This window comes from Triturus cristatus, chromosome 4_2 (assembly GCF_964204655.1).
Source record: "Triturus cristatus chromosome 4_2, aTriCri1.1, whole genome shotgun sequence".
Lineage (NCBI taxonomy): Eukaryota > Metazoa > Chordata > Amphibia > Caudata > Salamandridae > Triturus > Triturus cristatus.
Genome location: NC_140586.1, coordinates 854,053,350 through 854,197,528, shown reverse-complemented (window position 1 = coordinate 854,197,528; position 144,179 = coordinate 854,053,350). Strand labels below are relative to the sequence as shown.

The following is a 144,179-nucleotide window of genomic DNA, read 5'->3' as shown; positions in this document are numbered from 1 at the left end:
CTATCCAACCCTACTTTCGCTGGACCGAAGTGCAGCAGTGAGTGTTGAGTTATTCCTGCTGGGCTGTTAAATGTCAGATTTCATCCCGTATTTTGATTTTACATCAAGGCCCGGAGGCCAATATTATGCATCATCCCTTTTATTGCTCCCCAGACAGCAGCAACAAACAAGCAATAGAATCAGAACACTTTCAGCTTCTAGAACACTGAACATGCATGTAGAACTGGCAGCCATCTTCCTCTTTTGTTGCTGCTCAGTGATCAGATAAGTCACACTTTTGTCCCCTTGTATAAGATTAATTAGTCTAGAAATATTGTATAATTTATTTAAAAGGGTATATTTATTAAGCTAATATTGAATTAATTAGAATACATAACTGTATCATTTAGATTTGTTGCACGAGGATTGTGTGAAGATTTGACTGCTTTAGCGTCGTATGCCGTTGCGAGCATATTTAGAGGGTATGAGTTTTGAAATAAAGGAAAGTATGGTTTGGCATAAGTATTAGGAAGTTTGGCGGGTATGGAAAATAGCGTTTTTGGGCTTGTTTGAGTTACCTTGGCAACGCGACTGGACGTTAGTGGCCAAGCGCGAGACAACGAGTGTTCGATCCTCGAGTGCAGATGGAGTTTGTGTCTAGAGGCGTTCGACCCTCTAGCGCGAGGAAGGCGTGCGCAGCATAGAGAAGGAAAACTTGACCTTGACCTGGTCTCAGGCCAGGACGCTTCCCCCACCGCCCCAGCGTTCCCTGCTGGTGCTGTGTCCTCTGGCTGCTGCCCCTTGCTGCTGCTGGGAGTTCGAGGCTCTCCTCCACCCGCAGGCTCCCGCCTGCGCCTCATCCCTGGTGGCCCAGTGGTGGGCGGTAAGTATTCGGTCTGATCTGCTGCCTGTTTCCCGTATTTGTATTGTATTTGTTGCCTATTTTCTCTGTGCGCTGCTTTAGTGACTGTTTTCCGTATTTGTATTATATCTGTTGCCTGTTTTCTCTGTGCGCTGCTTTAGTGACTGTTTCCCATATTTTTATTGTATTTGTTGCCTGTATTTGTTGCCTGTTTCCTTTCTGCTGTGCTCCCCGCATTCCTTTCCCGCCGCTGCGTCCCCTGCGTCCCCGCCCCCTCCTCTCCCATTCGCTTCCCACCACCCGGCGCCCAGCTGCTCCTCCTTCCCTCCACCCCTTCTTAATGCAGGACGCTGCGTGGCCGCGCAGCGGGCGCACCGCTGGCGCGCCAGAGGCAAGCCCGTCTGCATCCGTCCGCACCTGGACTGCGCCCTGCACCAGAAACCCTGGACCCCGCGCACCCCACTGCACCATACCCAGCCTCAGATACGACGCCGACTCTCTCCACGCTCTCAACACCGGCCGAGACCAACGCTGCAACCAGGCCGCCCTCAACACCCGCTCTGCACGCAGACACGCCATCGAGCTCTGGGACCTGCTCGACGCCACTGCCCCGGACGTAGCCTTCCTGACCGAGACGTGGTGGAACGACTCCTCTGCACCAGACATCGCCATTGCCATCCCAGACGGCTGCAAGATCACCCGCAGGGACCGCGCTAACGGCATCGGAGGAGGAATTGCCATCGTCCACAAGTCCACCCTCAAGGTCACCACCCACGCAGACGACACCCTCAACGCCGCTGAACACCTGCACTTCCGGATCCACACCGACCCCAACACCACCCTCAGAGGAACGCTCATCTACAGACCCCATGGACCCCGGGCCCAGTTCAGCGACTCCATCGCTGACCTTGCCAGCACCCACGCACTCGCCTCCACGGACTACATCCTCCTCGGGGACCTGAACTTCCACCTTGAGAACAACAACGACGTCAACTCCACCATGCTGATCGGCAACCTCGCCAACCTCGGCCTCAGATAACTCGTCACTGCACCCACCCACGCCGCCGGCCACACGCTGGACGCTGTCTTCTCCACAAGCACCCACGTCACCTTCAACCATTCCACCGAATCCCACTGGACCACCGCTGAATTCACTTCACCTTCAAAATACCAACCACGCACCACCGCACCCAACAGCTGCCTCGCCGTGGCTGGAGCAAAGTCATCGAAGACCAGCTGCTCACCACCCTCTCCCAGAACCCACCCACCGACCCCACCAACCCAGACGCCGCAGCCCGCAGCCCGCAACCTCAGACAGTGGATCGACGACTGTGCCAACACCCTCGCCCCACTGAAGAACCCCTCCAACAGCCACGTCAGCAAGAGAGCCACCTGGTTCACCGGCGAGCTCCTGGCCCCCAAGCCCACATGCCGGAAACTGGAGAAGAAATGGCTCCACGAACGTACACCGGACAACCACGCAGCCCACAAGGACGCCACCCGCAGACACCACCACCTCATCAGATCAGCCAAGAGGTCCTCCTTCAAAGACCGCCTGGATAACAACGTACACGACAGCTAAGAGCTCTTCCGCATCGTTAAATAACTATCCAACCCCAGCGCCAACACCAATGACATCCAGCCCTCACAGGAACTGTGCGACTCACTGGCCATCTTCTTCCCCTGCAAGATCGCTGACATCCACGACAGTTTCAACACCACGACCGACCCGACCAGGCCAGACTCCACCCCTCCTCCGAACACCAACAACGCCAACCGATTTACCTCCTGGTCCAACGTCAGCGACGACGAGACACACAAGGTCATGAACTCCATCCACTCAGGATCTCCGACAGACCCGTGCCCACACCACATATTCAACAAGGCAGACGCAGCCATCGCCCCCCAACTACAAAAGGTCATCAACATCTCCTTCAAAACAGCGACATTCCCGGAAAGCTGGAAGCACGCCGAAATCAATGCCCTCCTCAAGAAGCCCAAGGCGGACCCCAAGGACCTCAAGAACTTCCGGCCCATCTCCCTGCTCCCGTTCCCGGCGAAGGTCATCGAGAAAATCGTCAACATGCAACTGACCCGCCACCTCGAAGACAACAACATACTTGACCCGTCCCAATCCGGATTCAGACGAAACCACAGCACCGAGACTGCCCTCATCGCTGCCACAGAAGACATCAGGCGCCAATTAGAGAACGGCGAAACATCAGCCCTCATCCTCCTGGGCCTCTCGGCCGCCTTCGACACGGTCTGACATCGCACTCTAAAAACACGCCTCCAAGAAGCCGGTATCCAAGAGAAGGCCCTCGACTGGGCCACTTCCTTCCTCCCCGGCAGATCCCAGAGCGTCTGCCTCCCACCCTTCCGATCCAAAGCCTCCGACATCATCTGCGGCATCCCCCAGGGCTCCTCCCTCAGCCCAACGCTGTTCAACATCTACATGGCCCCCCTCGCACAAGTGGCCCGCCACCACAACCTCAACATCATCTCCTACGCCGATGACACTCAGCTCATCCTCTCCCTCACCAAGGACCCTCGCACCGCCAAAACCAACATCCACGACAGAATGAAGGCCATCGCCGACTGGATGAGGTGCAGCCGGCTGAAACTGAACTCGGACAAGACGGAGGTCCTCATCCTCGGACCCAACCCCTCGGCCTGGGACGACTCCTGGTGGCCGACCACTCTCGGGACAGCACCGACACCCACCGACCACGCACGCAATCTAGGATTCATACTCGACTCCTCCCTCTCCATGTCCAAATAGGTCAACGCCGTCTCTTCCTCCTGCTACAACACCCTCCACACGCTTCGCAGGATCTACAAGTGGATCCCGACCGAAACAAGAAGAACTGTGACACAGGCCCTCATCAGCAGCAGGCTGAACTACGGCAACGCACTCTACGCCGGAATCCCAGCCAAACACCTACGACGACTACAGCGCATCCAAAATGCCTCCGCCCGACTGATCGTCAACGTCCCCCGCCGCAGCCACATCACCCCCAGCTGACAAACCTACACTGGCTCCCCGTCGACAAGAGGATCACCTTCAAACTCCTCACCCACGCACACAAAGCACTCCACAACACCGGACCAGCCTACCTGAACAGTAGACTCAGCTTCCACACCCCCACCCGCCAGCTACCCTCCGCCAGCCTCGCACTCGCCGCTGTCCCCCGCCTCCAACGAACAACCTCCGGGAGCAGATCCTTCTCCTACCTCGCCGCCAAGACCTGGAACACCCTACCTACCCACCTACGACAGACCGAAGACCTACTTGCCTTCAGAAGACTCCTCAAGACCTGGCTCTTCGAGCAGTAGCAAAACTCCCCCCCCCCTCTCAGCGCCTTGAGACCCTCACGGGTGAGTAGCGCGCTTTACAAATAGCATGATTGATTGATTGATTGGCGTGCGTACGGCGGCCATTTTTGATGATTGGGAATAGCTTTATATGTTAAGGGGGCATCCAAGAGGACATATTTTGGGAAAAGAAATACGAAATCTGTCAGAACGCGAGTCAGTTTCTGACAGACTTCGGTCGAAAGTTCAGCAGGAGGTCGTGTATTTGAATTGAAGTGAGCAGCTAAGGGAAAGAATTTGAAAATTAAGGTTAGGGTTAGAAAAAAGGAAAGTGGTATATAAAGGATTTATGAACTAGTTTGTTGGAAGGTTTTTAGAGGAAATCTATAATTTGGTTTTGTTGGAAAGTCATTAAAAAAAAATGGAAGGTGTTGAAGGAAACTTTGAGGAGAGAATGAAGAGCTACATGGAAAAAATGTTTGGGGAGATGTCGGCTTCAATAGATAAAAAAAGAGAGAATACCATGGAGAAAGGTATGTTAAGAAGACAAAGATCAGGGGAAGATGAGAATTTCTGGACCACTGAGGAGATTGAAGTGGTTGCAGGAGGTTCTAATCAAGGGAGTAAGAAAGCACAAAAAAGGAAAATGATTGAGTCATTAAAAAAAGGGAAAGAACGTAAGGTTCTGAAAGGAATCGCTACAAAGGCGAAGGAGAGCACAAAAAGGGTGCAAAAAATTAAACATACTACTGTTGCTTGTGATTCAACATCGTCAAGTGGTGATGTTGAGCTTACTTGTAGTTCAGGTATCGAAGATTCAGATGTGGAGGTGACACAGCATGGAATTTCAAATCCTCCCTTCGTCACAGACCAAATATCACACTAACACATTCACTCAATGCATTCATTGGTGGGGCCCATAACACCAACACTCACACTTCATTCATCCTTGATCTGCTCTTACGGGAGAGATGAGTGTTCCAAACACTGACATGAAAGGAATACCTTATCACCTAAAAGAAATTTATTTACATAACCATACACTAAATATCCTTAGTCCAGCACATCTTAAACCTGAACCACGAGATATTCCTTCCACTTGGTCGATAGATCAAATTAGTTGAGTTGGAGAAGTGATTTTAATCCTCTTTAATTTACATTCAAATCTTAATCTATTCCCTTTCAATAAACAACCCAACACATTTGCTTGTTAATCCATTATATTGTTTATCTAATTAATGCCAGAATTTAGTTCCATCTAGTAAATTTATTAATTATCACACAAATCACAGAACATTATATTTACCTATTCCGGCTATCGTTCGTCCTCTAAGTCAGCAGCTTTAGTCGTCAGCATGCTACAGTCCCAAAGTTCAAGTCATGGACCAGAAACGTGCAAATATCGATCAATGCCCATAGAATGTTCGGCAATCTGTAGTTCATCAGGAAATTGGGCAGCAATTCAGTCCGTCAAAGATTCCGGGAAAACAGCTGTCCTGCAGTGTCACTGTCCTCTCCGTCAGCATAACGTCAGGACAAAAAGAAAAGGTTCTGCGCAACTCACTACTCTACCATCATTTATAATAAAATTAACGTCAAAATGTAACATTTGCTTAGTTTGGGATCTTCTGATTGGTTGGTTAAGATCGTCTGTTTCGGTTTCCCAAAGTCTATGATGTCACACCGTCAGGCATGATCCATCCGGTTATTAAAATTGTCCATTGTCAAAGCTCTTGGCAGAAGTCCAGTCGTGACCTTGTTCGGGTACATAGAGTGTAGGTCATCTTGAGGCCACTGGTACAGGAGCTTGGGACATGGGCACTAGGTCTGAAACCTCGTGGAATGGTAGCTGTCTCGTCGCGTGTGTCGGTCGGCCATTTTGTCTTAGGCCCAATCGGTCAACTTAAGCAAAACAAACACAAAAAGCAATTAAAACATGGAAATAACGAATAAAATGTTTAACCTTCACTAATTCCCCTATGTGTATGTAATTATCTAGCATAATAGCGACATTTAAAGCGTTTATATTCACCCAATAATGTCATCTGGTGCAACTTACAATTACGTCACAAAAGCAACATATATCATGCAATATTCTATTTTTCTAGTATTAGTATGCGTACATATATTAGTTTACAAATTATTTTAGCCATGCAAAATGCAAATCCCATGTGTAATTCAAACATTAGTATGGTTGATTAAGTATCACTCAAAATGCATTATTATTATTACAATTAATAGATTATTCTAATTAGTATGAACATGCAGAAATGGGGGGGGTATACAAAATGTTGTACTACCCGCTCCATCAATCCCCCCTTTGGTGATTATATCACCACACCATCAAAATTTTGTATTTCTTTTATGGAGTTTCAAAGTGATTTCTTGCTTTTATTCATAACTCAGTTTCCCCTGTCTCTTCTCTTTTCGCTGATACATACTCTCCTTAACTTCCTCCAATTCTATTTCTTCAAATTCTCTCTCTTGTTTCTTATCTTTTCTCCTTAAATTTTCTGACTTTTATTATTTTTTCGACAGATACACACTAATCTTATTATTAATACTATGAAAATCACACAGGTTAATGCAAATAAAATTTTACCTAAAAATATACTACCTAAATTTATTAAGAAAGCTGATATTTTCTTTCCAATTTTTCCCAAATACCTTCAACCTCCAGTGGTGCAATTTCGTCATGCAGTTCAGTTATATTTTTAATATAAATTTTCAAATCTTTACTTTCGTCTGGAATGTAAGTACAACAATGTTGAACTTTCAGCATTCCACAGACTCCACCCTCTTTTTCCAATAATATATCAAGGGGAAGTCGATTTTGCATGACCATGGCACGCACGGCAACCATTACAGTGTTCACCAATAAAAATCCTCCAGCAGTGCTTGTTGACAAGCGATCCACTACTGTTGAAAGCCTTCTAATTTTGTTTGCATTGAGATATATTCCCACTGCTGGTATCAATGCTCCAAAGATGTCACCCACAATTTCTGACCAAGATTCTCTCTTACTATGTGCTAAATAACTACCTAAACTATGTACACCATCTTCTCCTCTATCCATATAAAAAATCTTTGGAAAAACCAGACCTACATAACATGTGCCATACCAATGGTCTGGCAAACGATAATATGCCCTGTTCCCGCAAATGAAATATAACCCAGGAAAAACTGGATCTTTTCCACCATTAAATCCCCATCCACCCATGATTCGGTATGTATCATGGCACTCACTATTACCTACAAAATAATTATCATATGCAGTTTGATTCCTTCTAATACACAATTTCCCTTTCTGAGGCCAATCTAAAGCCATAGTTGGACTAGCTTCACCTTTCAAGTGTTTTTCCATTTCTACATCCCAGACTGTCTTCTCCACCTTTCCTTTATATGCCTTTCTTTGCATTTTCAGTCTCCTTTCTTCAACCATATCTAAAAATGTCTTTTCCTCTTTCTTTAAAATGCAAGTCAAATTGTTTTTAAATATATATTCTAATGTTAGTTCTTTAGTCTCTAAGAAAAATTCACCTTTTAATACCTTTGAAGGTTTTACCGTGTTTAGCTTGTTAATTGATGGTACTTGTGAAAATATATATAATCTACATCTGAAAAATAATACTCTAATTTCCCTGTTTGATAAAATAAACTAGCTATTACACTACATGTTATTCCATAAGTTACTGGAAGGTGGTGATAAGTCACTCCCTCCGATACAGAAGCAGGTAACTGCATACAAACGTAGCAGTCCCTTACGTCCATTGTCTTTACATATTCATACAACAATTTCGAAAACACATTATTAGAAAAATCGGTTATAGACCTGTCTTTATGTAAATAGTTTTTATCTATTCTAGTCAGAACTACCTTTTGAATCTTTTCTATATTAGTTTTGTTTTCACTATGTCCTTCTATTGTATCTATAGTAACCTTAAATCAGATCAGGAGAGCAAGTATGCTCCACAGAAGAATTAGTAATCCTGTACAACAACAACACATTTTACACCATCTTCTCAAAAATATACATCTACCCATTCTACTATCTGTGTTTGCCATTTTTGTTAAAATGGACAGTGTCTTTTGACTTAGCCTCTTCTACTTCACAACTAGTTTGTCTAAGCACCTACTTGGTTCTATCAGTTTTTGTCTTTTTCCGTATTTTATTATCTTTCCATTAGCAACTTTCTGGTCTCATTCAGTTTGGCATCTCATCATCTAAATTACATGAGGTGTCAGTCCTAAGCTTATCGTCTTCACAGATTCTTCCTAGGTCCGCTAAGTCTGCTGTAATGTGCGTGATTATTAAACCTTCCTGGCTGTCAAACTTCCTCTCACTTTTGGCATTCAGATAATTACCATTTGAGAAATTTCTTTGATCATACCCCTTACTGGTTATTCTGATTGCTCTACTTGAGGGTAGTCAGTCCACCAGGTCCAGGCAGCTGAATCTATTTTGGGTGGGTATCTCCTTCCACTTAGTTATTGGTAGTTGACCTCTATTTTCCCATCCCTCATGCATTGATTTCTTCACCCATATCCACTTGCCATCAGGCTCAACTAAATTAGTTTTAGGATAGAAGTAAGAAAGCAATCTAGTTTCTATAGATGAACCCGTGTGTTCATTTCCCCATGAGCAGATATATTCAACTGTGCGTGGATCTTTAAAGTTTACCACCACGCAGTCGCCCCGGATTGTTTTTGGGCTGTGCCCCACCCACGAAATTCTCCGCACCATCAGTATTTCACTTGTGTTATATCGGGGGAGTGTTCGGTTTGTATTAAGCCAGTGTGTTACCTTATGTTTCAGGGACATATATGATTCATGGCTGGAGCTATCTAATTCTGGAACACCGGTCAATACAACCACGTATGGGCCAGTTTCTGGTGGTAAGTTTAAACAGAGACCCGCCTGAGGCACCCCTACAATAGATGGTTCACTTAGCTAATTTTGGGGGACACTGGCTGAGATGGGTTTTTCTAGGAGTTGTGAGCAAGTTCTTGTGGAGGTTATCGGGATTGTTGGTATAGGTGCAAGTGAGGTATCAACAATCGATATCAGGGCAGGTGGGATGATGTTTTTTTCTTTTTGTAATTTTTTCCCTTGGGCATTGGCTGTGCGTTGATAATTTTCTTTAATTTCGTCTGTTAAGCCCCTATTTGACTGTTCTAACTGCGAGAGCCGATTCTCAATTCGTGCCAGTCTTAATTCTAGGGGTTCTAAGGAAGCTTTTAGCAGAGCTCTCAGATTTTGTAATAAGGGATTTTCTTCCGCCTCTGCCTCGATCCTATCCATATCTATTATGATATCAACACCCCCATTATTTAGGTCTTGGGGTGGATTTTCCAGGAGATGGATACTGTGCCTGGTCAATGTCTTCTTACTAATTTCATCCTTTGATTTGGATATGGTATCGCGCTTTCCTATGCCTTTGACAGCCTTTAATTGCCTATTCCTATTTTTTGGCCTAATTATATTCTTTTTTTTTGGGATAGCACCCTCGCGCCTATCTCTTAGTTTTCTAGTATTACATATCTCCGGGGAGTTTTTTCCTGTTGGCGTTTGAACAACCTCCATTGTTGTTATCATTGTGTACTATTTGTAGGTACATTTACTCCGGTTTGTGGGTGGTAAATAGGGGCTTGAATATCTAAGGGATTACCATTCGAAATGCGTTCAGGTGTTCGTACGGTCGCAAAATGGCCCATTGAAGATCTTCTCGCCATGGCCAAATCCTGCGACACCCGTCGCTCCATGAGTATTATGCCTTGATCAATTACCGAGTTCGCTCTGACTATGAAATTGTCCAGGGTACCAGTTAGCGTTTTCGCCCTTGTTATGGTATTACTCGTGTTTCCAAGGACCGACATGCTGTTTGACTCGAAACAATTAGATGGCTCGCAAGGTTCTTAAATTTCCCACAAAAGTACCTTTATTCCACGGTAAATGACAGAGGGTGATCCCGGTCCGGTCTCTCTCGTGCTCAAACGGGCTCAAACGGGCCCGCCCTTTGCCCGGGCTTAGCCCGGCTCCGCCCGCGCGCGTCCCGCGACGCGGAGGGAGCCTTTCGTATTTGGCGCCTCCGGGCGCGGAAGTGGGAGTGTTTGGGGGCGGTACCACTGGGGGAATTCTGGGCAACGAAGTCCTTTCCCTCCGCTCGGCGACCGCTGCGAACACCAACAGCAGTGGCAGCGGGAGGAAAAGCGTCCAACACACAAGACTGTCCAGCAGCCCGGTTTCCCCAGCAATGAATCCCAGGTAAGGGCGCTCCGCTATTCAGGCCACAAAAGAGTTTTTATAATGTAGTCAGTAAAGATCATGGTAGACCCTGGGTGGGGAGTCTTGCTGTCTGGGATTGCGGGCTCTCTCCACTATAAAGCACTGAGACACGTACTCATTCGGCTCCCAGGACAAGAGACATGTTTGATATATTGGGTTGGTTGCAATCCCTCTCTCCCTTCAGGTATTCCAACTATCTGCACTTTATTCCGCCTGGAGGCACAACGAGGAGAAATATCTTTATTTCTCTTCGTTTTTCCTTTTTCGATGTGTGCTGCATTCTGAGGCACACATAGAAGTAGGAAAACACCTCTTGTGAGTGTTTTTGTGCAGGAGTGTGCCACTGGCATATTTATAAGGCAACATAAAGCAACGTTACGTAACTTTCCATGGCCTTATAAATATATGCCCCTTTCACGCACCAAACTGCGTGAAAGGGGCATTCCATGGGTGTTGCTGAGGGCGCTCCCAACAACATCCATGACTTTTTCTCACTTTCCCAGATTTGCGAGAAATCGTAAGTCTGAGGCAGTGCCAAAAACGTACGCCTCCCCAGGGGAGACGTAAGGGAGGCACAATCGCAACATCCATTGATTTTGACACTGCCCCATATTTACAAGGGTGGCGTAAATATGGGACTACGCAAAAATTAAGACGAGGGAAAACCTGGTCTTACCCTGGAGTAACGAACAGAGAAATGTTTAATTTCTCCTCGTTTTTGCTGTTTCCATTTGTGCTACGTTGTTCAGCAGACATAGAAACAGCAAAATGTCATTGACTGTTTATGTGCAGGAAGGTGTCCCTTCCTCCACATAACCACTCATTTAAAAAAAAAAAAATTGTTTTGCCTCTTCTATGTGTGCTGCATTAGGCAGCACATATAGAAATTAGAAAACGTCATTTAAAGATTGTTTATGTGCAGGAAGGGCCTTATTTATGAGGACTTGCGACACGATTGTGCCACAGTTGCATCACTTTTTGTGACACACCAGTGGTGTAAAAAATATGCCATGTTGCACCCTATTTAAAGTCTAAGTAGATGCGTCACCTTGTAAAGCCCTATGCTACATTATAACTGCGCCAGGTATAATGTATGCAGGGTGGGCATCCCCTCGTAAAAGGCAGCGTAGAAGTTATGCCACTGCATCAGTGGCATCACTTTTGCGAGACACTCTAGCAATGTGTCATTACTGGGCCTACAAATACATTAGAAATACTGACGTATCTGTAACTCCTTCAGACATGAAGCGCCGTACATAAAATACAGCACATCCTTCGTGTCTCAAGGAGGGCGCAGTGAAAACTGTTGCACCCCTGTTTTCCCGCAGCAATGCGGCAGTTTTCGTAAATGAGCCCCAAACAATCTTCCCCTGCAACGCAGACACCCTTGCACTATGGTGCAAGGGTGCCTGCGTTTGCTTGTAAGAAAGTCTTTGATGGTTAAAGTGCGTCTACGACAACCTGATTATAAGAAAGTCTTTGATGGTTAACCCTTACGACCCGCCGTGAATAGGCCCTTCGTAACAAACCATTCGTAGCTCAAGTATAGCACCGTGGGATCAAGAAATAAACGAGAAAAATAGTAAAACTTCCTGTATGCTACCTCTCTCTCTACCTTATTTTCTTTCCCGCCCCCTTTCACCCTTTCCCTTCCTCCTACTGTGACAGTGGATAGGGGGGAACACCCGAACATAAGTAAACCAGATATGTACCGCAACCAACACGGCCAGTTTGGGCTACTAGCCTGCAACAATAAAGCGAGGCCTATTACACGTTATATATTATACAATTTTTTTTAATTAAAATATATTTAAAAAAAAAAAAAAGATAATCTACGACAGCCTGATTGTAAAATAATCATTGATGGTTCAAGTGCATTTATGACAACCAACTTTTAAGATAACGGCTCTTAAACAAAAAGCATTTAAACCAGTTCAATGTACACTAAAGTTTAACATATATTTGGTTCTGCATATAGCGCGGGTAACCAAGCGTTACATATAGAATGATTCATACATCCCTGTGTTATAATGCACAATTTCATTTACGTTCATACATTATTTTGAGATCTTCGCATTGGCCAAGATCTTCCAAAAATTTCGTAACTTGTCATCAACCACCACACGAAGTGCGGCTAACTCCAAAAAACGAAAAAACAATTTCTTAAGAAATTATAAAACACTCGGTTTCTCCTTGATTCCTTTATAATTTAGACATCTATGAATATTAGAGCGGCAAACTGTCCGGTATGTAAACCGAGAGTTGGAGAGAAAAAGCACGTACACGTTGTGCAGAAAACTACTAGAATAAACTCTAGTTAACAAGAAGTGCATTATTGTTTTGAGTTTCGGTCGTGTATGTATTTGCAATGCATTGTGGGCAGGCGGATGTTCTTTCCGGTTCTCTCGCCCTGATTGCTGGTAAACCGTCTGAAGAGCGTAGCTTAAGGCAAAGCAATAAATAAAACAGGCACGCCCATTTTACTAACCTTTTATCTTGCTGCAGCCATAGGCTGTCCACATACAGCGTGGAGTCTGACTGGACTAGGACCTGTAGTAGCAGTCTCCACCCTGCAACACCCCCTCCGCCCCCCCATGTATGTTACAGTGTGGTGCCTGGCTGATTGTGATTAGGGACGCCCCAGTGACGACCCGTGGTATTGCACCCCTGGTGTCTATTCAAAGAGGTGCCTGGTTGCCTTGATGAGGGACCCCTAGTGACATACCATGGTACTGCACCCCTGCTGTGTATGCAGTGTGGTGCCTGGCTGACTTGATTAGAGACGCCCAGTGATGATCCCTGGTACTGCATCCTGGTATATTGTAACGGTGCTATCCAACCCTACTTTCGCTGGACCGAAGTGCAGCAGTGAGTGTTGAGTTATTCCTGCTGGGCTGTTAAAGGTTAGATTTCATCCCGTATTTTGATTTTACATCAAGGCCCGGAGGCCAATATTATGCATCATCCCTTTTATTGCTCCCCAGACAGCAGCAACAAACAAGCAATAGAATCAGAACACTTTCAGCTTCTAGAACACTGAACATGCATGTAGAACTGGCAGCCATCTTCCTCTTTTGTTGCTGCTCAGTGATCAGATAAGTCACACTTTTGTCCCCTTGTATAAGATTAATTAGTCTAGAAATATTGTATAATTTATTTAAAAGGGTATATTTATTAAGCTAATATTGAATTAATTAGAATACATAACTGTATCATTTAGATTTGTTGCACGAGGATTGTGTGAAGATTTGACTGCTTTAGCGTTGTATGCTGTTGCGAGCATATTTAGAGGGTATGAGTTTTGAAATAAAGGAAAGTATGGTTTGGCATAAGTATTAGGAAGTTTGGCAGGTATGGAAAATAGCGTTTTTGGGCTTGTTTGAGTTACCTTGGCAACGCGACTGGACGTTTGTGGCCAAGCGCGAGGCAACGAGTGTTCGATCCTCGAGTGCAGATGGTGTTTGTGTCTCGAGGCGTTCGACTCTCTAGCGCGAGGAAGGCGCACGCAGCATAGAGAAGGAAAACTTGACCTGGTCTCAGGCCAGGACGCTCCCCCCACCGCCCCAGCGTTCCCTGCTGGTGCTGTGTCCTCTGGCTGCTGCCCCTCGCTGCTGCTGGGAGTTCGAGGCCCTCCTCCACCCGCAGGCTCCCGCCTGCGCCTCATCCCTGGTGGCCCAGTGGTGGGCGGTAAGTATTCGGTCTGATCTGCTGCCTGTTTCCCGTATTTGTATTGTATTTGGTGCCTGTTTTCTCTGTGCGCTGCCTTAGTGACTGTTTCCTGTATTTGTGTTATACCTGTTGCCTGTTTTCTCTGTGCGCAGCTTTAGTGACTGTTTCCCGTATTTTATTGTATTTGTTGCCTGTATTTGTTGCCTGTTTCCTTTCTGCTGTGCTCCCCGCATTCCTTTCCCGCCGCTGCGTCCCCTGCGGCCCCGCCCCCCTCCTCTCCCATTCGCTTCCCGCCACCCGCCTCCCAGCTGCTCCTCCCTCCCTCCACCCCTTCTTAATGCAGGACGCTGCGCGGCGAGGGTGCAAACCTTGACCTGCTCTCAGGCCAGGACGCTCCCCCCACCGCCCCAGCGTTTCCTGCTGGTGCTGTGTCCTCTGGCTGCTGCCCCTTGCTGCTGCTGGGAGTTCGAGGCTCTCCTTCACCCGCAGGCTCCCGCCTGCGCCTCATCCCTGGTGGCCCAGTGGTGGGCGGTAAGTATTCGGTCTGATCTGCTGCCTGTTTCCCGTATTTGTATTGTATTTGTTGCCTGTTTTCTCTGTGCACTGCTTTAGTGACTGTTTTCCGTATTAGTATTATATCTGTTGCCTGTTTTCTCTGTGCGCTGCTTTGGTGACTGTTTCCCATATTTTTATTGTATTTGTTGCCTGTTTCCTTTCTGCTGTGCTCCCCGCATTCCTTTCCCGCCGCTGCGTCCCCTGCGTCCCCGCCCCCTCCTCTCCCATTCGCTTCCCACCACCCGGCGCCCAGCTGCTCCTCCTTCCCTCCACCCCTTCTTAATGCAGGACGCTGCGTGGCCGCGCAGCGGGCGCGCCGCTGGCACGCCAGAGGCAAGCCCGTCTGCATCCGTCCGCACCTGGACTGCGCCCAGCGCCAGAAACCCTGGACCCCGCGCACCCCACTGCACCATACCCAGCCTCAGCTACGACGCCGACTCTCTCCACGCTCTCAACACCGGCCGAGACCAACGCTGCAACCAGGCCACCCCGAAACGCACCCACGGACCCTTTACCTGCCGCAGCTGCAGCTTCACCTGCTACAGAACCACCAAACCATCAAGGACCAGACCCAACCACCTCCGCTGCATACTCCTCAACACCCGCTCTGCACGCAGACACGCCATCGAGCTCTGGGACCTGCTCGACGCCACTGCCCCGGACGTAGCCTTCCTGACCGAGACGTGGTGGAACGACTCCTCTGCACCAGACATCGCCATTGCCATCCCAGACGGCTGCAAGATCAACCGCAGGGACCGCGCTAACGGCATCGGAGGAGGAATTGCCATCGTCCACAAGTCCACCCTCAAGGTCACCACCCACGCAGACGACACCCTCAACGCCGCCGAACACCTGCACTTCCGGATCCACACCGACCCCAACACCACCCTCAGAGGAACGCTCATCTACAGACCCCACGGACCCCGGGCCCAGTTCAGCGACTCCATCGCTGACCTTGCCAGCACCCACGCACTCACCTCCACGGACTACATCCTCCTCGGGGACCTAAACTTCCACCTTGAGAACAACAACGACGTCAACTCCACCATGCTGATCGGCAACCTCGCCAACCTCGGCCTCAGATAACTCGTCACTGCACCCACCCACGCCGCCGGCCACACGCTGGACGCTGTCTTCTCCACAAGCACCCACGTCACCTTCAACCACACCACCGAATCCCACTGGACCGACCACCGCTGAATTCACTTCACCTTCAAAAAACCAACCACGCACCACCGCACCCAACAGCTGCCTCGCCGTGGCTGGAGCAAAGTCATCGAAGACCAGCTGCTCACCACCCTCTCCCAGAACCCACCCACCGACCCCACCAACCCAGACGCCGCAGCCCGCAACCTCAGACAGTGGATCGACGACTGTGCCAACACCCTCGCCCCACTGAAGAAACCCTCCAACAGCCACGTCAGCAAGAGAGCCACCTGGTTCACCGGCGAGCTCCTGGCCTCCAAGCCCACATGCCGGAAACTGGAGAACAAATGGCTCCACGAACGTACACCGGACAACCACGCAGCCCACAAGGACGCCACCCGCAGACACCACCACCTCATCAGATCAGCCAAGAGGTCCTCCTTCAAGGACCGCCTGGAAAACAACGCACACGACAGCAAAGAGCTCTTCTGCATCGTTAAATAACTATCCAACCCCAGCGCCAACACCAATGACATCCAGCCCTCACAGGAACTGTGCGACTCACTGGCCATCTTCTTCCCCTGCAAGATCGCTGACATCCACGACAGTTTCAACACCACGACCGACCCGACCACGCCAGACTCCAGCCCTCCTCCGAACACCAACAACGCCAACCGATTTACCTCCTGGTCCAACGTCAGCGACGACGAGACACGCAAGGTCATGAACTCCATCCACTCAGGATCTCCGACAGACCCGTGCCCACACCACATATTCAACAAGGCAGACGCAGCCATCGCCCCACAACTACAGAAGGTCATCAACATCTCCATTGAAACAGCGACATTCCCGGAAAGCTGGAAGCACGCCGAAATCAATGCCCTCCTCAAGCAGCCCAAGGCGGACCCCAAGGACCTCAAGAACTTCCGGCCCATCTCCCTGCTCCCATTCCTGGCGAAGGTCATCGAGAAAATCGTCAACATGCAACTGACCCGCCACCTCGAAGACAACAACATACTGGACCCGTCCCAATCCGGATTCAGACGAAACCACAGCACCGAGACTGCCCTCATCGCCGCCACAGAAGACATCAGGTGCCAATTAGACAACGGTGAAACATCAGCCCTCATCCTCCTGGGCCTCTCGGCCGCCTTTGACACGGTCTGCCATCGCACTCTAAAAACACGTCTCCAAGAAGCCGGTATCCAAGAGAAGGCCCTCGACTGGGCCACTTCCTTCCTCCCCGGCAGATCCCAGAGTGTCTGCCTCCCACCCTTCTGATCCAAAGCCTCCGACATCATATGCGGCATCCCCCAGGGCTCCTCCCTCAGCCCAACGCTGTTCAACATCTACATGGCCCCCCTCGCACAAGTGGCCCGCCACCACAACCTCAACATCATCTCCTACGCCGACAACACTCAGCTCATCCTCTCCCTCACCAAGGACCCTCGCACCGCCAAAACCAACATCCACGACGGAATGAAGGCCATCGCCGACTGGATGAGGAGCAGCCGGCTGAAACTGAACTCGGACAAGACGGAGGTCCTCATCCTCGGACCCAACCCCTCGGCCTGGGACGACTCCTGGTGGCCGACCACTCTCGGGACAGCACCGACACCCACCGACCACGCACGCAATCTAGGATTCATACTCGACTCCTCCCTCTCCATGTCCAAACAGGTCAACGCCGTCTCTTCCTCCTGCTACAACACCCTCCACACGCTTCGCAGGATCTACAAGTGGATCCCGACCGAAACAAGAAGAACTGTGACACAGGCCCTCATCAGCAGCAGGCTGAACTACGGCAACGCACTCTACGCTGGAATCCCAGCCAAACACCTACGACGACTACAGCGCATCCAAAATGCCTCCGCCCGACTGATCGTCAACGTCCCCCGCCGCAGCCACATCACCCCCCAGCTAACAAACCTACACTGGCTCCCCGTCGACAAGAGGATCACCTTCAAACTCCTCACCCACGCACACAAAGCACTCCACAACACCGGACCAGCCTACCTGAACAGCAGACTCAGCTTCCACACCCCCACCCGCCAGCTCCCCTCCGCCAGCCTCGCACTCGCCGCTGTCCCCCGCCTCCAACGAAAAACCTCCGGGAGCAGATCCTTCTCCTACCTCGCCGCCAAGACCTGGAACACCCTACCTACCCACCTACGGCAGACCGAAGACCTACTTGCCTTCAGAAGACTCCTCAAGACCTGGCTCTTCGAGCAGTAGCCAAACTCCCCCCCCCCTCTCAGCGCCTTGAGACCCTCACGGGTGAGTAGCGCGCTTTACAAATACCATGATTGATTGATTGATTGGCGTGCGTACGGCGGCCATTTTTGATGATTGGGAATAGCTTTATTATGTTAAGGGGGCATTGAAGAGGACATATTTTGGGAAAAGAAATACGAAGTCTGTCAGAACGCGAGTCAGTTTCTGACAGACTTCGGTGGAAAGTTCAGCAGGAGGTCGTGTATTTGAATTGAAGTGAGCAGCTAAGGGAAAGAATTTGAAAATTAAGGTTAGTGTTAGAAAAAAGGAAAGTGGTATATAAAGGATTTATGAACTAGTTTGTTGGAAGGTTTTTAGAGGAAATCTATAATTTGGTTTTGTTGGAAAGTCATTAAAAAAAAATGTTGACGGAAACTTTGAGGAGAGAATGAAGAGCTACATGGAAAAAATGTTTGGGGAGATGTCGGGTTCAATAGATAAAAAAAGAGAGAATACCATGGAGAAAGGTATGTTAAGAAGACAAAGATCAGGGGAAGATGAGAATTTCTGGACCACTGAGGAGATTGATGTGGTTGCAGGAGGTTCTAATCAAGGGAGTAAGAAAGCACAAAAAAGGAAAATGATTGAGTCATTAAAAAAAGGGAAAGAACGTAAGGTTCTGAAAGGAATCGCTACAAAGGCGAAGGAGATCGCAAAAAGGGTGCAAAAAATTAAACATACTACTGTTGCTTGTGATTCAACATCGTCAAGTGGTGATGTTGAGCTTACTTGTAGTTCAGGTATCGAAGATTCAGATGTGGAGGTGATACAGCGCGGAATTTCAAATCCTCCCTTCGTCACAGACCAAATATCACACTAACACATTCACTCAATGCATTCATTGGTGGGGCCCATAACACCAACTCTCACACTTCATTCATCCTTGATCTGCTCTTACGGGAGAGATGAGTGTTCCAAACACTGACATGAAAGGAATACCTTATCACCTAAAGGAAATTTATTTACATAACCATACACTAAATATCCTTAGTCCAGCACATGTTAAACCTGAACCTCGAGATATTCCTTCCACTTGGTCGATAGATCAAATTAGTTGAGTTGGAGAAATGATTTTAATCCTCTTTAATTTACATTCAAATCTTAATCTATTCCCTTTCAATAAATAACCCAACACATTTGCTTGTTAATCCATTATATTGTTTATCTAATTAATGCAAGAATTTAGTTCCATCTAGTAAATTAATTAATTATCACACAAATCACAGAATATTATATTTACCTATTCCGGCTATCGTTCGTCCTCTAAGTCAGCAGCTTTAGTCGTCAGCACGCTACAGTCCCAAAGTTCAAGTCATGGACCAGAAACGTGCAAATATCGATCAATGCCCATAGAATGTTCGGAAATCTGTAGTTTATCAGGAAATTGGGCAGCAATTCAGTCCGTCAAAGATTCAGGGAAAACAGCTGTCCTGCAGTGTCACCGTCCTCTCCGTCAGCATAACGTCAGGAAAAAAAGAAAAGGTTCTGCGCAACTGTAACATTTGCTTAGCTTGGGATCTTCTGATAAGATCGTCTGTTTCGGTTTCCCAAAGTCTATGATGTCACACCGTCAGGCATGATCCATCCGGTTATTAAAATTGTCCATTGTCAAAGCTCTTGGCAGAAGTCCAGTCATGACCTTGTTCGGGTACATAGAGTGTAGGTCATCTTGAGGCCACTGGTACAGGAGCTTGGGACATGCGCACTCGGTCTGAAACCTCGTGGAATGGTAGCTGTCTCGTTGCGTGTGTCGGTCGGCCATTTTGTCTTAGGTCCAATCGGTCAACTTAAGCGAAACAAACACAAAAAGCAATTAAAACATGGAAATAACGAATAAAATGTTTAACCCTCACTAATTCCCCTATGTGTATGTAATTATCTAGCATAATAGCGACATTTAAAGCGTTTATATTCACCCAATGATGTCATCTGGTGCAACTTACAATTACGTCACAAAAGCAACATATATCATGCAATATTCTATTTTTCTAGTATTAGTATGCGTACGTATATTAGTTTACAAATTATTTTAGCCATGCAAAATGCAAATCCCATGTGTAATTCATACATTAGTATGGTTGATTAAGTATCACTCAAAACGCATTAATATTATTACAATTAATAGATTATTCTAATTAGTATTAACAAGCAGAAATGGGGGGGTATACAACATTTTGTACTACCAGCTCCATCAATCCCCCCTTTGGTGATTATATCACCACACCATCAACATTTTTTATTCCTTTTATGGAGTTTCAAAGTGATTACTTGCTTTTATTCATAACTCAGTTTCCCCTGTCTCTTCTCTTTTCGCTGACTTATACATACTCTCCTTAACTTCCTCTAATTCTATTTCTTCAAAGTCTCTCTCTTGTTTCTTATCTTTTCTCCTTAAATTTTCTGACTTTTATTCTTTTTTCGACAGATACACACTAATCTTATTATTAATACTATGAAAATCACACAGGTGAATGGAAATAAAATTCTACCTAAAAATATACTACCTAAATTTATTAAGAAAGCTGATATTTTCTTTCCAATTTTTTCCCAAACACCTTCAACCTCCAGTGGTGCAATTTCGTCATGCAGTTCAGTTATATTTTTAATATAAATTTTCAAATCTTTACTTTCGTCTGGAATGTAAGTACAACAATGTTGAACTTTCAGCATTCCACAGACTCCACCGTCTTTTGCCAATAATATATCAAGGGCAAGTCGATTTTGCATGACCATGGCACGCACGGCAACCATTACAGTGTTCACCAATACAAATCCTCCAGCAGTGCTTGTTGACAAGCGATCCACTACTGTTGAAAGCCTTCTAATTTTGTTTGCATTCAGAGATATTCCCACTGCTGGTATCAATGCTCCAAAGATGTCACCCACAATTTCTGACCAAGATTCTCTCTTACTACGTGCTAAATAACTACCTAAACTATGTATACCATCTTCTCCTCTATCCCTATAAAAAATCTTCGGAAAAACCAGACCTACATAACATGTGCCATACCAATGGTCTGGCAAACGATAATATGCCCTGTTCCCGCAAATGAAATATAACCCAGGGAAAACTGGATCTTTTCCACCTTTAAATCCCCATCCACCCATGATTCGGTATGTATCATGGCACTCACTATTACCTACAAAATAATTATCACATGCAGTTTGATTCCTTCTAATACACAATTTCCCTTTCTGAGGCCAATCTAAAGCCATAGTTGGACTAGCTTCACCTATCAAGTGTTTTTCCATTTCTACATCCCAGACTGTCTTCTCCACCTTTCCTTCAGATGCCTTTCTTTGCATTTTCAGTCTCCTTTCTTCAACCATATCTAAAAATGTATTTTCCTCTTTCTTTAAACTGCAAGTCAAATTGTTTTTAAATATATATTCTAATGTTAGTTCTTTAGTCTCTAAGAAAAATTCACCTAATTCCTTTGCAGGTTTTACCTTGTTTAGCTTGTTAATTGATGGTACTTGTGAAAATATGTTATCTACATCTGAAAAATAATACTCTAATTTCCCTGTTTGATAAAATAAACTAGCTATTACACTACATGTTATTCCATAAGTTACTGGAAGGTGGTGATAAGTCACTCTCTCCGATACAGAAGCAGGTAACTGCATACAAACGTAGCAGTCCCTTACGTCCATTGTCTTTACATATTCATACAACAATTTCGAAAACACATTATTAGAAAAATCGGTTATAGACCTGTCTTTATGTAAATAGTTTTTATCTATTCTAGTCAGAACTACCTTCTGAATCTTTTCTATATTAGTTTTGTTTTCACTATGTCCTTCTATTGTATCTATAGTAACCTTAAATGAGATCAGGAGAGCAAGTATGCTCCACAGAAGCATTAGTAATCCTGTACAACAACAACACATTTTACACCATCTTCTCAAAAATATACATCTACCCTTTCTACTATCTGTGTTTGCCATTTTTGTTAAAATGGACAGTGTCTTTTGACTTAGCCTCTTCTACTTCACAACTAGTTTGTCTAACCCAAGGCTCTAAGCACCTACTTGGTTCTATCAGTTTTTGTCTTTTTCCGTATTTTATTATCTTTCCGTTAGCAACTTTCTGGTCTCATTCAGTTTGGCATCTCATCATCTTTCACTTTTCCCTCATGATCTGAATACAGAATGTCCTGAACATCCGCTTCTTCTCCAATATCGGACAAGATAACTCTCAGGATTTCCGATTCTTCATCCTCATCAACCACTTCTGGTACAATCACCTCTGGATTTCCTTGGCTATCCGCCTCTTCTTTTACTTCAGGCAGGGCCACATACGTCCATTCTGGTGACTTATACTTCTGGTTTGGTTTTCTTGTTCTTTTGCTTTCTTTAATTACAATGGTTTCTTCGTCTTTTGATTTCTCCTGACTCGTCACTTCATTTACCTGTTCAGCCCTTGGTGAATTTACTCGTGTCAGTCGATATCGCAATCTTTTTATTTTATTCGGCCAAACGTCGTCTTTTGCTGCTCTTTTCAATTTACTTCCTTTATCATTCTTTTCAGTTCTCCAAGCTTTCTTTCTTAGAACTCGACCTTCAGGTACTTTATCTTAGCTTTCCTCTGACTCTGTTTCAACTTGCTTTTTACTCTCAACAGCTTCTTTCTCCACCACTTCTTTTGTTTTCCCTACTTCTGTCCCTCCTCGTATCTCCGGCACGCAATATTCCTGCTGACTACTTGTCCCTACTTCTAACTGGATGTTGGAGTTCCCTACACCTCCTCGGGGGTCTTCAGCAGTAATCTTTCCCTCTCTCTCTGTATCTGGCACCTGTCCATCTAAATGTGTTATTTCAGGTGGAATTTCTCTCAATCTTTCATCTGGAACTTCTCTTTCAGTAATTTCTTTTATTGTCTCTTCACTGTCTTTTTCTTTGTCTTTCCCTTGTCTTTTTCTAGAACATTGAGTTCCTTGTTCAGTCTCTGAATCTGAGCTGGTATCAGAAATGTATAACCTTCTTCTCAGGGAAATACTTCTGGGGAAAAATGTTAGACTTGGTTTTGATTCCCCCTTTCAGGGGTTTCTTTTGTTTTTGGCTCTCCGTCATCCGATTCAGTTCTGGATTCTGATTCATCAAAATACTCCTTTTCTGTGCTATCCACTGTATTTGAAATTCTCAATGTATGACTTGCATGAATCCAGTTTTTCAGTCCAGCACACTTTACAGCTGTTGTTGTGGTCAAGATGATTTGTTGTGGTTTTCCCCATCTTGGTACCAAACAGTTTCTTCTTCTGTGTATTTTTATTCTCACACAGTCCCCTGGGCTCAGATCATGGGCTTGCTTCTTTTCGAGGGTGGTGGCATCCGCTCCAACCTGATGAAACACTGCGTCAGCCAGGCTTTTACAGTATTCCAACACCATGTCATCAGTTATAGTCATCAGCTTGGTGACTGGTATGAACACATGTCGCATCGCCCGTCCCATGATAATTTCATGGGGGCTCAACCCTGTAGTTCTGTCTGGAATTGATCTAATAGTCATGAGTACCAGAGGCAAGACATCAGGCCATTTCATTCCTGTGGCTAAACACATTTTCCCTATCCTGTTTTTGATAGTACCATTCATCTGTTCCACTACACCAGAAGCTTCTGGGCGGTAGGCACAATGTAGTTTTTGCCGTACATTCCATACTTCACAAATCAATTTTATGGTCTCATTATGGAAATGTCCTCCTTGGTCTGATTCAATTGTTACTGGGAATCCGAATCTAGGAATAAATTCCCTCAAAAGTAATTTTGCCACTGTCATTCCATAATTTCTTCTTGTTGGGAATGCTTCTACCCATCTAGAAAACAGACAGACCATAACTAGAACATACCTCAACCTGTTACAGGGAGGCATCTCAATGAAATCCACTTGCATTCTGGTAAAAGGCCCTCCTTCTCGACCTATTGTTCCTAGGCTCACTACTGTCTTTCTTCCAGGATTGTATTGCTGACATATTAGGCATCTCTGACAAAGACTTTCTGCTACAAGTCTGAATTTTGCATTGTACCAGGTCTGCTTAAATGACCTGATCATAGCATCTCTCCCTATGTGTCCCTGACCATGATACATCCGTGCCATGGCAGACATCATGCTATCAGGCATAACTGGTCTTCCAACCCGATAGACCCACACATGATCCTTCTCTCTTGGTGCACATCCTGCTTTTACCCACTGCTTCATTTCCTCATCTCCTGCTTCTTCCTGTAATTGTCTCACTTCTTCCCAGGTACCCACAATGTTAGTAAACATCAAAGAACAAGAAATCACTTCCTTCTCCTTGGCCCGGTTTATGGAATTCTGATTACGTGCGCAGTATTGAGCCATGCCGTTGGCATATTTATTGCCAGTGGCGATGTAATCACCACTTTGACTGTGGGCAGCACACTTCACAACAGCCAATTGCCTAGGCAGCTGTATCGCCTCAAGCAATTTTCCAACCACTTCAGCATTCTTAATGGGAGTTCCACCCGATGTCAAACACCCTCTCTGCAGCCATATTTGACCGAAGTCGTGTACGACTCCAAAACCATACTGGCTGGCAGTTATCACAGTCACTCTCACATTTTTCTCAATCTTGCATGCTGTAGTCAAAGCAACAAGTTCAGCTATTTGGGCCGATTTTACTCCTTTCAGGTAGGACGCTTCCATCACTGCTGCAACTGTGCATACCGCATATGCTGCACTCAACACTCCATCATCTGTTCTCAAAAAGACCCATCTACAAACATGACAAAATCACTTTCTGGTAAAGGTACATCTTTTATGTCAGGTCGTGGTTTTGTACAGAAATCGAGTACATCCAGACAGTCGTGATCTGCTTCATCTCTGACTTCTACATTCTCAGCATCAAGCAGCAATGTTGCAGGATTCACATTCAAACATCTCACAAGACTTACATTCGTTGCACCTAATATGACTTTCTCATACTTAGTCAGCCGACTGTGTGTCATATACTGAGTACGACTCCTTGTTAAAAGGATTGCCACGTCATGAGGTACAAACACTTTCACAGGATATCCCATTAAAATTCCTTCACTCTGTTCCAAACTCCGGCAGGTAGCAGCCACTGCTTTCAAACACCCTGGTAGGGCTACAGCTACTGGGTCCAGCATTGATGAGAAATATGCAATTGGTCTCCTCAGTTTTCCATGCTTCTGTATTAGAACAGAGAGTGTACATCCATTGCTCTCACTGCAGTACAACTCAAACTCTTTCTCATAATCAGGCATACATAAGGCAGGTGCTTCACACAACCCATCTCTCAATCGTTTAAAAGCTGCCAATTCTTCTTTGTTCAAATCAATGGGATCTCTCACATCACTTCTTGTCAATCATACCAGAGGTTTTGCAATCAACGAAAAATTGCTGATCCACTGACGACAGTATCCAACCATTCCAAGAAACATTCTCACCTCTCTTTGGGTCATGGGTACTCTCATTCCTTTTATGATCCTGATTCTGTCTATTGTTATCTTTCTCAGTCCCTTTTCGATATTGTGGCCTAAATATTGTACTTCTTTTTTGCAAAATTGTAATTTTGATGGTGACACTTTAAGTCCTCCATCTGCCAGATGATTCAGCAAGGCTATAGTGTCTATCTCACAAGCTTTACGGGTTTTCGACGCCACAAGAAGGTCGTCGATGTATTGAACTAACACTGAATTTTCGGACATTTCTAGACTTTCCAAAGATTTCTTCAATAGCTGATTAAATATTGAGGGGCTTTCTGTATACCCCTGTGGAATTCGGCACCAAACCAAAATACGTTCGCCAAAACGAAATGCAAAAATCTGCTGACTGTCATGATGCAATGGGATGGAAAAGGAAGCATGGCATAGATCAATCACTGTATACTATTCTGCATCATGGGGAATCTGGTACAAAATCACAGATGGATTTGGTACAATAGGACAGCAAGACACAACAATTTTGTTTATCTTTCTCAGATCTTGTACTATCCTGAACTTCCCATTAGGCTTTTTCAGTCCCATAATCGGTGAATTACATGGACTACTCATTATTTCTCTCAGAACGCCTTGTTTTCTCATTTTCTCAATCACAGGGGTAACTCCTTCAATTATTTCAGGTGTCAATTTATATTGAGGGACATTTGGATAGCTTAACCTTCCTTCACTGTTATTTTTACTGGATCTACATTTCTCATTAATCCCACATCTTCTCCTGTGAAATCCCAAACTTCCGCGTTTACAGACTGTTTCAATTCTTTAGGTAATTCATCAGGGTTAAATACAGCATAGGTTTCAGGAACCTCATTTTCCCTGTTTGCCATTGTCATTTTATACAACACATCTTCATCCGGGGTCTCAAAGGCTATCCCATCAGGGGTACAGAATATAGTGCAATTCATCTTACACAGCAAATCCCTACCTAATAAATTCACAGGACTGGTATCGCACACGACAAAGCGGTGCATTTCAGAAAATTTCCCTATGCTAACTTTCACTGGCTCTGTAAGATAAGTTTTAATCTGTCTGTTGGATACACCAACTACTTGGATCGTTTCATCCGAGAGAGGAAGGTACTTAACATCACCTGATCTGACAGTTGATCGAGTAGCACCAGTATCAACTAGGAAAGTAATACTTTCATTATTTATCTTCCCATCTACAAATGGGCCTGTCTGGTCTACTTCTAGAGTTGCGCCAAGTAGGCACTCTTCTTCCTCCCTTCGGCACCGTCAATAACCCTCTTCTGAATCACTCTCATCGCATTGCAGCCAATACTGCGAAACAGCGTTAGCGCGTGGCAGCTTATTTACCTGTTCTTCGTTGTAGAATCCTGTTTTGTTACTATATTTCTGGGAGTTTTTGCTCTGTGGAAAAGGTGGTTTTGGCACCAGATTCTGTTGGGTTACAACCTGCTGCTGTAGCTGCGGTTGACCACTCACCTCATTCTGCACCTGCGGATTCAATGATACATTTTCATTGTTAGTACTTGGGGGAAATTTACACTTGGATTTCCAATGCCCTATTCTAGAGCAATTGTGACATGGGAATTTCTTTCTAGCTTCTTCTATATTAAAATTTCCCTTACCTTTCCCAGGAATGAACTTTTGTCTCGGGCCAGTATTATTTGCTTGTTCCGCTAATTGAGCTTCCTGCCTCTCTGCTACCTTTAGTTGTGCCCACATAGCCTTTTCTTTTAATTTTCGCTGTTTTGCTTTAATCTCATCACTGAAATATTTTGCATGTCTCAATACTATGTCTATTTTCTTATTTTGCCAGTCTACAGTATGTTGTTTTATCATTTCACTAATCTCTGGACGTAGACCGTATACAAATCTGTATACAAAATGACTTAAATCCTTTTTACTCAAATGTTCATCACCACTGAACTGTTTAACGGCTAAAATCAGCCTTTCGTAATATGCATGTACTGACTCTTTGCTTTCCTGATGTGTTCTGTCAATTTTCACCCAATCAGTCTCTTTAGGAGGTACTTTGTTTTTCAGAAAGGCAATAACCTGTTCATATTTCTTCATTACCTCGGGATCAGGAGCTCCGGTTTTTGGATCTCTAGGGAATTCCTGAGTTGGCCAATTGATCATTAACTTGCACTCTGTCCATAAATCTGCTGGTACTATTATGACAAATAGACTATTCAGATTAATCCATAATACTTTAGACAACTTCACAAATCTGTCCACTTGCCTATACCACTCGACAGGCTTTTCGCAGGGAAATCATTTGTAAAAGACAGAATATCCTGTCTTGTCCATGGAACATGCACATATCCTCCTCCTGGAATTTCTCTCATGGGGTAGTCTATTACTACTTTTTCTTTTTCTCTTACAGGGAATGCTGCAAGCATTTTATCTGGGGCATCATCTCGTTTTCGGTACCACCTGCTTCTCCATTTATCCACGTCTCCCCGTTTTCTCAACAAGATAATTATTTCCTTAATCTGACTTATCCGTCCTGTGGTGTTCAAATTTTCAATATCTTTTTCAGTGAAATCTATTAGATTTGGTTTTTGTAAAGCTTTTACCTTTTCAATATCTATACCCATTTCATTTGCTACTTCTTCTAGCCTTTCGTGCAGATTTTTCGCTCTCAATGTTACACTTTTGCACAAAAATAGTAATTCTTCATCCTGATAAGTTTTTAATTTCTCTGTGGGGATAGTTCCTACTATTAACTCTTCCAGTACCATTCGTAATTTGGCCACATCTATTGATTGGGATTCTTTGTCTTTTCTCTGCAAGCTTCTCAACCATTCACTTAATTCTTCGGTAGATGGACCTACTGGTTTCTCTACATTACCTTGTTCTGAATCCTTTTGTATCTCTAATATTGACTCGACTGTCGTTGTATGTCTTTCTGCTAAATTCTGGCCTATAAATGGGTTACTTGAAATATTTGGTTCAATCATACTCATTGTCTGTCTCCATGGATTTTCATTCTGGCTCTGTTTTGGCTTCTCAGCCTGTTTATTGCTATTATAAGGAACTGTTAAACAATGTTCGCTATCTTTCTGTTTATCAAAAATAGGTATCACAGGGCCTATCGTTACTGGAACAGTCACAGCTTCTAGATTTTTAGTCAATTCTCTTATCTTCTCAGTTAATTCTAAGGTTGCTTTTGCTAATTCTGCCGAATTTTCACCATTTACCTTACTATCTGACTTTCTCTCTACCTCTCTAATGGAATTATTTTTCTCTAAATCTTGGGACTTAATGATTCGTAAAGTCTCTCTCATTGGGGCACTTGGCCTCAACATTTCTGGTTCTGGTTGATACGGAGGTGGATTTTTATAAAACATGTCATCAAGAACATCATCCTCCGATTCATTCACTCCATACCCTCTTGATTCAACATTATTTCTTTTTTCTGTGCATTTTCTACCTCCAATTTCTTCTGCAGTTCTTATGGGAAATAGACCTTCAGTCATACTCGCATTCCGCCACCTTACTCATTCTGTCATCATGATTCTCATGTCCATATAATCTACCAAACATGTACCTATATCTTTCGCCACTCCTCTGTCTCTCTCGGTCATGTATCTCATCTTCCCATTCTGTCAATGCTTTAAATTGTGTTGGTCTAGGTCTCGGTTCTAGATTCATCATTTTCTCTCTCAAATTTCTCAAAACTGCTAAATTAAATGAACCATGCTCTGGAAATGCCAAGACTCCGTCGTTCTTGGTATATTTTACCCAATTGTCTAACCAAATACAAGTATGATATCCATATTTCGCAACCATAAAGGATGCGGGGGTTTTCGGTGGAGGAAGTAATTGTCCTTCCCTAGACACAATCGGTTTGTCCTTCTTGAACCACTTCTTAATTTTCCCAAACCAGGACTTTTTCTCCTTTGCTGGTGGATCGTAATACATATTTTCTGTCTTTCGTGTATCGCTAGTCTCTCCTTACGACTGTACTGATGTTTTTAACCAATCGTAGCGCGACTCACACTAACGCACCAACCAGAAGCGTCTATGACACTTCTGGAATTCCCCAATCCCAGCGCGACTCACACTAACGCACCAATCCGGAGCGTCTACGTCACGCTGTAATTCTCCACTCCTAACGCGGCGTACACTAACGCACCAATCAGGAGCGTCTACGTTTCTAACCGACTGGACAATCCCAGCACGATCTTACTGACGTCAGCAGCCGCTACTCTTACTCCTGCTTCTACTGACCCCTCCTTTACAAAATTCTCTCAGTAAGCTGTTTACGTTTTTCAAATTTACAAATCTATTAGTAACAACACAAAAACACCACCATTGTCCGCTTCGCTAACCAAAGAATAGCAAAAGACCTTTTTCACAAGAATTCCGTCTTTCCCAAGAGCAGCGCTTACCTCTGACCTACTACGGAATCGTTACTACCGTTGATAAAGTAGCACATCCCTCTACCATACCCTTCTAGCAAGCATTAGATAACTGTTTCTCCAGAATTAAGACACCTAGTTGGAGACCCTATGCTCCTGAGAAATAAAAGCAGAGTTTCACAATTAACCGGTGTGCCTTTTCATTCACGCACTTTCACGCATAAATTGTAGTACATTCACACAGAATTCTGTCTTTCCCGAGAGCAGCGAACAGTCTGCCCTACTACAGAATTATAACACTTGTTAACAAAATAGAACTTCCCTCTACTTTGTCCTTCTAACAAGCTTAGAGAACACCTGCTACCTTTCCAGCGATAAGCGTTATCAGAGTACCTTCTGGCCTCCTGGTACCAAGACCAAAATTTCACAGGTAACCTTCGCTATCATACATACTTCTCTCATACAGAAAATGTCTCTAATGGCAACACATGACGATGCTACCGAATCGAACCCAGACAATGCGTCGTGTAACTTCAATCGTTACACGTTTCCCCTGTGTACCTACAGGGCAACAACAATTCCGTCTTTCCCGAGAGCAGCGCTTACCTCTGCTCTACTACGGAACTGTTACAAACTTCTGACTTCCTACATCCCAGATGCCGTGCAGACAACATAAAACTCTATGCGACTCAACATAGAGTGTTAATACATAAACCACTACCAATCAATAATCAATATCAATAAGCAATGTACAAGCAATAATCACCTAAACCAAAACAATAAAAACCATCATCCTGCTACAAGAAAAACTGATGCAGCGCGGAATTTCAAATCCTCCCTTCATCACAGACCAAATATCACACTAACACATTCACTCAATGCATTCATTGGTGGGGCCCATAACACCAACACTCACACTTCATTCATCCTTGATCTGCTCTTACGGGAGAGATGAGTGTTCCAAACGCTGACATGAAAGGAATACCTTATCACCTAAAGGAAATTTATTTACATAACCATATACTAAATATCCTTAGTCCAGCACATCTTAAACCTGAACCTCAAGATATTCTTTCCACTTGGTCGATAGATCAAATTAGTTGAGTTGGAGAAGTGATTTTAATCCTCTTTAATTTACACTCAAATCTTAATCTATTCCCTTTCAATAAATAACCCAACACATTTGCTTCTTAATCCATTATATTGTTTATCTAATTAATGCAAGAATTTAGTTCAATCTAGTAAATTTATTAATTATTACACAAATCACAGAACATTATATTTACCTATTCCGGCTATCGTTCGTCCTCTAAGTCCGCAGCTTTAGTCGTCAGCACGCTACAGTCCCAAAGTTCAAGTCATGGACCAGAAACGTGCAAATATCGATCAATGCCCATAGAATGTTCGGAAATCTGTAGTTCATCAGGAAATTGGGCAGCAATTCAGTCCGTCAAAGATTCAGGGAAAACAGCTGTCCTGCAGTGTCACCGTCCTCTCCGTCAGCATAACGCCAGGAAATAAAGAAAAGGTTCTGCACAACTCACTACTCTACCATCATTTATAATAAAATTAACGTCAAAATGTAACATTTGCTTAGTTTGGGATCTTCTGATTGGTTGGTTAAGATCGCCCGTTTCGGTTTCCCAAAGTCTATGATGTCACACCGTCAGGCATGATCCATCCGGCTATTAAAATTGTCCATTGTCAAAGCTCTTGGCAGAAGTCCAGTCGTGACCTTGTTCGGGTACATAGAGTGTAGGTCATATTGAGGCCACTGGTACAGGAGCTTGGGACATGGGCACTCGGTCTGAAACCTCGTGGAATGGTAGCTGTCTCGTCGCGTTTGTCGGTCGGCCATTTTGTCTTAGGCCCAATCGGTCAACTTAAGCGAAACAAACACAAAAAGCAATTAAAACATGGAAATAACGAATAAAATGTTTAACCCTCACTAATTCCCCTATGTGTATGTAATTATCTAGCATAATAGCGACATTTAAAGCGTTTATATTCACCCAATGATGTCATCTGGTGCAACTTACAATTACGTCACAAAAGCAACTTATATCATGCAATATTCTATTTTTCTAGTATTAATATGCGTACGTATATTAGTTTACAAATTATTTTAGCCATGCAAAATGCAAATCCCATGTGTAATTCATACATTAGTAAGGTTGATTAAGTATCACTCAAAACGCATTAATATTATTACAATTAATATATTATTCTAATTAGTATGAACATGCAGAAATGGGAGGGGTATACAAAATGTTGTACTACCCGCTCCATCACAGGATGTTCCACTTAAAAGGAGAAAGATAAAAGAGAGAGAAATTAAATTGGAAGATAATGAGATTGTGGATCCTCAGGGTGAGGATATGTTTGACCCTCTTTTAATACATCCTCTTTCTCCGCAGTGGGCTCCGGTGGAGGACGTTGCAAAGTACGTGAGATTTTGGATAAGCAGGGAGACACCAAAAGAGGTCAGGACTAGAATGGGAAGTGAGTGTCCTAGACCTAGTCTGAAGAGCAAGGTTGCGTATACTCCAGAACTTGATCAAAAGATGATGGCGTTTATAAATAAATATGGAAAAGACCCCAGGAACAGTCTCGAAAAGGGATTAAAAGGGTGTCTAGATAGACTTCTAGATGTCTTGGGGCCATTGACAAAGATATTTGGGGCCTCATTTATGAGAAGTGATGCATCGCTGCGTGAAAGCAGCGATCCGTCACTTCTCACTGCACCCTCCTTGCGACACCAATGATGCGTCATATTTATAATATGACGCATCATGTCACAAGGAAGGACAGATACGTCCGTATAACTGACGTATCTGTCGGCGCAAAAAGTGGCGCATTGCTGGAGTTGTGTCGGAAGCCTGACGCAACTCCAGCAATGTTCCTTTCACATGGGGCAAGCCCCATGTGAAAGGGCCTACGTCACCCTTACGCCTGCCATTGTAGAATCTGAAATATAAGCAAGAAATGAATCCACACAAACGGTTCTCAGTCAAGGGTAAGATGACAGCGTTTATTAGAAACCAACAACAGATTAGCGTGCAGCACGGGGGCACCCAGCAAAGTCACTGAGTGCCCAAAGATGTGACATTGGTGATAGCTTTTATAAGCCAAAACCACAAAGGATACGGCATCATCACATACGTAGCACAAATTAAGCATAGTTCATTTGACCAATTTGCAAGGGCCTAGATAGTTATATACCATTTAAGGTCCGAAAAGTACTATTGCAGACTGCGTGACCTAGGTCTGCTTCTGGGACTTTCCACTGTAATGTAAGATATAGGTCTGGTGCTTTTCCAGTTAATAGTTGCAACATAATAGAAAGGACCAGACATATTACAAAATGTGCTATGCTGAAATGTCTGTGTCTACATGAGCATCTCTCCCTGTCACGTATTATTCTTGATCGAACCTTGTGTTACAAAAGCTGTGTCTCTGAAGCGAATGGTAAAGTACGGGCATTTTGTGCACTGCTTTTCATGTCAACTTAGCAGGGCCTAGAAGCTTACAGCATTTGGTATCATACAAGAAAGATGGCTTCTACATTGCCCCATCTGATACCAAATCACTATCTTCTAACCCCTCACCTCCCTGCCGGCCATTGATGAACAGTATTTCAATTGTTTTTGCAAATATTATTATCAGTGCAGTCACTATTGTCCATGGGACTGGTGTCAATATGGCTCCTAACACTGATGGCCATGTTCTGTCCCTTCTTCTTGTACTGGGCATTGTTCCTTTCTTTCACTTTTTAGTTAATGTCTCTGATAAGACCAGATCAGATCTCTTCTATTGCATAAATCACGCAATCCAAAATGTCAAGTCAAATGTCTGCTATTTCTTGTGCTATTGTTTGATGTCCAAAAAAGTGGGGAACGAGATGTCTTGCAAGATCAGGTCTCTTAACACACTCAATATCGGAGTATTTGGCACAGTTAGTTCCAGCACACTATTTAATTTTATTCCAGGACACAATAACCTCATATGAATTATTAGTCGTTACTCTTCTACCCTCACTTGTATAGATCTAAGCCTTCCAGATCTTGTTGCTGGCATTTGTCGTAATTGGGGTGTACTTAGGTAGTTGCATACCCTTAACCAAGTGTTCAATTCTGTTCTTTGATGTTCCAAAGCCTTGTCCTTAATATCTAACTAGCGGGTGATGCACCTCCTAGGGGTCTATTGGTGCAGACACCAGTCAACCATTTAGAAGAAAACGTTGGTGCCTTGATGGAGTACTGTCAGAGGTTACTAGCACATGACAGTTGGCACTCCCTTGGAAAGTAGCTGGTACAGACGTCTTTGGAGTGATGATACCCAGAGGCCTGGGCTTGTTGTGCGCAGTAGGTTACTGCCTCTGGTGTCTTCTGTTTTCTGTTGGAGGCCTAGCCTGCCCCGAGCAGGTGTCTGCCTCTATCTCCTGTTCTTCTTGTCTTGCGTGGTGGATCGAAGGTTGTACCTGCGAGGTGCCTCAGCTTATTCTCTGCTGTCTGGTCCGTCTGCTTTGGAGCTGTGGATCCAGGATGTCAGCCCTTGGCACTTCACTGCTGTTACTGTGCTGAGGATGATCTGGTGATGCCCCTTCCACCTTGGCTGGAAGCAGTGCCGTCGGGTGTGGGCTTTTACCCAGATCCAGTCACCAGGCTGCAGGTCATGTCGCGGTGGAGATGTTGCCTCTGGAAGAGCCTGCAGTACCTGGTGGTGAAGATAATGTAAGGTCTCTGTTAATTTCTTGCAGTAACATAAAAGCAGGTAGTTTGTTAATGATAGTGGAGCTGTGGACATATGGCCTGCAATGTTCATGGGGTGGCCAAATACTATTTGCTGGGCTGGGCTTTGCTACCCTATCTGGCGTGCTCCTCATAGTCAGCAGGGCTAGTGTTAGTGCACCTACCCATGAAAGTTCAGTTGATGCACACATTTTCCCCATTTTATTTTTCAACACCCCGTTCTTCCTTTCCACCGCGCCCGCAGCAGGAGGGTGATAGGTGCAGTGTAACTTCTGTGTGATCCCAAGTCCCTTACATATTCCCCCTATGACGTGGGAAATGAATGCTGGCCCATTGTCGGAGCTCAGATGGGCTGGTATTCCAAAGCGTGGGATAAGTTCCTGTAGGAGGCATTTGGCAACCGTATGTGCATCACAGTTCTTTGTTGGGTATGCTTCGGTCCACTTACTGAACATGCACACAATTACCAACACATGTTTGTACTTGTGGGCGGGGGGCATGTCTATGAAGTCCATCTGGAGGCTTTCAAATGGTCTTGGGGAGGTGGGAAATGACCATGTGCAGTTGGTGTGCCCTTTCCAGTATTGTATTGTGCGCAAACAGTGCATTGCCTGCAAAGTCTTTCTGCTATTTGGCGGAACTTGGAGTTGTACCAGCATTGGGAAAACAGTCTGATTCATGCCATCTCGGCCAACATGTGAGAGATCGTGAAAAAAAAGGCATGTGATAGAAGGAAGCATTGCTGAGGGCAGGCATATCTTCCCATTGGGCCCTGTCCATAACCCCTCCTTTGTTTGCACACATCCTCCTTTGGCCCATTTCTCTTTTTCATCCTCCCCTACCTTCCTCTTAATATAAATTGGGTCAGAGTATAATGAGTCACTGTTATCTTTAGTGTTCTTCTCACTGCTTGTTATTTGTACCATTGCTAACTGGCAGCCTGTCAGTGCTATTCTCCTTTCTTCCCCATCAATAAATGCGATGCCCTTCAATACATATTCGTTTGATGATGTGTGCGCTGCACATTGTATTATAGCCACTTTTGTTGGTCTTAGTAATGCTTGGAGGAGGCCACTTATCAACTGTGCATGTTATATTTGTTGGCCTGTGGGTGTAAGGAATCCCCTCATGGAGAGAGAGGGAAAGAGACAACATTTTGATAAACACAGAAAGTCACTGTTAATGCCAGACCTAATTAGGGGCCGAGTAATGAAATAAAGTGCACCCACGTACTCTGATTAAGTGCAGATATACATCTGTGGTTATTTCACAAGACTTTACAGAAGCAGGACAAGAAATAGTACTCCTAGAAAATATTTGTGAACTGCATTTAAGCATGAGCAAATATGCAGGTGTAGATCTACTCATGCGAAAATCTGAGTGTTTGCAAGCTCACTTTTCCTCCATCCACTTTTAGCCAACCTTGGAAGAAGTATTATGTCTGCCATTTTCAGGAGTAAAAATCCAACCTGTCTCAACATTCCTACCATTACCTCCATCCTCTGTATGTAGATCTGTGGAACGTGGCAGCATAAGGTAATAGTTAGTATTCAAACCCTACTATGGAAGGAGCCCTGGCATAATCAGAAATGCTATTTTAGAGATCTTATATAATGAAATTGCTGCCATAATTTGTCGCCGCATTGCATGGCACAAAAGGGACAAGTGGTTTTTTGTCACTGGACACCTATTCACCAACACCCCTAAAGACTGCACCTGTATATTCAAAGACATAATAAATCTGTACACATTGTATCCTTAAAACATCATAATACGGACCACAGTTATTCAATGCGCACTATCCTTCTGCATTGGCATATACTCATTACTAAAGAACAATAAATAAACATAATATCACTACTCTTTATCCAATCCTTTGTAGTCCCTGGCGAATGCACTGCTTTCAAAAGCATTTTAGCGCATTCCCCTTACAGTATAAATTGGTATATATCCTGCAACTCTGAAGAACCTAGAAATGAAAAACATTAATATACATACACAATATTTCTTTTAGATGCATACATAACATAGTACTTCTCCTTGCTCCACTCAATTTAGGCAAAACCCTTTAAGAGCGCAATATACCTAGTATATGTGCTTGTGAGGATGGTGACGTTATATGTTAGGCTGTAGGAGTGAGAAATGGGAAAAACAAGCCAGCTACCTAACATGACCTAATTGTGTTATCCTGGGCATTTCATTTTTATCTTAGCAACTTACATCTTTTTTAATAATTGGAACCCAGGCCACCCAGATCCTTCATCTTTTAGCTCAATAGCTAATATGTTCAAATGCACACTTTGAAAAACCAGCACTTGAAACAGGGACAATACCTATAAATGCACGGAAATAACCTGATAACTGGCAGGAGGGTCCTCTGTTCCCCCTGCTTTTTAATTAAGTAGCCTTTGCGCAATGTAATGGAATCTTTTGTCCTTTAAAATAGCAAATGTCTCCTGTTGTAAATCACTCTGGGAGATGGGGTGGGGGACCTGTGGATAGCATCACTCTGGCCCTCACAATGTCAATTGACAAGACACCAAACAGGCACGTACGACACACATCTTTTCTCTGACGTTCTTGCATCCGAAAATGTTGAACCAAAACTTATTAAAGCGCATATACACAAAATAACATTTCCCTTCATCAATCTTTAAATGAACCTTAAACTATAAATTGTAACAGGTATTCAATCCTATTTTGTTAATACACATTTAAGAATTAGCATTCCCTTCCAATCTCCGCTGCGAAGAATACATATTTTTTTGTATAACCAGTTCTGTTTATACCCACAGAAAACTGTTGTAGTGTGTGGTGTAGTCTTGGCGCAATGCCCAGAATCTGTGGCCAGCCCACGATCGTTATTTCAAAGCCAGTCCAAAAGAGTTTTCTTTAACCCCTTAATGTATCATATAATCAAAGGCCGTGCTGGCCATTTCTCAGTAACTATTGCTTCATTTTTTTTTTTTTTTTTTTTTTCTCAGTCAATCTACTCTATAAAAGTATCAGGCGTTCCCTTCCACCTATTTGTCTCCCTTCCTGTCTCATTAGTTCTATGTACCCTCTTCTTTGTTCTACACGTAATTTCAGAAAGTCGTTGGTAAAGGACATGAGATGCCACTTTATTCTCCTTTTCCCCAGGTGGAGGAGGCACATTTCACAGGGGCATTATCAATGTGGTGCGTTGTGGGCACTTGGAAAGAAATCAGGGAACGTAAATTTGATAACATTGCAACTATAATATGGAGAGAGAGAGGCTGTTCCCGTATTCTGTGTTTGTCTTAGGGCCATAGCGTTCTGCTTAGAAGCACAGTGGGCCTCAGGACCATTAAGACGCGGTATTGTATTTTATTTTTCTGTGCATAATTTTAACAGCTTATTTTTCTTTCTGCAGAACTTGAAAGGTGCATAGGCTGCGTCCTGTCCCATAGTTTCAAGAGAAGCAGTATTTTGAAACATCCTGTCAAAAGTTCTATTTGGTTAACTTCCCCATTTATGAGTTTGTGCCCGAGATATTTGCAAAAGGTCTGCTCATCATGGGACAGCTCGGTGCGTTGTGCACCTGTGGTAGAGAATACCAGTGCATACATATGTGTTCGGCACGGGCAGTTGTATCCTTTCCAAAAACACATTTACTTTGCACTGTAAGGGTAAACACACTTCAGCGCACCCCCCACTTCCTCACAGAGGAGAAGCTTTCTTACTCATGTACATCAATCTAACTGAAGGGATGTCTATCAACCCCTTACTGATGATAGATTGGGCCTGCCCAAAATTCGTTGTGCAAGCTCAGGGTCCAAGAGCTCTGTTGCTAGAGTAGTACAAAACAAACCTATAGTTAATCAAAGACCGCATATCAAAAATAAAAGCACTTCAAATAAATGCATACAATACAACAACATATCTTCAAATTAATGCATATAATGCAATACCAACAACAACACCCTCCTCGTTGTGAGTAGGTGGACACCTATTCACATCTGGAGACCACCCTTGGTGTCCAGCAGGAGGCAGTGCACCAGAGCCAACTCATCTCTGGCCACAACTTCCTAAAAACTAGTCCCACACCGTAATCTTCCATTCCCTTCCTTCCAGGAGAATAATCACAGTCACAAGAAAGACATTGCAATCTAAGCGACACACAATATGCAGTCCTATGTCACAATTGTATTCCCCATTTTCAATAAATGGAAACAGCAATGCAGTTGTGTTACCTTAAAGGAACTCGTACCCCAATTATAGCTCTTAGGAAGTGTATATGGGAAGGAGTAATCTGTCCCTCTTGCAGTAGACAAACTTACAGGCATACTTCGGTACAGTGACACAGAAGGTAGTCAGCAGACTATCTCTGGCTGCTCATTCCTGAGGTGTGGGGGTATGGATAACAGATAATACAAATTGATAACAGATACAAATCAGTCAGTGATCAAACAGCCAGCTGCGCATTGTTAAAATGAAGCAGAGCAAGCGCCCATTATCAGACAACGTGACATGAAATGACATTTGCTACAAGTTCACCGAAAATATTCATAGATAGGAAGAAAAGAGACAGAGGTAGAGTAAGATATTTCATCCCCTTCCTTTCTCTCCGGGCCACGCAGACCCACAGAGGTGCTGCTGAACGAAATTTTTAGAATCACATAAAAGGTGAGACAAAAACAGGTGAACTCTGCACTTACACAGGCACACACATATAACACAAATAGCCGGAGTCTATCCCTAGTCGGTGCGGATCTACACAAGCACCTGTTATCTAATTCCAAAAGAGTGTTAGTGTAATGAGTGTAATCATAAGGAGAGTTGGAACCTGACATATCATAAGTAGCAGTGCACAGACGTAGGGTAATGTGCAATATAAAAACAATGTGAAAGTGTCTATTCGAGCAGTCAAGAATTATTATTGTATGAAAATGGCAACAGAAATCGTCCTTGTGTCCAAGTCAGATCAGTCAAAAATGTAGATGTACAGTCAAATTTCGACAACTGACGAACATAGGTATTGAAAACAAAAATCATTAAGCTCAAGAAACTTATTAATGCAAATCAAGGAAACAATAAATCACGTATTCCATCACTGTATGAAACAAGGCGTTCACCCCCCTTCCTTTTCTCAGCATCCGACACCTTCCACCCCTGGAGCCAGTGAGTGTCGCAGGCAAGACAGGGAACTGCAGAATTTCACCCTCCATGAAACATCAGTAGTCTTGTGCTTCCTATTTTCAGGGAGTTACTGCGTAGTCAAGGAAAAAAGGCGAATATTTGCCCTCACCGAACCCCAGTGGTGAAGGTGACAGTGCAGTAAGTATAATCCCAGTACAAAGCACATCATCAAGTAGTGAGGTGAACCCTGAATCATAGACAGCGATAGAATACCAGGGGAGCATCTGCAGTTGCAACCCCTCACGACGCTGGGTGTGCTCAAACCGAGACAGCACCCATGGGCCCACTTCCGAGAATTCCCACCGAATCCTCCTGACCCTGCTCTCACTGAGCAGGGTCCCTGGACCTATTAGTCTGGTTGGAGCGCCACTGGCTGCCTAGAAACAGAAACGTAACCCTAATCTAAATACTGAATGAAGCACCATATCCAAACAGTTCACACCTATGACTAATATGTAAATCCGGAGGGGATGCTAATCACCAACCCTCCACCAGTCCCTCCAACCAAGGTCCCAAAGGAGCTCGTCAGCTCAATCTTGAACTACGCGTAGCCGCTGCACCTAAACCGCGTGCAGCCACAGGGGTGCTTTCACCGCAACCACCTGCAAATGGGGAGCGAACCTGCCACAACCCAACCAGGAGGATATAAACCCTCAACATGTACTCACCTAGTGATCACTGGTCTGTCAAAGCGTACCGACCTCAGTTGTCACCAGGGGACCAGGGGCCAATTGTCCTCCACCCCCATAGACCAGAGACTCTCTGCAGGCAAGACAAAGGGATTGCAGAAGCACACCCTCCTTGGTCCTAGTTACAGCCAAGCGCTGCGTAGCACCAGGGAGTGACTGCGTGCATGGAATCGAGCAGAAGGACACCATCGCCGGTCTGGAGGGGTGGAGATGAGGACCAGGAACTACAAAGGAGATCAAAATGCACATTAAAAGACAGCTGATAGTCGGCAGCAGTGTCAGATGACAAAACGCAGAAAGAGCTCCGAAGCAGAAGTCAGTGCGCCGATCAAACGTTAAGAGGAAGCAAAGAAAATGTCACAAGCAGAATGGCGACACAGTGGAAATCTTCCGTGATAGAAAAGGAGAACAAAGAAAGTAATGAGGACTGCCAGTATGACAGCCTAAGAAGTACTTCGGTAAACAACCAATGGAGCTATCCCCGAGACAGGCACACTGGCCAAAGAAACACTGGCTTCGGCATGAGAAGCATACCAAGAAAAAAGGAGACAGGAGGAGAGAGCTTATAATCCAGTAAAAATAGTGCTATACAAATGTGCTGAGAGAGAAAGAGCAGGAGCCAAAGACATGACACAAGCAACTAACGGTTAAACACTGGTGTCGTCCTCCAACAGCCAGAGAGCGGAGATAGAGAAGACAAATTGAAATGTCACCACCTCAGGTCTCCGAGCTCCCGAGAAGTTGGAGTCCAGCAGCCGGTGGCCGTCGAAGCCGGTCAGATGTTTTGGGGCTGCATTCTCCACCAAATGTAGAATCTGAAATATAAGCAAGAAATGAATCCACACAAACGGTTCTCAGTCAAGGGTAAGATGACAGCGTTTATTAGAAACCAACAACAGATTAGCGTGCAGCACGGGGGCACCCAGCAAAGTCACTGAGTGCCCAAAGATGTGACATTGGTGATAGCTTTTATAAGCCAAAACCACAAAGGATACGGCATCATCACATACGTAGCACAAATTAAGCATAGTTCATTTGACCAATTTGCAAGGGCCTAGATAGTTATATACCATTTAAGGTCCGAAAAGTACTATTGCAGACTGCGTGACCTAGGTCTGCTTCTGGGACTTTCCACTGTAATGTAAGATATAGGTCTGGTGCTTTTCCAGTTAATAGTTGCAACATAATAGAAAGGACCAGACATATTACAAAATGTGCTATGCTGAAATGTCTGTGTCTACATGAGCATCTCTCCCTGTCACGTATTATTCTTGATCGAACCTTGTGTTACAAAAGCTGTGTCTCTGAAGCGAATGGTAAAGTACGGGCATTTTGTGCACTGCTTTTCATGTCAACTTAGCAGGGCCTAGAAGCTTACAGCATTTGGTATCATACAAGAAAGATGGCTTCTACACCATGAGGCAGGCATAAGGTTTTGACGCATTGGCGTCCTAGAAGTGATGCAGCGAAATCTCATAGATTTCGCTGCGCCACTCCTACGACCCTTTCTTACGGGGGTACGCCCACCCTGCATACATTATACCTGGCGCAGGTATAATGTAGCGCAGGGGTTTACGAAGTGACGCATCTACATAGATGCGTCACTTCGTAAATATGGCGCATCATGGTGCATGTTTTACACCACTGGTGCGTCACAAAAAGTGACGCACCGGTGGCGCAAAAGTGACGCAGGGGCTCATAAATGAGCCCCTTGAAATGTGCGAGGAGCAACATTCTAATAATACTGGAGTTGATGTGGCAGAAATGCGACAATGGGTCCAAAGAGCCACATGTCTTTTGGGGAACGCAAATACGGCAATTTGCATTGAGAGGAGAAAGTCAATTCTCTTTAAAATTGACCCAAAATTGGCGGACTTAGCGAATAAGGAACCTGGAGAGCGTAGTGAGGGCTTGTTCTTTGGAGAAGAGTTCGTCAAGGATATGTCTTGTTATGTCAATACTTTTAGCTCTTTTGAGAAAGCACAAAAGGACATAAGGAGAGTTTTTGGAGTGGCCGGGCGGATGCGGGGTCGATTCCCCGGCCGAGGACAAGCTTTTACTAGAGGAAACTTAAGAAGAGGAGGAAGACCCAATGGTACTGGTTATGGATCCAATTTCTACGAATCAAGAGGGGGACAGGGAACTTTCTTCCCTCAGAGACAGCGAAGCAGGGCCAGAGGAATGCGTTCAGAGAGGCGGACAAGAGGTGCCTCAGGTAAGATGCTTACAAGGCCCTATTTCTATCCAAATAAAGTTGGGCGGCAGACTAGCCCAGTTTGTTTCGAGATGGAAAGAGATTACAAAGGATCCATGGCTATTGGAAACGGTTTCAGGTTACAGAATAGATTTCTTGCAGACGCCAGTACAGGTGAGAGCTCCGAATATTTTGAGATTCTCAGTGGAGATGGAGGATTTGGTGACGAAGGAGATAGAGGAATTAGAGAAAAAAGGAGCTATAGAAGAGGCAAGGATTGTAAAGGGAGGCTTTATAAGCAACATATTTCTGGTGGAAAAAAGGAGAAAGGTATGCGTCCAGTGATAAATTTGAGAGAATTGAACGATTGGGTAACGTACAATCATTTCAAGATGGAGGGGATTCCTATGTTGAGGGATCTTTTAAGGAAAGGAGCTTGGTTGACAAGATTGGATTTGAAGGATGCCTATTTGACTATTCCAATGTGCAAGGAACAGTGCGACTTCCTGCAATTCAGGTGGAAAGGAACGTTATGGAGGTTCAGGAGTCTCCCTTTTGGGTTGACATCGGCCCCTTGTTGCTTTACGAAGTTAATGCGTCTAGTGGCAGCTTGGTTGAGATCAAGGGGAATACGTTTAATAGTGTATCTGGACGACATTTTGATCATGGCGGAAGAGAGGAATTTAGCAAAGGAACAGACGGAGTTTGCAGTGAAATTAATAGAGGATCTAGGATTTGTAGTGAACAAAGAGAAGTCTTGTGTGGAGCCTCAGCAGATGATTCAATTTTTAGGTTTTCAGACACAGACGTTGGGTTGTGTGTTGAGGTTACCTATGATGAAGGTGAAGAAAATAAGGAAGGAGGTGAAAAGAGCAATGAATTCAAAATGGATTACATTGAGACAGTTAGCTCGGTTGCTGGGTCTATTGTCAGCATCGTTTCAAGTGATTTTTCCAGCCCCTCTACATTACAGGGTATTGCAGAGATTGAAGGGTCTTCACTTGAGGAGAGGGGCAAAGTATTCTCAGAAAATTTTGTTGAATCAAGAGTAGAAGGAAGAATTGAATTGGTGGTTGATGAATCTAGAGGCATGGAACGGCAGGGCAATTTTCGGAGGGGTTCCGGAAGTAGAGATAGAGTCGGATGCGAGTCTTCACGGTTGGGGAGCACGATGTGGTCTGGTGTCGACAGGAGGAAAGTGGTCAAAGGAGGAGAAAGAGATGCATATAAATTGTCTGGAGCTTCTTGCAGGTTCATTTGCAATAAAAGTTTCATGAGGGATCAGGTGAAGTGTTGTGTGCTATTGAAGGTGGACAATTTGTGGGCTGTAAGGTACATGAACAAATTAGGAGGACCTCGGTCGAAGGGGTTAGCGGACTTGGCGAAGGAATTTTGGAAATTTTGCTTAGAGAAGGAAATTGTGGTTCAAGCTCAATATATTCCGGGTCTTTGCAATGTAGAAGCGGATTGGTTTTCAAGATATCTCAGAGATGTGAGCAATTGGAAGCTACAGAGGGGGGTCTTTCTGAGTTTGGAGAAGAGATGGGGTCCATTTCAGGTGGATCTTTTTGCGGATAGACTGAGTTGTCAGATGAAGGAGTTTTACAGTTGGAGACCGGATCCAGAGGCAAAAGGAATATATGCTTTTCTCCAGGATTGGAGAGTAGGAAGAAATTATGCTTTTCCCCCATTCTCATTGATTCAGAGGACTCTGATGAAAATCAGGAGAGAGAAAGCAGAGATGGTAATTTTGACGCCTTTCTGGAGAGCTCAGGTTTGGTTTCCAGATATGATGGATTTGTTGCTAGAGGATCCGGTGTTGTTACCAGATTTAAGGGAGATCATTCTGGACCCAGAGGGGAATGTTCACGATTTAGTTGTGAGGAGTCAGTTAAGGTTGGTGGCGTGGTTGATTTCAGGAGAATTTGGCAAGTGCATGGATTATCGAAGGAGGCTGAGAATCTTATCGCTGAATCATGGTCAAAGGGGACGACAAAAGTTTATAGATCAGCTTGGAGAAGATGGTCTGATTGGTGTGTCAAGAGGAATTTGGATTCCGTATCAGCTCGTGTAATGGAGGTGGTTAATTATTTGTCGGGATTGTATAAGTTCGGATTGACCTAATATACTGTGAATATTTGCAGATCTGCGATTTCAGCAGGGCATATTTTGGTGGATGGTTTGCCAGTAGGGCAAAATGTGTTGGTTAAAAGGTTAGTTAAGAGTGTAGGGATGGTTTTACCTCCCAAGACAAAGTATGGTGTTCTTTTGGTTTTGAAGGAGTTGGATAGTTGGGATAGTAATACGTCTTTGGATATTAATTTCTTATCTTGGAAGATGGCTATGCTTCTTTGTTTGGTTTCTTGTAGAAGGGTTTCTGATATTAGAGCCTTGGAGGTGGATTCTAGGTGTTATCAGCCAGAGGGTGTGTGCTTTGAGTTAAGGAAAAGAACGAAGACCATGTCTAGGACAATATTTTATCCTCATTTGGAGAGAAATGACAACTTGTGTGTGGTACAGTGTTTGAGAGAATATGAAAGGAGGACTTTAGTTTTGAGGCAAGGAGGTTGTTCACAACTTTTAATTTCTTATAAGAAACCTTTTAAGCCTGTGTCATCAGCTACATTGGCTAGGTGGGCGAGAGAGGTGATGTTGAGGGCAGGAGTAGATATTAGTATTTTTGGAGCTCTTTCTGTTAGAGGGGCTATGGCAACCAAGGCGTTTATGAGAGGTTTTAGTTTAGGTGGGATTAGGAAGGCTGCAGATTGGAGTAATGAATCTACGTTTAAGAAGTTCTATTTTAAGCCTGTGGAATATGTGTTGGATAGAGGTTTAGATTAACTTTGAACATGCATAATATTGGCCTCCGGGCCTTGATGTAAAATGCAGATTTTCCACATTTAGAAATGGGTAGAAAATCATGATTTTAATAAAGGCACGGAGGCTAATATTATCCCTCCACTGTTCCCTCCCAATTTTATTAATGGTTTGCTTTTTATTATGCAGGTTAAAGAAGAAGAATTTGTCAATGCAGAGGTTTGAAGTCGTTATCAAAGAAGGGATGAAGTTTTGTTTTTAATTTGAGATTTTGGATTTTATGAGGAAATAGTCGGCGAATTGTGACAATGGTTCCAACACCAATCCAATTCCGGAGACAATGGGACGAGAATCAAGATACACCGCCACCGACCTGTGTACTCATATGAGGGTTTTCTTATACAGACTCCTAAGATCTTAGACCCTGATAGCACAGGACAAGTGATCCATTCTCCCAGAACTTGAATTTTTGGCGTACAATGCCTGCCATGCGCCAACGCAGGCACCCTTGCAAGGGTGACTCTCTTGCGGAGTTGATTGATGTTGTGGCTCCATCTCTTCTTGAGACGTCTGCAGGTGCATCTTGACTTGTGGAGGACGGGAGGGAACCAGTGTTTTTTGCCTGGATGTTCTTGAGGGGTATCAGGGTGTCGGTACAGTTAGAGATCCATCAGTGGAGGTTGTCTGCTGTGGCGTTGGTGTCTGTAAGCGTTGGCGGAGTGGTGGTGCTGAGGGAATTGTCAAGAACTTCTTCTGTGGCCTTGATCCAGCTGCGTCGGGGAGGGGGCAATGATGGCGATGGTGTATGGTGTGCGTGGTGAAGGCATGATATATACAATGATGGACTGTCCAAGAGAGTTTGGTGGTGTGGCTGTAGTTGAATGGTCTTCCTGGCGGAGAAGACGGGGACGAGCGTGTTTCTGGATATGTGGGTTGGTGCGGTGACTATCTGCTTGAATCCGATGTTGTGAGGATCTCCAGGAGGGTGGTGGTGTTCTAGTCACTGGGGTTGTCCAGGTGGAAGATGAGGTCTCAGAGCGGGATGCAGTTGGTGGATTTGAGAGCCTGGGGTGCGATGACGTCTACAATAGCATCTGTGAATAGGGGGTCATGGGCCGGGGGGGCCTGTAGATGCGGGTGCGTGCTAAGGGGCTGTTGGGCGTGGTCCGGATCAGGAAGTGGAGGTGTTCCATGGTCGCCGTTGGGCCAATAGAGTGCATGGTCAGTCAGAGTGTGCTTTTGTAGACAATATAAATGCCTCCTCCTTGGCGGTCGGGGTGGTCCTTGCGTGTGATGTTGTAGCCGTCAGGGATGGCGATGTCTGGTCTGGAGCAAAGGTTGGTACAGGTTTACGTGGAGAAGGTGATGTCTGAAGAGTTGACGTTGAGGAGGTCCCAGATTCCTGAGGCGTGTTTATGGAGGTAACACACGCTGAAGGGGATGCAGTTGAGCCGGTCAGTTGCGCTGTTGTTCTGCTAGGCGGTGAGTGGCGCAGGTGTATTTTCAGTTTCGGCAGGCGAAGGATTCAAGGGTATTCTTCGGTGATGGTAGATGGCAGGCGGCTTGGCGTACAGGGTTTAGGGCGAGGGTGGTGCTAGCGTCATAGCAGTGGAGTGTCCGGGAGGCATGGTCCCTGGCACTGGACGCGGTCCATGCGTTGAAGGCGCAGACGGACTTGCCTTGGTGCCCATTTGGCGCACCAGTAGCACACCTGCTGTGCATGGCCGCCCAGCCGCTGCCATTAAGTAGTGCTGCAGGGGGGCTGGACAGCTGGGAGGCGGGAAACGTGGTAAAGGACACTGGAGGGGGCGGGCTGCAAGGGATTGCAGCATCAACGAGGGAGAGGAAAGGGGAAAAGGAACTGTACAAAATCACAAAAGCCAAACAAGGCAAAGAAAAAAGAAGAACAAATCCAAAGGTAGAAAGCAACGGGGAAGAGCAGAAAGAGGGACAAGAACAGCAGAAAAGAGAGACAGGAGGGAAGTCAAGCAGCAAAGCAGTGACTCTCTTCCACTGGACTAGCAACGATGAGGCGCAGGCAAGACCATGTGGGGGAAGGAGAGCCTCGAACACCTGACCTCAGGGTCAGAGGATCCAGCAGCAGCAGATAGCAGATGGAGACAGCAGCAGCAGCTACCAGACGGCACTGCGCTGTGGGCAGAGCAAGTCCACTAAGGGATAATCCCCTGTACACCCAAAAGCTCACTACCAGGGGGCAAGGAAAGGCAGCACCTTTTGGTTACCTCTTCAGGTCTAACAGTGGCGAACTGATTCCATGTTCCCCAGTTCCCTAGCGTGTAACGGCGGATCAAGCTGCATACCCAAGGGCCTGGGCGCGAACCGGCCCCCTTGACACTGGCACCCGCTGCCAACAAATGGCCGATATCAGCAACTAGAGCCAGTTAGTGGAGTCCCCCACCAGTCTTGTGCAGTGCCCTTGGTGATGTTGGTCAGCCGCAGTTCAGGGATTGCTCAGGACACGATGTGCGCCACCATTGGTCCAACATTGACAATCTCCTCTGTGCACCCCGGTGTAGTGGTGGCTCGTGTTATGCAATGCAGACCTCCCTACTTCGGTGCGAAGGAGCGCCTCTACTGATCACAGCTCCAAGGGGCACCAGGTGGTCTTCTCACACAGGTCAGCAACGTATCTCCATGCGACCTGCCAAACTTCATCATCAGGTAAGGACGCGGCCCGTCTTCATCGTCAGCGACTCCCAGCACCGCCGCCTCCCACTCCGGGTCTCAGATGCAAGCCCAGCGAGACCTCCGGTCCCTGCACACTGTCCGCGCCTCCAGGCATTGGCTGCCATGATGTCGCAAGAATGGCGCTAAGAAAAGTGCTGCACCACTTTCATAAATGTGGCCCAGATTCTGCATTTCCTGTTCCCCTGGGACTCTGGCTGGTCCTCCTGGCTGTTCGGGGGTTTGGGAGGGTTGGGTTGTAGACCTGTGCTGAACTTGACCCTGGCTGCTCCATTCTGCATTCCATTGTTTTTCTTTTCTTTTTTCATTAGAGGCTATTTTGCCTCTTGAGACTGAAAAGTGACGTTGGGCCCGGCTGACTAAAATGAACTTTGTTTTGCAGCTAATTGGCCTTTCATCACTTTTCTCTTGCTAGCATCAATTGTTTTATCACCTTGATCCTAGTGTTAGATGCAGTTTTTGCCGTGGCTAGCTGGTAATATAACGATGTAGCGACGTATTATAAATATGTTGCTAACAAGGCAATGGTTTCAGCGATAGACGGCGTAAAAAGAAATTGCAGTTAACTACCACAAAAACTGGTTAGCACCAATTCTTGTAAATATACCCCAAGTGGCTTAACGCTGCCTTGTAGATAAGGCAAAGCTCCTATCGCCGTCACTGAAAGTGACATTGTGGTGGCGATAGGGGCTTGTAAATATGCTTTCAAATCTAGTATTTATATCCTTTATCTTTACAATCTTCAAACAGTAAATAGAAAGAGAAAGTACTTTTAAATGGTTTCAAAGATTCCATTAATGAACAGACCCATGGCTAATGAGTACAGTAATAAACAAAGAAAAGTCATGTTACAAATAAATACGAAGGGCTTTATTTACAAGAAAGGGCCGCAGCGTGGCACGGCAAGCCCTTATGCTGCCCCGCGCCACTTTCAAAGCACAGGGATGCGTCATATCTACAACAATATCTCATCTTTGTGCTTTACCCTGCGCTGACGCACAACTGGCTGCCAAGCACCAATGTAGGCACCCTTGTGCCATGGTGCAAGTGTGCCTGCGTTGCGGGGAGACTGTCTTTGTGAAGGTAGGGACACCTTCCTGCACAAAAATAATCACAAGAGGTGATTTCCTCTTTCTATGTGTGCTGCAGAATGCACCACGTGTGAAAACATTTCTCCTCATTGAAATGAAAAAAGATTTCCTTGTTGCGCCTCCCTTTCCCCTGTCGCATTTCCAGGTTTACGATTTCTCATGAATCTGGAAATGCAGCAGAAGCCATGGGTGTTGAATGGGAACACCCACAGCAACACCCATGGCAAGCCCCTTTCACGCAAAGTCCTGTATGTAAAGGGGCCGTATTTACATGGACACAAAAAGCCATGTGTAGGAGAGTAGGATCTGCTTCACATGGGTACCCCCACTTTTTGCTGGTGTTTCACCGTTTTTCGACCTTAGTCTGGCTGTGGCCCTGCTAATCATGACCACAGCCTAGCTGCTTCCGCTCTAAAATGGTTTCCATGTACATTAGGTACATATCTAATTGGATTCTGGAGTGCCTTATAAACCCCTAGTATATGGTATACTATGTACCTAGGGCATAGGTCCCTCAGAGGCCTACCAGGGGCTGCAGCATATATTATGCCACCCCTGGGAAGCACTCCAAAATGGCACCACAGATCTGCTACTGCAGCCTGGCTAAGGGTGTGCTTGCACCCCTTACAGAGGTATAGGCTAGCTATATCCACACTGATATACAAACACATATAAACCTATAAGCCACTCCTATGGCAGGCCTTGACAATCCTGAAAGCAGAGTGCTTGGTTTTATTAGAGAGGGTTCCCAAGCATGAGCTGAGCCTCTCTGCAGCTTTCGGAAATACTTCCTCATGGCTGTTCTGTGATACAGCCATACCATATACTCTTAAGTGCATTATAACCTCGTGGTAAATGCTAACTTTGGAATGGCTGCATCAAAACATGTCGTGTTTGGTGTCAAACGCTTTGGAATACTACCCCCCGCCAGATCTGGCGGCGGGGGTAGCATTCCACCCTTCTAGAGGGAAAGACATGTCCACACTGGTCTAACTCGGTAGGACTTTCTTGAGCCCTGGCATCACAAAATGGATGCCTCTGCCACAGACACGGGTCTGGCCTCCTGCTGCTGACCGAAACTCCGGCAGGGGAGGCCTGGACAATAGGTTTCCTGTCAAAGGGAGGTGTAACCACCTCCCCAGACAGGCAGATGTGCATTGGGGCTGGGCGGGATCACTCTCTGGTGCTTTGAAGTCCTGCACTGGGGGCACATTTGGTGTCCCTGTGCATAGTCCAGTTCAAACCGGTTGCAGGGGCTACCTACCCCTGCTCTGGCGCGAAACTGGACAAAGGAAATGGGTGCAACCACCCCTCTTTCAAGGCCAACCCATAAGTGGGGCCTTAGAGTTATTCCATCCCCTAAACTTACTATAAGTATAGGAATCCAGTCCCTAGGACTTTAGATTACCCTGGACGAAACTCTGCTACAGATATCCTGGACCTTCGACGTTCTATCCTGACTAGAAGACTGAAGTAATCTCCTTTGGGGTCAAGGAGTGACTCCCCTGCTTGGCAGGCACCAAAGAAGCAACTGACCGGTCTGCATCGCTGAAGCTCTCGCCGGACGCCGAAGTCTTTGCATCACCAGAGGAGGATTTACAGACTTCCCCGAGGCTACCCTGAGTCCACAGCAAAGCTGAGGCCCATGGCTATCGTGGGTGATGTAGAACCCTGACCACCGGACACCGTGAACTTTTGCAGCAACACTATCTTCCTGGTCCTCCTCGAAGTTGTGCTTTGGGCTCCTAGTAGCCCTAGCCTTGAGTATCTCCTACACCAAATATTGTTGGCTTCCACTCCACGAGTGACCCGTGGGCCAGCTTCAAGTGCGTCTGCTTGAGGCTCCTTCGCGATCACTAGCCCGTTGGCTAGCAGGTCCCCACGAAGGCAACTCCTTTTCTGCTTGGGCTTTTCTGGTTGCTCCAGATGTGCCCTGACTTACCAATGCTGGGTGAGTCCCTCAGACCTTGCTGGTCTGCACCGCAGTCCTTTCTCTAAATTCCAGTGACTTGCCGTTGCCAAGGCTTGTTGGGTCCATTCTGGTTGCCGACACAGCAGCACTTGACAGACTTCCTTGGACAGCTTGAATCTAGCTCGTGGACTTCGTCGACGCCACCTGGACCTCGTGGCTGAAGAGTCAAGACACCCATCAACTCACCTGAAGCACCCAACATCTATGGGCATTGGTCCATACTGCCCTTGGTCACTGGCTAGTGACCCAGACTCTGTCCCCTCTGCTTTCAGGTTCCTTCCATCCCAGATCCAGGCTTGGATCTCTTCGGACACTTCTCCTCTTCACGGCAGCAGCAGTTCTTTGCAGGCTCCCATTGAAATCGACGACGCGACCCAACACCAAAAGACATCTATGCACCCGGCTTCCCTGGGTGAGGTAACTCGAGTACTCCAGTGCTCTCGTGGGTGCTAGCCCTAGAACCTCTTAAGTCCAAAAGGGTTTGGTCCTGACTTGATTAGAAGTGTCCCTAATCTTTAAATTTCCAACCGCGACATTGGTCATAGAAGATAACGGGAACCCGCGGTTGTGTTTTCACACTGCATACAGTCCCCGTGGGTCCCCTGTGTCACTACCTTGGGTGGTCCCTTGGGGTCCCAGCACTTCGACAGGCTATAGGCCTAGTGTCTATTCCAGTCGTGGTTCTTATACCACTTTTTTGGTATATGGTTTGGTATGCCCCTAGGGCCCAAACGTGTATTTGTGCTGTTACTGATAATTGCTGACTTGTAAACTAAGTACTTCGAACTCTAGTCTCATAAAGAGACTAGAGGGGTGTGTTTTGTCTTAAATACATATATTTTGAATATATACATGGTGTGGTTGTCTTTTCATTTGATCATTCAAGAGATTATAGACTGGTCAAACAAGCTGCTTTACATACCTTCAAGACTTAGCCTGAAGGCTGCTCTCCACAGCTACCACTAGGATAGCTTTCAATAAAGGTTGTCTTTAACCTATCACCATAAGGGGTTGTTTGGACTGATACAAGGTGCCCACTAGAACTAGTGGACAGCATATATCAGGCCACCTTCTCACACCATGCAGCATGGCTTTACCTCTCCTTGTAAATCAGGGGCAGCAAGAGGTGCCGCCGTTGCGTCACAAAAAAGTAAAGCACTGGCGGCACAAGGGGCTTGTAAATATGCCACATAGATTTTCTTTACAGTCCTATTTAGGATCACGACTCGGCTTTTGCTGACTTAAAAGAACAACAAATGGCATGGGCATATTTACGAGAAAATGTTGGAGCACGGAGCAGCTTTAAATTTGGCAGCTCCATGCTCTGACATTTTCAAAACGCTGGGTTGCGCCATATTCACAAGAACAGGGAGCACCCCTGTGTTTTACTGAGCGCTGGTGCTAAATGTAGATGACTAGTGCCAACACAGGCACCCTTGCACCATACTGCAAGGGTGCCTGCATTACATGAAATGATTATTTGGCCCTTCTTTACGGGAAAGAAACCAAGCCCGATGCCACAAGCCGTTTGGCTGCGCCGTGCTGCGTTACTTTCAGAGCACAGAGATGCGTCACATTTACAACAATATGATGGATCCCTGTGCTGGTGCACAATTTGCCAACGCAGGTAACCTTGCACCATGGTGCAAGGGTGCTTGCATTGTGGGGTTGATTGTTTTAGTGCAGGAAGAGACTCAAGACGTGTTTTTCTCTTTCCATTTGTATGCAGTACGCCTAGAAAGAGGTAAAAACAAGAAGAAATAAAAGCCTTTCTCCTCATTGAGCCTTCTTATGCCTCCCTGGGGAGTCATAGGATTCTGATGCATTCCCAGGTTTTCGAAACCTTGTAAATCTTGGAAAGCAGTAGAATCCATGGGTGTTGCGTGGGCAAAATGCTCCATGATAAGGGGATGTTTGTACAAGAACACCAAAAGCCACGCAGGGCGGCTTTACACGTCCTTCTAAATATGCAGCACCAAATTGTGCTGCCGGTGTGTCCCAAAAAGTGATGCACCGGCAGCGCAAGGGGCTTGTAAATATGCCCCTTATGTGCAGGAAGGTGTGCAAGGTGTCCCTTCCTGCAGATAAACAATCAATAATGGCGATTTGTTAATTCTGGTTGTATGATAGAGGCTCGACTGGATACACCCGCTGCCTCTACCATGCAGCCTAAACCCCAAATGCATCTTACCCACGCATTCCTTTACCACGCATGCCTTTACTACGTAATTTCATGGAAAAGGCATGAATGGTAAAGGGGTATGTGTGGCTAAGGTCGCGACCCCCCTCCCTCCTCCATTCCCGTCCTGAGGTCCAAATACCACTACCCTGTCCCAACCCCCATGCTATCCCTAACCCTTAAACACTACCTCAACCCTCTCCCACCCCCATGCGCTGTCCCTACAACTACCTACTGCTTCTGCCCTTAGCCAAACCCTATTTAAAAAAACGATCTGACCCCCCCAGCCCTAAAAACTACCTCGCCCTCCCCTAAACCCTAAAAACTACCCTGGCTACCTATTCCCATCCCCCTGCCCTGAGGCCTAAAACCCTGTCCCTTAACCCTGTCCCATAACCTGACCCAACACAGTCCTGACCCAGTCCTAAAATCTACCCTACCCTCCACCTAGACCTAAAAACTACCCGAGTACCCATTCCCCTCCCCCTGAGGTCTAATATCCTAACCCCTAATTAAAAAACTACCAACCCTCCCCCAGCACTGAAAACTACCCCTAATCCCCCAGCCCTGAAAATGACACCGATCCCACCAGCCCTGAAAACTAGCCCGAATCCTTTCCAGCCCTGAAAACTACCTCCAACCCCCCAGCTCTGAAAGCTAGCCCAAACCCCCCAGCCCAGAAAATTACCCCCTAATCCCTCAGCCTTGAAAACTACCCCTGACCCCCCAACCCAGAAAAAGTTCCGACCCACCCCAGCCCACAAAACAACCCCGAATGCCCCCGACGCCCCAGCCCAGAACACTATCCTGACCAACCCCCAGCCCAGAAAACTATCCCAAACCATGCCCAGCACAGAAAACTACCTGCCCCCCCAGCCCAGAAAACTACCCCAAACCTGCAGCCTAGTAAACTACCCCGACCACCCAGCCCAAAAAACTACCCCTGACCCACCCCAGCCCACAAAACTACAGTGACCCCCCAGCCGATAAAACTACCCATAGCCCAGAAAACTACAGACCAGCCCCACTTACCTCACTGCAAATCTTTTCCTGCGAGGTCTTCCTGCTTCCGTCCCCAGCAGACAGCAGCTAGACCAAGCATTGCCTTAAGACCCCAGTGTTCCGACTGTTTCCCCTGGCCAGCACACATAAAAGTAGAAAATCACCATTATTTAATGATTGTTTGTGTGCAGGAAGCGAGACCTTCCTGCACATAAAGAATAATTAATGGAATTTTACTCTTTGTATGCGTGTCGTACAATGCAGCACACATAGAAAAAGCAAAAAAACGAGAAGAAATAAAAGTATTTCTCCTCGTTACACTATTCTAACGCCTTCTATTGCAAGGTGGTAGTTTGTAGCGCTGCCTCAGATTTACGCCTCCTTGCAAATCTGGGGCAGCGTCAAAAGCAATGGGTGAACACCCACAGCAAAACCCATTGCACGCCCCTTTCACACTAAGTGATGCGTGTAAAGGAGCCCTATTTACAAGGTAGAATAAGCCACAAAAAGTGGCTTAACATAGCTTTGTAAATATGGAGAAGGGATCGCCACCAGAACGTCGCTAAAAGTGACGTTCTGCTGGCGTAATCCGTTTGTAAATATGCCCCAAAGTGCGCCAGCTCAAGGTGAGAGCAGAAATGCTCCATATCTTTGAAAATATGGAGCATTTCTGCCTTCTCCCTTTCACCCAACGCAGTGGAGAAACTTCCTTAGCTGCGCCGTATATAGTCCTGCTTGCCACGTCATGCAGCAGCACCTCTCGTAGGGCAGACATAACAGCCAGGGCCTTCTCTAGGGCGGTGCGATCAGTGCCACCGCTGACTTGGGGTGGGGGCATAATCTTTCCAAGTATATTATCATTTAAAAAGCACCTGCTGCCATGTTCCTGGACTCCAGAAATTCTCAGGCATCAATTAAAATTCCAAGATAACCCTGGTGATTAATCGTCTTCCTGGAAAGAGGCTGGAGGTTTGTCTAGTGGAGGTTTTGACTCATCCTAAGGTAGCACAGAGGGTTAAAATGCCTGCTTCTAAGAACTTGTACAATACAGATAACAAAGTGCATATAGTGTAAATAGGTCAGCAGGCTACTGCTTCTGTGCGAGAGCTCCTTTTGTACCTTGTCCTTTGTAAGTCAAAATCCTAATATAGAACATTGAGCTATAAACTGCCATCAAAGAGCTGCATGCAAACTGCAAGGAATATGTTAGATATATACGTTTTTTGCCCAGTCTTTCATCATCCTAATCTTGCAAAGAGGGTTTATTTGGGTAGAAAACAATTCTTACTATTAAAGAGAACCCCTAACAATGATGTTATGTATTAAATTCTGAATTTGTGCTTTTCCAGAATAATGACTCTTAAACTAAATTGCCTATTTATGCTGGTTGCGTTCGAATACCACTGGTAAGCAGGAACACTGCCCTTAAACAGGAGAAGGAAAGAGACTGCTACCATTAATGGGGCAGACAGAACACCTCCAGAGGATGCACTGCTACTGAAAGGCTGTGCAACATGGTTCCAAGTTCCGCAGAGCTCTAAAAACTCACCTTTTCGCTCAGTACTGATGTAACCTCCCTGTTCTGGCCACTTCATACTTCTTACTCAGCGCGGGGACACGCCGGGGCGCGTAACCCTGCGCTTTACAAAATTCCATAATAAAATAATAATGGTTGCACCACCAGAAAGGCGCCACAGCCTGGACTGCCTCCACCAGCCATACTACAAAGCTGCGTGAAAGAGGAGAGTGCCACTAGCCCTCCCTCTTGCTCCACAGACCACCTAGAGAAACGTCAACAGCACAAGCAACACTAACAAAACTACAGCCATGGAAAGTTCAAAGAGACGCTGCCAAACAGGGGACAGTATCATGTCTGTAACACTTACTAGGGGCCCAGGCAAAATAGAGTGGCACAGCCTGCAATGCTACTCAGCCAAGGGCAGACTGCAGCAGCCGGCCCCAGAAACCTCCAGGCACAGTCTGACACCACAGAGGGAGAAGCCCAGCATGAAGCTGAACCAAAAGCATTGCCAGAGAGCACACAAACAGTGTTTGGTTACACACCAATGACGCTGTGCCATCGAAGCACCACAATACCAGACTGGCCGCACTGGCCTGCAACACAGAAAAACATGGCATAAGCCTGCCCAAAGCCCATTGCCCCCGAAATACAGAGAGAAGAGGCGGAACTGACCAGCGAAAGAAAGACAAGTGATCCTACCCCACCCCTGCTCCACGAACGAGGGGAGGCATCAAAGGAAGACACCCGGATCATGAGGTGCAGCAAACCGAGTGTTAGCCGTTAAAGAGACTGAGAACGGCAGAGACACCCAGGTACGGTCTGACAAGCCCGAAAAAGAGACCGCTACTGCAGTGGGGCACCACCAGAGAGGCAGACGAGTAGATGATCCTAGAAGCGAAAAGAAGGATAGCACTCCAACCCTGCGACAAACGGGAGGAGGCATCACAGGAGGACACCCAGTGCACAAGTTGCAATCCACCCAGTGCCACCCACTGAAGAGACTGAGGGGCAAATTTATCATAGTTTTGCATCACACTTGCAGCAAATGAGATTTATCAGGCCATGCAAGACCACCTTGCATGGCCCTGAGAGGCTTGATACACCTGGAGTAATGCAAGATACCACAAGTCACTGCCTTGCATTACTCAGGGACACGTTCTATGGGTGGAGCGTGGGTGTTCCCATCGCATCCACCCCATGGACCTTGGCGCATTCCCATATTTACCAGCACTGGTAAACCTGGGAATGCGTTACAATGCGACGCCTTCCCAGGGGGTGGCACAATGAGAAAAAAAATCTTTATTTCTCCTCGTGGTTTCCTCTTTCAAGAGTGCTGCCCTCTGCAGCACACTTGGAAAGAGGAGAAAGCCTCTGTTGATTGTTTTTTGTGCAGGAAGATCCTTCCTGCACAATAATAGTCCTGCCTGCACTGCAAGCACCATTGCACCATGTGCATGGGTGCCAGCATTAGTGCTAGGCAGCACATTGTATGCCAACGCAAGGAAAGGATAGGAATGTGCCATATCATATTAAATGCGGCACATTCGAGCCTTTTCACACAGTGCAGCAAGATTGCTTGCCCCTGAGTTTATAATCCTCAGAACCACCACTGTGACCATCCATGCCTGCCAGACATGAACGCCAGGTAGGGGGATGCACAAGGAAAGCAGAGTTGGACCAGAAGGTGGACAGAAGCACACAACGCCGTGCCTGAGGTCCAAACACTTGGAGCGCACCAACAATGGATGCAAGCTAGCAAGATGGCAAGCTACCAGAAGGGTCCAGGCTTCTCTGAACCTGTGTTTGTGTTGTGAACCACTCCAGATAAATTATGAATTGGAGCTGTAAGGTCCTGTCACAGCTAACTTCACCAGTCCATTCATCCACTGAAGCCCGGCTAATTGACTCCAGAGAGTGATGGACTACGTGGTATCCAGTTGTGTTTTGCATTGTTTCCATGCGTTGGACTTGCAGTGAGTGCAATACAAGGTGCGCCTGGTCTTGCTCTGCTTCTGCTTGTATCTGTAATCCCGCAGCTCTGCTTCCAGTTGGTGATTCGTCTGTATTGGGTGGCCTTCGGAATATGGTTCGAGTGTTGAACCGCTGTGAAGTATGTGAAGAAAAGGCATAAGACATAAAGCGCACATAACTGAAGGCTGAAGGCCAAACCTCCTTCCACAGGACTCAATACTATTCAATTCACAGACTTTTCAGAATTTACACATTTCCAATGTTAATTATTTATAACAAATCATTGTTGTTACTCATTGGTCTTAAACAGATAACAACCTTGACCTCAGGGTAGGTCGCTCCCCCTCCTCTACAGCGCCACCAGTGCTCACCTGCCTTTGCCTGCTGCCTTGCTACCTTGTCCGCTGCTCTCTCCGTATTGCCGTTGTTGCTCCTTGTCTGCCTGCTGACCCCTCTTCCTCCGTGTATCCCGTGTGAGTGCCAAAAGCGCCGTTACTGTTATTGCTATTGCTGCCTGGTAACCCTTCTTCCTCCGTGTATCCTATGTGAGTGCCCAAAGCACCGTTACTGTTATTGTTTTGCTGCCTGGTGACCCCTCTTCCTCCGTGTACCCTGTGTGAGTGCCCCCAGAGCGCCTCTTCTTTTGCCTTGTTTTTCCGCTTTTTCGCCTGTTTTTTCGTCCTTTCTGGGCCTCGTCGTTTTCTGGCCTTGCCGCCTGTTTTTCCTGCCGCTTCTACCTAGCCCCGCCTACCCTCCCGCCACCCGCCTCCCAGCTGACCCCTCCTCCCCGTCTACCCATATATGGCGGCCGCTGCGAGGCAGAGGTAGCGACCCTTGACCTCAGGGTAGGTCGCTCCCCCTCCTCTACAGCGCCACCAGTGCTCACCTGCCTTTGCCTGCTGCCTTGCTACCTTGTCCGCTGCTCTCTCCGTATTGCCGTTGTTGCTCCTTGTCTGCCTGCTGACCCCTCTTCCTCCGTGTATCCCGTGTGAGTGCCAAAAGCGCCGTTACTGTTATTGCTATTGCTGCCTGGTAACCCTTCTTCCTCCGTGTATCCCGTGTGAGTGCCCAAAGCGCCGTTACTGTTATTGTTTTGCTGCCTGGTGATCCCTCTTCCTCCGTGTACCCTGTGTGAGTGCCCCCAGAGCGCCTCTTCTTTTGCCTTGTTTTTCCGCTTTTTCGCCAGTTTTTTCGTCCTTTCTGGGCCTCGTCGTTTTCTGGCCTTGCCGCCTGTTTTTCCCGCCGCTTCTCCCTAGCCCCGCCTACCCTCCCGCCACCCGCCTCCCAGCTGACCCCTCCTCCCCGGCTACCCATATATGGCGGCCGCTGCGATGCCGCGCAGCGGACGCGTGCAGCGGGCGCGCCGCTGGCGCGCCTAAGGCAACCCCGTCTGCGCCCGTCCGCGCCTGGACCGCGCACAGCGCCACAACCCCTGGCCCCCACGACCTCCACCTGACCTACGACACCGCCACCCTCACCGCCCTCAACCCCGGCCGCACGCCGGGCTGCTGCCGCGCCACCCCGAAGCGGAAACACGGACCCTTCACCTGCCGCAACTGCCGTTTCACCTGCCTACAAACACACATCGCACCCAACAAGAACGACTCCCCCGGAAACAACCTCCACTGCATCCTGATCAAGACCCGATCCGTCCACAGGCACGCCATCGAGCTATGGAACCTCATCGACTCAACAAACCCGGACATCGCCTTCCTCACCGAGACCTGGATGAACCCCTCCTCGGCACCCGACATCGCCATAGCCATCCCCAACGGCTACAAAATCATCAGGAAAGACCGCACCAACCGCACCGGAGGAGGCATCGCCATCGCCCACAAGAGCTCCATCCGCATCTCGACCTACTCCGATGACTCACTCCCCGACGCCGAACACCTCCACTTCTCAATCCACAGCGATCCCAAGACCACCCTCAGAGGCTCCCTCATATACAGACCACCAGGACCACGCACAAAGTTCAGCGAAGACATCGCAGACTTCGTCAGCCCACACGCACTCCAGTCCACAGACTACATCCTCCTAGGGGACCTCAACTTTCACCTGGAGAACCACACCGACAACAACACCACCACCCTACTGGAGAACCTAGCCAACCTCGGACTCAAACAACTGGTCAACACACCAACCCACCTCGCCGGACACACGCTCAACCCCATCTTCTCCTCCAGCAAACACATCTCCTTCAACCACACCACCAAACTCTCCTGGACAGACCACAGCTGTGTCCACTTCAGCTTCAAGAAAACCAACGTACACCACCACGCCCAGCAACCACCAAGAAGACAATGGAATCGAATCACCACCGAACAACTCACAGCAACCCTCTCTCAAAACCCACCCACTAGCACTAAAGACCCCAACGAAGCCGCCAACAACCTCACGAGCTGGATCTCAGACTGCGCCAACTTCCTGGCCCCCCTGAAGACCCAAACAAACAAACACAGCCACAAGAAAAACTCCTGGTTCACCCCCACCCTCAAGGACTCCAAAAAAGAATGCCGCACCCTCGAGAAGACCTGGCGCCTCAACCAGACCAACGAGAACATGTCTGCTCTCAAGACCGCCACCCACAAATACCACCAACTCCTCCGCGCCGCACGAAAATCAGCCTTCCAGAACAGACTAGACAACAACGCCCACAACAGCAAGGAACTATTTGGCATCGTCAAAGAGCTCTCCAACCCCGACGCCGAAAACAACTCCATCCCCCCCTCACAGGACCTCTGCGACTCCCTCGCAGCTTTCTTCCACCACAAGATCACCGACATCTACAACAGCTTCACCACAACCAACACGAACCCACCACCGGAACCCGCCAACGACAACACCACCATCGACACCTGGAACCCAACCACCACCGAGGAAACCACCCGCATCATGAACTCCATCCACTCAGGATCACCATCCGACCCCTGCCCGCACCACATTTTCAACAAAGCCGACAACATCATCGCACCCCACCTCCGAGACGTCATCAACACATCTTTCACCACCGCCACCTTCCCGGAGAACTGGAAACACGCCGAACTCAACGCCCTCCTAAAGAAACCAACAGCAGACCCCACCGAACTCAAAAACTTCCGGCCCATCTCGCTCCTACCGTTCCCCGCCAAAGTGATTGAAAAAATCGTCAGCGCTCAACTCACCACCGCCCTGGAAGCCAACGACTCACTCGACCCCTCACAGTTCGGCTTCAGAGCTAACCACAGCACCGAGACCGCCCTCATCGCAGCCACGGACGACATCAGATCTCTGACTGACAAAGGAGAGACCGTGGCCCTCATACTCCTGGACCTCTCCGCAGCCTTCGACACGGTCTGTCACCGTACCCTGATACATCGCCTCAGCAACACCGGCATCAGAGGCAAGGCCTTGGATTGGATCATCTCCTTCCTCTCCGGAAGAACTCAGAGAGTCCGCCTCCCCCCCTTCAGATCCACAGCTATGGAGATCATCTGCGGCGTCCCCCAAGGATCCTCTCTCAGCCCCACCCTCTTCAACATCTACATGACCCCCCTGGCGAACATCGCACGAAAACACGGACTCAACCTCATATCCTATGCCGACGACACCCAGCTCATCCTATCCCTCACCAACAACCCCACCGCAGCAAGAACCAGACTACACGAAGGCATGAAGGAAGTGGCGAACTGGATGACAGACAGCCGGCTCAAACTAAACTCAGAGAAGACGGAGGTCCTCATCCTCGGCCCTACACCCACCGCCTGGGACGACTCCTGGTGGCCCCCCGCCCTAGGCAGCACTCCCCAACCCACCGACCACGCACGCAACCTCGGCTTCATCCTGGACTCATCCCTCTCCATGACCAGACAGGTCAACTCGGTGACCTCGGCGTGCTTCAACACCCTCCGCATGCTCCGCAAGATCTTCCGCTGAATCCCCACCGACACCAGGAAGACCGTCACCCACGCCCTCGTCACCAGCCGCATGAACTACGGAAACACTCTGTACGCCGGCATCACCACCAAACTGCAGAGAAAACTCCAACGAATCCAGAACGCGGCCGCACGACTCATCCTGAACATACCTCGCCACCACCACATCTCCGTACACCTGATGAAACTCCACTGGCTTCCAGTCAACAAGAGGATCACCTTCAGACTCCTCACCCACGCACACAAAGCCCTGCACAATCTCGGACCAAAACTCATCAACAACAGAGTCTCCTTCTACACTCCTCCTCGCACCCTACGCTCAACCGGACAAGCCCTGGCTGGCGTACCTCGCATCCGCAAAACCACCGCCGGAGGCAAGTCCTTCTTCTACCTAGCAGCGAAGACCTGGAACTCTCTTCCCAGCCACCTTCGCGCCACACAGGACCACCTCTCCTTCAGAAGGCAGCTCAAGACCTGGCTCTTCGAGAAATGCCCCCCCCCCCCCCAGCGCCTTGAGACCCTCATGGGTGAGTAGCGCGCTTTATAAATGCAAATGATTGATTGATTGAATCATACCTACAGGTTTTGGGTATATGTCAGTTGTGTTAAGTAGCTGGATACAATCACATCTCAGAGTGATACCAAAATACCGTTCGAGTGGCACTCTATGGGAACGACAGAAATGTATTTTGCATGCTCCCTTTTAGAGAGACCCCACTTTTTTCATCTCTTTTAAAGGCCTGTCTGCACATATTTCTATATGACTGTCAGTCAGCAGCTGTAGGTGCTTCCCAAAGACTGGTTAGAGCATGTTTTTCCAAAGTTAATGCCGCATGCAGTGCAAGGCACTGGGCAAGCTCATACTTTAAGGGGCTGAAACTTTTGAGCAGTACAATTTGCACATTACAGTAACTATTAAACACATTATTTCAGTAGGTTATGGGGCAGTATTTAAAGTGTTTAACATTTCAAGACTATACTTTTCCTCTGCTTTATAAGCCTTGTTTCATTATTACTTCATTTGCTTTAAACTGCTCAATTTGCCAATGTTTTTTCAATTCTTTCTCAAGAGGAGCACCCACCCTGTGCCCCACGTTTGTCCATTTAGCTTGCTCACTTCGCTCGCTATAGAAAATTCATACCCAACTTCTATGCCCCACCACTTTCAAATGTCACCAGCCCCCACTGCAAGTCTAACCCATGGAAAAAAAAAAACCTGAATACCACATAGTCCATCTGTCTCTAGAGTCAATCAGCAGGGGACGCATGGACTGATAAAGTTGGCTGCGACAGGACCTTTCAGCTCTCATTCATAATTTATCCTGGGTGTTCGGACACAAACACAGGCTTAGAGCAATCCAGACCCTTCTGGCAGCTTGCCAGAAGGAATCATATCCATTGTCAGGTGCAATTCCGGTGTTTGGACTTCGGTCACAGCGCTTTGTGCCCCTATCCACCTTCTGGTCCAACTCTGCTTTCCTTGTGCTTCCCTCTGCCTTGGGTTTGTGTCTATCGGGCAGGTGCAGATGGTCACAGTGGTGGTTCTGAGGTTTATAAACTCTGTGGAAGATTTATCATTAATTCACGCCACAAGGCAGCTTGCTGCTCTGTGTGAAAGGACTGGAATGCGCCACATTTTACATGGTGCAGCGCATTCCTGTCCATTCATTGCGCTAGCACACAATGTGCTCCCTAGTGCCAATGCAGGCATCATGATGCTCTGGTGCCTCTCATCTAGTCCATGTGTCCCAGCTGGGCCACCTTAGGTGTAGGTTTATTGATTGCCAGTTAGTTGGGTTCATTGTTGTCAAGCGTGCCAAGGTCTGTTTCCCAGTTGGAGTGCAGCTTGCTCATAGTGTTTGGGGTATTGATTACCAGGAAGCGGTATATGGTGGATATGCCCCCTGTGCTTAATGTGTCTAAAATTACTGTGCCTTCCAAGGGATTGAATTGAAGGGGATGCACCAAACAATCTCGTATTGGTGCAATCATGTGCCGCAGCTGAAGAAGTCTAAAAACTGCGACTTTTGTAATTGGAATTCATTGCACAAGTTTGTGAATGATTTCAAGCGTTCTCCCCACCAAATGTTGTTTAGTTTGGAAATCCCAGTGTGGCCCCAGTGTGGTCCCTGGCCCTGAATTCAGGGGACATCTTTGCTGATGGAAGCAATTATCCCTGCCACAGGTGGGTCTCAAGCATGGGATGTTTATACCAGAGAATGTGCAATAGCACTTTCTGTCTCGCCAGGAGGTGGTTTAGGGTCTTGGGTTGGTATTGGAGTTGTGAGGGTTAGTGTCAAGAAATATTCCAGTTCCCGCAGGTAGGCCGGATTATCTCTGTCCCCAAAGATCCAATCGTCTATGATTGTGAGGTGGACGTCGCAGTAGTACATTTGGATATCCATCATGCCCAAATCGCCTTCATAGATGGCTTGGGTACATTTGATCCAAGATGCCCTCGTTTGTTTGCACAATCATAAGTATTTCCGCCTGTTGGCTTTCAGTTTGTCAAAGAAGGATAGTGCTATAATCTGTGGAAAAGACATATAAGAATATGGGAAGGGTGATCATTTTGAATAGCGCTATCTTACCCGTTATAGAAGAGGACGCATTGGGAAGCCGGGGAGTCAGGCATTGGGCGATGGGCTGGTACCTCGGAGTCACCTGTGGGCCAATTTTTAGGGTCTCTGTGAACCGGCCCACAGATATTAGGGCTTTATTTAGAGATTGACATTTGGGATACACTGTCACAATTGTGACGGATATCCGTCCGCCGTATTACAAATCCGTTATATTCTATGGCACTTGTAATAAGATGGACGGATGAATATCTCACCCGCCAAACAAAATCAGTCACTTACTGTCTTCCCCAGTCATGCCAAAACACTGTAAAGTGACGCCAGAATCATGGGCACTCCCCTGCCATGCTGCCAAACAGAGACTGGGGGCCAGGTGTTGTTCTGGGCCATAGGGCATTCTTATCCCGGCCCCTTACCTTGTGTGGCCAGCCCGGCCCAGAAAGCCTGGCCATCACTTTAAGGCCATGGTGGGTGACAGGAATGTGGGAGTATTCTGGTTGCCTCGCAGGGGGGCCATTCTCACCTAAGCACACCTGGAGGAGGAGCAGAAGCCGGGCTCTTTTCTTGACCAGGTCATATACCCTGAGTAAGAGAAAAGGCCTCTCTCTGAGGTCACCTTTCCCTGAGAAAAAAACATAGACTGTAGCGTTATGGTCGCAAAGCTGCTGACGTTGAAACTGGGTATGTATATTTGAGTTCTGGCATCAGCTCAACATCAATTGATGCTGGGCAAATCACTTAGGGGCATATCAACAACAACCGGCGATAATTATCGCTGAGCGCACTTAGCGCTCGGATAATTATCGCCGGCTAGCGCCGATTTTTATCGCTGAGATAGCGTGCTATTAGCAACGCTTATCTCATCAGCGATAAAAATCCTAGCGCTAACTGGCTAACGTGAGATTATCGCTGGAAACCCAGCGATAATCTCACATTAGCTAGTTGTTAGGGACTCACAAACTTAGCCATGATATCCACCTTTCATAGGATATCATGGCTAAGTCAGTCCTGAAGCAGGTGTTAGGAAAGTAGCGATAACAGGTGTTATCGCTACTTTTCCTGACGCTATGCTTCATAGCGTGGGGCTTGATGATAGGAGAAATGTCGCTTAGCGACATTTCTCCTATCGTGTCAGGTCAGGAACGCCCACTTTGCATCTCATTAGAGATGCAAAGCTGGGCGTTAGAAATCCCCACGCTAAAGCAAGGTTTCACGCGTTAGCGTGACCTTGCTAATATAGCGATAAAATTATCGCCGCTTTTCGGCCGAAAATGGCCGCTAAAGCGGCGATAATTTATTATCGCCTCGTTGTAAATATGCCCCTTATTCTCCCTACCTAAAGTAAAAATGAATTTAATTTTGTGCAATGCAGCTGGTGCTCGTGGTAAATGCTAAATTGCCTTTGGGCCAAGGCCTCAATTGTGATCCGAATCCGACCCTGATTGTAGATAGGGAAAGAGTGGTATTCATAGAGTTGAGTCATTAAGGGCATAATGTTGAGGTTCCATACTTGTTGAGGGTGCAATGCTATGTGAATTCCTAAGTACTTAAAGCTGCCTGTTTGTACCTGGAGTTGGGGCTGCCATGACATTTCATCTTCCAACTGGTGAAGTTGTGCCAGGAGCAAATTGTTCGAGTTTACAGTCAGGGCTGCCACGTCACAGGAGAAGCGCAGTATTTGCATCATGTGGGATCCAGTTATTTTGTGGAATTGCAAGAAGAAAAGCACAGTGTCTGCAGGAAGATGACTTCCTCCAGTTGGTCCACCCATCTGAAGCCCTCCACCAAAGCCTCTATCTTGATCCACTCGGCCAAGGGTTTGATCGCTAGTGCAAACAAAAGGAGGGACAGCGGACAACACTGTCTGGTGACCCTCTCGATCAGGAAGTAGTCCGAAGGAGTTCTATTGAACCTGATTTGTGCCCAGAGTGACAAGTGTGGGATTTTAATATGTATCATGAAACAAGGGCCAAAGTTCATGTTAGGAAGAACTTGCAGTAGGAACCTACAGTCTGTGGAATTAAAGGCCTTCTCAAAGAGGAGTAAGAGAAGTGTGGTGGCCCCACAGTTTGGGGGAGATTTACTAAAATGTCACCCAGCGCTGCCCCCCACGAGGCTGCGCTGCATTGCGCGACAGGGAGGGAGCAGGAGAGCGCCATATCTTCAAAGATATGTCTCTCTCCTCCCCTCTCTCTTGCGCCAGCGCTGATTACAGCTGCCCTGCGCCATGCACACACCTTAGCGCCGCAGCGCTAGTATGTGTGCATGAGTCTAGCATAGGTTTTGTACAGGAAGGGTACCCTTCCTGTACTAAAAACTATGCTAGACAAAAAGGAAAGCTTTTCCCAATTTGTATGCGTGCTGCACAGGAAGGAGAAATTAAAGCATTTTTCCTTCCTTGCACCTGGTTGAAATGGGCGCAGTTTTCTCACGTTAAACCCAATCTACTGTTTTGAGTAAATTTGGTTTAGAGTGAGAAATCTTGGGTGGTTGCATGGGAATGCCCATGCCCCACCCTTGGTTCGCCCCTATGGTGCAAAGTTATGCGAACCAGTGCAATGCGCTGCTTCGCATTACTTCTTCGTTATTTCCAGTGCTAAACAAGTTTAGTGCTGGAAAGTAAATCACAAAAAAAAAATTGCATCGCTTTGCGTCACGTTTGTGATGAAAATGCAGCAGAAAGCTTAGTCAATCTCCCCCTTGGTGTTTTCTCGCCAGGATTAGATGCAGTCTTCAGGGCCAATGTTAAGTGCTATGTCTAGGCATAAAACCATTCTGGTCTTGATGCACATACAATGTGATGACCGTGGCCAGCCTATTGGCAAGTATCTTCACAAGAAATGTAGGGGCATATTTACGGATATGGTGGCGCAGGGCAGCAAGTTACCAAGGTACGCTGCCCTGCACCACAGGGAAAGAGCAGGAATGTACCGTACTTATACAATACGGTGCATTCCTGTCCTTTCCCCCTGCTCTGGTGAAGTTTCTGCAGTCTAGCACCAACCCAGGCACCCTTGCACCACGGTGCATGGGTGTCTGTGTTGTAGGCAGCATTGTTTCTGTGCAGGAAGGTGAACCTTCCTCCATAAAACCAATCCATATAGGTGTTTTCCTCTTTCTATGTGTGCGGCAGAATGCGGCACACATAGAATGAAGAAAAACTAGGAGAAATAAAGATATTTCTGCTTGTTACGCCTCACCTGGGGAAACGTAAGGGTTTGGCGCAAACCCAGTTATAAATGGTCTTGTAAATCTGGGGATGCGTCAAAATCAATGGGTGTTGTGTGGGAACACCCACCGCAATGCCCATGGAACACCTCCCTAGCGCAGAGTAAGGGAATGCAGCGTTTTGTGCTGCCTTGCCTTACTCTATATCGATGAGGTCATTCAAAGCCACGCAAAGTGGCTTTGTGTGGCCTCATATTTGATCTGTTTATTAGCTTTGTATTTAATATAATATGCATGTTAGACTGCCCTATACACACAATATCCACACAGGGCACATGATGCAAAAACAGAATAGTTGTCTGTAGGAGGCTGGCTTTGTATATTGTGCACACTAATTCAAGTGATGCACCCGGCACTAATCCAGGCAACACTGATGGTGATTTTAGTGGTCTTTGTTAACCCTAGAAAGCTCTCAGAGTGGTAGCTGTTGAGAGCAGCCTTCAGGTTTATCTTGAAGGAATGTAAAGCAGCTTGATTTACCACATGTAATCAACAGTGTAGATTAGATGAAAAAGAACCACACAGTGTTTTAAAATAAGTCTATTTATCACACAACTGAATCACTCACTAACACATTGGTATATCTCCTACACGGAGATACCATTACGCAAGAATACTTCAAAATAATCAGGTAAGTAGCACAATTATTTACTGTTCTCTATGGGGAGCCCAAACCATATTCTAAGAAAGTGGAATGAGAACTGTAAAGGAGAACAGGACCAGGATACCCAGAGGAGCTGGGGACACATGGAACTACCCAAGGTAAGTACCCAGGAACTCCACGGAGGCTGTGTGCAGGATGGAAACACAGCCGCTTGCCCAATGGAAGTCAAACAGAAGTCGCGGTTGCAGTTTTAAAGAGGAAGGGCCCTTGCCAGGACCCTGAAGAAACCCTTTGGAAGTCAGAAGGTTGGAAAGCCACCACAACTGTGGATGCCACAGGAACCAGATTACCTGCACCAGGGAAGACGGGTGCATAGGGGTGATTCATGAAGTGAAGAACCTGCAAGCTGAGGGGACAGAGTCTATGCCACTTGAAGATGACGAGGAGTGAGGTAATTCAGTTTTAACTCAATTTTGTAATCTGTCGCCATTTTGTTGCCCTCACTCAGGCAGCTTGGTAAACCGAGTGTTTTTGCCCTTTGTACTGCGACGTGCCAAATAACCTTCTGCCTCGGTTTACGAGATTGATGTCAGGGACTGGCTGAGTCCACTAATCCTCGTCTGGTTTGACTAAACCCTGTCTCAACTGTCTGTCGGTTCACACCATTCTTTCCTGACTTTATCTTATCTTCTGGCCTTCGCTATTCTCTACTTGTATTCTCTCATTTCACAACTGTCCTCCAAAGCATACAAATATGTCCTGCCACCTGCAAGTTGAGTTGTAGACACTACCACTGATTAACTTGTGGGGAGGGGTGACAAAAACAGTTGGAAGAGAGGTTTATTTGGGTTACTTGATATCTTGTTTTCAAACTTTTCTCATTGGTTATATCTTGTTTTCAAACTCTTCTCATTGGATAATCATGTATGCATTGGGAGTGTTCTTGGTGAATCTATGCGCTATAAAAGATTATGCGCCACGGAGTAAAGTGGCAGTCTCCTAAGAACTTACTGAGTGTACTTCTGGGACAACTGTACTTAGCTGCAGCTAATAAACCTGATCTTCTACGCTCAACAGAATGTCCTGTGTCTCTGTTCAACAAAGCAGGTGAACTCAGGAGATTAAGGCGTGCCCTGCGCCGCCAGGCCCATAAGGCCCTGGTTCTTCAGGAGGCACGGAAGCGCAGTACCCACCGATGTCGAGAGGTTGAGAAGATAGGATGCAGACCTTGTCACTGCATGTAAGGACCAGACAACCCTAAGGAAGACCAGGAGCCATGCACAAGCTGTTCCATGTCAGATGTCAGTGTCTAGGTGGTCGGTGTCCAGGTGGCTGGTGTCCAAGGGGAGCACCAACAAGCCTTGGTAGCCGCAACTGGCGTGGAGAGGGAAAAGATGCTGATGTTGGGACCAGCAAGGTCCAAGGGAGTCACCAAGTGCAGAAGAGTCAGAGCAGGCCCCGAGTAAGCAGGGGAGCCCACTGAAGCACAAGAAGACCCTCAGAAGGACCCCCAGGCTGAAGGCACAGGAGTCGCAAGAGGACCTCAGGCAGCTTACCAAAGATGGAGGCCCACTGTGAAGAGGACGCAGTGAAGACACTGATCTTCAGAAAATGAGGTGCTGGAGGCTGGAGCTTCTTGTAGCCCGAAGATCTTTGGAGTGCAGAGCCAACAAGCCTTGGCAACAGCAAGTCAACACAGTGCACAGGGGTTTAGCCCCAGTGGCTCCGACGAGGGATACTGTCCTCAAAATGGCTGAGAAGACAGGTCAGGATCTAGGGAGCTGCAGAACCACCACATGTGTTGCTGGGCCTTGGCAAGTCAGTGCGATGTCAGGAGCAGCAGACCGGTCAGTTTTGTTGCGAATGCAGGGGAGTGACTCCTTCACTCCAAGGTAGAATACTTCTAATGTCCTTGATGCCTTCTGGAGACCCTGGATGAAGCAAAGAAATAGACAACTTGAGGAACAGCAAGAGTAGAAGCAGCAGGAGTCTTACTTGATGCAGTCTCGGTACCAGGCGAAGTTCAACCAAGTCCCAGTGTCCAGAGGGTCGAATATTGTCGGTTTCAGAGGTGAGTCTTGTTCTGTGACACATCTAAGGACCCACTCACAGGGGTGCCTTTATGTACCCTAGGGAAAGGGTTGAAATGACTATGGGCACCTCTTAGAGGAAGGGCTGGACAGAGAGGATGATACTCCCCTATCCTTTGTCCAGTTTCGCCCCAGAGCTGGAACCAAGGGTTCCTGAACAGGCTCAAACCGGAGTATGCAAGGATGGCACCAAATGAGCCCTTCAAAGCAGTCTGGTGGAGATGGCAAGTTCCCTCACCCCAGCCCAGTACACTAAGTCCTGTCTGGGAGGTAGTCACAACTCCATGGGTCAGGAAACCTACTGTTCTACCTTACCCTGCTCGAGTTCAGCTCAGCAGCTTGAGGGCAGAATCGTGTCTGTGGTCGGCAGCAGCAGTAGCTTTCTGGCAGACACTTAAAGGCTGTTACTGGGAGTACAGGGGTTACCCAAAGGGAGCCCCCCAGTACATGGGATCATACTTTCAGCAATGGAATCAGTGTTGGGATATGATTCCAACATGGTTGTAGGAGAGTAGGATCTGCACTTACGTTGCCCCCACTTTTTTTCTGATGTTAACACTGGTTTCTGGCTATAGTGTGGCTGGAACCCTGCTAATCAGGGCCCCAGCCTCTCTGTTCTCTCTAAACAACTTGGAGTGCATATTAGATGCACTAGTGATTGGATACTGTGGTACCTTATGAGCCCCTATTATATGGTACCTTAGGTACCAAGGGCATAGATACTTCACAGGCCTACCAGGGCCTGAAGCATGTATTATGCCACCCCGGGAAGCAGACTAAATCTGACACCACAGGCCTGCTACTGCAGCCTGGGTGAGGTAGTGTTAGCACTCCTAACTGAGATATAGGTTCCCTATATCTTACCTTACACACACATATAAACGTATCAGTCACCCCTAAGGCAGGCCCTATCAATCCTGAGGGCAGGGTGCTTGGTTTCCATGTGAGGGGGTGCCTCTGCCTGAGCGGGGCCCCTCTGCAGCCCTCAGAGTCTATTCTCTGTGGCTGTTTGTGGATGCGGTTAAACCATATACTCTTAAGTGCATTATAACCTCGTGGTAAATGCTAACTCTGGGATGGCTGCATCAAAACATGTTGTGTTCGGTGTCAAATGCTTTGGAATCATACCCCCACACCAGTAACTGGTGTGGGAGTATGATCCCACCCTTATAGAGGGATAGACATGTACCTACTGTGGAAACATGGTAGAATCCTGAAAGAGCCCTGGCATCACAAAATGGATGCCACCAGCACAGACACTGGGCTGCCCTTCTGCTGCTGACTGATACTCGCAGTGGAGGAGGCCCAACATTAGGCATCCTGTCATCGGGAAGTGTGACCACCTTCCAGACAGGATTTAGTGTATTGGGGTTGGGTGGGTGAACTCCTAGAGTGCTTTGAAGTCCTGCACTGGGGGAGCAGTAGGCTCCTCTGTGCACATGCCAGCTCAAACCGGTTCAGGGGCTACCTGCCCCTGTTCTGGCATGAAACTGGACAAAGAGAAGTGGGTGTAGCCACCCACTCCCCTGACCCTCCCATAGGTGGGGTCATAGAGCTAGACCCTCCCTTCCTTGTAGTATAAGTTAGGGAACCCTTGCCATTGCAAACTAGATATCCCTGGATGACGCTCTGAAGAAGAATCCTGGACCTTCGATGTTCCACTACCTCTGGAAATCTGAAGAATCTCCCTTGGAGTCCAGGAGTGACTCCCCTGCTTGGCAGGCACCAAAACTTTGAATCAACGGTCGCAAACATTCCCGCTCCTGCCAAAGTCCGAAGTCCCTGCAGCCCTGAAAGTGGATTTCCTGATTTCTTCAAGGCCATTGTGAGTCTCCAGCGAAGCTGAGGCAAGTGGACCCCACGAGTGATGAGGACCAGCAATACCTGGGTACCGTGCACTATTTTCAAGTGCAATCCCTTCACGACGTTCTATGAACTTTTGCATTGGACCACATGTGGTCCAAGCCTCCAGCAGGATTTCTACTGAAGACCAGAGGCCTACCTTGTCTCAAATGACCGTGGGCTCCTGTGAAGTGAATCCTCCCAAGGCATCTTTGCAATCCCTTGCCGGTTGGCTTGTGGGTTCCCAGAAGACTTTTCTACAGAACCAAAGGGCTTCCCTGATTGCTCCAGGCCTGCCCTGACTTACCCTTGCTGGGTGAGTCCCTCAGACCTTGCTGGTCTGCACCGCTGACTTTTTACTCTTTCCACAAGACTTGCTGTTACCAAGGCATGTTGGCTCCAATCTGGTCACCAATACCACAGTAAGCTGCAGACTTTGCGGCACACGTCGAATCCAGCTCTTGGTTGTCGTCGATACCTCCTGGACCTCGTGGCTGAAGAGTTAAGACACCCGTGATCACCTGAAATCACCCGACGACTGTGGGCATCCATCTTCCTGGGCCCGGGTCACTGGCAAGTGACTTTGAACACTGTCTCCTCTGATTTCAGGTCTTCTTTCTTCTGAATCCAGCCTTGGATTTCACCGGACACTTCTCCCGTCTTCACAAGCAGCAAGACTTCTTTGGCTCCCATTGAAAACGACGCTGCAACCCGACACCAAAAGACACCTATGCATCCGGCTTCCCTGGGTGAGGTAACTCCTGCACTACAGTGCTCCTGTGTGTGTTGGCTCTAGAACTACTTACCCTGTAAGTGACTTGCTTGTAGACTCTCCCGAAGTATCCTAAAACTTTAAAATTCCAACCGCGACTTGCTCCATTGAAGTCTATTGGGATCCGCGGCTGTGTTCTCACACTACATCATCATAGTCTTTATTCGAATTTTAAAAAAAATCCATAAAAGACACAAACATATACAAAAAACACAATTGTCAGAATCTGATCCTTATAAAAATAGATAAAATCATCCTTTAAATATTTTAAAACTCTAATTAAAACAAAACAAAAACAAAAAGAAAACAAAAAACAGGCTAAGAATTACAATTTAAGACAAGTATTAAACATGGCAAAAGACTAAAGATGGAAACATTTTTTTAAAAAAGCATTTCAAGATAATGCTACTTTTCTTAGAGGGGAATTTACTACTAGCTACCCATGAGTCCCTGTGGTAGGTGCTCCCGCAGATTCCCTAAAAGCCCTGTGTCTTAAAGACCAAGCCCATCCCAAATATTTAGCTAGGGCGATTGATAATACTGGAAGAGTGCTTGTACACAAGAGTCTTAAAGCAACGGCAGAGCTCCTAGTGGCAAGGATTTTACATAAAGGGGACAGCCATGTCCTTCTAGGGTTGGCGTAAACGGGGCAAACAAACAGAAAATGGGCAATTGTTTCCTCGTGGAGACCACAAATGGGACAAGTCCCTGCACTTGCTCCAGCCCACCCTTTAGTTAGAGCCCTAAGTGGGAGCGAGCCTGCTCTTAATTGGAAATAAAGTTTCCGATCTCTGGGTTGGGTGATCAAATCCCAGTAGAGTTCAAGAGCTGGTGAAACCTTCGCCTCCAGAAAACGACTAGTCATTGTAGGTGAGGCAGAATCATTCCAGATCCGATGGTGTGTCCGTTCCCAATATAGCATTTTCAGGGATCTCTTTGAGGGGAACCCGGTGGCCACCGGATCGCTCCATAGTCCCTCCATACCCAGATCTATCATGGTTTCCCGGAGGTTCCTTAGCCACCAAATCGTATGGAACGTGTCAGCCTGTATAACATCCATAAGGCCCATAGCATATGAGTGAAGCTCTGGAGTAGTCCAGAGTCTCCTCCAGTAGAGAACTGGGCGGAGTTTGGCTATGTCCTTAATTGCCTTCCTACCTAAATCGTACCGTAACGGGACCAAGGGAGTGCTCTGCGGGAGGCCGACTATATTACGAAAAAATTTGTTTTCGACAACTGTTAAAGATGATAGTGTGTCGAAACCCCATAGCTCGGCCCCGTACAGCACTGAGCTTAAGGCCTTTGCCTCGTACACTTGGAGCAATGGTTTAATAGGCCTTGTGTAGGATTTTTTGTGTTCACCAATCAGGGTTCCTGTTATCTGCCTGAACTTCAGGGTGGCCATTTCCAAGTGTCTGTTCCACTTGTTATCATGCGTCACATGCATGCCCAAATAGACGAAGTTTTTTACTTCCTCAAGTTTCTGCCCACTCATGACAAACTTTCCTGCTCTATAACTTGGATGAGGATTAAAGGCCATGAGTTTGGTTTTGGTCACATTGACCTCTAGGCCGTGATTTCTGCAAAAATCTTCAAAAACTAACAATGCCCTTCGCATGCCACTCGGTGTTTTGGATACGATAAGGGTGTCGTCAGCGAACATCAATATTGGGGTGCTCACTCCAGCCAGCTTAGGGGCATCGGTGGGTCCTTTACTTACCTGCCTTGGGTGGATTAGTGAGGCCCCCAGTGCTTCTGAAGGCCCTAGGCCTTGTCCCTTCGCAAGTCGTTCTTCTTATACCTCTTTTTTAGTATATGGTCTGGTACACCCCTAGGGCCCCAGCCATATAAGAGCTTAATTTCTTGTGAAACATTGATTTGTGCATATGTTCCTGACTTCTAATCTCATAAAGAGATTAGTAGAGTGTGTTAGAAATAAATACATATATATTTTATATATATACCTATGTGGTGTCTTTTCCTTTGGTAATTCAAGAGATTATAAGGTAAAACAAGCTGCTTTACATTCCGCTAGAGAATTAGCCTGAAGGCTGCTCTCCACAGCTACCACTAGGATAGCTTTCTTTAAAAGGTTGTCTTAAACCTATCTACTGTAAGAGTCGAATTGTACTGGTGCAAGGTGGCCACTTTAACTAGTGACCAGCATATGCCAGACCAACTTCTCACAATGGTTGATACCAAATATGACTAGGTTCAGTGTAGCCACCATATAGTTAGACATTGCGTAATGACTGATGTCCACTATATATCTTAAAATGTCTGACTGCACTTACAAAGCCCGGAGAATCAATTTTGGGGTTTGTAGAGGTGTCCTGTTCTTGCAGGGGCATCCTCACACTTGTAACCAAGCCCCCTCCCCGCAGGACTGAAGAGCCTGCCATAGGGGTTACTTATAGGTATTAAGTGCAGTGACCTCAGATATAACAAAACTTATATCTGTCGTGAGTGGTGCAAGCACCAGCTCACGCAGGCTGCAATGAAAGTCCTGTAGTCACAGTTTAAGTGGCCTCTCATGGGTGGCAAAATACATGCTGCAGCCCATGGGAGACCCTCGGTGTACCTATGCCCTGGGTACCTAAGTACCATAAACTAGGGACTTATAAGGGTACACCAGTAGCCAATAGTGGAGGTACCAAAGTACTTACCAGAGACAACTTAGGGGAGAGAGCACACATGCTGGGGTCCTGATTAGTAGGGACCCAGCAGGCTAAATCAAAAACACACTGAAACCAGGCACAAAGTAGGGGTACCCATGAAAGCAGATCCTAGTTTCCTACATTGTTTTTTCGCAATCTAGACATAGTGACATGTGAAATGATATGAGTAGACATATGTAAAGTTGCGCAGTCATGCATAGTACACATGGTGCCAATACACATCACCAAAAACAGCCAACATAATTGGGATATCAAATCACAAAGTAAAGGAGCATATTCAATATCCATCAAACAGCCATAGTATAGAAAAAGAACCATTGTAACTGCCATGAATAGGAAAGTAATCCAAATTCTCTATGTTTTCACCATCTGGCTCCAGCATGGTATGGTTTTATGTCTCAAAGCACAACAGTGCACATAGAAAAGCCTATAGACTCAGAGGTGGTGCAGGGGCCCCCCTCCCCTCTGCAACTCAATCATTGGCATCCCTCGTAAGCGCTGAACCATCAGGTAAGGAGGTCTGAAGGCCAAGCAAATTAGTATCCCAGTTAGCTGAGAGTGGATATTTCCGGAGGCCCAGATTGTCTTCTCTATGAAGCGCAACGCTCTCCTATTTGGCCCAACTGATAATAGAATGTGACACGGCCTGGCACGTTGGTGCCTCAGGTGATTTCCACCTGTGGGTAGGGGTGCTTAGCCATCATTAACCCCAGATCCAATACCCAATGTCCATGACCCTTTGACACTATATGGACAATTCCAACAGCTCAATATAGCCAAGGAAAAGAAGAGAGGGGAAAGTGGACAACCCTGCCTAGTGCACCTGTGTATATGTACCTGCTGGGGGATCAGTGGTTCCTGTGTAGACCCTCACCAGTGGCGATGTCTAAAGCAGGCACACCATACCAAGGATGCGGGTCCCTATGCCGTATCGTGACAGTACTGCAAAGAGAAAGAGCCACTCCAGCGAATTAAAGGCCTTCTCAGGGTCCAGAACCAAGAACCCGGAACAAGGGTAGGCACATGGAGCGTAAGCAAGGACCTGGAAAAGATGCCTCCGATTTAATGATATATTGCAGGGTGGCACAAATCAATTTTGATCCGGGTGTATTAGCACAGTGTTGGACCTAACGTCCTTGAGGTAGCTTGGCTCAGGTCAAAAGGCTTTTATCCCAATATGGCATATCGTGTTTGCATCACACCCACCTCACACCTTAACGCCACACCACTTAAAAATGACACTACACCGGATAATTATAAAGTTTACCAGAAGTCTTTATCTTTCCTACTCAAACGTGGTTACTCAGGTTCACATTTCAGGGTAAAACATTTCATTGCATTTAATTTGACAGTACCATTCCCTTCATTACTTTTGTACAGCCGCTACTTAAGCACCCTCTTAGATTCCCATCCTGCCTTGACTCAGGAGCGCTAAGTTAAATCCTCCCAGAGAGCGCTCCGCATAACATTGACATATTCCACAATTTCAGAAAATCATTTAGTCTACACGGTGTTCTTCTGACAGATGGTTTCCCTAACGGCTATACTTTCTGACTCTTATACTGTCACCAATAATCAATCTATTACATTTAGGTGCTAAGCTGGAGATTTACTCTGCTGCTGGCAATCAATCGGTTACATCTAGGCAGTTTACATGTAGATTACTTTATCACTAGAAATTAATCCATTACATTGAAGCATTATACATGAACTTTTGCTGTTACTGAAGATTAAACTGCCATTTCCAGCGCTATGCTTGAGATTCCTACTACGTAGACTTCAGTCTCACGTGTGGTTATGACAATGTACCGGTATTTATAACCTCGAACCCGGCTTCCCCAGGGACCGGCAATCGGGTCTAAAAGGACATCATCTGTCCGTAAATGCGTACTCTCATGTGCTCTCCTGTGCTCTCCCGTGCTCTCCCGTGCTCTCCCCCCTTCTTTCTATGCCCAGCTTACTGTTTCCTCTGTGTCCTCCTCTCACGAAGTTCAGCAGAAACTGCAGTCGAGTTCCCACCTCTTCGGGGCAGACGGGGCTCACCGCGCTGGCAAGAAGATCTCTTAAAGGGGGAAGGCGAAAAACAGGGCACACCCACCGACCACGTCCCCCAAGGACTACCCTGCTGGTGGGTCTCCTCCGCTGGTGGAAGCCTCGCTCCTCCGCTCCCCACAGCCCGCTGGTCTCACTCCCTAGCGGACTCCGCAGGCCAGGCGCTGTCTCGATTCACCTCCGCGTCCTCAGTTCAGCGCTCCCGCAGCCGCCAGTAGCAGCGCGGCTTGCGGGGGCGCGGCCTCCTCTCTCAGCTGGCAACAGCGGGGCGGCGCTTCGGCGTCTGCCCCGCTCACGTGACTCTAAGACGGCGGCTTCCATGCCGGATCCGCCCCGCACTTCGTGGATGCGAGTCTCTCCTCAGCCGACTGACGCGATGCCTGCCAGCGTACACCAAGGGGTCCCGTCACCTCCTCAGACCTCCCGGCGATCTCAGGCCTCTCCCTGGGGCCACAGGCAACCCCACGGACCCGGTATTGCGGCGGTGAGCGTTCCAGGTAGGGCTCAGGCAGGGGGGGGGGCAGAAATTAAGGGAGCCGGGCTCACATGAAGCTGGTGAGAAGGCCCTCGAGTCTCTGCATTCTTGGGCACGATTACCTCCACTACAGCCAGGGACGGTGGCCAGACGCTAGGGCCAAATGGGTTCAGAATCCCAGACAACACCAGGAATAAGGCCAAGGTAGTCCCGGACGGCGATTCTTCCCCTAGTCCTCCTTCAGGATTTCTGTCCACGCTGAGGGCCCCGAGGTAACGATGACCCCCAGAATCATCGGCGGTGTTCAGGGACCAGTCAGCAGGTTGAGGGTGATGTCAGCTGATGAGGGAAGTCACGCAGACCCTAAGACCTGTCAATTCCCTATCTACCGCAGCCACCTCTCCACTCAGATGCCTTACTCCTGTCTACCTCACAGTTCACCTAAGTCCTAAAATGGCCGCCCCGCCCTCACCTCTATTTATCACCTGGGGCCTGACTGGCCAGAGTGGCCCAGAAGGTTCCGGAACCTCTCATGGCAGTCTATGGCCCAGGTGCTGAGGTGACAGTTGAAACCACCATTTTGTGAGACTAACCTCCCTCTTCCTGTTTCTTCAGTGAAGCACCTTGCGCCTCTCCCTCCGCTAGTGAGAATGAGGCGCCCAGAGCCTCTACATCAACACCAAGGAAAAAAAAGTGGACAGAGAAAAAAAAAAATGAGAGGGTAAAGGGAGAAAAAGAAAAATATAAATGAGGGGGGAACAGCCAATGGGCTGACAGGTCTAACACACAGGGACCAGGGGCACCAGATGATCTGTCAAAAGTTTGGCCAATATGTTATAGTCTGTGTTGAGCAACTCTAGAGGCCTGTAGTGTGGAAACTAGCTGAAATGGCTGTTAGCATCAGATAAAGCCATTTTATTTTTGGCAGCCATTTTAGTTAGCCATGTGCTCGCCATGTGCTTTCTCCCTCTTCACTATTGCCTGCCCTTGTATTCTGCTTGTATCTTTTGTTACCGTTAACTCCTTCAGCACTGAGCCAGAGCCTTGCACATGCTCAGACAGACCTGTAGCTGCCAGAATGCACCTGCTCTTAGAGAACTGTCAGGCTATTTTAACTAATGTCAGCAATATTGTAACCCCACCCACTCTGTTGACTAAGCGATTCTCATGTATCCTTATATGTAACTAGCTATTCATGTGCACACTTGTACTGCCTCTTTTTGAGTCTCCCTGCATGCTCAGCGGTAAATACAGTATAAAAGACCTCTGATCTCTGTACTCTTTGGACTGCCTCATTACAGTGGCCTGAGGGTACCGTATTGACACAGTCTCCCTCATGTGAGGTTAATAAACTTGTTATTTTGATATCCCAGCTTCCGTGCCAATCTCTTCTATGTTGGTTTAAGGACCAGTGCATCAGTGAACCCCTAAAAAGTTTTTTTTTTCTACAGTAGGAGCCAAGAAGAGCGGGGTCCCTGTCTGGTTTGGGACGGGACACCAGCAGGGCGTCACAAAAAGACATCGGAAGGCGAGAAGGCAAAAGGGCCTCATTGAACATGGTCAGCAAGTGGGGAGCCAACTGGTCAGCACATGCTTTGTATTTCAGCCAGCAGTCCATGAGGACCCGGTGACTTGCCTGTGGCCAGTGCGCGGATGGCTTCCTTTACTTCAAATGGAGTGATGGGGGCATCGAGCTCCAAGCATTGGTTAGGGCCTGTACTTAAGAAGGGGAAAGTGGAACAGAATGCGTCTACTTCGGCACCGTCAGCAGTAAGTGCTGATTGGCATAGCTTGCTGTAGTGCTCAGTGAGCTCATCATGGATCTTCCGTTGTGTGTACAGAATGCAATAGCTAATTGGGTGACAATTGTGAGGTTTGGCTGCTCCTATCAGATCAGCCATGACAGGAGGGTGCCCGATTTGTCGGCCGGTGCATGAGCTTTGGCAGAATGATTCGCACACTCGATGGGAGATGTGCCATGGGCATTACAGTGGGTGTGCCCACGTAACACCCATGGCATTTGACACATTCCCTGATTTACAACAAGCTGTAAATCTTGAAATGCATGAAAAGCCTATGCATCCCCAGGGGAAGCGTAGGGGAGCCACAACGAGGTGAAAAAACATTATTTCTCCTACTTTTTCCACTTTCTATGTGTGCTGAATGCAGCAGCACACATAGAAAGAGGATATCACCTCCATGGATTGTTTTTGTGCAGGAAGGTTTCTCTTCTTACACAAAAACAATCATCCCTACAATACGAACAACTTTGCACCATGGTGTAATGGTGCCTGCGTTGGCGCATGGCTGCCATTTGAGCTCCACCGCAGTAACGGAGCACAGGAATGTGTCATATCTTATTGATACGCGTATTCCTGCCTTTTTCTTCTGACGTAGGGCAGCGCAGTAGGAAGACCTGTGGTGCTGCCCTACGCCAAACGTTTGTAAATGAGGCCACCAGTAACTACCATTTCTGCCTGGGTAACGATCCCATCGCCTGCACTTGCATACCAAGTAGTCGGCATGATTTGTGTAGCAGCAATGCCCCCTCCTTAAACCCAAGGTGAAGCCTGCATGGTAAACTCAGTTGTAACTGTATTGTAGGAAGGTGGATATCTGACCATGGTTACCCCCAACTTTTTGCCTAGTGTCTAGGTGGTTTTTCGACTTAGTTGGCCTGAGATCCTGCCATTCAGGGTCTCAGGCTGTCTGCTCTCTCTTTAAAATGGACTCCATGTACCTTAGGTTCATACACAATTGGTAAGGATCACCTTATTGGACCCTGTACAGTGTACCCTAGGTACCCAGGGCATAGGTGTACCCTAGGCCTCCCAGGGGCTGCAGCATGTATTATGTCACCCCTGGTCTGGCTTTCCAATCAGACACAACTGGCTGATCACTCAGCTGGGGCAAGGTCGTGTAATCACCCCTTGCTTAGATATAGTATACCTATATCTACCCTTATATATAGACACATGTGTACCTATCAGCCACTCCTATGGCAGGCCTTAACAATCTTGGAGGCAGAGTGCTTGGTAACATGTGAGATGGTGCTCTAGCATGAGCTGAGCCTGTCTGCAGCTTTTGGAACCATGTCCTTATAGCTGTTCTATGATATAGCCTACCATATACTCTTAAAGTACCTTATAATCTTAAACGGTTATGGTAACTATGGTTTGGCTTTATCAAAACATGTCGTGTAAGGAGTCTAACACTTTGGAATGATACCCCCATACCATTTCTGGTAATGAGGATATTATTCCTCCCTTCTAGAGGGAGAGACATGTTAAAATCCTGCTTTGCTGTTTAACTCTCACCAAAGCCTCAGCATCACAAAATGGATGCTGCTGCCACAGACACGAGTCTGACCTCCTGCTGCTGGGAGCCCTCCCAGCCAGGGAGGCCTGGACAATAGGTTTCCTGCTTGGGGAGGTGCTATCACCTCCCCAGACAGACTTTAGTGTATTGGGGCGGGCAGGGAGGGCTGAAAGGAATGAGACTTGCCTGGGGCACACAAGGTACTCCATGCATAGTCCAGTTCAATCCGGTGCTGGGGCACTCCAGCCCCAGCTCTGGCGCGAAACTGGACAAAGGAAAGGGGGTGTAGCCACTCCCCTTCCTGGTCCCACCCATAGGAGGGACCTTGCAGGTAGCCCAGCCCCCTAGCCCAGTATATTAGTAGCTAGTTGGGCCCTGCTAAATTAGATTAACCTGAATCTGCAACTTGAACAGAATCTCTGGACCTTCGACATTCGACCTCAGGAAGAAGACTGAAGAAATCTCCCTTGTGGCCAAGGAGTGACCACCCTGGGCAACCAGGCACCATCCAGCGACTGCTGCTTGCTTTGCAACTGAATCCTACGAGGGACCACTGCAGAGACTGACCAGGGCTGAGACTTCCAGACACCTCTGAACCAGATCCACATCTCCAGCGAAGCTGAGACCCATGGAGGTGACAAGGGACGTGGGACCGGCGACTTGGGAAAAGTGGCTAGTAACTGACAAGCGCAACTTCTGAGGCTCCCTCGAGGCTGTGCTTGGGGAATTGAGACACCCCACTCCCGAGCACCATCTGCAAAGAAGACCAGCTCCCCACACTTCACGTGTTCTGCGTGGGGCCCTTCTGCACCTGTGTTGCTCGACGTGTTGTCCGGTTGCTGGCCCATTGGCTAGTAGCCTCTGCGACGACGAACCTTTACTTTCAACTTGCTGGTCCGGCTCCTCCAGACTGGCACCCGCTCCTCTGTGAAAGAGAAGCACCCCAGACCTTCCTGGTCTGCACCAGAAGCAAGTCCTCCATCCTGCGTGGGTTCCGCTTGCCAAGGCTTGTTGGGTCCTGACTCGACTTCGACACCGCCGACAGGAAGAGCCTTCGTGGGACAGCTCACCTCCTGGTCCTGGTCATCCTCGACGTCTCCTGGTACCCGTGGCTGTTGCGACAAGCTTCACCTCTTCATCTGCATCTTCACGACATCGCCTGGTTCCTTCCTGGTTCCTTCCCGGCTCCTGGCTGGCGACTTAGACTCTGTCCCTTCTGCTTGCAGGTTCCTTCCTTCTTGATCCCCACCTTGGGATCCACCGGACACTCTTCACTGACTGCCTGTCAGCAACTTTCCTTCAGGCATCCATAGAAGTCCACGACGAAACCCGACGCAAGTTCACACCTATGCATCCGCAGCCCGTGGGCTAGGTAACTTGGGTACTTCAGCGCCCACAAGGGTATTGACTATCCTAGGGTCTAGTTTCCGAGTCTCGACTTTCTAGCTATACCAGAAGTGTCCTAAAACTGCTTATTTCTAACTGCTAGTAATTCTATCGACTTTTACGCATTACGCGTGAGTGTTTCCACTCTGCACTTGAATCCCGTGGGCCTCCCACTTCCTAACTGTTGGTAGTGTAGTGTAGCCCCAGCAATTCCCTAGGCCTAGGCCTATCCTGTGTTCGTGACAGTGGTCCTTATACCACTTACTTAGTATATGGTTTGCGTGGCCCCTAGGGCCTAACTGTATTACTTACCTGTGTGACTTAATGTATGCTTAAATAAGACTGTGTTGTACTTACCTCGAATCTCATAAAGAGTGCTGAGGGTTTGACTAGAATAAATACATTCTATTTTTATATATATCTGTTGTGGTGTCCTTTCATTTGGTATTCAAGGGATTACATATGGTATAACAGCTGGCTTCACATGCCATTCAGAGTTTAGCCTAAGACTGCTCTTGTCCATGCTACCACTAGGATAGCTGGTCTATAAGGTTGACTTTACAACCAATCACCATAAGGGTTGTTTGGACTGATACAAGGTGTACACTAGAATTAGTGACATCATATATTAGGCCAACTTCTCACATTGGTGAGCAGTGGTTGGGATCTGAGCTTGCTGTTGTAATACCATTGTAATCTTGAGCTACTAAATTGAAAGATCACACAGATATTGTTTAGGTACATATAACATAGATTATAAATACTTAAGTCCTACTGGACTTAGTTGTTGTAGGTTGAAGGGCCTAGCACACCCTGACTACAACTACTAGAAAGGTTTAGTAGATACAACTAGTGTAGGTAGGTGCACACACCACACCCTCACTGGAATCATGTCCCTGAATGGAGATCACACTGATACTCCCTCAGGAGAGGAGAATCCTAGACAGATTCCCTCTAGATATGATGCATTCACTTTCCAGGAGATGAGACAACTGTGTACCTCCAGGAGATTAAAACAGGGTTCCAACCCTACCCTTAGACAGCTAGTGGAGCTTCTGGAGGCCTATGATGCTGAAAGAGCTGCCAAGTATGGTACCATAGCTGTAGATAAGGGCCTCCCCTCCACAGAAGAGACCCCTGACTTAACTGATACAGATGAGACAGGAGAGACTTCAGAAGAAGATGGAGGTAGCAAGACCCCAGTCAGAAGACTTAGTCAGGCTAACTTAAGCTTACATGGGAGCTTGCATGGGAGCTTCCCTTACAGGCCCCCAAGTAATCTTAAAAAGAAAGATAGAAGGGGTAGATCTCCCTCAGGGGACTCTCTCCACTACTATCACTCAAGAAGCTCCAATGCTTCATCCCACAGGGGGATGACTTCCCCCCAGAGGAGAGAGCATGAGGCCAGAATGAAGGAAGCCAAACTGAGGATTGAAAGGGAAGAACTTGCCCTTGCCAAAGAGAAGCTTGCTCTGACCAGAGAGCAAAAATTGTGTGGGTCAGAACCCACTGGTGGCAGCAACATTCCTAGAGATAGGGATAGGTCTTACGACCATAGAAACCTAAGCAAGATAGTCCCCCATATCAGAATGGGGATGACATCCACAAGTGGATGACTGCTTTGGAGAGGGCCTGCAAAGTACAGCAGGTACCCCAGAGTCAGTGGGCAGCTATCTTGTGGCTCTCCTTTTCTGACAAAGGTAGAGACAAGCTCCTCACAGTTAGTGATGAGGATGCTAACAATTACAAAGTCCTGAAGAGTGCTCTGATAGATGGGTTTGGCTTAACCACTGAGCAATATAGGTTGTTGTTCAGGGACACCCAGAAGACACAGACACAGGACTGGTCTGATTTTGTGGATTGTGCCACTAAGGCTTTGGAAGGTTGGTTAACTGGCAGCAAGGTGCAGGACTATACAGGATTGTACAACTTGATCATCAGGGAGCAGATCCTTAGTAATTGTCAGAACCAGCTTCTCCATCAACACCTGGTAGGCTCAGATTTGACCTCTCCCCAAGAATTGGGAAAGAGGGCAGAGAAATGGGTCAGGACCAGGATTAGGCCTAAAAATCAGGGTGGTGACCAAAAGAAAGATACCACCAAGCCTCAAGAGAAGGGTGGGGATAAAACAAAAGAGAAATCTTCCTCAGGGCCCCAAAACTCCACACAGGGTGGTGCGTCCCAAGCTCCCTCCTCTACCACAGTCAAAAAGCCTTACTGCCATGAATTTAAAATTCCTGGGCATTGGAAAACTGACAGCAGTTGCCCAAAGGCTAAAAACAAAACTGTTCCTCCAATTACTCCTGTCACACCACCTATTACTGTCAGCAGTAATCCCCCAGGTGGCGGGAGTGCCCCCCAAAATTTGGTTGGGTTTTCTTGGGGAACACAGTGGGACCCTGGCTTAGCCAATTCCCCTACAGCAGCTACTCTTGTCTGTGATGGTGGCATGGGGTTTGCCAACTTCACTGCCTGTCCCAACACTTTGGGTAGGTACAGACAGGAGCCCTACCTCAATGGTAGAAAAGCTGAGGCCTACAGAGACACTGGAGCTAGCATCACTATGGTGGCCCATAGGCTAGTTCCCTCTGAGCAGCTTTTGCCTGGTTTCTCATACCAGGTAACTAACATTGATGACAAACAGAACAGTCATCCCATGGCAGAGGTATGTCTCAGCTGGGGAGGTGTCACTGGCCCTAAAAGGGTGGCAGTGTCCCCAACCTTGCCTGTAGACTGCTTACTGGGGAATGACTTAGAACTCTCAGCTTGGGCTGGAGTTGAACAAGACACCCATTCTAAAATGGTAGGCCTTTCACCAAAGGGTAGTGGGGTTGTGCCAGCCACAACCCCTGTCCAAGTAGATTTCCTCCCTGAAAAGGTTGGACGGGCAGTGGTAGCCACAGCCCAGGCAAAGACAGACTTCCCTGTAGAGATTGGCAGAGCTGTGACAGTCACAGCTCAAACCCAAACTGAGTGCCTCCCTGAAAAGGTTGGCAGGACTGTAATGGTCTCAGTCCATACTCAGACTGACATAGGTGTAGTGAAACCTGAAACTATGGATCACTCCACACAAACAGAGAGTAGTGGGGAGGAAGAAAAGTCTCCCTCTCCCCAGACATTAGGAAAAGGTCAGCCTCCTCAGGGATCTGACCTCATCCCTTGTGAAAGAACTGCCCTAGAGCTAGCCAGGCCTAGCCTGGCAGAGCCTCTGATGTCAGTGGATCCTTCCAAGGTGGGACCCAGTCTGGTGCAGGTAGTCTGCCTCTCTCTACCCTGCCTCAGTCAGCCCAGGGCTGCAGAGGTCAGGGAGGCCAGTGGACCCCAAGAGGGCCCCTGTCCACAAGAACCCCCCCCATCAAAAGAATGAGGATTGCCTGGCTAGTAGCCCTAGCCAGGTGATGGTTAAAAACATTCCTGAGGGATCTCCTTTACAGGTAGTCAGGGACCCTGCCCCAGAGGGATTCTGTTGGGCACAGGCAAACATGGGACCTTAGGGCCCCAAACCTGACCTGTCCCTCCAGTAAGCCCACACAAGGGACCCAGCCTCCAGCTTTAGGTAGCCAGAGGCTGACCCTGAGAGCACAGTGCAACTCAGTTAAAGAAAGAAAGGCATCCATGGTGGAGGATGATTGGAGGAAGCTGAGGCCTCCCTTTGAGGACACTCACTTCAGTACTCCATCTCAACACCAGCCTTTTACTTTGCAAAGACACACCAAAGGTAGAGATTCCCTATGGTGGAGACCCTATGATACCTTTAGGGTGAGGGATTGCTTAGTGGACCATGAGACAGGGGGTAACCATACCAGTGCTGGTTCTTCCTTATATGGCCACTTAGGCAATATAGGCTTACCTGGTCAAGGACAGCCTTATCTTCCTTCGTTTGGGGGGGGGGGTTGTGTAGGAAGGTGGATATCTGACTATGGTTACCCCCAACTTTTTGCCTAGTGTCTAGCTGGTTTTTCGACTTAGTTGGCCTGAGATCCTGCCATTCAGGGTCTCAGGCTGTCTGCTCTCTCTTTAAAATGGACTCCATGTGCCTAAGGTACATACCCAATTGGTAAGGATCACCTTATTGGACCCTGTACAGTGTACCCTAGGTACCCAGGGCATAGGTGTACCCTAGGCCTCCCAGGGGCTGCAGCATGTATTATGCCACCCCTGGTCTGGCCTTCCAATCAGACACAACTGGCTGATCACTCAGCTGGGGCAAGGTCGTGTAATCACCCCTTGCTTAGATATAGTATACCTATATCTACCCTTATATATAGACACATGTGTACCTACCAGCCACTCCTATGGCAGGCCTTAACAATCCTGGAGGCAGAGTGCTTGGTAACATGTGAGATGGTGCTCTAGCATGAGCTGAGCCTGTCTGCAGCTTTTGGAACCATGTCCTTATAGCTGTTCTATGATATAGCCTACCATATACTCTTAAAGTACCTTATAATCTTAAACGGTTATGGTAACTATGGTTTGGCTTTATCAAAACATGTTGTGTAAGGTGTCTAACACTTTGGAATAATACCCCCATACCATTTCTGGTAATGAGGATATTATTCCTCCCTTCTAGAGGGAGAGACATGTTAAAATCCTACTTTGCTGTTTAACTCTCACCAAAGCCTCAGCATCACAAAATGGATGCTGCTGCCACAGACACGAGTCTGACCTCCTGCTGCTGGGAGCCCTCCCAGCCAGGGAGGCCTGGACAATAGGTTTCCTGCTTGGGGAGGTGCTAGCACCTCCCCAGACAGACTTTAGTGTATTGGGGCAGGGAGGGCTGAAAGGAATGAGACTTGCCTGGGGCACACAAGGTGCTCCATGCATAGTCCAGTTCAAACCGGTGCTGGGGCACTCCAGCCCCAGCTCTGGCGCGAAACTGGACAAAGGAAAGGGGGTGTAGCCACTCCCCTTCCTGGTCCCACCCATAGGAGGGACCTTGCAGGTAGCCCTGCCCACTAGCCCAGTATATTAGTAGCTAGTTGGGCCCTGCTAAATTAGATTAACCTGAATCTGCAACTTGAACAGAAACTCTGGACCTTCGACATTCGACCTCAGGAAGAAGACTGAAGAAATCTCCCTTGTGGCCAAGGAGTGACCACCCTGGGCAACCAGGCACCATCCAGCGACCGCTGCTTGCTTTGCGACTGAATCCTACGAAGGACGACTGCAGAGACTGACCAGCGCCGAGACTTCCAGACACCTCTGAACCAGATCCACATCTCCAGTGAAGCTGAGACCCGTGGAGGCGACGAGAGACGTGGGACCGGCGACTTGGGAAAAGTGGCTAGTAACTGACTAGCGCGACTTCCGAGGCTCCCTCGAGGCTGTGCTTAGGGAATTGAGACGCCCCACTCCCGAGCACCATCTGCAAAGAAGACCAGCTCCCCACACTTCACGTGTTCTGCGTGGGGCCCTTCTGCACCTGTGTTGCTCGACGTGTTGTCCGGTTGCTGGCCCGTTGGCTAGTAGCCTCTGCGACGATGAACCTTTACTTTCAACTTGCTGGTCCGGCTCCTCCAGACTGGCACCCGCTCCTCTGTGAAAGAGAAGCACCCCAGACCTTCCTGGTCTGCACCAGAAGCAAGTCCTCCATCCTGCGTGGGTTCCGCTTGCCAAGGCTTGTTGGGTCCTGACTCGACTTCGACGCCGCCAACAGCAAGAGCCTTCCTGGGACAGCTCACCTCCTGGTCCTGGTCATCCTCGACATCTCCTGGTACCCGTGTCTGCTGCGACAAGCTTCACCTCTTCACCTGCATCTTCACGACATCGCCTGGTTCCTTCCTGGTTCCTTCCCGGCTCCTGGCTGGCGACTTAGACTCTGTCCCTTCTGCTTGCAGGTTCCTTCCTTCTTTATCCCCACCTTGGAAACAACTGGACACTCTTCACTGACTGCCTGTCAGCAACTTTCCTTCAGGCATCCATAGAAGTCCACGACGAAACCCGACGCAAGTTCACACCTATGCACCCGCAGCCCGTGGGCTAGGTAACTTGGGTACTTCAGCGCCCACAAGGGTATTGACTATCCTAGGGTCTAGTTTCCGAGTCTCGACTTTCTAGCTATACCAGAAGTGTCCTAAAACTGCTTATTTCTAACTGCTAGTAATTCTATCAACTTTTACGCATTACGCGTGAGTGTTTCCACTCTGCACCTGAATCCCGTGGGCCTCCCACTTCCTAACTGTTGGTAGTGTAGTGTAGCCCCAGCGATTCCCTAGGCCTAGGCCTATCCTGTGTTCGTGACAGTGGTCCTTATACCACTTACTTAGTATATGGTTTGCGTGGCCCCTAGGGCCTAACTGTATTACTTACCTGTGTGACTTAATGTATGCTTAAATAAGACTGTGTTGTACTTACCTCGAATCTCATAAAGAGTGCTGAGGGTTTGACTAGAATAAAATACATTCTATTTTTATATATATCTGTTGTGGTGTCCTTTCATTTGGTATTCAAGGGATTACATATGGTATAACAGCTGGCTTCACATGCCATTCAGAGTTTAGCCTAAGACTGCTCTTGTCCATGCTACCACTAGGATAGCTGGTCTATAAGGTTGACTTTACAACCAATCACCATAAGGGTTGTTTGGACTGATACAAGGTGTACACTAGAATTAGTGACATCATATATCAGGCCAACTTCTCACATGTATCAGCCTAGGAATTTATAGTTCGTATCCCTCAAGTGGGTCTCTTTTAGGAATACGACATCTAGAAAGCGACGCCTAACTAATTACATAACTGCGCCCCTCTTGACTGATATTGAGCCCATTGACATTCTGCAACAGGATTGTGTGCTTAATGGGATATGGTGTCCTATCTTGCCTAGCCATTGGGCAGGGGTATTAGGGTAGCAAACATCTGTCTTGCCTACCTTAAACTTAAACAGCATCCAACATTAACAGAAAACTGCTTGTCCCACCCAACTTTAACTGTACAGTTCTACCCCAGAAGCATCTGTTGCCCATGGTCAACCGAAACACAGAAAAACAAAAACATTGCTAATATGCGACCACATGTAATAACCCATAGTTCCAGCTGGAGCCCAATGCAGCAAGGGGGCATGTAGTTTAATTCAGCGTACCATGCCAATCACTGTGTCCTGCCTTTTAAAATACAGCGCCCTCTGTCCGACAGACCAATGTGCTAGCAAATTTGTACGGTGGCCTCTGGGAAGAAAAGTTCTCACGGGGTGTGAGATATGGCTTACATTATCACTTCGTCTGAAGTTTGAGGATTCGTCATGTTTCGGGTTATGAGTGCTTCCCCGTATGATGATTGGACCAAACATCTAAATGCATGGTAGTGGCCATCTCTGGGCTCCTCCACCATTTTGTTGGATTCGGACAGAAAGTCTAACTCAACCCGATTCCTTAGGCCCATTCCACACTCTCCATGGCAGGAGCCCATTCTTCCACATTTTCTTTCACTCCATGGTGGGAGAGACAACAGGAGCCCTTCCCTGACAATTGGGGGTGTTTATTATTCTATCCCAGTTTCAAGCCAGTCCCAAACACTCTTAGGAGTGTGAAAGAAATTAGATCTACCATTGTGGAGAACTTTCGAACGGACTGGGAAGACCAGCATAGATGTGAAGTTCATGGTTTTATGCTTGGCCTCAGAAAGATCTGCATTGTTTTTGTATTTTTATAATGTAGTCAGTAAAGATCATGGTAGACTCTGGCTGGGGAGTCTTGCTGTCTGGGATTGTTGGCTCTTTCCACTACAAAGCACTAAGACAGGTACTCCTTCGGCTCCCAGGACAGGAGGCATGTTGAGATATATTGGGTTGGTTGCAATCCTTCTCTCCCTTCTGGTATTCCAACTATCTGCACATTATTCCACCTGAAGGCACAACGAGGAGAAATATCTTTATTTCTCCTCGTTTCTCCTTTTTCTGTGAGTGCTCCATTCTGCAGCACACATAGAAATTGTAAAACTCCTCTTGTGATTGTTTTTGTGCAGGAATGTGCCACTGGCATATTTATAAGGCCATGTAAAGCAACGTTAAGTGGCTTTTCATGGCCTTATAAATATATGTCACTTTCATGCAGCAAACTGTGTGAAAGAGGTGTTCCATGGGTGTTTCTGGGAGCGTTCCCAACAACATCTATGACTTTTTGACACTGCTCCGGATTTAAGATCAATCATAAGTCTGAGGCAGCACCACAAATTTACGCCTCCCCAGGGGAGGCGTAAGGGAGGCACAACCAAAACATCCATTGATTTTGAAGCTGCCCCATATTTAAAAGGGTGGCGTAAATGAGGTGCAGCGCCAAAATTAAGACGAGGGAAAACCTGATCTTATCCTGGCGCAATGAGGAGAAATGCTTAATTTCTCATCGTTTTTGCTGTTTCCATGTGTGCGCCGTTCTGGAGTACACATGGAAATAGCAAGACACCATTAATTGTTTATGTGCAGGAAGGTGTCCCTTGCACATAAACAATCATTTTAAAAAACTTACGTTTTGCAACTTCTACGTGTGCTGTATTAAGCTGCTCACAAAGAAGTTACAAAACGCCATTTAAAGATTCCCCTGCAACGCAGACACCCTTGCACTATGGTGCACGGTGCCTGCATTGGCACTGGGCAGATAAATTTAGCGCCAGCGCAGGTGGAAACATAGGGCTGCGCCTATTGTTGTTAATATGGTGCAGCCCTGAGTTTTAGAAGTGACAGAGTGCGTTGTTAAGCCAAGGAGGCTAACGCCGTACTCCACCACTGCTATTGTAAATATGCCGCATTGATTTTGGCGCTGCCCCACATTTACAAGGGTGGCGTAAATATGAGGCAGCACCAAAATTAAGACCAGGGAAAACCTGGGAGCAGGTTTACAATGAAAGTGACTCAGTGCATTCTGAAAGCCATTTGGCTGCGCCGCACTGAGTCACTTTCAAAGCACAGAAATGCAACATATTTACAACAATATGTTGTGTCTCTGTGCTTCCCTCTGTGCTGGCGCACAAACTACAGCCATGGCCGGCGCAGGCACCTTTGCACCATGGTGCAAGGATGCCTGCGTCATGGGAAGACAATCACTACAGGCATTTTCCTCTTTCAATGCGTGCTGTAGAATGCAGCACGCCTTGAAAGAGGAAAAAACGAGGAGAAATGAAAACATTTCTTCTCGTTGCACCTTTCTACGCCTCCCCTGGGGAGGTGCAGCATTCACACGCATTTCCAGATTTACGATTTCTCGTAAGTCTGGGACTGTGTCTGGCTCTATGGGTGTTTTGTGGGAACACCCACAGCAACACCCAAGGAACGCCCCTTCCACGCAAAGTGCTGCATGTAAAGAGGCCATATTTACGAGGACAGGAAAAGTCAAGCATGGTGGCTTTTCCTGTCCTTGTAAATATGGAGCAGTAAAATGCGCCACCAGTACGTCACAAAAAGTGACGTACTGGTGGTGCAGGTGGCTTATAACTCTGCCCCCTGGTCTTACCCTGGTGAAACAAGGAGAAATGCTTTATTTCTCCTCGTTTTTGCTTGTTCTATGTATGCTGCAATGTGCAGCACACATAGAAACAGCAAAACGCCATTGATTGTTTATGTTCAAGATGGCATCCCTTCCTTCACATAAACAATCTTTAAAAAAAATTACAAGTTGCAACTTCTATGTGTGCTGCTCAATGCAGCACACATAGAAGTTACAAAACGCCATTTCAGATTGTTTATGTGCAGTAAGGGACACCTTCCTGCACATAAACCATCACTACTCTAGGCTGCTAAATTTAGCACCAGTGCAGTGGCTGCACTGTATTCTTGTAAATACGGTGCAGCCCTGCGTTTCAGAAGTGGCGGAACGCGGTGTTAAGCCAACAAGGCTAACACCGCGCTCCGTCACTTCTTATGTAAATATGCCCGAAGTGTCTTGGCTAATGCAAGACCTAAGATAGCATAACACAATGTGGCAAAAATATTTTTTAACGTCTGGTTCTTTTGTAAAGCACTTTAATGCCAATGGCCCAAGGTCATTGTATATAACACTGCAAAAATGTAAAGTGGTGGCGGTAGCAGTCCAGGCATAGGCTCATCATAGGAACAGACATTGGCGGGTCTGTCCTTCTTTGGAGCCCAATATGGACGACTGCAGTGCCTGTGCTCAGGCCTGGTCGCCCCCACGCTCCTGTGCTGCTCCTGCCTTGCCTGTCTGCCGCTTCCTGTTACATCGTGATCGGGTGACCCAGCCGCCGCTGAGGCGCCCGCCCGCACCAGCTTCTTCCCGCCGCTGCCTCCTTGCGGCCCCGCCCCCCGCCAGCCCATTCGCCGCCCCGCTCCCGCCAACCAGCTGTTCCGCCCACCCGGCTCCCTACTTAAGGGGACCGTGCCACCTGATCGGGAGTGACTGCAGTGCCTGTGCTCAGGCCTGGTCGCCCCCACGCTCCTGTGCTGCTCCTGCCTTGCCTGTCTGCCGCTTCCTGTTACATCGTGATCGGGCGACCCAGCCGCCGCTGAGCCGCCCGCCCGCACCAGCTTCTTCCCGCCGCTGCCTCCCTGTGGCCCCGCCCCCCGCCAGCCCATTTGCCGCCCCGCTCCCGCCAACCAGCTGTTCCGCCCACCCAGCTCCCTACTTATGCTGCCCTCACGCATGCGCAGCAAGCCCGTCTGCGCCCGTCCGTGCCTGGACCGCGCCCAGCGCCAGGACCCCTGGTCCCCACCGCCGATGCAAGACTACACGACAGACCTACGGCACCGCCACTCTCAACGCACTCAATGCCGGCCGGAACCCTGCCTGCTACTGAGCCACCCCGAGGCGCACCCACGGACCCTTCGCCTGCAGAGCCTGCCGATTCACCTGCTACCGGACCTGTGCCGCCCCCACCGAGTCCAACAGCAACCACCTGAAGTGCATCCTGCTCAACACCCGCTCCGTCCACAGGCATGCCGTGTAACTCTGGGACCTGCTCGACGCGACAGCACCAGACATCGCCTTCCTCACCGAAACCTGGATGAACCCCTCCTCAGCGCCCGACATCGCCACAGCCATCCCGGACGGATACAAGCTCACCCGGAAAGACCGCGTCAACCAGACGGGAGGAGGCATCGCCATCGTACACAAGAACACCATCCGCATCTCGACTAGCTCCGACGAAACCTTCACCGCCGCCGAACACCTGCACTTCCAGATACACACTGACCCCAAGACCACCCTCCGAGGCACCCTCATCTACAGACCCCCGGGACCACGCACACAATTCAGCGAAGACATCGCAGACTTCATCAGCCCGCGTGCCCTCCCCTCCGCCGACTACATCCTCCTAGGGGACCTCAACTTCCACCTGGAGAACAACAACGACAGAAACACCACCGCCCTGCTGGACAACCTCGCCAACCTCGGACTCAAGCAACTGGTGAACACCCCCACCCACTACGCCGGCCACACGCTTGACCCCGTCTTCTCATCCAGCAAGCACATCTCCTTCAGCCACGCCACCGGACTCCACTGGACCGACCACAGCTGCGTCCACTTCAGCTTCAGTAGAACTACGAACCACCACCACCCGCAACGGGTCCCCCGCCGAAGCTGGAGCAAGATCCCCGCCGAGCAGCTCACCGCCTACCTCAGCCAGAACACTCCCACCTGCACAACGGACCCCAACGAAGCAGCCAGCAACCTCACCAAGTGGCTGACTGCCTGCGCCGATGACCTTGCACCACTAAAGAACCCTCCCAGCAGACCCGGCAGCAAGAAAACCCCCTGGTTCACCGACGAACTCAAGGAATCCAAGAAGAACTGCCGCACCCTCGAGAAAGCCTGGCGGCTCGACCAGACCACAGACAACAGGACCGCCCTCAAGCACGCCACCCGCAAACACCATCAGCTGATCCGCGCCACCAAGAAGACGGCACTCAAAGAACGGCTGGACAACAATGCCCACGACAGCAAGGAACTCTTCAGCATCGTCAAAGAGTTCTCCAACCCCAGCGCCGGAAACAACGACATCACTCCCTCACAAGACCTCTGCGACTCACTCGCCTCGTTCTTCCACCGCAAGATCGCCGACATACACAACAGCTTCGACGCACAGACCACGCACCCTACCACCGAACCAACGCCCGCCACCACCACCCTCTGCAACTGGACCCCGATCAGCACAGAAGACACCACCCGCACAATGAACTCCATCCACTCCGGATCACCAACCAACCCGTGCCCACACCACGTCTTCAACAAAGCCGACGCCATCATCGCACCCCATCTCCGAGACACCATCAACTCCTCCTTCCACACCGCCACCTTCCCGGAGAGCTGGAAGCACGCCGAGCTGACCGCCCTCCTGAAGAAACCAACGGCGGACCCCACCGACCTCAAGAACTACCGTCCCATCTCGCTCCTTCCTTTTCCGGCCAAAGTCATCGAGAAGACCGTCAACAAACAGCTTGCCGCCTTCCTCGAGACGAACGGATCCCTCGACCCCTCGCAGTCCGGGTTTCGGACCAACCACAGCACCGAGACCGCCCTTATCGCAGCCACCGACGACATCAGAACCCTGATCGAAAACGGGGAAACAGCGGCCCTCATCCTCCTGGACCTCTCTGCGGCGTTCGACACTGTCTGCCACCGCACCCTAGTGAAGCGCCTCAACAACATCGGAATCCGAGAGAAAGCGCTGGAGTGGATCATCTCATTCCTCACCGGAAGAACCCAGTGAGTCCGCCTCCCTCCGTTCAGATCTGAGGCCACCAAAGTCATCTGCGGCGTACCACAAGGATCTTCACTCAGTCCAACCCTCTTCAACGTCTACATGAGCCCCCTCGCTGCCATCGCACGCCAATACAGCCTCAACATCATCTCCTACTCCGACGACACCCAGCTCATCCTCTCCTTCACCAACGACCCCACCACCGCCAGAGCCAACCTACACGAAGGGATGAAAGGCGTCGCCGACTGGATGAGGAACAGCCGCCTTAAACTGAACTCAGACAAAACAGAAGTCCTCATCCTGGGATCATCACCCTCCGCCTGGGACGACTCCTGGTGGCCCCCGGCTCTGGGCACCGCTCCCAAACCAACGGACCACGCACGCAACCTGGGCCTCATCCTGGACTCCTCCCTGTCAATGACCAGACAAGTCAACGCCGTCTCATCCTCGTGCTTCAACACCCTGCGCATGCTCCGCAAGATCTTCAGATGGATCCCCACCTGAAACCAGGAAGACCGTTACCCAGGCACTCGTCACCAGCCGACTGGACTATGGGAACACCCTCTACGCCAGAACCACAGCCAAACGTCAAAAAAGACTCCAACGCATCCAGGACGCCTCCGCACGACTCATCCTGGACATCCCCCGACACAGCCACATCACCGGACACCTGAGAGACCTGCACTGGCTCCCCGTCAGCAAGAGAATCGCGTTTAGACTCCTCACCCACGCACACAAGGCTCTCCACGACCTGGGCCCCAAATACCTCAACAACCGCATGACCTTCTACACGCCCACCCGCCAGTTACGATCGACCAGCCACGCACTCGCCACCGTACCACGCATCCGCAGAGCCACCGCCGGAGGAAGATCCTTCTCCTACCTGGCAGCCAAGACTTGGAACTCCCTCCCCACCCACCTTCGGCGAACTCAAGACCATCTCTCCTTCAGGAAGCAGCTCAAGACCTGGCTGTGCGAGCAGTAACATCCCCCTCTCCCAGCGCCTTGAGACCCTCCCGGGTGAGTAGCGCGCTTTACAAATGCTGTGATTGACTGCAGGGCCATGCCACTTCAGTTCCGCCCCATGCTCTTGATGAGTGCCCCCCTTGCTTTCCCACTTCGCCCCTCTGCGTACGAATATGTGCACCAAAATTCCCATGGGGGGCATATTTAGAAGCCTCTGTCACCACCACAACGTCAATTTTCAAGACGTTGTGGAGGCGATCGGGACTTCGCCTTATTTGCAAGGCAGCGTTAAGCCACTGAAAGTGGCTTAACGCTGCCTTGTAAATACGACACCCTTTTACGCTATACTTAGCGTGAAAGGGGAGGGCAATGGGTGTTGCAGTTGGCGTTCCACCGCAACACCCATTGATTTTAACGCTGCCCCATATTTACAAGGCTGGCGTAAATATGGGGCAGCGCAAAAATTAAGACCAGGGAAAACATGGTCTTACTCAGGCACAACAAGGATAAATGTTTAATTTCTCCTTGTTTTTGCTGTTTAATGTGTGCCGCGTTGTGCAGCACACATGGAAACAGCAAAACGCCATTGACTGTTTATGTGCAGGAAGGTGTCCATTCCTGCACATAAACAATCATTTTTAAAAAAAAATGTGTTTTGCTAATTCTATGTGTACTGCCTTAAGCAGCACATACAGAATTACAAGACCCCATTTAAAAATTGTTTATGTGCAGGAAGGGACACCTTCCTGCACATAAAGGGCCTTTTTTATGAGGCCTTGCAACACTTTTGTGCCACCGTTGCATCACTTTTTGTGACGCACCGGCGCCTTAAAAATATGCCATGTTGCACCCTATTTACAAAGTGATGCATCTAAGCAGATGCGTCACCTTGTAAAGCCCTATGCTACATTATACCTGCGTCAGGTATAATGTATGCAGGGTGGGCATTCCCCCCTGTAAAAAGCCATGTAGAAGTGTCATAGTGAAATCTATCAGATTTTACTGCGCCACTTCTAGGACGCCACTGCATCAAAATCTTACCCCTGCCACACAGCAGGCGTAAGACTGATGCCGGCATATTTAACATGGATATTTCCCATGTGTAATGGCACATTGCTGGAGTTGCATCACTTTTGCGAGACACTCCAGCAATTCGTCATTACTGCACCTGAAAATACATCAGAAATACTGACGTATCTGTAACTCCTTGCGACATGGAGCGCCGTGCATTAAACACGGGGCATCCTTCGTGTCGCAAGGAGGGCGCAGTGAAAACTGTTGCATCGCTGTTTTCATGCAGCAATGCAAGCCACATTTTTCATAAATGAGGCCCAAACAATCTTCCCCTGCAAAGTAGACACCCTTGCACTATGGTGCAAATGTGCCTGTGTTGAAGGGAGGATGCTATATTAAGCGCCAGCGCAGGGGGAAACGCAGGGCTACACCATATTGTTGTGAATATGGTGCAGCCCTGAGTTTCAGAAGTGGTGGAGCGCGGCGTTAAGCCAAGAAGGCTAACGCTGCGCACCATCACTTCTTTGTAAATATGCCCCCATGTGCACTGTGAGAACGATTACGAGGTGACGCTACATCATGTGATATCATATTCATCTTAAAATGGCGCAATCTCCAATTTAATTCTAATTTTTGTAAAAACCTGTGACAGTTTAGTACTGATTTACTGATTTTCCCAACAGATTTTCTGAATTAGTTTCTGGCTAAGCACCTGTTCAACTTGCATGAAGAAGAGATGTGTTCCGATGACTGCCATCAAGATTACACGATCACCAAAGGCTGCAGTTCCACTGATGGCCAAAGGGGGTCTTTGTGTGTGCTTTCACTTCCACCCCAGCTTCATGTCCTCTAGTTCTTTATTGATACTTACTGTGAGAAGTTGGCCTGATATGTAGTGCTCACTATTCTAGTGATCACTGTGTATCATTCCAAACGACCCTTATTGATGATTGGTTGTAAGTCATCCTTATAGACCAGCTATCCTAGTAGCGTGGATACGAGCAGTCTTAGGCTAAACTCTAGAGGGCGTGTTAAGCCAGCTGTTTACCATCACATATACCCCTTGAACACCAAGTGAAAGGACACCACACAAGTTGTTATGAAAATAAAAGGATATTTATTTATAACAAGACTACCCTGGCTCTTTATGAGTCAGGGAGCTAAGCACACTACAAAACTCTTAGGAAAATACTTCAGTTGCACAATTTACACAAATGCCCGAGGGGCACGAGAAACCATCTACACTAACAGTGAAATGCGGATGGATAGAGTCTGGAGGTACTGATTCCGGAGTGTTCCGATCAGTGGGACTACACGAAAAAGGAACTGGACACTTGTAGAGCGAACCTGCGATGGAGCACCGAAATGCTCGAGTTACCTAGCCCGGAGGCTGCGGCTGCGTGAAGTTCGGCAAGATGTCGGGAGTCCTCGTGTGGTCTCAGGAGCCTGAAAGAAGAAGTTGCTGGCAGGCGACCAGTGACGATGTTCAGAGCGATCCAAGCCTGGATCGGTGATGAAGAAAACCTGAAAGCAGAGGGGACTCAGTTCTCAACCGCTAGCCAGCGATCGTGTGGGTACCAGGAGGGTACCGGCTGAAGTCACCTCGACCAGGTGAGTGGGTGACGTCGGACTCGGCTGTTCCTCGGCCCAGGAGGCGCGGCGGCGACCAGGATGGAGGGCGAGCTGTCCCACGAAGGTGTCTGCTGTCGATGATGCTGGGCCCAGGAAGGGACAGCGGATCTTGGCAGTGGCAACCCAAGCGGGGGAGTCAAGATGGCGTTGGGAGTGGACCAGGAGGGTCCGTGGTACTCCTCTGTTGAAGGGGAGCAAGGGCCAGTCTGGAGCAACCAGACCGGTGTTGCAAATAATCTTGGAGCGTCGTGAAGAGGGCCACAAGCCGGTCGGCAAGTGGTCGGACAACGCTGGGAACAGCAAGGAGCGGAAGGGCCCCCACGCAGATCTCGTGGATGCTGGGGAGACAGACTTCGATGCTGGAGCTGCTCAGGGTTAGGGCTTCTCAAACCCTAGGTGCACTCACTCGAGGGTCCCTCGGTGGGCGTGCTAGATAAGCGTCGTGCAGGTCCTGAAGATAGCCGGTCCCGCAGGTCTCGTCACACCTACGACTCTCAGCTGGGCTGATGAGGTAGGTAAGAGGTCAGAGATGGCAGGGAACTCGGGTCTCGTCGAGCTGGGCAGTCTTGATCCGTAGGAGAGACGTACAGCAAACCGCAAGCGCTTAGGTGGTGCCTGCTGGTGCAGGGTGGCTACTCCTTAGCCACAAGGGAGAGTCTTCAGAAATAGTCAAGAGTTCCTTTCGTGGAAAGTGGTTCGTGATTCGGAGTTATCCGATTATCTGATTATCCAATTTGGGAAGGGGACTCGCTCCTACCTTTATTCTAAGAAAAGGGGCTGGCCCGTGACTAGGTTCTACCTATGGGTGGAGCCAGGAGGGGGGTGGTTACACCCCTATCCTTTGTCCATCTTCGCGCCAGCTCAGGGGCTGGTGTGCCCCCGAAACTGGTTTGAGCCGGGCTATGCACAGTGAGCACCGGGGTGCCACTTGCAATCACCTTCCTTTCAGCCCTGCCTACCTGGGATACACAAACCCTGTCTGGGATGGTGCTAACACCGCCCTCGACAGGAAACCCTTTGTCCAAGCTCCCCTCGCTGGAAGGTCCCCCAGCAGCAGGAGGTCAGACTTGTGTCTGGTGGCAGCATCCATTTTGTGATGCTGAGGCTTGAGTCAACTTTAACCGGGGTTCAAGGTTACTTCCATGTCGTGTCCCTCTAAAAGGGGGGAATGCTAACCCCGTCGCCAGGACTGGCGAGGGGTTCGTATTCCCATTCGTATGACACCTTACTCGACATGTGTAGGTGATGCGATGCCAAAGTTAGCAAATAACCGCAAGGATTATAATGCATTAAAAGTAGTTGGCCCGCGTCACCATGGAACGGCTATTAGGACTTGGTTCCGCAAGCCGTCGACGGGCTCAGCTCGCGCCAGAGCACCGTCCCACATGATTCCCTGCACTCTGCCTTCAGGATTGATAAGGCCTGCTATAGGAGTGACTGATAGGAATCCATGTGTCCATTTTAGAGTTAGGTGTAGGAATACTACACCTACAGCAACGGGTGATTACACCACGTGGCCCCAGCTGTCGTGCAGCCAGTTGTGTCAGATTTGGACGGCCATTCCAGGGGTGGCATAATACATGCTGCAGCCCCTGGTAGGCCCTGGGTACACCGATGCCCTGGATACCTGTGGTATGCTGAGACAGGGACTGACAAGGCGGCCCAGTTCCAATTAGTGGATGCACCTAATGTACATGTGTGTTAATTTCGAGAGAGAGCAGCTAGGCTGTGGGTCTGATTGGCAGGCCCACATCCGGAGAAAGTCGTAAACCAATGAAGCAAAAGCAAAAAATCTGGGTGATCATAGGATTGCAGACCCTACTCTCCTACATGACCCCCCCCCCCAAACTTTGGGACAATAAGCTAACCTTGACCAGGTGAGTCTTCTTGCTCTAAGTGGAAATACCTGGAGAGCCCATCTGCATTGCCATGATCAGTGCCAGGTCTCTGCTCCACTGTGAAGTCCATCCCCTGTAGGGAAATGGACCACCTAAGTAGTTTGGGGTTTTCACCCTTCATTTGATTTAGCCACAAGAGGGGCTTATGGTCGGTCTGAATCTTGAAGTGAGTGCCAAACAAGTATGGCCTCAACTTCTTCAGGGCCCAAACCACAGCAAAGGCCTCCCTCTCAATAGCTGACCAATTCTTCTCTCTGGGGGTCAGCCTCCTGCTAATAAAAGCTATGGGCTGGTCATGACCATCAAAATTCAGTTGCGATAGAACAGCTCCCACACCCAGCTCCGAAGCGTCTGTTTGGACAATGAATGGTTTGGAGTAGTCTGGACTCTTTAGGATAGGTGCTGTGCACATGGCCTGCTTTAGGTCATCGAATGCCTTCTGACAGCTTGCTGTCCACTGAACTTTTTTTGGCATCTTTTTACTTGTCAGGTCGTTTAGCGGGGTCACAATGGATCCATAATTTCTGACAAATTTCCGGTAATAACCAGTCAGGCCCAAGAAAGCTCGAACCTGAGTCTGGGTGGTTGGAGGAGCCCAGTCCTGGATGGCCTGTATTTTGCTCTCCAATGGTTGAACCTGGCCTCCACCTACAAGGTGGCCCAGGTATACAACCTGTGTCTGCCCTATCTGGCACTTGGTGGCCTTGATAGTGAGGCCTGCCTTCTGCAGGGCCTCTAACACTTTCCTCAGGTGGACCAGGTGATCCTCCCAGGTGGAGCTAAAGACAGCGATATCGTCCAGATACGCCGCACAGAAGTCGTCCAACCCAGTGAGAACTCGATTCACCAGCCTTTGGAAGGTGGCAGGTGCATTTTTCAAACCAAAGGGCATTACCACGAACTGATAATGCCCACCCGGGGTAGAAAATGCTGTTTTGGGCTTGGCCTCCTCAGCTAACCTGATTTGCCAATACCCAGCTGTCAGGTCAAACGTACTTAAGTAGTTGGCCGAAGCCAACCGGTCGATAAGTTCGTCTGCTCTTGGTATCGGGTGGGCGTCAGTCTTAGTGACTGCATTGAGACCTCTGTAGTCCACGCAAAACCTCATCTCTTTCTTACCGCCCTGGGTGTGAGGTTTCGGCACGAGGACTACGGGACTAGCCCAGGGGCTGTCCGAGGGTTCAATGACTCCCAGCTCCAACATTTTCTGCACCTCCGTCTTGATGCAGTCTCTGACGTGATCAGGTTGCCGATAGATTTTACTCTTTACGGGTAGGCTGTCCCCAGTGTCGACCTCATGGGTACACCACTTGGTCTGACTGGGCGTCAGAGAGAACATATGTCGAAAGGATTGAAGAACCTGTTTACAATCCTTTTGTTGATGTCCAGAGAGGCTGCCACAAAAGACAACACCATCTACTGATCCATCGTCAGGGTTCTGAGAGAGCAGGTCTGGGAGAGGGTCACTCTCCTCCTCCTGTCCCTCATCTGTGGCCATGAGCAAGCCCATGCCCTCCCTGTCGACATACGCCTTGAGCCTGTTTACATGGAGCACCCTGTGGGGGCTCCGGGGAGTTCCCAGGTCTACCAGGTAGGTGACCTCTCCCTTTTGCTCAATGATCGTGTGGGGCCCAGACCATTTGTCTTTGAGTGCTGCTGGGGCCACTGGCTCCAGCACCCACACCTTCTGTCCAGGCTGGTACACAGTCAGGACAGCCTTTTGGTCGTGCCAAGCTTTCTGTAATTCTTGGCTCGCCTCCAGGTTTTTAGACGCCTTTTCCATGTACTCCGCCATCCGCGAGCGGAGACCGAGCACATAGTCCACAATGTTTGACGCCGGCTTTCTGAGAGGTCTCTCCCATCCTTCTTTTACCAAACAAAGGGGTCCCCTTACAGGATGTCCGAACAGAAGCTCAAAAGGGCTGTAGCCAACCCCCTTCTGCGGGACCTCTCTGTAGGCGAACAAGAGGCAGGGTATCAGGACATCCCATCTCCGCCGAAGCTTTTCAGGTAGTCCGTGAATCATCCCTTTTAGGGTCCTGTTGAATCTCTCAACAAGCCCATTGCATTGTGGGTGATAGGGTGTGGTGAACTTGTAGTTGACACCACATTCCTTCCACATAGCAGTCAGATATCCCGACATGAAGTTTGCACCTCTGTCTGAGACGACCTCCTTAGGGAAGCCCACTCGGGAGAATACTCCCAGTAGGGCCCGTGCCACCACAGGTGCTGTAGTGGTCCTAAGGGGAATAGCTTCAGGATACCTGGTGGCGTGGTCCACCACCACCAGTATAAACTTGTGCCCTGATGCTGTCTGGGGTTCCATTGGTCCGACAATGTCGATCCCCACTCGTTCAAAGGGTACCCCCACCACTGGTAGTGGTATGAGGGGGGCCTTTGTCGTGCCACCTGACTTACCACTGGCTTGGCAAGTGACACAGGAGCGGCAAAACTCCTTCGTATCTTCGGACATGTGGGGCCAGTGAAAGTGTGGAACAATTCTGTCCCAAGTCTTATTCTGGCCTAGGTGACCTGCAAGGGGAATCTCGTGGGCCAAGGTAAGAAGGAAACCTCTCAGAGACAAGGGGATGACCAGCCTCCTGGTCGCACCAGGTTTGGGGTCTCTTGCCTCGGAGTACAGGAGTCCATCGTCCCAGTACACTTTGTGGGTACCTGTGGCGTTCCCTGCAGCCTCAGCAGCAGCCTGCTGTCTGAGGGGTTCAAGTGAGGGGCAGTCTAACTGTGCCTTCCCCAGGTCTTCCCTGGAGGGTCCCCCTGAGCCCAGAAACTCAACCTGAACAGGTTCAAGCTCTTGCGGCTCAGTTTCCCTCAGTTCTTTAAGGTCAGCCTCCTCGGAGACTTGATCCACGACCTGGGGCAAGGGGGAAGGCGAAGCCTTACGCTTACTGCTCCTTTTCTTGGAAGGTGTCTGGTCCGTTCTTCCAGGATCCAGCACCTGTTCAGTGGGGCATCTTTTGGCCTGTGACCTGGTCACAGCAAGGACATGTGCTGGCAAGCCTAACATCTCCATGTGAGTCCTCTGCTCCACTTCTGACCATTGTGACGTTTCCAAATCATTGCCCAACAGACATTCTACGGGGAGGTCTGAACTAACCACAACCTTTTCGGGCCACTTACCCCTCCCCAGGAGAAATCAACAACTGCCATACTGTGATTGGTAGTGACGTTGCTGGCATTGGTCACTAGGTAACTGGTACCTAGCATGATCTGTCCAGGGTCCACGAAGTTAGGCGTCACCATGGTGACACTGGCACACGTGTCCCTGTAGGCCTGAGCCATTTTTCCATTTATCAAAGGTGTCTGTCTGTATTTGCCCAAAGTATTGGGACTGGCATCAGGGGACATATCCATATCCCCTGTGCAGACAAGGACGGCCTGAGTGAGCGTGCCGACTAAGTCGTCACTCCCCTCGGTTCCCAAGGTTAACCCAACTAATGCCTTGGGAGGCGCACTACCACTGCTGACTGTACTAGGGGGCGCAGGTGCCTTAGGGGCTGCAGTGGCAGGAGTTTGCCCTCCTTTCTTGGTGCACTCACTAAACCAGTGAGTCTTACTTTTACAGTATTGGCACCACCTTTTTGACTGGCCTTCTTGAGTCTTCTTCTTCTGTGAAGCCTGACCCCCACCCTCTTTGGTTTGTTGGGGACCTGTCAAAGACTTCTGGTCATTTTGTTCGTTCTTGTTACCCTTTTGGTCTGCTTTCTTCTGACCACCCTGGTTCTGATTCTGGTTCTGCTTGACCCTTGTTCTGACCCATCTGTCTGCCTTCTTTCCCAATTCTTGGGGAGAGGTCAGATCCGAGTCGACAAGGTGCTGATGCAACAATTGGTTCTGACAGTTGTTTAAAATCTGTTCTCGCATGATAAGATTGTACAATCCTGTGTAATCAGTAACCTTGCTGCCCAGCAACCAGCCTTCCAAAGCCTTAGTGGCACAATCGACAAAGTCAGCCCAATCCTGAGACTGAATTTTCTGGGTGTCCCGGAACAGCACCCGGTACTGTTCCGTGGTTAAGCCGAACCCATCAATCAGTGTGTTCTTCAGGACTTGGTAGTTGTTAGCATCCTCAGCTCTTGTAGTGAGGAGCTTGTCCCTTCCTTTACCTTCAAAGGAAAGCCACAGTATAGCTGCCCACTGACTTGGGGGGACGCACTGGACAGTGCAGGCCCTCTCCAAGGCAGTTATCCACTTGTGGATGTCGTCCCCTTGTTTAAAGGGGGGCACTATTTTACTCAGGTGTCTAGTGTCTATACCCCTGTCTTTCTCTCTATTGAGAATGCTGCCACCAGTGGGATCTAACCCACTTAATTTCTGCTCTCGGGCCAAGGCAAGTCTTTCTTTGGCGAGGGCAAGTTCTTCCCGCTCGATCCTCAGATTGACCTCCCGCATCTTCGCTTCATGCTCCCTTCTCTGAGGGGAAGTCATTCCTCTCTGAGAAGATGCCTGAGAGACATGTGTATGAACCGATCTGCCAGAGCCTCTGGAGAGAGACCTAGCTCGTCCGTTCCCAAGGTTAGGCCTGCTTGAGCATGGGCCCGGGGCTCCCCCAGTTCCATTCTCATGCCTGCTTAAGTTGGTCCTCGTAAGCCTGCCGACTACCACTGGACCTTTGTCTGCCTCGTCTCCCGATAACTCGTCCTCGTCCTCCTCCTCTGTGTGGAGGTCGAGGTCTGGGTCACCGAGGGTTCCCTCTAAGGGAGGCATGTTCCCATCTGCACTGGGGGGACCTGGGTTAGAGGACCTCCTAGCATCGTACGCCTCTAAGAGACCTATCAGTATTGCGATGGTAGGGTTAGAACCCTGGTTTAGCTTCCTGGAGGCACACAGTTGTCTCATCTCCTTGAAGCTAAGAGTTGCATATCGTGACACGACCTGTGGAGGGTCACTGACCACTAAGGGAGTCCCTGCAGACTCTCCGTGGACCGACATGCTTTTCTAGTGAGGTGTAAGTGTTGCACCTACCTACACTATGGGTTTACCTACTGATCCCTTGCTAAGAGTTGTAGTCAGGGTGTGCTAAGCCCTGTTACACTACAACAGCCGGTTCAGTAGAACTCGGAGTATTCTAAGTTAAGTTATATGTACCTGGGTACTTATGTGATCTTTCACTGCGATATTCTTAGGATACGTGTGTGGTAAAACAACAGCAAGCTCAAATCCCAACCGCTGCTCACCAATGTGAGAAGTTGGCCTGATATGTAGTGCTCACTATTCTAGTGATCACTGTGTATCATTCCAAACGACCCTTATTGATGATTGGTTGTAAGTCAACCTTATAGACCAGCTATCCTAGTAGCGTGGATACGAGCAGTCTTAGGCTAAACTCTAGAGGGCGTGTTAAGCCAGCTGTTTACCATCAAATATACCCCTTGAACACCAAGTGAAAGGACACCACACAAGTTGTTATGAAAATAAAAGGATATTTATTTATAACAAGACTACCCTGGCTCTTTATGAGTCAGGGAGCTAAGCACACTAGGAAAATACTTCAGTTGCACAATTTACACAAATGCCCGAGGGGCACGAGAAACCATCTACACTAACAGTGAAATGCGAATGGATAGAGTCTGGAGGTACTGATTCCGGAGTGTTCCGATCAGTGGGACTACACGAAAAAGGAACTGGACACTTGTAGAGCGAACCTGCGATGGAGCACCGAAATGCTCGAGTTACCTAGCCCGGAGGCTGCGGCTGCGTGAAGTTCGGCAAGATGTCGGGAGTCCTCGTGTGGTCTCAGGAGCCTGAAAGAAGAAGTTGCTGGCAGGCGACCAGTGACGATGTTCAGAGCGATCCAAGCCTGGATCGGTGATGAAGAAAACCTGAAAGCAGAGGGGACTCAGTTCTCAACCGCTAGCCAGCGATCGTGTGGGTACCAGGAGGGTACCGGCTGAAGTCACCTCGACCAGGTGAGTGGGTGACGTCGGACTCGGCTGTTCCTCGGCCCAGGAGGCGCGGCGGCGACCAGGATGGAGGGCGAGCTGTCCCACGAAGGTGTCTGCTGTCGATGATGCTGGGCCCAGGAAGGGACAGCGGATCTTGGCAGTGGCAACCCAAGCGGGGGAGTCAAGATGGCGTTGGGAGTGGACCAGGAGGGTCCGTGGTACTCCTCTGTTGAAGGGGAGCAAGGGCCAGTCTGGAGCAACCAGACCGGTGTTGCAAATAATCTTGGAGCGTCGTGAAGAGGGCCACAAGCCGGTCGGCAAGTGGTCGGACAACGCTGGGAACAGCAAGGAGCGGAAGGGCCCCCACGCAGATCTCGTGGATGCTGGGGAGACAGACTTCGATGCTGGAGCTGCTCAGGGTTAGGGCTTCTCAAACCCTAGGTGCACTCACTCGAGGGTCCCTCGGTGGGCGTGCTAGATAAGCGTCGTGCAGGTCCTGAAGATAGCCGGTCCCGCAGGTCTCGTCACACCTACGACTCTCAGCTGGGCTGATGAGGTAGGTAAGAGGTCAGAGATGGCAGGGAACTCGGGTCTCGTCGAGCTGGGCAGTCTTGATCCGTAGGAGAGACGCACAGCAAACCGCAAGCGCTTAGGTGGTGCCTGCTGGTGCAGGGTGGCTACTCCTTAGCCACAAGGGAGAGTCTTCAGAAATAGTCAAGAGTTCCTTTTGTGGAAAGTGGTTCGTGATTCGGAGTTATCCGATTATCTGATTATCCAATTTGGGAAGGGGACTCGCTCCTACCTTTATTCTAAGAAAAGGGGCTGGCCCGTGACTAGGTTCTACCTATGGGTGGAGCCAGGAGGGGGGTGGTTACACCCCTATCCTTTGTCCGGCTTCGCGCCAGCTCAGGGGCTGGTGTGCCCCCGAAACTGGTTTGAGCCGGGCTATGCACAGTGAGCACCGGGGTGCCACTTGCAATCACCTTCCTTTCAGCCCTGCCTACCTGGGATACACAAACCCTGTCTGGGATGGTGCTAACACCGCCCTCGACAGGAAACCCTTTGTCCAAGCTCCCCTCGCTGGAAGGTCCCCCAGCAGCAGGAGGTCAGACTTGTGTCTGGTGGCAGCATCCATTTTGTGATGCTGAGGCTTGAGTCAACTTTAACCGGGGTTCAAGGTTACTTCCATGTCGTGTCCCTCTAAAAGGGGGGAATGCTAACCCCGTCGCCAGGACTGGCGAGGGGTTCGTATTCCCATTCGTATGACACCTTACTCGACATGTGTAGGTGATGCGATGCCAAAGTTAGCAAATAACCGCAAGGATTATAATGCATTAAAAGTAGTTGGCCCGCGTCACCATGGAACGGCTATTAGGACTTGGTTCCGCAAGCCGTCGACGGGCTCAGCTCGCGCCAGAGCACCGTCCCACATGATTCCCTGCACTCTGCCTTCAGGATTGATAAGGCCTGCTATAGGAGTGACTGATAGGAATCCATGTGTCCATTTTAGAGTTAGGTGTAGGAATACTACACCTACAGCAACGGGTGATTACACCACGTGGCCCCAGCTGTCGTGCAGCCAGTTGTGTCAGATTTGGACGGCCATTCCAGGGGTGGCATAATACATGCTGCAGCCCCTGGTAGGCCCTGGGTACACCGATGCCCTGGATACCTGTGGTATGCTGAGACAGGGACTGACAAGGCGGCCCAGTTCCAATTAGTGGATGCACCTAATGTACATGTGTGTTAATTTCGAGAGAGAACAGCTAGGCTGTGGGTCTGATTGGCAGGCCCACATCCGGAGAAAGTCGTAAACCAATGAAGCAAAAGCAAAAAATCTGGGTGATCATAGGATTGCAGACCCTACTCTCCTACATGACCCCCCCCCCCAAACTTTGGGACAATAAGCTAACCTTGACCAGGTGAGTCTTCTTGCTCTAAGTGGAAATACCTGGAGAGCCCATCTGCATTGCCATGATCAGTGCCAGGTCTCTGCTCCACTGTGAAGTCCATCCCCTGTAGGGAAATGGACCACCTAAGTAGTTTGGGGTTTTCACCCTTCATTTGATTTAGCCACAAGAGGGGCTTATGGTCGGTCTGAATCTTGAAGTGAGTGCCAAACAAGTATGGCCTCAACTTCTTCAGGGCCCAAACCACAGCAAAGGCCTCCCTCTCAATAGCTGACCAATTCTTCTCTCTGGGGGTCAGCCTCCTGCTAATAAAAGCTATGGGCTGGTCATGACCATCAAAATTCAGTTGCGATAGAACAGCTCCCACACCCAGCTCCGAAGCGTCTGTTTGGACAATGAATGGTTTGGAGTAGTCTGGACTCTTTAGGATAGGTGCTGTGCACATGGCCTGCTTTAGGTCATCGAATGCCTTCTGACAGCTTGCTGTCCCCTGAACTTTTTTTGGCATCTTTTTACTTGTCAGGTCGTTTAGCGGGGTCACAATGGATCCATAATTTCTGACAAATTTCCGGTAATAACCAGTCAGGCCCAAGAAAGCTCGAACCTGAGTCTGGGTGGTTGGAGGAGCCCAGTCCTGGATGGCCTGTATTTTGCTCTCCAATGGTTGAACCTGGCCTCCACCTACAAGGTGGCCCAGGTATACAACCTGTGTCTGCCCTATCTGGCACTTGGTGGCCTTGATAGTGAGGCCTGCCTTCTGCAGGGCCTCTAACACTTTCCTCAGGTGGACCAGGTGATCCTCCCAGGTGGAGCTAAAGACAGCGATATCGTCCAGATACGCCGCACAGAAGTCGTCCAACCCAGTGAGAACTCGATTCACCAGCCTTTGGAAGGTGGCAGGTGCATTTTTCAAACCAAAGGGCATTACCACGAACTGATAATGCCCACCCGGGGTAGAAAATGCTGTTTTGGGCTTGGCCTCCTCAGCTAACCTGATTTGCCAATACCCAGCTGTCAGGTCAAACGTACTTAAGTAGTTGGCCGAAGCCAACCGGTCGATAAGTTCGTCTGCTCTTGGTATCGGGTGGGCGTCAGTCTTAGTGACTGCATTGAGACCTCTGTAGTCCACGCAAAACCTCATCTCTTTCTTACCGCCCTGGGTGTGAGGTTTCGGCACGAGGACTACGGGACTAGCCCAGGGGCTGTCCGAGGGTTCAATGACTCCCAGCTCCAACATTTTCTGCACCTCCGTCTTGATGCAGTCTCTGACGTGATCAGGTTGCCGATAGATTTTACTCTTTACGGGTAGACTGTCCCCAGTGTCGACCTCATGGGTACACCACTTGGTCTGACTGGGCGTCAGAGAGAACATATGTCGAAAGGATTGAAGAACCTGTTTACAATCCTTTTGTTGATGTCCAGAGAGGCTGCCACAAAAGACAACACCATCTACTGATCCATCGTCAGGGTTCTGAGAGAGCAGGTCTGGGAGAGGGTCACTCTCCTCCTCCTGTCCCTCATCTGTGGCCATGAGCAAGCCCATGCCCTCCCTGTCGACATACGCCTTGAGCCTGTTTACATGGAGCACCCTGTGGGGGCTCCGGGGAGTTCCCAGGTCTACCAGGTAGGTGACCTCTCCCTTTTGCTCAATGATCGTGTGGGGCCCAGACCATTTGTCTTTGAGTGCTGCTGGGGCCACTGGCTCCAGCACCCACACCTTCTGTCCAGGCTGGTACACAGTCAGGACAGCCTTTTGGTCGTGCCAAGCTTTCTGTAATTCTTGGCTCGCCTCCAGGTTTTTAGACGCCTTTTCCATGTACTCCGTCATCCGCGAGCGGAGACCGAGCACATAGTCCACAATGTTTGACGCCGGCTTTCTGAGAGGTCTCTCCCATCCTTCTTTTACCAAACAAAGGGGTCCCCTTACAGGATGTCCGAACAGAAGCTCAAAAGGGCTGTAGCCAACCCCCTTCTGCGGGACCTCTCTGTAGGCGAACAAGAGGCAGGGTATCAGGACATCCCATCTCCGCCGAAGCTTTTCAGGTAGTCCGTGAATCATCCCTTTTAGGGTCCTGTTGAATCTCTCAACAAGCCCATTGCATTGTGGGTGATAGGGTGTGGTGAACTTGTAGTTGACACCACATTCCTTCCACATAGCAGTCAGATATCCCGACATGAAGTTTGCACCTCTGTCTGAGACGACCTCCTTAGGGAAGCCCACTCGGGAGAATACTCCCAGTAGGGCCCGTGCCACCACAGGTGCTGTAGTGGTCCTAAGGGGAATAGCTTCAGGATACCTGGTGGCGTGGTCCACCACCACCAGTATAAACTTGTGCCCTGATGCTGTCTGGGGTTCCATTGGTCCGACAATGTCGATCCCCACTCGTTCAAAGGGTACCCCCACCACTGGTAGTGGTATGAGGGGGGCCTTTGTCGTGCCACCTGACTTACCACTGGCTTGGCAAGTGACACAGGAGCGGCAAAACTCCTTCGTATCTTCGGACATGTGGGGCCAGTGAAAGTGTGGAACAATTCTGTCCCAAGTCTTATTCTGGCCTAGGTGACCTGCAAGGGGAATCTCGTGGGCCAAGGTAAGAAGGAAACCTCTCAGAGACAAGGGGATGACCAGCCTCCTGGTCGCACCAGGTTTGGGGTCTCTTGCCTCGGAGTACAGGAGTCCATCGTCCCAGTACACTTTGTGGGTACCTGTGGCATTCCCTGCAGCCTCAGCAGCAGCCTGCTGTCTGAGGGGTTCAAGTGAGGGGCAGTCTAACTGTGCCTTCCCCAGGTCTTCCCTGGAGGGTCCCCCTGAGCCCAGAAACTCAACCTGAACAGGTTCAAGCTCTTGCGGCTCAGTTTCCCTCAGTTCTTTAAGGTCAGCCTCCTCGGAGACTTGATCCACGACCTGGGGCAAGGGGGAAGGCGAAGCCTTACGCTTACTGCTCCTTTTCTTGGAAGGTGTCTGGTCCGTTCTTCCAGGATCCAGCACCTGTTCAGTGGGGCATCTTTTGGCCTGTGACCTGGTCACAGCAAGGACATGTGCTGGCAAGCCTAACATCTCCATGTGAGTCCTCTGCTCCACTTCTGACCATTGTGACGTTTCCAAATCATTGCCCAACAGACATTCTACGGGGAGGTCTGAACTAACCACAACCTTTTCGGGCCACTTACCCCTCCCCAGGAGAAATCAACAACTGCCATACTGTGATTGGTAGTGACGTTGCTGGCATTGGTCACTAGGTAACTGGTACCTAGCATGATCTGTCCAGGGTCCACGAAGTTAGGCGTCACCATGGTGACACTGGCACACGTGTCCCTGTAGGCCTGAGCCATTTTTCCATTTATCAAAGGTGTCTGTCTGTATTTGCCCAAAGTATTGGGACTGGCATCAGGGGACATATCCATATCCCCTGTACAGACAAGGACGGCCTGAGTGAGCGTGCCGACTAAGTCGTCACTCCCCTCGGTTCCCAAGGTTAACCCAACTAATGCCTTGGGAGGCGCACTACCACTGCTGACTGTACTAGGGGGCGCAGGTGCCTTAGGGGCTGCAGTGGCAGGAGTTTGCCCTCCTTTCTTGGTGCACTCACTAAACCAGTGAGTCTTACTTTTACAGTATTGGCACCACCTTTTTGACTGGCCTTCTTGAGTCTTCTTCTTCTGTGAAGCCTGACCCCCACCCTCTTTGGTTTGTTGGGGACCTGTCAAAGACTTCTGGTCATTTTGTTCGTTCTTGTTACCCTTTTGGTCTGCTTTCTTCTGACCACCCTGGTTCTGATTCTGGTTCTGCTTGACCCTTGTTCTGACCCATCTGTCTGCCTTCTTTCCCAATTCTTGGGGAGAGGTCAGATCCGAGTCGACAAGGTGCTGATGCAACAATTGGTTCTGACAGTTGTTTAAAATCTGTTCTCGCATGATAAGATTGTACAATCCTGTGTAATCAGTAACCTTGCTGCCCAGCAACCAGCCTTCCAAAGCCTTAGTGGCACAATCGACAAAGTCAGCCCAATCCTGAGACTGAATTTTCTGGGTGTCCCGGAACAGCACCCGGTACTGTTCCGTGGTTAAGCCGAACCCATCAATCAGTGTGTTCTTCAGGACTTGGTAGTTGTTAGCATCCTCAGCTCTTGTAGTGAGGAGCTTGTCCCTTCCTTTACCTTCAAAGGAAAGCCACAGTATAGCTGCCCACTGACTTGGGGGGACGCACTGGACAGTGCAGGCCCTCTCCAAGGCAGTTATCCACTTGTGGATGTCGTCCCCTTGTTTAAAGGGGGGCACTATTTTACTCAGGTGTCTAGTGTCTATACCCCTGTCTTTCTCTCTATTGAGAATGCTGCCACCAGTGGGATCTAACCCACTTAATTTCTGCTCTCGGGCCAAGGCAAGTCTTTCTTTGGCGAGGGCAAGTTCTTAACGCTCGATCCTCAGATTGACCAACCGCATCTTCGCTTCATGCTCCCTTCTCTGAGGGGAAGTCATTCCTCTCTGAGAAGATGCCTGAGAGACATGTGTATGAACCGATCTGCCAGAGCCTCTGGAGAGAGACCTAGCTCGTCCGTTCCCAAGGTTAGGCCTGCTTGAGCGTGGGCCCGGGGCTCCCCCAGTTCCATTCTCATGCCTGCTTAAGTTGGTCCTCGTAAGCCTGCCGACTACCACTGGACCTTTGTCTGCCTCGTCTCCCGATAACTCGTCCTCGTCCTCCTCCTCTGTGTGGAGGTCGAGGTCTGGGTCACCGAGGGTTCCCTCTAAGGGAGGCATGTTCCCATCTGCACTGGGGGGACCTGGGTTAGAGGACCTCCTAGCATCGTACGCCTCTAAGAGACCTATCAGTATTGCGATGGTAGGGTTAGAACCCTGGTTTAGCTTCCTGGAGGCACACAGTTGTCTCATCTCCTTGAAGCTAAGAGTTGCATATCGTGACACGACCTGTGGAGGGTCACTGACCACTAAGGGAGTCCCTGCAGACTCTGCGTGGACCGACATGCTTTTCTAGTGAGGTGTAAGTGTTGCACCTACCTACACTATGGGTTTACCTACTGATCCCTTGCTAAGAGTTGTAGTCAGGGTGTGCTAAGCCCTGTTACACTACAACAGCCGGTTCAGTAGAACTCGGAGTATTCTAAGTTAAGTTATATGTACCTGGGTACTTATGTGATCTTTCACTGCGATATTCTTAGGATACGTGTGTGGTAAAACAACAGCAAGCTCAAATCCCAACCGCTGCTCACCAATGTGAGAAGTTGGCCTGATATGTAGTGCTCACTATTCTAGTGATCACTGTGTATCATTCCAAACGACCCTTATTGATGATTGGTTGTAAGTCAACCTTATAGACCAGCTATCCTAGTAGCGTGGATACGAGCAGTCTTAGGCTAAACTCTAGAGGGCGTGTTAAGCCAGCTGTTTACCATCACATATACCCCTTGAACACCAAGTGAAAGGACACCACACAAGTTGTTATGAAAATAAAAGGATATTTATTTATAACAAGACTACCCTGGCTCTTTATGAGTCAGGGAGCTAAGCACACTACAAAACTCTTAGGAAAATACTTCAGTTGCACAATTTACACAAATGCCCGAGGGGCACGAGAAACCATCTACACTAACAGTGAAATGCGAATGGATAGAGTCTGGAGGTACTGACTCCGGAGTGTTCCGATCAGTGGGACTACACGAAAAAGGAACTGGACACTTGTAGAGCGAACCTGCGATGGAGCACCGAAATGCTCGAGTTACCTAGCCCGGAGGCTGCGGCTGCGTGAAGTTCGGCAAGATGTCGGGAGTCCTCGTGTGGTCTCAGGAGCCTGAAAGAAGAAGTTGCTGGCAGGCGACCAGTGACGATGTTCAGAGCGATCCAAGCCTGGATCGGTGATGAAGAAAACCTGAAAGCAGAGGGGACTCAGTTCTCAACCGCTAGCCAGCGATCGTGTGGGTACCAGGAGGGTACCGGCTGAAGTCACCTCGACCAGGTGAGTGGGTGACGTTGGACTCGGCTGTTCCTCGGCCCAGGAGGCGCGGCGGCGACCAGGATGGAGGGCGAGCTGTCCCACGAAGGTGTCTGCTGTCGATGATGCTGGGCCCAGGAAGGGCCAGCGGATCTTGGCAGTGGCAACCCAAGCGGGGGAGTCAAGATGGCGTCGGGAGTGGACCAGGAGGGTCCGTGGTACTCCTCTGTTGAAGGGGAGCAAGGGCCAGTCTGGAGCAACCAGACCGGTGTTGCAAATAATCTCGGAGCGTCGTGAAGAGGGCCACAAGCCGGTCGGCAAGTGGTCGGACAACGCTGGGAACAGCAAGGAGCGGAAGGGCCCCCACGCAGATCTCGTGGATGCTGGGGAGACAGACTTCGATGCTGGAGCTGCTCAGGGTTAGGGCTTCTCAAACCCTAGGTGCACTCACTCGAGGGTCCCTCGGTGGGCGTGCTAGATAAGCGTCGTGCAGGTCCTGAAGATAGCCGGTCCCGCAGGTCTCGTCACACCTACGACTCTCAGCTGGGCTGATGAGGTAGGTAAGAGGTCAGAGATGGCAGGGAACTCGGGTCTCGTCGAGCTGGGCAGTCTTGATCCGTAGGAGAGACGTACAGCAAACCGCAAGCGCTTAGGTGGTGCCTGCTGGTGCAGGGTGGCTACTCCTTAGCCACAAGGGAGAGTCTTCAGAAATAGTCAAGAGTTCCTTTCGTGGAAAGTGGTTCGTGATTCGGAGTTATCCGATTATCTGATTATCCAATTTGGGAAGGGGACTCGCTCCTACCTTTATTCTAAGAAAAGGGGCTGGCCCGTGACTAGGTTCTACCTATGGGTGAAGCCAGGAGGGGGGTGGTTACACCCCTATCCTTTGTCCGGCTTCGCGCCAGCTCAGGGGCTGGTGTGCCCCCGAAACTGGTTTGAGCCGGGCTATGCACAGTGAGCACCGGGGTGCCACTTGCAATCACCTTCCTTTCAGCCCTGCCTACCTGGGATACACAAACCCTGTCTGGGATGGTGCTAACACCGCCCTCGACAGGAAACCCTTTGTCCAAGCTCCCCTCGCTGGAAGGTCCCCCAGCAGCAGGAGGTCAGACTTGTGTCTGGTGGCAGCATCCATTTTGTGATGCTGAGGCTTGAGTCAACTTTAACCGGGGTTCAAGGTTACTTCCATGTCGTGTCCCTCTAAAAGGGGGGAATGCTAACCCCGTCGCCAGGACTGGCGAGGGGTTCGTATTCCCATTCGTATGACACCTTACTCGACATGTGTAGGTGATGCGATGCCAAAGTTAGCAAATAACCGCAAGGATTATAATGCATTAAAAGTAGTTGGCCCGCGTCACCATGGAACGGCTATTAGGACTTGGTTCCGCAAGCCGTCGACGGGCTCAGCTCGCGCCAGAGCACCGTCCCACATGATTCCCTGCACTCTGCCTTCAGGATTGATAAGGCCTGCTATAGGAGTGACTGATAGGAATCCATGTGTCCATTTTAGAGTTAGGTGTAGGAATACTACACCTACAGCAACGGGTGATTACACCACGTGGCCCCAGCTGTCGTGCAGCCAGTTGTGTCAGATTTGGACGGCCATTCCAGGGGTGGCATAATACATGCTGCAGCCCCTGGTAGGCCCTGGGTACACCGATGCCCTGGATACCTGTGGTATGCTGAGACAGGGACTGACAAGGCGGCCCAGTTCCAATTAGTGGATGCACCTAATGTACATGTGTGTTAATTTCGAGAGAGAACAGCTAGGCTGTGGGTCTGATTGGCAGGCCCACAGCCGGAGAAAGTCGTAAACCAATGAAGCAAAAGCAAAAAATCTGGGTGATCATAGGATTGCAGACCCTACTCTCCTACACTTACACTTCTTTTTTGTGCATTGAGTATGATGCTATTAGCTTAGACCATTACTAGGGGTGACACTTAGGCCCAGATTCATACGGGCTTTGCATTATCCTTGTGTCGGGCAAGGTAACACATTGAACATGCAAAGGCTTCAGTGATGTTTAAAAAGTCACACAAGGGGCAATGTGCGCCACCTTGCGTAGCTATGTAAAGAAATGTAAAGCAACGCAGCTGCCTGCCTTCTGTTACGTTACATTTCAAGCTGGGCAGCGTTCCATGGGTGGGGCATGGGCGTTCCCATGCATCCACCGATGGATTTTGGCTCATTCCCTGATTTACTAAAGCTAGTAAAAGCGGGAATGCATCAAACTGCTACACCTTCCCCCGAGAGGTGTAACAAGCGGAAATATCTATAAATATCTGTCTGTAGCGCACAGAAAAACATAGAAAATGGCTCTAAGAATTATTACCGTTCAGAAAGGTGTCACCTCCTGCTCAAAAACAACCTTGTCTGTAACTCAGGCACACTTGCACTATGGTGCAAGGGAGACTGCGTTGGCGCTAGGCTGCACACAGTGCGCCAGCGCAAGGCGAGAGCAGGAATGCTCTATATCGTTGTAAATATAGAGCATTTCTGCTCTCTCCGTTTTCTGCAACGCAGATCAGCAGCTTTGCTTGCTGCCCTGCATTAGTCAATGGGACCCCTTAGTTCTGGGCATTGGTACAATCCACAGACATAGACTGAGGTCTGTATGTCACTGGCCTGACTGTTTAGAAGTTATTGTTTCATTAAAGCAAAAAGAATGTTCACAATTACTGTAGCTTCACACGCAGGCCCTGATTACGAGTGGGTTGGTTATTTCTGACCCCTGGGTGCCGCCCTGTTTGCACAGGGGTCTGAATTAGTTGGTATTTACTGCATCCAGCAATTACTGAGAGGGATATTTACTAACTTTTTACACAATGCTGGGCAGCGAGAAAAGCTGCTATGCTGCGTTCAATGAAGGGGCGACAGCAGAAAAGCACCATATCTACTAAAATAAGGTCAATTTCTGCTGTCTCCAAATGCCAACGCAGGCACCCTTGCGCCATGCTGCCACCCCGCTCTAACGCAAAGTAACACAAGGCAGCGCTACATGCTTCTTTGTGTTACTTTTGGGAAAAATCCCATGCAAAGCCACGCAAATCTGATTTACGCAGCTTTGGAAATCACACATAACATTTTGCGCCGTTGCTGCACCAAAAAAAGAGGTACATCCATGGCTCAAAATGTTAGTAAGTATGGGCCTGAGTGCGTTGCATATCTCACCCTTTGTTGAATGTCTGCAGGTCAAACCTGCCAGAATTAAACAGGGAAACCTTTTTGAGTGTACCATGCAGAGTTTGGTTCAGTGAGATCCCAGGTTTACATTCGGGCTTGCGTCAAATCCATTGGTGGATGCACAGGAACACTCATGCTTCACCCATGGGACGTCTCCCAGCTTGAAATCGAATGTAGCGCAGCGCCAGCGACTGCCTTGCATTATATTTCTTTACAAATTGCCTCGTGCGTGGCTTTGTAAATCTGACTTAAGGAAAGGAGACGCAAGGAGATCACAAATCCATAATCAATCAGCCCCGAGTCTTATGGTGAAACAACTGCAGTCTAGTTATTGTATTTATTTGGCACTTTTGAGTTGGGTTTTCTAGTGCTTCCTGCAGCTTCAAAGCACTAGGTTTAGGAGGAGGTAGCAAAGCCACATGTGGTATTTCATGCGGTGACTCCTGGCTCTTTCACTCACTTCAAAGATGAAAGGCAGGTTTGATGGCGCTGAAATTCTCACCCCCACAAGCTCTGCAACAGATGCGACACTAGTGACCTATGAAAGCCCTTGCGTCACCTCCGGCCAGATGAAATAGAATCTTCTACGACCGCCTGCTTGTAAGAAAGTCTTTGATGGTTAAAGTGCATCTACGACACCCTGACTGTAAGAAAGTCTTTGATGGTTAAAGTGCATCTATGCAAAAACCAAAGGAAATGATGGACGGAGTGTTGAACATTGCAAGCACTCACCCCCAGTCAACCGATCTGGGTTTAATCCATCACCGTTCTTTAGCCCACTCTGCCACCCCAGTTCAGACATGGCCATATGCAAATCAGTCTGACCCTGTGCCTCATGGGAACAGTCCAGCCCGAACTGCCAAGCCATGTCTTCCCTGGACCGGAAACAAGCTTCCTAGGACCGGTTTCTGGCATTTCAGCCGTCTTCAGCCAGGCTTGCTTGAATCCAGTGGCAAAGTGAGCAAGGGACTCACGTCTGAGCGCACCCTGCCAACTTATGGCGAACAAAGCAAAAACCAAAGGAAATGATGGACGGAGTGTTGAACATTGCAAGCACTCACCCCCAGTCAACTGTCATTTCCTTTGGTTTTTGCTTTGTTCGCCATAAGTTGGCAGGGTATGCTCAGACGTGAGTCCCTTGCTCACTTTGCCACTGGATTCAAGCAAGCCTGGCTGAAGACGGCCATGTCTGAACTGGGGTGGCAGAGTGGGCTAAAGAACGGTGATGGATTAAACCCAGATCAGTTGACTGGGGGTGAGTGCTTGCAATGTTCAACACTCCGTCCATCATTTCCTTTGGTTTTTAAAGTGCATCTACGCCAACCTGACTGTAAGAAAGTCATTGATGGTTAAAGTGCGTCTACGACAACATGATTGTAAGAAAACCCTTGATGGTTAAAGTGCATCTATGACAACCTGATTGTAAGAAAGTCATTGATGGTTAAAGTGCGTCTACGACAACCTGACTGTAAGAAAGTCATTGATGGTTAAAGTGCATCTATGACAGCCTGCTTGTAAGAAAGTCATTGATGGTTAAAGTGCGTCTACGAAAACCTGATTGTAAGAAAGTCTTTGATGGTTAAAGTGCGTCTACGACAACATGATTGTAAGAAAATCTTTGATGGTTAAAATCAGTGGTCGAAGTGGGCGGGATCGGCAGGGCACAGCATGCCCCTTTTTCTTTAATTTTCTAGGTTCCATTCCCCAATGTCTTTTTTTTTTAAACATGCGTCCCATGACACCAGAAATCATCAAGGCCTACAGATAAGGCTCTGCGTTCAGGGATGGGTGGGGTGGGCAGAAAAGGAAGAGGACTCTGGGGCTTCTTAACAAGCCCCTTGCGCCACTTTTGCATCATTTTTAACATGGGAAAAGTGACGTACGGGTGGCGCAAGGGGCTTGTAAATAAGCCCCTCTGTCTTTCCCTTCTTGTCCAGAAAAGACTAGGACAGTGTCCACTTCTGCTCTGCCGCGCCCCCTTTCTTCCTCTTTTTCCCTCTCTTTCTGTCTCGCTCCTCCTCACTCACTGAAAACCGAGACTTCAAGAACAAGCATTTGCAATGCAATCGGTCTCGCTCTTGGGACCTTATATGTATTTAGCTATGCAGCACATTAGCCTGGGTGCTGAAACATCTACTGTTCTTTAATATGGAGGGAACGTAAGCACCAAACTGCGTGACGCGCCAGGTATGAGAACACATGGAGAGAAATATTGCCTTTCAGCAGGAAATGGGATAGTCCAAAGCTCTGTTTTTAATGTAAAATGAGGGCCTTCGGTGGTGATATCCCTGAAAATTCAAGATTAAAATATTGTTGTCTACGTGTGCACAGCACAGAGCAAGGAACAAGTATTTCAAGGGGGGGGCAGAGCACGTGGGAGAGAGCAAATGGAAAAATAGAAGTTGCTGGTTTCTGAGAAGTGTCGGTACTCTCCAATTAAAAGTATAACATTTTTCTTGATAAGTGCAGGTACTCTCCTGAAACAAAAGTTTTTAACTGCATTCTGACATTTCTGTTTTTTGACCAAAATGTACACATAACACACACCTACTTCACTGTGCTAAAATAATCCATAAAAAATGAAGATAGTCAACCAATACATCTCACGAGCACTGCACGAACCAACATTCCGGACCTCTGAGCAAATCACTTGAGGGCAAGAGCAGAGCTTTTCATAGAAAGATGACCACACTGGCATTTGAGATGTAAACAGGTGACAAACTTCACTCCCTCTATAGTAACCTTGTAGAGTTCTTTGCCGAAAGAGGACACCATGACATTTCAGATGTAAAGATGTGCAACACTACCATCACTGTATAGTAAGCAGGAAGAGCTGGCTACAGAAAGAAGGCCACTGCGGGATTTCAGATGTAAACCTGTGCAACACCACAATCTATGCATAGTTACAGGGTAGAGCTGTCAGCAGATATGACAACATCGGTATTTCAGATGTAAACATCTGCGAAACCACAATCCGTGCACACTAACCCATGAACTATACAGGTAGATCGCACTAACATTTCAGATGTGAATATGTGTATATGTGTAACACCACAGCCCGTGCATAGCAGCCGAGTACAGCTCGCTGCATAAAGATGACACCCTGATATTTCAGATGTAAACAAAGTATTGAAACGTTTTTTCAGATGCAAGCATGTGCAACACCACAGCCCGTGCATAGCAGCCGAGTACAGCTCGCTGCATAAAGATGACACCCTGATATTTCAGATGTAAACAAAGTATTGAAACGTTTTTTCAGATGCAAGCATGTGCAACACCACAGCCCGTGCATAGTAAAAGAGTACAGCTATATGACACCCTTATAATTCAGATGTGAGCACATGCAACAACACAATCCCTGTATAGTAACATAATAGTTGGCTGCAGACAGATGACCCCACCAGTATTTCAGATGTAAATATGTGTAACACCACATCCCGTGTATAGTATATAGCTCACCGCAGAAAGATGACACCCTGATATTTCAAATGTAAACACATGCAACACCACACTCCTTGTATAGCAACCTAGAGAAGCTGGCATCAAAAAGATGACCACACCAGTATTTCAGATGTAAGATTGTGCAACACCACGGACGGAGACTGAGGAGAAGAGCAGCGTAAGGCACAAGGACGGAGACTGAGGAGAAGAGAAGCGCAAGGCACGAGGACGGAGACTGAGGAGAAGAGTAGCGCGAGTCACAACAAGGAAGGAAACTGAGGAGAAGAGCAGCGTGAGGCACAATGAAGGAGACTGAGGACAAGAGCAGCATGAGGCACAAGGAGGGAGAGTGAGGAGAAGAGCTGCGTGAGGCACAAGGACGGAGAGTGGGGAGAAGAGCTGCGTGAGGCACAAGGACGGAGAGTGGGGAGAAGAGCAGCGTAAGGCACAAGGACGGAGACTGAGGAGAAGAGCAGCGTAAGGCACAAGGACGGAGACTGAGGAGAAGAGCAGCATGAGGCACAAGGAAGGAGAGTGAGAAGAGCAGCGTGAGCTGCATTCTAAATATTTTAGAGGTCGGTCGGGGGATTTATGTCGAACTAGCTGTGAAAACCCAGGCAGACTAAGGAACACTATGTTGGTCTACTGTTTGCGACAGTAAGGGGCCCATGGATGTATAAAGAACAGTGTATACTGGAAGGCCCTTTAAATTATGGTGTTGCCTACCTAATGTAAATCAATATTGTAGATACTGAAGACAAATTGTTTCCGTGAAGTAGTGCTATATACAATGGGACAGATTTATGTTGCACTTGCGGCACTTTTGCGCCGCCGCTGCGTCACTTTTGTGACGCAGCAGCGGCGCAAATCCTGCGCCATGGTGCGGGGCATTTACAAACGTGACGCATCTCCCAGATGCGTCACGTTGTAAAGCCCTGCGCCACATGTAGGCGTTCCAGGGCAGGTGGGGGCGTTCCGGCGCAGGAACGCCTCCTAAAAGTGGCTGAGTGAAATCTACAAGATTTCACTCAGTCACTTTTAGGCCCATGCTGCGTCAAAACCCTGCGCCTGCTTGAAGCAGGCGTAAGGATTGACGCAGCATTGTACAGATAGGGCCCCCCAGATCATTGCTGGAGCTGCGTCGCGCTTGCGACGCAAATCCAGCAATGCGCCACTTTTCGGCACAGATGCGTCACGCATCTGTGCCGTTTTTGCCCCATTGTGCGCCGCATTATAAATGCGGCGCATCCATGGTGGCGCAGCTGTGGGGCATAATAACTGGCGCATCCCTGCTGATATGCAGGGATGCGCCAGTCATCATAAATCTGCCCCAAGGTATTTGAAAAATGGTACTGTATTTATTTAATCCCCCCCCCAAGTTGCTCGAACATTTCTCACTCGGTGAGCTGTCCAGGGACAGTCCTGCATTGCCAGCTTTTGCTGTAAAAGAAACAATTTCAATCTATCTTTTCTTCATTGGCCTTACTGCCATCTTGGGGCATAATTGACCAATATATGCTTTGTGGAATCTCAGAATTACCATTGATTTGCACCTTCACTTGCTCCCTCTCCTTAGCTGTGCTGTCAAAATACTCAAAAATGGAAAAATCATTGCTTGCTATCTATATAAACCTCTGAAGTCCATAGACAAAACCTAAAGTATTCTGGGGCAGATTTATGACGACAAAAAGTGACGCAACGGCGGCGTAAATGAGGCGCAAGTGCAACATAAATCTGCCCCCTTGTTTGTCCAATCCCTCAAGTAAGCTCCTTTAAAAAATAAACACACAAGCCCTATGCGTACCTATATAATTTACACCACTGTTGGAGAAGGGTCAGGGATTACTTTTACAGCTAATATTTGCGGCTTTATCATTTGGGGTCCAGGCAAGAATGAAAGTGGCATAAGTGATACTATCAGAATCAGCTTGAGCAGAAAACACTTCAGTATAGGGTAGCGCTTAATGTGCGTTTCACTTTTGAATAACTACACGATTTGTACCGCTTGAAGCGCAAATTAACACTTTAAAATTCGTAAAGGGGAACATATGTGCCACCAGAATGCTACACTCGTAACTTGGCTGAGTTCATGGTTTGTGTTTTTCTACACAAATTATGGTGGAGAAACGCAAGCATGTTACCTGCTGGCAGCTCGTCTTCTGTATCACTGGACTTGTAGGCATAGCTGCCAAGGTTCCAAATTGCTATGTGTGACTCTTTCATAATTTGTGTAATTCTGAGTGACATATCATCGTCTAGGAGTGACACTTTCTCGCAAGCAAAATCACGCAATAAAGACAAAGGAAACATATAAATACAAGAAATTACACCCATATGTTTGAGGGGAAAAGCTAAGAAGAACTTGAAACAGGTGCAAAACAACTGATGTTTGCAGCATGCATATTAACCCTATGCGCTAGTTTATGGAGAGTCGAAACTGCTACTAGACTAGTAACTCTCCAGCAGGAGCTGTAACACGCATGTCTATGCCCATCACCCCGTCTCCCAGCTCTGCCGCAGGTGCGGCTGAATCACAAGTAGGAAAAGGATCTCTGTGGCTAAAGCAATAACCCACTGAGCTGACTACGTAAAATACAGTTCCTGATGTCAAGGTACACGAGTCTCCAGCAGGAGCTTTTGCACCCAAGCACACTGCCACATCTCCCAGCTCAGCTGCAGGTGTGGCTGGAAAACAACAAGTAAGAAAAGGATTGCCATGGCTAAAACAAAACTCCATAAAATACAGTTTGTGATGTTGTAATGTGAAGGAACACATTCTTTGGTGCAGGCATGCTATCTGTATGCACTACTGTATGATGAGAAACAAATCATACCTGCCACTTACAGCCGGCAGCCAAGGTTCCTTGGGGCATATCAACAACAACCGGCGATAATTATCGCTCAGCGCTCTTAGCGTGAGGATAATTATCGCCGGCTAGCATGAATTTTTATCGCTGAGATAGCGTGCTATTAGCAACGCTTATCTCAATAGCGATAAAAATCCTCACGCTAACAGGCTAACGTGAGATTATCGCTGGAAACCCAGCGATAATCTCACGTTACCTTGTTGATAGGGACAGACAAACTTAGCCATGATATCCTCCTTCCATAGGATATCATGGCTAAGTCAGAAAAATACCAGACGTAAAAAAGCAGCGTTAACCGCGGTTAGCGCTGCTTTTTTTGTCTCTAACAGGGTTAGCGACATTCTTGATAATAGGAGAAATGTCGCTTAGCGTCATTTCTCCTATTATTTTGCTCTGGAACGCCCCCTTTGCATCTCATTAGAGATGCAAGGGGGAGCGTAGAGTAAAAGGGTGCTAACATGCAATTTTGCGTGTTAGCACCCTGTTGTTGATAGGGTGCTAGTTTTATCTCTGCTTTTTTAGCTTTTAAAGCCAAAAAAGCAGAGATAAAGCTCTTGTTGATATGCCCCGAAGTGTTTAGCAAAAACGAGTCAACCCAAATTTTAAAATTAACTCTAAGCGGTCCACCCAGGTCGGCGCACTGCTCCCTGCACCCAGCTTCGCAGGCACGGGCCCAGATGAGCTGCGTAAGTAATTAGTTAATACACTAACTCATGCACTTGACAGCCACGGGCATTGATTGGGGGCAAGATAAGGATCGTGTTCACTATCCTTCTGCTCACCAGCATCCTTTTCCTTGCTGTCCTTGGAGCGGGTCTTCCGACTGGAAAGGAGACAACGTTTGAATTCACCAACAAAAGCCCAGATATCAGACTGTACAATCACAAAACAGGGATGACAACGGAGCTCCCGCAAGCTCTTAGATAATGACCGGGCGCTGCGTGTGGAACAATTGTAAAAGTGAAAGTGCAATGAGCTCCAGCAAGCTCTTTAAATAATGGTTTCCGTGGAGATGTAAAGGTGCGGGGAGAATCTGAGGTTACGTTAACATCAAAATAATAAAACCGGGCGCCGTGGTAGGCAGCACGGCGCCCGAGCACATTCATTATTATAAACAAAAACAACGCATCGGAAACATAACAAAAAAATCATGAAACCAGGCGCCGTGGTAGGCAACGCGGCACCCGACCACATTAATTAAAGAAGAAACGGCGCATTACCGCTCGACGTTTCAGGCTGTAACAGGCTGCAATGCCTTGACCAGTCCGGAGGAGAGGCCAGCGCGCACTTTGAGAGGTGGAAGCGTGCACTGGCGAACAAAAGCAATTACTAAGTGAAATCCCCTCAGCTAATGAAGCATGTTGTTGTGGTTGAGTTCGGAGAAACTCAATAAAGAAAATAGAACAGGTCAGGTGCAACAACAGAGTAAAGGGGACAATAGCCATGGGAGGAATTAAGGAGGGGCTATCAAGCCTCATAATGAATCAAAAGCAAGCATTTACACGCAAGCCAATGGTAGCGGGTTCCCTACTTACTGCCCCCTCCCCGCCTATCTCCCTCATTCCTGGCTGACGTCAGGGCTCCCGGCTCTGGTATCTGACCCCCGGGCAGCAGAAAAGTAAAACATCCTGAGTTGCCTTGCCTGGTGATCGTGAAATTCGTCATCTGTCCACTCCTGCAGCCTCGCGCGCACGCATCCATTCATCACACGCTTGCTTAGGCATACTGAAGTAGATGCCTGCTTGTGCCCCAGGGGGACCGCAAAGTGCATTCTGATAGAAAAGCACTCTAGTAGGTCCCTGCTTGTGCCCCAGGGGCACTGTACATTGCACGCAATGGAAACAAACATCACTCCCTTTACGGGCGTGTCTTGGAGCGATGTCGAGGAGCGGTGGCGTAACATATAAAGCTGCCGACGTTGGAGCTGGAGAGCAGAGTTCGATCCTCGGCTTGGGCACAAGGTCCGCGTGGGCTGTATTAAACAAAAATAATTAAAGGGAGGTGGGTTGTATTAATCACAAATAATTAAACAGTCTGAGATGAGTGAGGAGAGAAAAATAAAACAAGCATTTTCAATGCAAAAGTATGAGTAGGTTGTGAAAAATAAAACAAGCATTGGCAATGTATGGGGGTGTGAGAAGGCATCTGAAGAAAGTAGTCTGTGCAGTAAAGGGGCCAATAGCCGTGGAAGGACACAAATGAAGAACATGTCCATCATAAGGAGGGACTAACAAGCCTAAAACCAATTGGAAGGCACCATTTAAGACACTAGCCAATGACAATGATGGGTGGAGAGTGGGTGGAGCTTATATACACTATAGTGTATACAGCATGTCTCAACGAGACAGTGCAAGCACTGCCTAGGCGAGACCTAAAAAGGTATGACCCTGTCTTTCCTCCTTTCCTTTATTGGTTACCCTGTGAAATGGATCAAAAAAGAAAAACATTTTTGCTGGAAACGTCGTCTTTTTCTGATATTTTTCAATTTCAAAGTGCAGCCTCGGGATGGAGAGAAATAAATAAATAATTAAAACAAGACAGAGTGGTCGCAAAGTAGCCAGATTAGTTTTATACACACCCAAACACATTAGCGCCACTTTACAGTGTTTGCCTGTCAAGCGCTACTTTTATGTTCCCATCTCCCTTTAAAGAACTTAGGGGCATATCATCAAGGCGGCACTGTGAAATTATTGCTGCTTTTGCGTCTGTTTTCGGGCGAAAAGCAGCGATAATTTCATCGCCTTATCAGCAAAGACACGCTATCGCATGTTTTGCTGACTTAGCGCCCCTTACAACAACGCCCAGCTTTGCATCGCTAATGAGATGCAAAGTGGCCGAAAATAACTGGAGAAATGTCGCTAACCGACATTTCTCCAATTATCAATCGGCACGCTAACAAGCATCGCGATAAGAAAAGTAGCGCTAACCGCGGTTATCGCTACTTTCCTTACGCCTGCTTTTAGTTTGACTTAGCCATGATATCCAATGGAAGGTGGATATCAGGGTTAAGTATGCGGTGCCCTATCAAAAACGTAGCGCCAAATGTTGTGCGATTATCGCTGGAATCCCGGCGATAACTGGCAGCTAACTCGGGTATTTTTATCGCTCTGGAGATAAGCGTCGCTGATAGCGCGCTATCTCCGCGATAAAAACAAGCGATAGCCGGCGATAATTATCCTAGCGCTAAGTGCGCTTAGCGATAATTATCGCCGGTTGTTGATGATATGCCCCCTTGGGACATATTATCAAGGGCCTATTGCCACTTTAGCGGCACTTTTAGGACGCTAAAGCGGCGATAATTTTATCTCACTATTAGCAAGCTGCAGCAAACGGGCTTTAGCGTGAGTTTTTGGGTGATAGCAGCCCGTTTTTTTATCTCAAAGCATGTTAGCGATATTTATCGCTAATTACATGCAAAGTAGGCGTTCCAGTGCAAAAAGGCACGCAAACACACTACTCCATATTATCAAGTTGGCTCCTTGAAATTCTGAAGAACGTAAACACTGGCTCTAACAGCAGTTAGAGCCAGTTACTTAAGACCAGAAAATAGCTGGTCTTAAAAATGGTGATAAAACTTTGGCCCATATCTTTGAAGGTTTTGGCGCTGGCCAGCGCTGCAAGCAATGTTGCAGCGCTGCCCTGCGACAAAACTACAGTGCAGGAATGCACACAATCAATAGAATAGTGCGCATACCTGTGCCCCAGTCATGAAAAGTGTTGCTGCGCAGCGACAAGGCAGCGTTCAAAACTTCTCACTACGCCCTTCTTGCGACAGCATGGATGCGTTGTAATCACTGGACAGCGCTCCATGATGCAAGTAATGACAGATACATCAGGAATCCTGAAGTATCTACTGGCGCTAAAGTCAAGCATTGCTGCAGTCGTGTCACAACTATGACGCAACTCCAGCAATGCATGGGGCCAGCCTATCCCTGTGGCACTGCCTCACCCTCATGCCTGCCATCAGGCAGGCGGAAGGTACTGATGCAGTGCTGTTCAGGAGGGGTGCCCTAATGTCGGCTCCGTTGGAGATCCATCGGTGGTGGTTGCGCGCTGCGGTGTCATCGTTTGGAAGCATTGGTGCAGGGTTGGTGCGGAGGGAGTTGACGTGATGTTCTTCGCTGGCCTTGATCCAGCTGCGGAGGGGTGCGATGATGGCGGTGGCTTCCGGTGGGCAAGGTGAAGACGTGATGTTCCTAATGATGGTCGATCCAGGAGAGTCTGGTGTTATGGCTGTAGTTGAAGTAGCCGCTGGCGGAGGTGACGTGTTCGACCGTGTGTCCTGTTGAGGTGACTTGCTGCTTGCGTCTGATGCCGGTGACCCTCCCCGGGAGTGGGTTGTGCTCTGGTCACTGGGGTTGTCCAGGTGGAACTTGAGTACACAGAGTCGGATGTCGTTGGTGGATGGGAGACCCTGGGGTGCAATGAGGTCTACAATGGCATTGGAGAATGGGGGGCCATGGCCCGGGGGCCTACACATGAGGGTGCCGCAGAGAATGTTCTTGGGCTTGGTCCGGATCTGGAAGTTGTCGTTGTCCATGGTCACCCTTGGCACATTAGAGTGTGTTGTCAGTCGGTGTGTGCCTCTGTAGGTGACGGCAATGCCTCTTCCTTGATGGTCGGGGTGTTCCTTGCGGGTGATACTGCAGTCGTCAGTGATGGTGAAGGCGATGTCCGGCATGGAGCAGAGGTTGGTCCTGGCAGGCGAGTTGGCGTCCAGGGTTGATGGCGAGAAGGGTGCTGGTGTTGTAGTGGTAGAGTGTCCAAGAGGAATGCTCCTTGGTGCTGAGTGCGGTCCATGGGCAGACGGACGCAAACTGCATAGCCTTTGGCTTGCCTTTGGCACGGGAGCCGACCATTACAACGCAAGCAGTACATTGTTAACAACGCAACTCTGACAACACGGGTGCCTTAACATCGCATTTGATCACAATGCTTTGTGAGGTCAGTAATGGGGTAAATTAAAGTTTCTCATGTGAATATGGCTTTGGCGTGAATTTTGAAAATGTACGTTTTTTTGGCAGCAAAATATGAAAAATGGGGTGAATTTTGGGGTAAAATATGAAAAATTCGGTGTTTTTTGTGGTAAAATATGAAAAATGGGGTGGATTTTGGGGTAAAATATGAAAAATGGGGTGTTTATTGGGGTAAAATATGACAAATGGGGTGAATTGTGGGGTAAAATATGAAAAATGGGATGTGCATTTGTCTCAAATGTGATTTTTGTGTGTGTTTTGGGGACTCAAAAAAGGAATTCCATGGTTCACGGTTGGGTTTGTGGTGCAAAGGTCAGTTTTGGATTGCGCTCACTGAAGTGGGAACAGTGATCTTTATGTATCCGCTATACAACACCCACTCTACTGTTGCAATGTGCCTAGCATCACTATGCATTGGAATGAAATGCGAGGTGATGGCATGCTTTGCAACAACGTATGTGCCTTTGGCACACGAGTGGTACTCCCGCTGTGCATCGGCGCACAGCAGCCAACATTGAGACGTGCGGGGGGACTGGACAGCTGTGAGGTGGGAAACTCCGGAAATAACACTGGATGGTGTGTGGACACGGGGATGTGTGTGTGAGCGCGTGTTGTTAAAAATGTATTGAGGGAAGTCTTACCGTGTCCGGTGTCTTTGGAGTTCCTGCTCTCCTGCGTCTGCTTCCAGGAAAAGGAAGTAGGCAGCCAGGCTCCCTCCCCTGAGGCAATCACAATGCTGTGATGCAACGGTGGGATTGGTAATCGGCAACGGGACAAGTCATGCAGTCAGGGGCCGGAGGAGAGCCATATTCTCCATACAGGCTGTAATGCAGCCTGCATTGCGAACAGGGAAGTGCGCATGACTGCTTTGGGCGGCCTGAGTGGGCCGACCAAACAGTCATTGCGCAAGTGAGTGGCATGCCAATCTGCCCATGCCCTGCTCTGTGTTTGGAGCAGTCCTACCACCCTCCCACCCCCTGAGGATACATTGCATGATTACATCAGTTAGTTGTTCCTTGTTTTTAACTCTTGATGGTTTTTTTGGGCTTCTCGGAGCCCGTACTACCTGCTTCCCGCTGCTGCTGCCCCTGTGGCCCCGTACCCCTTTCCTCACCCATTGCTGCCTCCCAGCTGATCATTCCTTGCCCCTCCCCTCCTAAATGGCGGACGCTGTGCGGTTGCGCAGCGGATGTGCACCGCTGGCGTGCAGAAGGCACTCCTAAGCCAAGCCCGTCTGCGCCCGTCCGCGACCCACCCACGAACCAGCACCAGGAACCCTGGATCTCAGTCTCCCCACTGCTACAGCACAGCCACCCTCCACGCACTCAACCCCGGAAAAGTCAGAGACTGCCACCAGGCCTCACCAAACACAACCCACGGACAGTTCTCCTGCCTTCACTGCCTCCAGACCTTAACCACCACCTCAGACTCCAACACAGCCGACGCCAGCACCGGCGACACCCTAAGATGCATCCTCCTCAACGTGCTCTCTGTGCACAAACAAGCCATGGAAATCTGTAACCTACTCAACTCTCTCTCGCCTGACAACGACTTCTTCCAACACCTCCTCCGCCCCCAAAATCAAGACCACCATCCCGGACGGATACAAAATCCAGCGGAAGGACCGCCCCAACCACCCGGGAGGGGGCCTCACCATCGCCCACAAGAGCACCCCCCACCTCAACACCGCCAGTGAAACCTTCCCGTCTGCCGAACACCTGCACTTCCAGATTCAGACCAGCCACAACTTCACATTCCGAGGAACACTCGTCTACAGACCCCCTGGCCCCCGGACATCCTTCGCGACCACCATCACGACTTCATCGCACCCCATGCCATCACCTCAATGAACGACATATTGATTGGAGACCTGATCTTCCACCTCGACAATCCCAGTGACTCCAACTCCACCATCCTTCATGACAACCTCGCCAACATTGGACTCAAACAACTCGTCACCACACAGACCCACAGAGCAGGCAACACCCTCGACCCCATCTTTATATATATATATATACAGAATTTTATAGAGCGCGAGCAGTTACCTCTCGAGGAGGTGTCCCGGCGCTAGAAGCAGAGCAGAGAAGCAGATACCGCCATGCAAGTCAGCCCGATTAGACCGGTTGGTTGAAGAGCCAGGTTTTCAACATTTTTTTTAAAGCAGGGTTCAGAGGGAGCCTGTTGGAGCTCAGGGGGGAGTGAGTTCCAAAGCCTTGCTACATTGGCCGAGAACGTTCTCCCACCCAGCCGAGCCCTTTTCACTCGAGGGACTATTAGCTGGATCCGGTGGTTAGAGCGGAGAGCGCGGGACTGCGAGTATCTTGGCAGCCGATCCCTCAAATAGGTTGGGCATAAGCCAAACAAGGATCTGAAAGCTAGCGTGAGGGACTTAAATTTGATTCTATTGGCTACAGGCAGCCAGTGAAGTGTTCGAAGATGCGGAGAGACCGAATGTTTAAATGGAATATGCATTAGCAGTCTCGCAGCCGCATTCTGAACCATTTGCAGGTGTTGAATTAAGTATTTGGGCAGACCTAGGAGTAGGCCATTCGCGTAGTCCAGTCTAGATGTGACTGTTGCATGGACTACAGTTTTCCTGCAATTTACCGGAAGAAACTGCAAGATTTTGCGAAGGCTCCTGAGTTTGCCCAGACAGCAGCCCATCAGCTGTTGTGTATGCAAAATGAAAGACAGATTGTTGTCCCATCGTACTCCCAGATTTTTTTGCTGAGGGGCTGGGGGAAGGGGGGGAGCCCATTGCCATTGGCCACCAGAGCTCAGATGAGGGCGGAGTGCCTTTGCCAAAATACAGCACTTCTGTTTTACCCGCATTAAGCTTTAGTTTATTGGTATTCATCCATCGTGCCACATCAAGGAGACAGCCTCTAAAACTTGACAAGGCTGCTTCAGACACCTCTGCAAATGGAAACACAAGCTGGGTGTCGTCGGCATAAGATACTGCCTTGACCCCCCAGTTAGCAATAAGTGTGAAAAGTGGGGCCATATAGATATTAAATAATAGAGGGCTGAGCGCTGAGCCCTGTGGCACGCCGCACCACAGCGGCTTCGGTGTAGAGGAGGCGGACCCCAAAGCCACCTTCTGGGTGCGCTGGGACAAGTATGAATGTAACCAGTCCAGTGCTTGAGCTTGTATACCCACTTCTGACAACCGAAACATCAACCTTGCGTGGTCGACGGTGTCAAAAGCCGCCGAAAGATCCAGGAGGACTAGTAAAACTGAGTCTCCCGAATCCAACGACCACCTTATCGACTCAGCCACCTCGATCAAAGCTGTCTCGGTACTAAAGCCGGGTCTAAAGCCCGATTGAGTCTCATGTAGGATCTTGTTGTCCTCTATATATTTGCTGAGCTGCCGCTGGATCATTTTCTCCAGCATTTTACCTGGGGCAGCCAACAAGGAAATAGGGCGGAGGTTGCTGAGATCCTTGGGATCTCCATTGGGCTTTTTCTTTAGTGGGAGCAGGGTGGCATGTTTCCATATATCTGGAAAGACCCCCAAAGAGATAGATGTATTCCACACATGTAGTAGGGATGGAGCTACAAAAACCGCGATTGAGCACCACAATTTAGGGGGGCAAGGGTCGTCCGGTGAGCCCGATTTACAACGGCTTAATTCCTTCATGGCCGCGAGCAGAGTAACTGGTTGGAAGCAAGTTAGCGGGCCACTTGTCAACACTTTGACAGGCTGATCTGATTTTTCTGTTAGTACCTCTGGGCCAAATGTGTCATAGACATGCTTGATCTTTTGGTCGAAAAAGTCAGAGATTTCATTGCAGAGGCTAACTTTCAATACATCTAGGTTGAAAAAAAGACTGAATCACTTTAAAGACTTCCTTGCTGGAGTGTTCAGCCTGTTCGATTGACTCTGCAAAAAACTGTTTTTTAGCCTGTCTGACAGACTTTTGAAATTTGCGGACGGCCACCTTATATAGGGACCTTTCTTGGGACCCATAGTTTGCCCTCCACCGCCTCTCTAACCGTTTGCATTTAGCCTTCTCAATTCTGAGGTCCTGAGAGAACCATGGGGCAGAGGGCGACCCCCTCTTAGACAAAGCACGTTTAGCTGGGGCAATGGATGAAATCATATTCCCAATCCAGTGATGAATCCGCAGGGCATCAGTGTTGGCGTTCAAAGTCAGCAAAGGTTTGCTTTGTGCCAGCACGGGGCCCATGGCGGTAGGGACAAGTTTCGACCATTGCCTACTCATGTAAACGCGTTTGATAGGCATTAGTCTGTCAGTTGCCAAGTTGATTGAAAAAGGTACGAGCATATGGTCGGACCAGAGTAGTGGTAGGGTTTCTTCCATCATCACCTTTTCAACATTAGACAGGATGAGGTCAAGTGTGTGACCCGCCCTATGTGTGGGGCCATTGTTAATTAATCTCAAGTTAGCGGCATTTAAAGTGGCCCTGAGTGTCTCTTTGCGGTAGGAAACAGCGTTCACTTCAGCCACACAAAGCAAAAGCCATGGACTGACCTCCACTGCATACACTTCTCGTTGACAAACACAAGGCACCCAAACCAGCCACACGCACACCTGAGCGGAACTGGAACAAGGTAACCGACGAGCAACTCAACTCCACCCTCTCCCGAGACAACCACACCTGGGCACCCGACACCAATGTCACAGCCAGAGAACTCCACACTTGGATCTTCAACAGCGCTTACAAGCTCGCCCCGCTATGCAACCCCGACAAACAGCACCCTAGGAAAGCTGCCTGGTTCACAACTGATTCCAAGAAACAAGACGCACCTGCAGACGCCTGGAGGAGAACTCGAGAAACCCCAAGACACCCAAAATCTACACCACCTACAAGGATGCCATGATGGACTACCACAACCAAATCAGGACCACCAAGAGGGACTTCATCCACAACAAACTCCTTGAAAACTCCATCAACTCCAAGCAACTCTTCAGTGTCATTCATGAATTCAACAACCCAATCAGCAAAGTAACAGACGTCACCCAATCCAAAGACCTCTGTGATAAGCGTGGAACCTACTTCCTCCTCAAGATCAAAATACTCCACGACAACTTCACAGGACATCCAGCAGATGCCACAGCCAGCCCACCTTCCCCCAGACACACCAGCCAGCCCACCATCTCCACCTGGACGCCGGTCACAGCCGAAGACACCGCCTAGACCATGGAAAGGCATCCACTCAGGGACCCCCACTGACCCCTGCCCTCCTCACATCTACCACAGAGCCGCATCTGCCATCGCACACAAACTACAACACACCATCAACACCACCTTCAAAACAGGCACCTTCCCAGACAACTGGAAGCGCACAGAAGTCAGACCCCTGCTCAAGAATCCCACAGCTGACCCCACCGGCCTCAAGAACTACTGGCCCATCACGCTCCTCCCCTTCGCAGCCAAAGTTTCAGAGTAAATAGTCAACAGGGAACTGACACGATTCATTGAAGATAACGCCATCCTCGACCCGTCCAAATCCGGATTGCGAAGCAACCACAGCAACGAGGCCACCCTACTCGCCGCCACAGTCGACATCCGCACCCTCCTGGACCAAAGACACTCCGCAGCCCTCATCCTACTCGACCTTTTAGAAGCTTTCAACACCGTCTCCCAACGCACACTAGTCGCCAGACAACACGACGCCGGCATACAAGGAACTGCCCTAGACTGGATCCAATCATTCCTCACCGGAAGAAGCCTAAGGATCAGACTGCCGCCCTTCTTCTCTGATCCCACGTAAATCACCAGTGGAGTCCCACAGTGGTCATCTCTGAGCCCAACCCTCTTCAACATCTACAAGGCCCCCTCGCCACCATCGTCCGACAACACGGCCTCAACGTCGTATCCTACGCTGATGACACCCAGCTCATCCACTCCCTCACCAAAGACCCCACCACCACCAGACTCAACTACCAGAAAGGAATGCAGGACGTTGCAGTCTGGATGACCAACAGCTGCCTGAAGCTCAACGCAGAGAAGACAGAAGTCTTCATCTTTGGAACCACCCCTTCAGCATGGGACAACACCTGGTGGCCGCCGCCCTTGGAAGCCCACCTACCTCCTCGGACCAGGCCAAGAACCTCGGCATCGTACTTGACTCATCCCCCTCCATGAACCGACAGGTCTAGGGAGTCACCTCCAGCTGCTTCAACACCCTCCGCATCCTCCGCAAGACCTACAAATGGATCCCCCCTGAGTCAAGGAAGACAGTCACCCATGCACTCATCACCAGCAAACTGGACTATAGAAACGCCCTCAATGCCGGCATCAACAAGTCTCTACTCCGCAAACTCCAGACATTACAGAACACTGCCGCCAGACTTGTCCTCGGCATCCCCCGGCATGAACACATCAGCCAACATCTATGTAGACTCCACTGGCTCCCCGTGGAGAAGAGTCACCTTCAAAATCCTCACTCACACCTACAAATGCCTACACAACAACGTAACCAAATACCTCAACGACAGAATCAACTTCCACGTACCCAAAAGGAACCTCCGATCTTCCAACCTCGCACTGGCCGAAACCCCACGCATCCACAGAGCAGGCAGAAGTTCCTTCTCCCACATTGCATCCAAGACCTGGAACGAGCTACCGGAAGGCATCAGAGGTGCCCCCTCCCTGAAGATCTTCAGGTAGACCCTCAAGACCTGGCTCTTCCGCTTACATATCTGCCCCCCCCCCTCCCCTCAGTGCCGTGAGACCCTCAGGGGGTGTGTAGTGTGCTTACAATTCCCCTGATTGATTGATTGATTGATTGATTGATTGATTGATTGATTGATTGAGTTATCATCATGTGATGATTGTTCCTCTTCTGCACTGCTTGAGGCGGTGGGGCAACGCTCTTCCGCCATACCGGATAGAGACGCCACTGGGGGTGTATCATCTACGTGTGAAAGGCATGAGCGACTCACCCCCCGGCCCTCCTGTGCTATGCGTCCCACCTTCTCCTTACCTGGACATTGACCCCGTGGCACAATCCACTGCACTCTCTCCAAATCTGTGACTCAGCCAGCAGGAGCCTGAGCCAGGTGTGCTTTCACTGGGCTGGGTACAGCAGTCACCATGTAGTCCAATGGTGGACCTCCTGATGCAGTTGATGCAGCAGGGCTCCCTTAGGCATGTAGTTGCAGCGCTCAGACCACACAAGTTCAGCATAGCACAGGGGCCTAACCCTCCGCAGCGTATGGCCAGCCCAACATCATCCGGCCTGTGATGCAAGGAGACGGCACCCACCGTTGGTAATCCCCTCCATGCACCCTGGTGTAGTGGTGGATTGTAGTATGTGATGCGGACCTCAATACTTTGGTGCGCAGGATCACCTCTACCATTGACTGCACCAAGGTGCGCAATGCGGGCTTCTCACACAGGTCAGCAATGTGTCTCCATGTGACCTGCCAGAGTTCACCACCAGGTACGGCCGATCGTCGTGCATCAATGTCTCCCGTCACTGCTCATCAACTCTACAGCTCCTTTACATCCCACTCCAGGCTCCAGACGCAGGTCCCGTGGGGCATCGAGGCTCCAGAAGCATGTCCAGCGAGGCATTCAGGCTCCAGACGCAGGTCCAGCGAGGCATCCAGGCTCCAGACGCAGCGAGGCATCCAGGCTCCAGACGCAGGTCCAGCGAGGCATCCAGGTTACAGATGCAGGTCCAGCGGGTCACCAAGGCTCTAGGCACAGGGCCAGCGAGGCATCCAGGCCCCAGACGCAGGTCCAGCGAGGCATCCAGGCTCCAGACGCAGGTACAGCGGGGCATCCATGCTCCAGACGCAGGTCCAGCGGGGCATCCAGGCTCCAGACGCAGGTCCAGCGAGGCATCCAGGCTCCAGATGCAGGTCCAGCGAGGCATCCAGGTTACAGATGCAGGTCCAGCGGGGCATCCATGCTCCAGACGCAGGTCCAGCGGGGCATCCAGGCTCCAGACGCAGATCCAGCCAGGCATCCAGGCTCCAGACGCAGGTACAGCAGGGCATCCATGCTCCAGACGCAGGTCCAGCGGGGCATCCAGACTCCAGACGCAGGTCCAGCGAGGCATCCATGCTCCAGACGCAGGTCCAGCGGGGCATCCAGGCTCCAGACGCAGATCCAGCCAGGCATCCAGGCTCCAGACGCAGGTACAGCAGGGCATCCATGCTCCAGACGCAGGTCCAGCGGGGCATCCAGACTCCAGACGCAGGTCCAGCGAGGCATCCAGGCTCCAGACGCAGGTCCAACGAGGCATCAAGGCTCCAGACGCAGCTCCAGCAAGGCTTACAGACTCCAGACGAAGGTCCAGCGGGGCATCCAGGCTCCAGACGCAAGTCCAGCGAGGCATCCAGGCTACAGAGGCAGATCCAGCGGGGCATCCAGGCTCCAGGCGCAGGTCCAGCGAGGCATTCAGGCTTCACACGCCGGTCCAGCGGGTCATCCAGGCTCCAGACGCAGGTCCAGGGGGGCATCCAGGCTCCAGACGCAGGTCCAGTGTGGCATCCAGCCTACAGATGCAGGTCCAGCAGGGCATCAAGGCTCTCATCCTGGCCATCCTGGATGTTGGATGCCTTGAGGGGGTTGTTGATGAGTGCTTTTCTATGCAAGGTGGACTGATAGACCACACTTGGTGCCTAGCGTGCTTTTTTTTATCGCTAAGGGCTTATCGCTAGATTCTGCCAGCTATCGCCGGTTTTCCTATCGCCATTGGCCTGATGTTAGCGACAGTTTTCGCCGCTGATCCCTGAAACTATCGCCTGTTAGCGACGTGTTGGTAATACGTCGCTAACAAGAAGATAACTTTCAGGGATAAATGGCGATAAATAAACTGCCGCTAACTAGCGTTAGCGATAGTTATCGCCACTCCTTGATAATATCCCACATTTTTTTCCCTGGGTGGGAAAGTGCACCATTCCTGGAGGTACTGCTTGATGGGTGAATTGGAAAACAAAATGGAGGCTGTGTGTTCACGGATGTGATCTTTTTACCATACTGCTTACATTATTGTAAGGATATAAGCAATGGGCGTTAAAAAGGGCCCCTTCTGGCCCCTATAGTCATGGCCTTAACGTTTCAGGTAAAAGCACTCACTGATTTCTGAATAATTAGAGTAAAAGCGTTAAGGTAACCATGTTGTTCCTGCTTACATTTCACCTACTTTTCTCAATCTAGCTCCCTATGAGAGTTTGCTTTTTCCAGGATGTTTTGTTTTTTTCTTTAGGTAGCATAATGCTCTTGTCTAGTGCGCATTTCAAATTTAGTCGTATCCAGGTGTTGATAGCAGGGGACAATTGGGTTGTAGTTGAAGGCAGTGCGAGTTTTTATCAGTGGGGCAGTATGGTGTTCAGGGGGGGAGAGGATGTGGCACATGGTAAGAACTGCCGAATTTGGAAGTGGGGAACCAGGTTCAGCCTTCATGACCAGTCCCCCAGAGCACTTTCCTGAGGGAGTGTATTCCCATGCTAGACCTTAGAAGGCCCCTCGAGACCTTAGAAGCCCTGTGTCTTAGCACCAGCAGGTGGACCCAAGCGATGGCAAGTGTGGGTTAACCTTGAAGGCCTGTCCACCTCAATCCATACTGAAGTTCACCTTCAGTCTTGCAGGTAGGCCTATGAAGCAGCACACCATAGAGTGACAGTGACTCTGTCACTGAGGTCACAGGACCTTTGAGCAGGGTGGCTCTAGGGCAGTGTGACCGCACCAGGTGCTGACTTCAGGTGGGGGCGTGTTTGCAAGTATTATATGGTTTTAAAAGCACTTGCTGCCTTCTTCTTGGCCCCCAACAATTTTCGGCAACAATACACATGTCATGATAACTCTGGTGATTAATGTTCTTAGTAGAGAGAGATGGTGTTTTGTCTAGGGGAAGTTTTGACTCATGGAAAGAAAGCGCAGAGGGTTAATATGCCTTCTGCTAAGAACATGCACCACGCAGATCGCAAGGTGCAAATAATGTAAATAGATCAGTGGGTTACTGCTTTTGACAGAGATCGTTAATAAGACAAAATCCTAACATAGAACAGTGAGATCTTAACTGTCATCTAAGAGCTGAATGCAAAATGCAAGGTATAAATTAGAGCGTAATGTTTTTTTCCCAAGTCTTTGATTATCCTATTGTTGCAAAAAAAGGGATCATTTGGATAGAAATCAATTTGTGTGATGCAAAGTGCTCTCACGCCCTACACTGGTATTAGTGGCACTGTAAATGTTCTGATATTTTATTATTAGGAAATGTTTACACATGCTAACAGTCCCTGGAAAGATGTTTCCTTATTAGTACCAGTGTAACATACAAATGCAACAGTGAGAAAGGTGACCAGTCAACCTTTGCAAAGGGCCCTTCACTTCACAGCAGCACAAGTTGATCCATTTGAGCTACAAACAATTTATTAGTTAAAATCGTCAGATTATGCAGCAGATGATGTAGTATGTGGCAAATATGGCAGAGCCATAATTATGTGGAAAACATTTGCAAACTAAGATATTTTGCCTTTCATGTCTGACCTGCTCTTATAGAAAAAGGGAGGAGAAGTGCTGTTGACAGAAAAGCCATGGCTCGGAGACAAATTGATTGCGATTCCACTTTTAAGTGTATTTGGGATGTTTTGTGATTGGAAACATTTTCCACTTTGTGAATTTATTTTAATGTCAATAACTCATATTAATACTTAATTAAACATGTGTATCCATTGGGTGAATTAAATAGAGTAATACGCTGTAACCGATTAGTAAAATGGGAAACAATTACTAACAAGCATTGGAAATGCAATAGGTCTCGCATTTGCTTAAGTTAGAGCTATTGCCGTTGTAAATGGCGTTGCATTTGCAAGAGTTTAAGCAACTAGTATTTTAAATGACAATGCCTTTTATTTATAGTTTAAAACCGAAAACCTAAATAAAAGGCATTGTTATTTACTATGCCAATAGCTCAAATTCGCGTAAATGCGAGATCTATTGCATTGCAAATGCTTGTTAAGTAATGACAACAGGGAGGAGTGCTCAGTGGGTTGAATATTTGAGCAGGAACAAGTCGATCTGCAGGTCACAAGTTTGAATGCCTGTAGGACAGACTCTGCTGTACATTCTTCTAATGGAGAAGAATGTTTAACCGTTGGAGCAGTTCGTCCAGAAACTATGGGGCATAGTATCAAGACAGGCGATACAATTATCACCGCTTTAGCGGCAGAAAACTGCCGCTAAAACGGCAATAATGGGCTTGATAATATGCTCTATGGAATTCCAATTGAAGCTCAGGTTAGATGTCCTTCACATCTAACATGGGCTTCAATTGGAATTCCATAGAGCATATTATTAAGCCCATTATCACCATTTTAGCGGCAGTTTTCTGCCGCTAAAACGGCGATAATTTTATCGCCTGTCTTGATAATATGCCCCTTTACTTTTTTTAAAGCAAGATTGGAGCAGTCAATGGTTTAAAGACCATAGGAGGTACTTCTTTCCCTGTATAAGCAACCAAAGTAGGGAATTAATTACTAAACTTAAGATACACGGACAACTACATTATCTTCGGAAGACTGCAAGAGTTGCCTCTTTCCTTCATAAACCCCATACTAAAACACTAATGTACATAATATGCCTGTGTATATAAACATTTATGATTCTACGCCTCTAGATTTGTATTTCTTTAAATACCCTGGTATTTGTAATAAGCAAACTAATCCCCCCTGAGGGTCTCAAGGCGCTGGGGGCCGTTTTGGAGATTAAGCAACCTATGGACAAATACTGCAAGAAAAAGCCAATTATGCGACACGATAGTATTACTTATTTAGTACTGTTTACATATTACACAACTTGTGCAAAGATTTCACCTTATTGGTAGCAGATGAACAGCCAAACACAGCAGTAATCAACTGAAAGGTGACCAGCAAACCATTGCGATGGGGTTTCCCCGTGCAGGACCGATACTGCCATGTTTAGTAACTCGACCAGTGCCAGCTAGAAAAATGTTTTGTTTAAATACGCAGATAATGCAGTTGATGGTTTATTATCTATCATTACAAAAAGAGGGTTGTTTACAATAGTGATTTATCCATGTAGAGAACTTTTCTTTGTAATATGAATATGCCCGGGTTCTACTATGGGATACAGGCGTCCCCACTGTATAGGCAGTGATGATTAATTATGTGGCAAAGCCATACTAATGCAGAACGCCACAGGACCGCATCATCCAAGTGGCCCTGCATACAGGCACTAAGCAGACAACCATTAACCCACACTCTACTAACCATGCGAAACAGCAGCCTCATACTACAAACCAAAGCACCGTGAGCCACAATTAGATATACGGGGGCTACATAAATACTACAATAGAATGCTCCAGTGAGAAAAAAGAGTTTCTGTCACCTTAAAAGGATGCACTTATCAGGTCAACCGGCCACACCTTGTAGAGGTGAACAGACAAGCTGAGGAATAGCCCAATCGCATTTTGTACGGTAATTGCACTAGGCACTCTCTGCAACTAAGGGATTGTTGGCGCTCAAGATCCTGGCAAAAAATTTGTAATGCAAGCACCCACGCCTCAATTGGCCGTCCCCCTTGGTGACCAATATATCATTTATAGAGTGCACTGGCCTGCCTTCTGAACGGGTCTCTCCCATTACTTCGGTGTAAGCCTAGAAATGAACTGGCCTCAAGCACTTATCTATAGTTAAATGGTGCCAGTAACAGCTCAGATGTGTAAAGGTCCATGTATTCTATAGGATTGGAAGCAATGGGCATTACCAGATGTGATCGCAGCTGACCCTAGTGCTTCGATTCCAAGAAAAAGGAATGGTTTACATAGTGAAGTACTGGGTATTTTAGACCCAGCGGTGCAGGGGCACACACCCTATGACTTCTGGGTTTCACCCTGTTCCGGACCTACAGAAACACAGAGTCTTCTGGGTGAAGTCAAAGAATCGTTTATTGGCTGCAGACCAATGACAGGTATCCTAGAAGTACAACAGCGTGTATGTTCTCAGGAGACTGCTGAAAATCATAGGAACGGACTTCATCTTAAATACGCTTTTCCTTGCCTCAAGCATACATTCCTAGGTTTTATGATACGGCAATATACAAGTGTACATTACAAAGAAAAGGCAGAGTCATGATGACCATCCCACATTCCAGTTTGGCCAGCCCACAATGATTTACACAGTAAGATTCAGATCCCATGTTTGATGTAAAGAGACCCCCCAATAAACATGAGCATCTCCTGTTTTGGGAAACAAGTCATAAAGCAGGAACAAGCAGGTGTGGAAGAGATTAGCCGGGGGATTGTGTAGAATGAAAGGGTTTTATGACAGGTCAAGCCCTGATGCTAATCACAGGTGGACGGAGGAAGGGGAGCTCGTGAGACCGGTTTGACCCAGGGCAGCAGAGCCAGCTGCCCAGGTCATAGAGAAGTCAGAGGGAAAGCCCATGTACTGTGAGGCCCGTATTAACTCCATCGTAGCCTATGTGAGGGCAATGACAAGATGGCCACTGCTTCCAAAATGGAACCCGCGTAGTTGAGCAGAATAACGTGTACACAGTGCATTCATAGCTAGAACGACATATAAAGCACTCGTACATGCCGCATTTACCATTTGCGGTTCGCTAATACCAACATAGACAGGGGTAGGGCCCTGTCCCCTACGCGGTCCCGAATATTAAAGTACGACAGACCCTCCTTTTGCCCTTACATAGGCAATCACTATACTCATCTTAATCCGAGTCTAGGTCAATGTTCACGAAGTCATGGAGATGTTGCTGTAGCATCATCCTGTTACTTAGCTCGTCCCTCGATACAGGTTTCCTTACACATAAGGTAGCACAGAGGCCACATATCGCGGGAGCACACTGTATACACAGACAGAACAGGAAAAGAATGGCTAAGATCATTCCAACGACCATCAGAACTTTCCAACCCCAGGCAGATATCAATTCCCAGAACCACCCCATCAGTGACCAATCTCCCTTATCCACGTGTATGGATTCAGATATTTTATGGAGTTTGGAGATGGCTTGATACACTGTTGGAGCATTATCTGGTATGAAAATGCAGCAACTGGATTGGATGACCTTGCATACCCCACCGCGGTCTGCAAGAATAACGTCTAGAACCATGCGGTTCTGCAGAGTCATAAGGCGATCCGCTTGGAGCTCAACTGTCAGATTACTAAGGGCACCAGCCGTTACATTGACAGTGGATTCAACCACACGAGTCAGCTGTCTCAGGTTCCTACTATTGACCATAGGTCCCCAAAACGGCAGGAAACCCAAGAAGAAGTCTCCCGCTTCCTGACCGGCAGTATCCTCCTTACTAATCACACCTCTCACAACTCTGGTCTTGTGATAGTCAGAGGCAGCAGTAAATGTCGGCGGTAGCAAGTTCGCAATATAACATGTGCCCGAGAAATCAGGGGGCAGCCATGTATATGCTCGGTCATGACAGATGAAATATGTGCCCTTAGCAGCCAAAAACGCAGGGGAAAACTGTGACGGGAAAGTGTACGTTTCAGTACAGTCACTTCTTCCCAGTTGAGCTCTAGGATTCTGACCATTACCCTGTAAGCAGAACCGACCCATGTGGGGTACGACCCAGATTGGAGATGAGATTTTTCGCTGTCTTTCACCCAGACTAATACTATACCCCGTCGCGTTCCATCCTACATAAGGTCTCAGCTCTTCTTTGGGAATGGATGAGTATGCATCAATATCTCTACTCATATCGGCAACTCCTTTCATTAAAGCTTTATTATTGGTGATGGGTCTGATGGAACGCGGTTGGCGAGGGGAGTATGTATCTAGAGCATAGAGAAACATGGTTTGGAATGCCCATGACGATCCATTGTAACTGTACGGTAGCACCAGGTAGGGAATACCCTTGTTAATGGTATGGGGCATTAACCCACACACCCAGCAATTGGTCGTATTCATTACCAGTTGGTGCTG

General features: G+C 48.3%; 1 long non-coding RNA gene across 2 annotated transcripts; it reads right to left on the bottom strand.

Moving 5' to 3' along the window:
- Positions 1–32,908: 32,908 nt before the first annotated feature.
- Positions 32,909–126,031, bottom strand: LOC146835254 (uncharacterized). Of its 2 annotated transcripts, none has more exons than XR_014960698.1 (2): positions 125,939–126,031; positions 32,909–34,614 (listed from the first exon to the last, which is right to left on the bottom strand). It is a non-coding gene; the product is annotated as an uncharacterized LOC146835254 (long non-coding RNA). The 2 variants fall into 2 exon arrangements; XR_014960699.1 differs by lacking the exon at positions 125,939–126,031 and adding an exon at positions 40,478–41,018.
- Positions 126,032–144,179: the final 18,148 nt, after the last annotated feature.